Source organism: Athene noctua, chromosome 2, assembly GCF_965140245.1.
Source record: "Athene noctua chromosome 2, bAthNoc1.hap1.1, whole genome shotgun sequence".
Lineage (NCBI taxonomy): Eukaryota > Metazoa > Chordata > Aves > Strigiformes > Strigidae > Athene > Athene noctua.
The window spans coordinates 86,678,194-86,822,372 of NC_134038.1; the positions used below are offsets into that span (position 1 = coordinate 86,678,194).

A 144,179-nucleotide genomic window follows, 5' to 3' on the forward strand; every position below is an offset into this window, starting at 1 on the left:
ATTTCTGTTGCAATTGGCTGGTTGCTCAGCTTTCTTTTTAGTAGACTTTTCCAAGCTATTAGAAAATTCATTAAATTGGGTATGGGGTGTGTTAGTTTTACTGACACGTTGTCAGCCTTCAGCCTGACAATTTTAAAGGAGATTAGGTTACCCTCAGATGGTTTCAATACAACACACAGCAGTTTGTCACCAAATGATTTGTCTTCATCGAAGGATGGTGCTTAAAAATAATTGTTCAAACATCTTTAGACACCTTATCCATTGCACTTACAGATCACCTCTGATGATGCAATTGTGATTTTAAATTGAGAACAATAGAACAAACAAGCAAATAGAACAAATGAACAAGCAAATAGGTCTATAACTTGATCCTCTCCCTGTCAGCACAAGCACTTCAGATTGTGTTAAATCTATGGAGAATACTGCAGCATAGAGTACTAGCAGTTGTCTGTGTTGTCACTGGAGAAAATTAATGATCTCTTCAAGCCTGGAATTGATGGCCAGAACAGTCGTGCAAGCATCAACATAGTTGTAAAACCTGGTTTATTTCTTAAAAATAAATACAAAAATATAAATATAAAACATTGGCAGATAGAATTTGATGGAATGGAGTTGCACAAACTTTTTTTTTAGAACCAGCTGCATATTACACTTATTAACACCACGTGTACATTTTGTTTTAATTTTAATGTACAGATCAGGACATATTGGATTTTTTTCTTCTTTGCCATCTTAAAAGCTGCACTTGCAAGGATAGGACATGTACCTAACAGAAGCGGCTTGTACATGAGGTTGCTTAAGGGATTATCACCCTGTTCAAATTTCTGAAGGTAAGGTATTGTTTATTTTACTTGCTAAAATGGACAACATTGAATTTCCATAGCTTTGGCTCTTGGAAGGTGATTAAATAAAATGCTGTATATATTCCAAGTGGCATCCTACTAGAAAGAATGAATGACATTAATGGACAAATGAAAAACAAATTTTAAAAGGAAACCATTGTGCTGAGTGGCAGGAAAATTTTCCTGAATGTTAAATACTGTTGAGTGCAGAAGGTGTCTGTAAAATTACTTCCGCTCAAAGGAAACAAAAATGTAGCCTACTGGAGATTAAGAAGTGTCTTTGTCACTTTCCCCTCCACCGTACATTTCAGCTAGCTTATTAAACCGAGGGCCCCATTCTCGGAGGTAATCATAGTTTTGGTCTCCTTCAGTAGTACCCGACTCTAAGGAGCTCAAGGATTCAGCTATTGAATCATTTCCTTCATAGGCATAGGTTGCAAGCGAGTCATACGGTGGTGCAGAAGGATCAGTATCATGCTCTTTTAACCTTTGGTTAATGAAATCTCGGACATCTGTGTTATCTGGGGCTGAAGGAGTCCTCCGTGGTACAAAGAACGTTTCAGGGATAATGTCTCGTCGAAGCTTCTTATCTTCAATAGCTGCAGGATTCCTCAGTGTGCCAATATCAAAGGCCTGTGTGTCTTCCTCTCCACCGCCTTCATCGTTATAACTCACAATGTTGTCTCTGATGTCCTCTTTAGAGAGGATTAAAGGCTCCTTCTTTCGTTGCCTCTTTAGAGCAGCAAACAGCACCACTATAACTTAAAGAGAGAAACAACGAATGGGTAAAGATCTCTATTTAACAATTTCTTAGTAGCAAAGCCACCAAGTACAAAAGCTTTATTTCTGCTACATTTCAGAGATTCATTTCTGTCTGATAAATGGATAAACATCTCCATCTGTATTACAGTAGCACTGTAAGATCTATAGCAAAATGTGCTCTTTTGCACACACATTGTGTGCTCTGCTTTATAGAACCATGAGCTTGTCTACACGGTCTTTCTGTAACTTTAATGAGTATTAAAGTAGACAAGTCTGTTCTGAAGATCTTTTCCCTTTTTAAAGCTAAAAGTATACTGTTAAAAACTGGTTTTGAGATGACTTATAGGTCATTAGTGATATTTTGAAAACCACAAAATGGAGATTTTACAAAATTTACATTTTTTTTTTAATTATAGCACAGAAACCTCTGAACAGACACTGCTTTAATATAGTAAAAATACTGTTTACTTGCATATTCTGTGTGAAATATATACTGCATGTGACTTTAGACAGTTATTTAATATAGAAGAGACATTTACTCAAAAAAAATTAAAATTGAAGACATGAAAGTGATTTTTGATTATGCTATTCCTTCTCTGGTTTTCTTTTTCAGACAACGAAAGAACAAAGATGAGTTTCTGGTTGCACACTGGTAGCTTTAACAGTCTTGGACTTGAGTTCTTATTTACAATCTCCAATACCCAGACAAATAGGTTTTGCCTTTTTTTTTCTTTTAAGTTGCAGTTCACTTCTTCTTGCAAAACCCATTACCATTAATTTCACCAACCTGCATAGTTTTGTGAAATGAGTCAGGCCTGAAGCATTTGTCCATAGCGGGAAGGATGCATTTTTTTTTCTTACCTAGCAAGATAATGATGCAGAGGAGAATGGCAACGAGTGCTCCGGTGCTGAGGCCAGCAGGGAGGAGCAAGGCCTCAGCGCTGCAGGACTGCATGTTCCCCCGGCTGTCGCAGGCACACACTCGAATGGTCAGTGTGCCAGTGCTGCTCTGGATAGGGTAGTCATTGTCTGATATCACCACTGGTAGAAGGTAAGTACTTATTTCATGTCGACTAAAGCCATTCCTTCTGGTCAGAATTCTGGCAGTGTTATCTAGATTGATTAAAATATACTGTTATAGACTATATGAATATAAAATGTATCATTTATAGAACATGCAAACCATCATATTTTACATCACTGGTAGTTTTGAAACTGTTCCTGATATCACAGTGATATCTCTCTTTATCTAATAACATTCCCATTTGATTAGAAAGCTATTTAGAATTTTTTATGTACATCTGGCCCAATTCTCTGTGCTTCAGCACCACCTTCGAGTGTCATTTGAAAAGAGGATTTCTCAAAGATTAAAATGTTTGCTAGATTAATGCATGCAGTGTGTGACACAATTCCAGATCAGGGCTGAAGCCCTGAAATGAAGTAGTCAGCTGACAAAAATCAACCTTCCACTTCATGCTGTTCAACAAGAACTCTGTTCTGAAAGATCTTTCTATGGATCTTCTGTGGCAACACCCACAGGAACGCTATCTCTAAACTCAGTATAAGATTTTCCACACCAAAACACTTTCAACATATCGTAGAACAATGAATTATGTACCTTAACACATGGAGTAGATTTGGGGAGTAAAAATTGACTTAGGAATTTAGAAAATGTGAAAAGCAGTAGGTTTTCCTGCACTGTTTTGAGAAGTGAGTTTACTAAACTTATTTGTAGCAAACAAATCTTAGTTGTATGCAATATCTTTCAGCATGAAAAGCTGTTCACTCAGTCCAGAGGGAAGGAAAGGAAGGGAAGTAATGAATAACAGGGAGAAACTATTTCTTCTATAGCTAGGGCCACAACATTAGAGTTGTCAACTTGTTAGTGTAAAAGAGAGAAAATACAGATTTACTCTTCATTAGAAGGGAAATTTAATTTTCATGATAGCTGTGGATCTCTTGAGATAAGTGGTTAGCTATCTTGCCAGACATTTTCAGGATGAATTAAAATAACCCATGTGCAAAAAGAAAGGAAATAATTACAGGTAGAAAAGAAATAGCAAGGTCTATACCTCTATACACTGAGGACCTAGTCACCAGGATATAATGTTGTCTAAAATATCAGTTGTTTTTTTTTTCTATAGCCTCCATGATGTGAAACACAAAATTTATTGCATCTCTTCATTGATTTTGTGTATTTGTATCTTATTTGTGTTCATTCAACACCAAAATTATGTGTCTGATGGATCTTCAAAGACCTTTGCTGCTGGGGATTTTATAAGGCACCCAAACAATTTGATTTCAATTTTCCACTTTCCCTACTGTTATAATTTTTTTTCTCTATCTACTGTACAATTCTTCATGTTGCTTGCAGGCTATGACTTCCTGAAATCTTCACCAGGAAAAGAGGATTATTCCCATTGTGTTTATGTCTTTAGCACATTTGAAGTCTGATACCGTGTGTGTGTGTGTGTGTGTGTCCCCATTTATTTCTTCTGTAATCTAGAGCCCTCTCAGTTAATCATACTGATAAAGTGAAAAATCTGAACTTGTCAGGTGAAGCCATTTTTAAGCATTTTATCCAATTACTCACCTCAAACCAACACTTTTACTTATTTTCTTTATAATTTGTTTTATCACATTTTTGCCATGCTATATTTTTGCCTCCCTTACACAGATAAAAATGTAGAAGTCCTAAACCACAAACAGTCAGGTTAAATTATAATTCTTGCTAGCAGTAGCCTCAATGGCTTCTCCACATATTGATAGATATCAAAACCAAATATATTTCAGGAATGTATTCCAGACAGCAAAGATAAACTCCTTCCCTAGAACAGGCATGAATTTTACCTTCATTATCCTGAACAGTGAAGTTAGGGTTAACAGCAGCTAAACTGAAGAAAAATTTTTGTCCACCAAGAGGGTCATCTTTGTCTACTGCACTTATGGTTTGAATAAGCTGCAGGGAAAAAAGGAAGTAAACAACAAAAAAACCCCAAATACACCTAGTTTTTTTGATACAGCTGTCTGATTACTTTAAGAAGACTAGAATGGTTAAGACAATAGTCAAACTATGCATTTATTGACTTCATAGTTAATAATGACTTAATACTTAATCCGTAGAACATATTAACTGAAAAAATATTAAACAAGCATATATAAGTTTTTTCAACAAGACCATCCATACATGTTTCATGTGGTGATACATGTACATGTATAAAATGGCTAGCTTCTATCTCAGTCCTCCTTGGTTCCTTTTTTCAATACATATTTATAAGTTTTTGTAACTACATAGAGGACAAAACTTGCCAAAAATAGTTTTATCTGTAGCCTAGGTAATTTTTATTCTTCATATCTGATATATAATTTTAAATTGAAATCAGCACCTAAGACAGGAATTCAGAAGTTTGTGGTTTTGGTTTTGTTTGTTTGTTTTTTAATAATTATGGTGTTTTATCAAATAGATGTTTCTGATAGGGAAGTTAAAGTTTCAAATTAAAATTCCAAATAAAAAATAGGTTTATAAACCAAGATTTTTTCTATTTATTAGTATAGCAAAATACACCAGTAAGATTCCTGAGATGAAAAATGCCAGTTAGATGATATATATATATATTTCTAATCTTGCAAAACATTGTAGCATACTCTACAGATGCACCACCTCAGCGTGGGATGAGAATCCGGTGTCACAATTCTCATAGTAAATTGCATCAAGTCAGTTCAATACTTGGACTGAGTGCTTTCTGCAATGCCTACAAAAAAGTTGGCTTATTTTTTGGGGAAGTAATGGCAAGCCCTTTATCAACATTTATTTATCTGTCAGGTAAATGAATGTGTGGCATTTTTTCACTGAAGTTTCTATACCTAAGGGTAGCAAAATGTCATTTCCCAAACAAAATACAATTTTTGACATATTTATTGCTTTATTTCAGACTGGTTTTTTTTTTTTTTTTCAATACCATAGCAATAAAACTGTACCTATAGCTGATTTTTTTTGGTGCATGCATGAGTGAATGTTCAGTTATGTTCTTAACTTCCAGAAGTAGGTTATTCTTTAGCCTAAGTAATTTTTATTCTTCATTTCTGATCCATCATTTTAAATTGCAGTGTTTTCTCAAGCATGGAATTACGTTTAATTTTTGACACTCTCATTCCCTATGGTATACTTTTTAAACCCTATTTGTTTTTCCTCTTCCAGTTTTTCCAAATACAGCTATTTCTCTTCGTATCACAGCTTTTGTCAGGACTGATCATCTTTAACATTAACAATCGCAATGTACTCCTGTTTGCCTTAATGAATGTATGATTAACTCCCACCTTCCCTCTTGTCCATTGAGAATACAGCAACAAATTTCTACATGAAGCAAGGATTGGATTTCTTTTAAAGTCGCAGCTTGCTTGCTTTCTCAACTGGACTTTTGTCTTTACTTTCTCTCATAAAGCTCTAATAATTTACAAGATTAACAAAACAGACAATAGAAGCATATAAATTTATTTGGTTTTAATGAATGAAACTTTTCATTATTTAGTGAATTATTAGAAAATAAATCTTCAGACATTTTCAAAATTACATAAAAAAACCACTAGTCCATTTTACTTTAAAATTGGAGACCACGAATGTGGTTGGTGTTAAGCTGATGAAAATCAGCTCCTCCACTTCTGAGTGTCCATATTTAGTTTAAAGGGAGTATGTAGAATTTTTATAGTCTAAAATCTTTTATGGTTTATAGGGATTATTCAACTACTATGCACTACCAACCAGTATCCCTTACTAGAACCACAGACAGCAAGAAAAGATCTCTTATTATATCCCTCATTCATCACATTGTAGCAATTGAAGTTCTCAGGGAACTTCTCTGTTCAAATACTGATCATGTTTAACCTTATGATACATTTTGCAAGCAAATTCAGGTAATTTGCTTACATTAGGAATAAAAAAAAAAAACAACCTGCTTGTGGTTTTTTACTGTTGCAAACATCATTTAGATATTAAATTATAAGGATAATGAAAAAATACCAGCAATGATTTGGCTGACTAAATATTATGCCATTTCAAGTTACTTGTTTAATATCTTCATAAATGTTCTGGACAATGGTATCAAGTGTACCCTGATGAAATGTGCTGATGTTGCAAACTGAGTGGGGAAGTGAACACTTAATGAGGGAGAGCTGCCCTGCAGGAAGACCTGGATAAGTTGGGAGAGTGGGCTCTCAAGAACGTTGTGAAGTTCAACAATGACAAGTGTAAGGTCTTGCACCTGGAAAAACATGATCCAGAAGTGCAGCACAGGCTGGGATCTACCTGGCTGGGGAGCAGCTCTGTGGAAAGAGACCTGCGGGTCCTGGTGGACAACAATTTCTATATGAGTGAACAGTGTGCTGCAGTGGCAAAGAAAGCCAACAGGATGATGGGTTGCATCAACAAGGGCATCACCAGCAGAGACAAAGAAGTCATTACCCCACTCTATTCAGTGCTTGTCAGGTCACACCTGGAATACTGTGTTCGGTTTTGGTCTCCACTATACAAAAAACAGGCTGGAGAGGATCCAGAGCAGGGCCAGAAAAGACCTGCGAAGCCTGCCATATGAGGAAAGGCTGAGAGAATTGGTTTTGTTCAACATTGAGAAGAGAAGGCTTAGGGGAAACCTTATCATCAGGTTGCAGTATTTAAAGGGTGGTTACAAAGAAGGTGGAGACTCCTTTTTTACAAGGAGTCACATGGAAAAGACTAGGGATGATGGGTACAAGTTACTCCTGGGTAGATTCCAGCTGGACATGAGAGAAAAATTTTTCACAATGAGAACAAACAGACACTGGAATAATGTCCCCAGGGAAGTGGTGGATTCTCCAACACTGGACACTTTCAAGATTCAGCTGGACAGCATGATGGTCCATCTTGTGTAGATGATGCTTTTGCCAGGAAAGGCTGGACTAGATGATCCTTGAGGTCCCTTCCAACCTGGTATTCTATGATTTTATGATTCTGTTTTTTAAAAGGCAAAGTCTTAAGCATGATCCTAGTGAAACGTGCTTACATACATTGTCACATTTACAGCAGATTAAATTGCAAAGTATATCTAGATTAAATTGTAAAATATATCAAAACCAAAAGCATTATTTGCTTTGTCATTCTCAATTAGAACCTAAACTTTTAAAATATTTATACATTTTTTTCAAATAAGGATATTACTGGAAATTCACACTTGAAGTGCATTACTAGCTCATTTTCAAACGATGCCACGTACACATTCCAACGGAGCAAGTACTCATCAACTCCTGTGTGAGCCTGGAAAGTTCTCCTTGCAGTATCACTGGTGCACTCAAGTTTCTTTTGTATGTCATCACAAGGAACCTTCTATTCACCAGATTGGGAGCTCAGTGTGGATAAAATTTATTTAGAGTCGGACTTTGGAGGGAGCAGCATCTTCCTTTTAACTTTTTGAGGCACTGCATAATCTCTTGTGCTCTTTTGAGGCCTGTATCTGAAGCAAACTTCAGACAACACATAGACATAATATAAAAATGAACAAGGGGGAAAACAGATTCCTCCTGCATTGCTGGGAAGCAATAAAAGTACAGATGTAGGCCACAGTCAATGATACAGAATGTTTTGGTGATTTCTTTGCTTTCCTGCTTCATCTCTCTCATAGACAATTATAGCAGCATCACAGGTCTGGATGCCCTAAATAGGATATATTTGACTTCCTAATTGTTGACTTGAGCAAAAAGAGTTATCACAACTTCTGTTTGAGAATAGGTTGAGGTCTGGAATCCCTCTCAGCTGCTTTTTTTTTTTTTTTTTTTTTTCAAAATAGTTCTGTTGTATTTGTTTCCTTCACTCTGCTCTATTTCCTCTATTTCACCAGTTGTGATCACAATGAGGGTGAGGAGACACTGAGAATCCCAGTGTGGCACAGGGAATTATGCTTTCACGATTTTTTCAGACTAGCCATTTGTACTCTAACCGGTCTGCCTCTTCTCCACGACCTCTCTAATTAAGACTTGGGATGGAGCAAGACCTTTCCATCCCATAGCATTTTTATTGGACTGTTCTTTGTGTTTGACTCTTCCTTTCATTCTCTAGTGAAAGAAACAGGTGACAAGTGTTTCCTAAGACTGATAGTTACTATCTTCTGGACTTTCAGTGTATTGTGCTCACTGCTCCATATCTTGTTCCTTCAGCATTCCACTCTCAGCCATCTTGAGGCACCTTATGGATCTCATGAAAGTAGGTCATTGCTCAAATTTCTAATTTTTTTCATAAATCTAACCACTTTAAACAGACTGAACTACTGTCTGACAGGTAAATCCAATGACTCTACAATTTTTATCCAGTTATTATCCAGTTGTCTGTGGGCACAGAACTGTTGGGAGTAATTAAGATTGTAATTAACCATGGGAGCTGTGTTGCACGAGCTTTCCCTTTTGTGCAGTTGCTAGGCAGCCACTTGCAATACTGTGTTTTACCAAACTTGGACTCATTCTTGAAGCTTCAAGGACCAATAAAGACTTCGGTATACTGCTTTTTAGCCATTGCTTGCTTGACTTTGAACCTCTGGTCAGTAATTGATGGCAGGGTAACTACTTAGAGTCTCTTAAATATATGTAAATCCAGCTGAATTAAAAATAAATATTTCTAACTGGGTACACCTCTTTATTTGTAATCAACATGTACGTTAGTAGCTTTTTCCATTTCTCAGTGGCTTTCAAATATAAACCTACAATTGAAAGCAACTGAAATGGCAGCGAGTAAACTCTGCCTTATGGGTCATCTACCACCCAGTGTTACATTGTAAATATAGACAATGGGTATTGAAGAATATCTGCTAGTTTAATGCACATTTTTGTTATTTCTTAGTAAAACTGAGTCATACTAATAATGAAATGTTTTAGTCCTCCATTTCTTAAATTTGTCTATACCATTTTGTACTGTTTTTTAAAAATGTAATTAAAAAACCCAGCAGTAACTAACCAGAAGATAAGAACTTAAGTCTTATTAGAAAATCCTGATTAAGGGACCCTTTAAAGGAGAAATTAAGTACACCTAATTTCTACTGTCCCTCTGCCTTTCTGTGAGAAACTGATTTAATAAACTAGACTTTTATAAAGTGACAGATTATCAGGAAATGGCTAGTTATCTGAAGTTTAGAAGTTATAAAAAATTTTTATTACAAAAATGGAAATCTGGGAAGTCTTTTGTTTCCCTGGAATTCTCAGAAAATTATTCTCCATAACCTTTATAGCTACAGCAACTATATTGGTAATTGTACAGACACAGATCAGTAGTTATAATCTAAGGGTGTTCTTACATGATGTTATGCATACCAGTACGTATATACTTGAAGAAACTTATATAATGTTGGAGTTTTGACAAGAGGCAAGCCTAGTTAGTATTCCAATGTGTTCAAATGCATGTTAGTCTTTGTTCTGTTTGACTCCCATAGGACAGGTCAGGGGGAGTGCTTTTGGTTTACATTTAAAAAAACCCCAACAAATAAACAGAAGTTGAAAAAGTTATATTGCATGTTTTGCGTGCTATTTCTTGATGATACTGATAACTATATTACTGTGATATATCCTATTTTACACATGGTTTCATATAGTGCTGTTTTTCTCTTAGACCAGTCACCCATGGGATACCTGCCCTACACCCACAGTAAGTTGTTTCTCCTTGCTAGCAATGCCACAACCTTAGGGAAGCCAAGGATGTTACTCTGTCTGAAAAAAAAAAAAACAGGAAAGTAAGGGCTGAAAAGTAGTCAAAGAGGGTTATTAGCAACTAAAACCTGATAAAACAGTAGAACAAAGTTTGCTGTGTAGGATGCATATTCCAACACAATTCACCTTTGTGTTTCGTAGGTCCTCACTGAGCATCAGTTCTACCCACTGTTCAAATAAGTGGTTATTTTTTGCTAAAATAAACTATGTATATGCTTTTAAATTCAGTACAAAGAGCAGAAAATATAATGTGCTATTAGGAAAAAACCCTCACAAATATTTATAAACCCTGTATTGATTTGTATTACAAAAAACGTAAAACTCTGGGAGTTTTTTAAAAAAGTAAGGCAAGAAGAAAATCCTGATGCTACTAAAACCACTGGAAGATATAAGATCTATGGAAATATACTGAAGGAACTAAAGTAAGAATAAATCAGAAGAGATGGAAAAGAAAAAGAAAAAATTATTCAGGTAAATTGACCACATACATAGTATGACGAAGAAATTGAGGGAGATGCAAACAACAAAGATAAAATAATATTTCAGGATCAAAAGATATAAGCAAGTTCTAGAAAAACATCTGAAAAAAAAAAAAGAAGGAAAACTGAATGCTAGAAAATGAAACCACAAGGAATTTAGTTTTTCAATAGATATATATATATAAGCTATTTTTTCAATAAAGGCAATAATGATTAGAAAGACACCTGGTGAATATAATATGGAAATTGCTGGACATATAAAGATATGAAAAGCCATGTTTAAGCAAGGTTATGGTGGGAAAAATATCCCCGATAAAGTTTTTTTATGAGGGTCAAATGAGTTGATAAGATGAAGAGCAACATAAAAAGAATTGTTTCAAGAAACCTAGTGTGTTTATATAATTTATGATGAATTTAGATATAGAAAAAAGAAAAAAAAATCATCCATATTTTAAAATGCCATTGAAAGAGACTTCACGATGAGCTAGACTGATTCATATAACATTGGGATATGTGAAAAAGGAGTGGGAATGCATAGATTTGGTAAAATGAAGGCTAATAGCAAGATTGTAACGAGCATGCTTAGAGACCCAAATAGATGAAAATACAATTTCCTCACTACTTATGAGGCTTTGAAATCTGCAGGGAACCATACAGTTTACCAGCTTCCTATCTGTGGCTCAGGCAGGTAGTCCTTCAAAGGACATGATCTTTGAAAGGAACAGAACACCACTGGGCACCCATCACGGTATAGGTCTGTTAACGCAAGGACTATGTGATTTGGAATATGTTTGTTATCAATATTTTAAAATTTCATGTATATAAACACCCAGACACACATACACATATGTATTACAATGACCCAAGTAGGGGAAGATGATGAACAGCCAAAGGGAAATAAAATTAAGCAGTTGTCCATTTAAACATCACAATATACTTGTGCCAGCTTCAGGTGCTCAGGTGCTGGCAGCAGCAGTGAGTGGGGAGCGGCCGGGACTGCCCCGCGCCGGACACAGCCGGTTCCAGGCGGCTCCAAGGGCCCCAGCGCAGGGCACAGCTGAGCCCCTCAGCCCCGGGCGGGCGCCTCGGGGAAAGCCTGGGTAAGGAAGGGCAAAGCGCTGCCCGGCAGCCAGGCCCGAGGGAAACGGGGGCAGAAACAGCCCTGCGAGCCCCCTGCCAGGGGAGAGCGGCAGGAGGGCAGGAGGGGCTCCAGGCGCCCCGGCAGAGAGGCCCCTGCGGCCCTGGCAGAGGCCCCGCTGGGGCGGGGGTTTCCCTGTGGCCTGTAGGAGAGGACCATATGCTGCAGCAAGTTTATCATGAAGGACTGCAGCCATTGGGGAATACCCACACTGGAGCAGGAAAAAGTGAGAAGGAACAAGCAGCAGGGAGCAGGAGGAAGAGGAGTCAGTAATGAAGGGGTGCAGGTGAACCTGGAAAGAATGGGAGATGGAGGGAAGGTGTTTCAGTTCTGTCTCTGTTTCTCACCATACTACCCTACTTTTAACTGGTAGTAAATTAATTTTCCCCAAGTTTAGTCTGTTTTGTCAGCAATGGTAATTGGCAAGTGACCTCCCTGTCTTTGTCTCAACCCGTTTTCTTTTTCATCTTATTTTCTCCCTCTATTCTGTTGAGGAGGGAGGGAGTGGCTGCGTAGGCACCTGGCTTCTGTCCCAGGTCACCTCATGTCTTCCTTTCTTCTGGCAGTTCATTTACAAAGGGAGAAGAAGGGCCCCTCTTCTTACCATGAATATGTTGAAAAAATATACTCAGCTTCAATGTAAAATCTCTCTAAAGTAGGATTGACTTCTGCTTTCTATACCGATTCCTGTCCTTTACATTAGAGGATCTTTGGGCTGGCTGCTAAGCTGCCAGATGTGTGACACCTGGGAGCTTACAAAACCACTGGGAATCCATGTGCCCAGATGCCCAGCTCCTGGCTCTTCTCACCTGGGTGTAGAGGACAGCTGAACGTCTTGGTGTACAAGGCTGCAGCAGTACAAGCATTTCACTCCTTTCTTCCCCTCAACTCCTACTGAGTCAGCCTTGTATAGTTCACATGGAAGCCTCCATCCCCTTTATGCCATCACTCCAAGATTGTCCTCATTTTGGGGGACCACCATCAAAATGGCATTCTGCCACAGGTGCTGCTTGTTTGTAGTTTGAGCTTTTTGGAATGGGGTATTCACGCTGTTTAGAAGGTGTGATCTGACATCAGTAGTGACAGCAAGAGAAAACAATCACAGGCCCTTTGAGTCACTCCAACACCCAAAATCACATTTCATAAAAAATACTCTCATGCTATATTATGTATATACACTTATATATTATATATTTATTATATGTTATACTTTATATGTTTATTATATATTATATAGTGTGTATAATATCTATATATGTATCTGTTATTTATATATGTATCTATTTTATATATACACTTCTATATAAACCATAATGGAATTCTAAAGGAAAATAAACTGGAAAACTACAATATTCCTTAAAATGTTTGTCAGTAGGAGATAGGAAATATTTAACTTAATACCACAGAATTTGTGACTGATAAAATATCCTAATAGTTTCAGTGATACAATGGAAGCTTTAAATTTCATCATGTAATTATGAAAACCTGAAAAGAACAAAAAATAACATAAATGTGGGAAGAACCAAACTTAGAGAATGATGTGCAGTATGGATTGATTAGATTCAATTTCTCAGGGCAGACAGAATTCCAAAATAACAAGCCTTACTTATGATCTACCATTAAAAAAGAAGAATATAATTACTTTCCAATAGATCATTCATGTTACCGTACATTGCATTTTTTTTCTTTTCTTGTTAATTGTTTTCTTTAAACAATCATTTTCTACTCAGACTTTAAAAAAAAAAAAAATTATAGCCCTTTTAGTAAACTTGACACTTTTTTCTAATAAAGGAGACACTACTGAACTCTATAACAATTTAAACAAACATTTATGGATGCGTACACTTATTTAGCTTCTCATTTATTAATTATAAATGATTAATCCTTTTTTTTTTCAACTTTTTAACTGACAGCCTTTTCTGAATGTGAACAGAAAACCAGTGTAATGCAGAAATAACTTTTATATTTACTTGTAAGTTATACTGACCTTAATATTCTAGATAGCTCAAAAAAAAAAAAGTTTCTCAAAATGTGTCTACATGAAAATATAACTGTTCTATTAAGCATTTCTGGCAACCTCTATAGTTAGTAACCTGAACAGACAGATACTAAAACCTCAAATGGAGCAAGATTTGTATATTAATGCATTTAGATTTTTTTTTACCCAGGATTTTTTTTTTTTTTTGTGAAACTGGAAGAGGAAAATTCAGTGCTCTGCGTTTTCAATTCTTAATCCCTATCTCATATTGTAAGTAATTAAAATATTATTTTAGCATTTACAGAAGACACTACAACTGTCAGAAATTCTACTTGTTTAACCAGCAATTTCTAGTTACCTAACAGCTTGAATTATAATTCCTACAGCAAACAAATGCGCTTGCTCAGTATCTTTAGATATTTATGCATTATAGATTTTGGCCTTAAATGCTCTGTTCTAATTTCCAACCGATGTTACTTTAGGAAGAAGAATGGCAACCTGAATGTGAAATTCGTAATACAACCTGTATGCCATACCTGTAGGACTCAAACAATTAAGACAAGATGGCACTTCTCTTGCATTCTAGTCAAAGGTGCTAAAATGATTGCTTTAGGTACTACTGCTACCACTTTAAAGGATTTATTATTGGCTAACTGTGCTCTGAGACATGCTGTGCTGTAATAGGAAAACATTTTTTTAACAGTTCTAATAAGCAGTTGGATATTAGGAGCTACATATTAAGCAGTGAAGTCATTTCACTTAAACTGAAGTACACATTCTGTAGCCTCTAAGAGTCAAGCCAAAATATTATGTTACCAGTCCAAAAAATGTATGTTTTCTATTTTCTTGTCAAAAGTTTTGTCTGCAATGATAAAAGATAAGCCTGACAATCACAAAAAAAAAAAAAAAAAAGTGACAGATGTAGATTTCTGTAATTGCCATCAGCATTGATTGAAATATATCTGAATCTCGCTATTTGAGAGTTACTGAAAATATAGATTAACTTTTTAGTAGTTACATTTATCATTTTACTTTGTGAAGATATGACCATGTCTCTTGGACATAGCTAGTCTGGATTTAACAGTAGTACATGGTTAGGTAAAGTGGTAATTCACATGCTGATGCTGTTTTAATATACTGATTTTTCATTCTAAGTCTTACCTACAGAGCTACTTTGATTTCATTTTTAACATTTCAAAAGCTATTTCAGACATGATTTCTCCTAAGCAACAGACAAGAATGATCTACAGTTGAGTGCTCTAGCAAGACTGGATAGTGGGAAGTGTTTATCAAAGGCATACCTGTCCAGCTCTTGCATTTTCACAGACAAAAGTATCGTAGAATACAGCAAACTGTGGGGCATTGTCATTAACATCCAAAATTCTTACGTAGACAGGAACACGAGTAGTATCTTTGGGGTTGTCTGACAGGAGAAGAGAAGAATAATGACTTTATTTTTCTCCTTTTTTTTTTTTTTTTTTCAGTTTTCTTCCAAATTTCATAAGCAATAGCTAAGCAAGATTAGGTGTGAAACGTGAAAACACAGTGTACAAACTGATAGCAGACAAGAACCAGGTCTCCTGAAAAATAAATTACTTAGAGTAAAAAATAAATTATTGGTATCTAGTGAGCGATTAAGATTTTACATTAAAATAGGAGCTGCAACTGTTAATAATCTATGCAAATATAGTATATGAAAATTACGTCCGCTACTATAATGACAAATTTCATTATTGGGTGGGCTTGAGAGTTTTATTCTGCTGTAAGGTTTTGATTTTTAAATTTAAAATTATTGATGATCTGTTTTGTTTTACATAGAAAAGACATTACTGACTTTGGGTATATGTATTTTGAAAATTTTTCAAGCTTTCCTCTCTTGTGCCTTAATTCCAAGAAAACCAATGAAAGCATCCCCCAAAAAATTCTGGTGATGAATTGATAAGAATCAGAGGGCTTATGTTACATTGCCTTAAAAAATATGAGTTTAGATTTTCAGACCTTAGGTTAAGAAACAAGATTAGTAACCTTCTCCTTGCCAAATGCCAACCCCCTAGCATTATTTAGAGTGCTCCCTGTTCTCACTTGCTCTATCTAATTGCCATACCAATAATCTGAAATAATGCCTGGGAGTAAAAATGTATTTTTTTTACATTTTTACATGGACTTCTGCTAGATGGTAGCTAAATATTATATGATTTTGCAACTTTATGGAATGAGGATAAGTAAAAATAGAGAAGATTTAAAATTACTGACTTTTTTTTTTTTTTTTTTTTTCCTTTTAAGTGTCTTCAAATAAAACAGTAAACATTTAGGAGTAGCTGGCATTAAGTTCACTTGCTATTAATAAAATCTTTGCTAGAGTGTGATGTGGATCTTTTTGACATCAATTTTTTGACAATTCAGTTTAAAATGGCAGGTTTAAAGCACTGTTTTTCATAGTCTTGCATTTTTGTACTAACTTTCCAAGTATATTCTATTCTTAACACTGCTTTTCTGTTGTATCATGCTTCACAGGTAATATTTTTAAAGATTTAAAGACCTAAATCTCTCCCTTCACATCTTTCTCCAAAACTAATGTACCTTTTTGGAGAATGCTAGCTACTCCAGATAAGTCCAGAACATAAATTTGCTGAAGTATCCTGACCAGGAAGTAAGTTTAGCACTATGATATAAGCATACAAGGATATTAAGTTTTTAATTATATAAATACTTCTGAAAAGTATCTTATAACATTGGACAGCACTGTGAAGAACTGTAAGCTCAGGACCATGCATCACAAGGAAATAAAAAAAGGTTAAAAAAATTTAAAAAATACAGCTACCGGATGTGCTCAGTACAACCAGCCTGGACTACAGAAATGGGGACAGGCAGGTTGAACAGTTATTTGGCTGGACACGATGTTCCATTTAGCTCTGTGCAGCATAGTTCTTGCCAGCCATGTTTCATTGCTGATCAGCATTTGTTCATTTTTTCTGACTGATGCAGAACTACTTTAAAAAAACAATGTCTTTGAAAGCAAGTAATCCTCACTAGCTGATTTCAAAAGATCAGACCTTTGTCCATTAAGAAATTTTCTTTCGGGTAATTTGAGTTAATCTCTATATTGTAGCAGGTTTAGCTTTCCTCTTTGTACTTTTAACATGAAAATATCTATCTGTTTAAGATAGTCCAAGAAATGCTACAGTTTAGGGATCAGACTAAACCTAACTTGTAAGATGCATTGATTCCAAGAGCTGTAGGTGTAGATATGATAGGAATCCTGAGCTCTGCTACTTTAACAGCAAAAACCATGCCATTGCCCTCAAAGAAAAGGAATGAAACAGAATTCCTCCAGTGTAATTATCTGAGTAACCTTACAGAAGTAACTTGGACGTTAAAGGTCAGAGGTGGAAGTAGGTGAGGAAAGAAGCAATGACAAGACAGCTGCTGTTGGCCACACCCAATTTACTTTCCTAGAATATTTTGCAGTAAGTGGTGGGGGGAAGAGAGTATTTTTTTCTCATTAAGTCACAGCTGTAACTTTGCAGGCTAAGGAAAATTGAAAAGATAAAAGACCAAACTGGCTTACTGATCTCAGCTGCTATAACACTAAGGTTGTGCCACTGTGATATTTCACGGTCAAGTGGCTTAGAAGTATAGATGGACCCGTTTCCAGAATGAATATTAAATATCCTGTCGAGGTCAGTGTGACGATCCAGAGAAAATCTAAATATGAAAAAGAAATAAAAAGTATTGCCAAAATGATAGAATCAATGGAATAAGCATATGTTTCACAAGTCAATATAGCTTTTAGGTTCTATATGTTACACTACAAAGGCTATTTTTGTGAAGGCATACATTTAGCTTCTATAAACACTTATGAAAATTCTCAGGGTTAGTTCCACAGTATAAGGAATAAAAATTGCAATAATTTAATAAATATGTGTCCTGGTTTTGGCCAGGATAAAGTTAACTTTCCTTAGGCTAAGAGGGAGCACAGCTGAAGGGCTGGGTCCTGATTGATCATTGGATGTCAATGATCAGTCGTCACTATGTCATGTGACGCCAAAGCTCAGCATATGGGCAGGCGTGAGCTCTCTCACATGCATTGTTTGTTTCATTTTTGGTTTCTGGATCGGCTGGGTAGAGTTTGGTGAGGTTGAGAATAGCTGCTGGGAACGGGCTCTGTATTTGTTGCTCTTCGGTGAGCTACTACTGCATTTTACCCGTTTCAGACTACTATCATTCTGTTGGTTTTGCTAGTAATTTTTTTTTAATTTAACCTACAAATTTCTTCTTTTTTGTCCCTCCCCTATTTCACCGGGGGAGGGGGGAGTAAACAGTTGGCCACATGGCAATTTACTACTGTCTGAGTTCAAACCACAACAATATGATACAAAAGTATAATATTTGATCATTTGAACTTTTATGCACATATATGAGGATCATGAAAAATGTCAGAATTTCAATAAAATAATTAAAGAATTGTTTTACTACTGAAAGAAAAATTGTCTTTGATGTACTGTTCCTTCAGACTGAGACTGAGTTAATTTATTAGTTTTTCAGAAGTCTTTTTATAAGTTCAGCTGTGACACTTTAGAATACATTAATTTACTAGAAATCAAGTTAAAAATCCTCTATAAAAATAAGTTCACATGCACAACTTTCATTTTCATGAATGTACTGATGTTAAGGGACCTTATATGTTGCTATAGTTGCTATACTTCTGCAGGCAAAACTACTAAAACAATATGGCAGAATGTCAAACTAGAATCACAAAATCGCACTTTCCTCCATTTTTTTGTTATTTAACACTGCCTTCAAAGTTAGGATTGAACCTTTGCTGTGTTATTAAATATATGATGTTGTGGAGAACAGAACATTTATCTAACTACCTGGCAGAATTGGGCCTAATTAAAATGAAGTCTGCCAGTACACTTGTACAGTGCAATAGAAACAATTATTTAAGTTTCTCTGAATTTTTATGAGGGATCTAAACAGTTCATCAAGTGTATCTGTTTTTACTTAGAGTACTTAACTAAATTGAGCCAAAAGAAAAAATAATCTAATATGAAAATAATATATATATAACATTTTGGTGGGTTTTGTATTTTAATTCCACCACACACAATAACATTAATATGCAAACCAAACAAAACTCCAACAAAAAGCTGACACCAAAGTTAATACAAAACCAAAAGAAAATTAGAACAGGCAAAAAAGACCTCTAAAAGTTCAGGAAAGACTTGCTTTTTTTTCTTTTTTTTTTTTTTTTTACTAGTTAAGTATAGTAACTGGTAGCTAAAAATGAAACAAAAATCTGTCATTTTCAGATAAATTATATTTAAGACTATTTGTCTTATATGATAACCATTTGATTTTACTTCATCCATGGCTGGCATTTTAATGAAGAAAAGAACTAATTTTGACAGCACTCTAGCTAAGGGATTTTCAATTGGCAATAATCACTGCTCTGGCTAACAAGTTTCTTGTTTGTTAAATATGCTATGCCATTTGATAATAGCTATGAGAAAAGCACATACTTGTGCCCCATCATATTATTTCTAATGCCTGAAAATGCTACCAAAATTATTATTTTCAGAAAATACCTCTGTATTAATTGAAGAAAATAAAAATCAGTGCAACTAGAAGCTATTTGCACTCAATTTATAGGAAGACTTATATAGAATTTTAATAAACAGAAACTAATGTTTTAAAATAAACAGCTAAACAGAAGAAAAAAGTGAATCAATTCTACAACCTGAAGCTGTAATTATTTTTTTTTTAATAGCAGTATTAAAATAATATACAAACTGCCCTAATTTCAAAGTATGACAACTGTCAAAATACTTTATTTTAAATGTTATCTGTTCTCTTCTGGTGCAAAGACACAGTACTTTGTATTTAATATCGATATTGTAAGAAGTAAAAGCTTGTAAAAACTTATCCTAGATAATTATTGCTTAAAGGAATATACAGGGTTGCTTTGAAAGTGAGGAACAGAGCAAATACTAAAGAGAATTCGATCTACACTATGCATTTGGTTTAAAGTTTTTCAACTAGACAGCATTAACCGAAAAATAAAAGAAATGACTGTACTATGAAGAGCGTTATCACATATATCTCTGATATTTTTCTTCAAGAGAACTAAATCTAGTTTCAATGGTTCCCGCCAATTCTTTTAGACATTTCTCTGCCGTTATTTCTATTTGTTTGCTCCACCTGCCTCTTCTAATATTTTCTATGGGAGAAGGAAAGAAACATCAACAGGACATAGAAAAATATAAAATAATCTTTAGGTAGTTACTCTGTGTAAATAGTGGTGATTAGGGAAATACCTACCACAGTTCTTCAATTCATCAAGTTGTGTCAGGAACAAAGTGAGCCCAAGCTCCAAGTTTGTTCTTTTTCCAGTCATGATTAAGACAAAATAACTACTAAAAGTTAGACAACTGTCAGTTGTCTCATGCAATTAGAGTGGGTAAAGATGCAATGATAAGTTATTTATATATTCTTAAATATAAGTTATTTATATATTCTTAAATTTTAGAGGCTTGGTGTCATCTCCTATCTTTTCCATCCACACAGATCATCATGGGAGAAAATTAGATTCAGTTTCATTTCCTAATCCAGTTTTACCACCTGGGCCTCATTAACAAGTATGTGGCAATTGACTTCAAAGTCAGTAAATAAGGTTCTTTTGCCAGAATGTAATATCTGTATTTTGTTTGGCTTTTCAGACAACTCACATCCGCCTTGGACAGTGTTGTCTTACCAGCTTCTTAAAGTTTATGTATTATAGAAAAAAAAAAACCAAACCCCACACCAAAATATTGTTTAGTACATTCAGCTAGATGCAGTGTAGCATGTAGCATCTAGTAGTATACATAGAAAGGATTTTTAAATATATTAATTTTTTAGTGTTTAATTTCTCGGGGCATTTGCGCACACACAAAGATTATTTCTGTATAGCAATCATTCTGGCAAGCCTACAAAGCAGCAGGCAGATGAGATCAACACTGCATACTTTCCAGGACTGACTAGAGAAAGCATTAGAAAGTTCTGTGCCCTTCCTCAGCCATAGACTGGTTTGGCACTTTTTCACAGTGTGAAGCAAGAAGTAATCTTGAAGAGCCTACCTGAAATCAGTGTGTAATTTTAAAAGTACTAGAAAACATTTCCTGTGTCTCTTGCATGCAAGTGAAAGGCTGTTCCCTGAGGTGGAATCTTAGCAGCATTCTCAATTCTGTCTAACTCTGGGACACTAATAAATAACAGAAAAAATATTAGCATCTTCTTCCTGTGTACAATGTATACATGAAAATTCTTGTCGTATTACTATTTCGCTAGCAAATTACATGATTGTGTTTACAGAGACTGGAGTATTACCTTATAGGACTTGAGGCTGAATCAGGATCTCGTGCCATTACAGTTCCAATTATTGTCCCCAACTCAATATCTTCATGCACCTCAAAAAGGTAAGAAGATCTGCTGAAGACGGGAGGCTCATCTACATCGTCTACTGAGATTTTCACAATAGTTGTATCTTTGAAAGGCCCAAGATAATAGAAGCGTGGATCCACATGTGTATTCTCAGCTTCTACTTTCAAGGTATACAATCTTCTCGTTTCATAGTCCAGTGGCTAAAAATGATGATGATAAAGTTTATTAAATTAGATTATATACTGACAGATGTTGACCTATATACATAATGGAAACTGAAGAGGATTCAAGCCTTATCAGATCTTGCCCTGGGTTGCAGAAACCCCAAATACAGTTCAAATATTCCACAGCATAGGGACCACTTTCTCTAGTAAGAAATTTCCATTGGTTTTGGAGGAAGTTTCTCTTCCTAAATATTATTTCAATCGACATTGCACCAATGACTAAAAAAAATTCAGTGTAAATTTACCGATTATTTTGTGAATTTTGCAGCCCTTTCACAAGAATATGAATTTGAAACGATCATATAAAGATTTAAAATAACTTAAATACAGACGTGAAATACTGACATTTCAGAACAAGGTACTTAATACTAACATTTCTCAAGAAATACTATAAACTCTTCAATAATCAAAATGTCCTGACTATTCTTATCTAACAAATGTAGCTGGCCTTAAATATCAGGAATGTTTTCGGTTTCTTTTCAGGAGGGCGTTTTTAGTTTGTGGGGGGGGGTTTATTTGTTTGGGGGGTTTTTTGTTTGTTTGTTTGGTTGGTTTTTTAGTATTAGAGAACATGTCAAAGTTCTCTATATCCAGAGAAACAGTAAGAGCTTAATCTTGTTCCTTTAAGTTTAATTTAATGAATCCAACATCAGAGATTTTTTTTCAAAATAGATTTGACATTTTTGTCAGCAGTTCCTTTTTAAAATGGAAGGAGGAAAGGTTCTGGGTTATAATTAGAAATCATTTTAGATAGAGAAGAACCTCTATTCCTTCCTTTTACTAACTGTCATAGATGAAAAGTGTTAGCTAATTTATGATACTGAGGAAATGAGCAAGCTGAGAATTTACCTTTCTGACACAAAGAAGACTTCATTAACTCCCCCAAAATCTCAGGGAGATATCAGACTGGTGGTTTTCATTCATCAAAATGGTTGGTAGAAGATTGTTTTTTCCACCTAACTGCTTTTAAGTAAAAATTAATGTTCACCACAGTAACAGCCTAGAAATTTAAATAATTTATTTAAGAGCAGAAAGATGAAGTCCAGTAAAACAATGAGTTTCCCCACTGACCCAAACTTGTTTTTAAAAAATAGAACAGAAGGAAGAATATCTATGAGTATAATTGAGAAATACAATACAGTGCTGCTATTTAAGCTAGATCTGAGACTATTGTGTCTATAAAGTGCAGCATGCTGCTGTGAAGAGATGCCAGCTTCAAGCCTAGAAGCAAAGAAGCCATGTTAGTCCTGCTTTATTCTAATTAGCTGGCTTAATTTGCCAGAAGATGTGCCACACAAATGTACTTAACTTGCTACTAGTACATTCACATGCAGTTTTGACATCTCCAGGTTATGCTGTAATACATAGATATAAAATGTGTGAATTATACAGGCATTCCAGCATATCATCAGTAATGAACAAAACTGTTGCCCAAATATATGACATTGTGGCAAAGCAATTATTTTGTCTGTGAGAACTTGTATAGAAAAACTTGTATTGAAAATAAATTCAGACTTAGGAAATTCAGGGCTTAGTAAAGGAACACCAGCTATTTCTAGTTCTTCACCACTGAAAACAGAAATTACAATCAACATGGCCAAATAAAAAATAAAAGTAAATAATATTTTAATAAATGAACAAACTGAACATATCTTCTTCCTTGCTAGTTAATGCTGTTGTCTGTGGTATCCAAATAAGCTCTTTATTTATCAATATGAGAAAGCATCCTGAAAATTGCAAAATCTGTCAGACTGCTAATGATAAAATGAGAAGATCTTGTTTATTAGCATTTATTGGTGACATTTTTGGAGCTGCTGTGCTATAACTTATGATTTTTTAATGCCTGATCCAGTTATTAGACTGTTTTTTCAAGACCATATTGATTTAATATAATATCACTCTGTATGAAAAATCTGAAGGAAGCAAGTAAGCAAGAGTCATCTCAAGAGGAGCCTTCACAAACCTCTAGGAAAAGGAAGAATATCGGGCCCCAAGCTTTGTATTTTCATTCCTTCCCAGATAAACTAGAATGCTGACTGTGAACATAGAATACAGAGATTAAAAAGGAAACACTCTAATGTTTGCTGAACTTTTCTTGGTTGCCATTATCAAGATATGTGGAGATATATTTTATAGTAGTGTTTAATTCATTATTCTCTGCTTACAGAGGTTTATTTTAAAAGCTGTTATAAACAGTGGTTTATGTTAGAAATGGTGCCTGAACTCCTTATGGCATCTCAAAATGCCATAGGAAAAACTGAGGTACTTCTGGAAGAGAATTTGTTGAGGAGTAGGAGAATGTAATTTCTTGAGGTGTGAGATGTTGTATTTATGAAAATGCTTTGACATGCAAGACAGAGGGCAGAACTAAAGCTAAATCTGAAACAGGGACACCGTTGTTATTCACTGCTCATGTGTTAACTAGCTGACATGTTGGAAACAGGAACAAAACAATAGCTTATAACTCTGCTTCCATGAGCATGTTTGTGTTCTGGCATACACTGGTCACCTAAGTTTATGGGAAACTCCTAGATAATGAAAACATATGTCTCTCAGTAGTGAGTGAACTGTTTGCTGGAGAAAATAGTTTACATGAATACTAAAGTATTCTGTATTTGAAATCACAGAGATAATTAGTACTAACATTGGAGATGGTCCATTTTTTACATACCTTGCTGGCAATAATGCTTTATGCTACATCTCAGATACTGTTACCACCTGTTACTTCCAGTTCATCTTAAAAGGAAATAGTACTGATCAGTCACTGATGGGAGATGCTTGCAAGTGTTAAGCAATTAGAACACAATCTAAGCACTTTTTTTTCAATAAATATTTGTGGCATAACATTGACATCAAAATCATTTAGTGAGTGTTGTTAATAGACACCTTTCGCACAGTTATGATGCCTTCCTGTGTGTCCTTCTTTGTCACAATATCAAACATATCTGTCCCATCACCATCTATAATTCTGTACTCTACTTCTGCATTTTTTCCAGTGTCTGCATCTGTGGCTTTGACACTACCAATGGCTGTCCCAACTGGGGAGGACTCAGGAATGCGGAGGTGGATGGTACCTGTCAAAGAGAAAAAGAGCCACTCAGGAGCCCCATAAACCATTATCCATGCATTAAGTAACATTGTCTCACACAATAGCTGATTACATATTTTTGTGTATCTTTTATTCCAGAGAACTTCCTTTTTAATACTGGGAGGATGGGCAAAATGTGAGGTAGAGGACTGTGCAGGAGAAAATTTTTAAGTAGAAGGCTGTAAACAAAAGTGCACAAAAAAAAAAAGGCAATGAAAAACAGAGTCACAGAAAAATAGTTTTGAAAAGGACTTCTTCTATCTCAAAGAAAAATCAGATATTTCTGTGCTTTTCTTGTCTATGTCATTCCTGAAACATCATCTGAAAGGACTGCTCTGGGTTCCTTTCAGGATTCACTCTGCTTTCCCCCTTAATATCTAAGATGAATCTTTTGGGATACATTTTACATCTATTTTATCATGGAAGCAATACAAAGAACAGAACCCCCTGACTATGCTGGCCAATTCTGGGCAATTCCAGCTTTCAAAATTAAAATAGTCAGAATCAATATTAAATAAAATTGAATGACATCTTAATGCAGGGATAGGTTTTTGAAAATCCACAAGCAGAAGGTGTGCCTACACTTGTTAGAACAGTTAATTCATACTTAAATAAGGCTTATGAACGTTGCAATTTTGGTTTTGTGCTACTTTCTGCAGCTCAGTTGTACCCATTTATTGCAGTGTCATACAGCTGATAAAAAAACATAGGAATAAAACTGTCATCATTTAGACATGCTGCAATACATTGAAATAAATAACTTACCATACATTTTAGTATTATAGCCTTACTGTGAAAACTGTAAATAAGGGTTGAGATCTCTGGTCCCATCTGTCAGAACATACGGTAGGAAAACATGTGGAATACATAATGCACTATGAAGAATTTCAGATTATTTTAAAATGAATGCAGATACAGCTGTCATTCTAAACACTGAAGTTAAGTCATCAAAGCTCTACTGAAAAACATTTTCTTCTCTGGCCTTATTTAAGTGTTCCAAGATTTGCCATTTTACTTAAAAGACTTCCTAAGGTAAGTGAAGTGACTTAGAAAGACAGTTCAGTTAACAGTAACACAAAAGTGAACGTGGTAAATGCCAGCAACCACAACAGGGAAAAGTTGAACAGGCTGCCCAAAAGGCAGCACATATATACCTTGTTACAAATAAGAAGTACAGAAAAGTCCATAAAGGGAGTTATTAGTTTTATGTGATCAGGAAGAATTGTGGGGAGAGAGCGGTGGAAAAGCAGTATGGGAAGGCCACTGGCAGCTTGATCTTACATCTTCAGGAAAGCACCGCTGAGTCATGTCATGATTATTGGTGTGTCTTAATAGTGTACATTAGAAGCCATCTACAGAGTGACAAATGAACTGGTTTTGATTTTGGGAACGCTCACTGAAAAAAAAACAATTATTCATCGGGATGTTTGAGAGTTTCTCATTCTACAAAACTAGTCTTTTCTGTTACATTATGTTATAGTTTGTCAAACATAAAAAAGAAAAATAAAGAAGCAAAAAGTAAAGAAAAGACATTCACATATAGTTTGTAATTAAATGTTGAATGAGAAATATTGAAATTGAATTTCTTCATATAATTTTTCTTAGGAAGCTTTTGATATGAAATTGATATACAGCAGCAGAATTAATACTTAATGGCCACATACACTCCACATTCTATTTATATGAATTTATTTTTGCTCAGTTACTTTTTTGGTGTTTCAGTCTACTGATTTATCTTACATTTGCTCTGACATTTTCATTACCTTTCTCTAATACCTAAATCTGTGTACTTTGCTACGTTAGTATATAATCCCTCTGTAATCGCCTAATGGTTAAAAAACAGAAGAAAAAAATAGCTTCTGCTCCCTTTAATACTTATTCAGTATTACGTAAGACAATGGTGAAAGACCACCTTTTTTCCCAGCTAATATTTGTATGTTAGAATTAATTTTATGGTGTGTCAACTATTCCCCACATTTTTTTGTGGAGAGTTTAAAAATACATGCCCAAGCTATGCCTTGTGGATGGTACTTGACTTCCACTGCAATACCCAACTCATTAATTTAGTCTACAAAGCTTGGATCTTGAATTGCTAAAAAAATAGTGGAAACACCTATCATCTGAAAGATAATTTTGTGTCTAACTTACCCATTTATAGAAATCACCATAGTATGAGACATTTTGTTTTATTATTTTTGTCACCGAAAATATTTAATATATTGACTAAATATGGGATGCAGTGCAGCTTTAGACACTATATAAGAACTCAAACTACATCAAACTAGAAGTATTCTTGCAAAACTGCTGTCAATCCTTTTTCTCTCACTTCTCCTCTTCCTCAAGGAGAGTAATTTACTGTTTGCACTTACTCCAGTGAGTGATGTTCTTTCATTTGTCTGTCAGGAAAAAAAATGGGATGCACAAGGAAAGGAAAAGGTTTTCCATATACTAAGGCAAGTCAAAATCAGCTGAAAGATTAAAGCCTACACATTTGTATCTGGAAATACTTCAGTCAGTCATAAAGGATGAAAAAGCAATCTTATTCATGTTTACCCTTCTTCCCATTTACTCTTGGATAGGCACATAATGTAAATGTAAAAACTTTTATAGAGTAATACAGGTTATAGTCTCACAGGAGATGGGCTGCCATAACTCAGATGCACTGAGCTTCAGTCAGAATCTGGCTCCTAAGTCCATAAACAACTTCTTCAATTTATCATTGCTCAACACCATCTTTTTACTTCTGTGAGCACTTGGAGATATTACCGTTGAAACAGAGATCTAATATCTGAGATCTTTGATGACCTTTCTGTGCAGAACCTTGATAACATTTTAAATTTTATCACGCTTCCTCAGAAGAACAGCAACTGCTACCTATATGGTTTTCAGGAGATCTTTAAAAGGAGAAAAATATTCTGAAGAGTTTTTGCTCTGTAATGTAAACAACAGAGGAATTAATGACTCTTCTGTTTGTTTGGTTTTTTTATTTTGGTTGGTTTTTTGTGTTGGTTTTTTTTTTTTTTTTTAATGATAAAATAAAATATGTAGAATTTTCCTCAATTCTGAGTTTCTTGTGGGAGAAGTTTAATCTATTATGAAACATTTTACTGAAACATATAACAGTAATATGCTGAGTTCTGAAAAAACATAATAGACCTTTTAAAATTTTTGCTGGTAATTTATAAATCTGATATGAATATGACTGTTCCATGAATCTCATACACATCTGTTTTTTTATTAATACAACAGAATAAGAATAATTTAACTTAACCAGTATCAATTCTGGTAGTCTCTGAACTCTATTAAAATCAGGAATGATTAGAATGTCTATTTGCATTTTGAAATTAAATATAAATATTTTTTAAAAGTCAATAGCTATTTTTACTTTCATATATCTAGTAAAATGAGTCAGCTTTACAAATGTTCAGGTTTAATTTCCAGTGAAACATACATTTATATCTACCAAAGCTATTGGCAGAGAGAAAGTAGTGAAAAACAAACCAAAACAACTAAACCCCCCATGAGAGTAAAACTAAAAATTTCTCTAATGCAAAGGTCACATCTGATTTACACTGACATTAATAGAAAAATGCAGAGATATTTCTAGGATGCTACATCAGATCCCCATCTGACTCAAATGTGATGTCAGACTGCCAGATAAGTCATGTAGAAAAGGTCTAGAAAGTTGATTCCATATTTCTAAATATTAAGTTAACACACTGTTTAAGAAACAAGATAAAAATAATTTATTTTTTTTTTAAAAAAGAGGACAGTATAAATATGCATGTTTGATGTTTATATGCTGTCAATTTTAACTGTTGAAAATAGTTTTTCCGTAAAGCTTTGAACATTATGACTCTTTAAATAGTCTTCCTCAATAGGTCTAGAGAGGAGTAATACAGCATGCCTCACCTACACAGTGTTGGAATTGCCATAATCATCTCTATATAAATGGAAACAAAAATAATAAATCAAAAAGTTGTGGAAATAAAAAGAACATAAAATGACAAATTAACAATAAATTTTGTCCAGAATAGAGCCTTTGTGGAAATGCACAAACTCTAAGTACTCAATCATTCATGCTTTTTCTGAGAGTGTATATGGAATTACATGGTAATACAAAATCTTAACACATATATATCAACTACAATATTAAATTGAACAAATTTATGTACTCCATTTGTGCCATAAACAGAATATTTAAATCAGGATCATTTCAAGCTGATTGTGTTATTTTGAGCCTGAAGGCTCATTATCAGTAACTACTGGATTCAGTAGCTACACAGAATAAAAAACGGGTGGTGAGGATGTTCTAGATCCTTTAGCTATTAAGTATGTCCAGACCACCTTGCAAATATTACAAGTTCAGTATATGCAAAAGGCTTCAAATGTATTTAAAATGCTTAACGTTTAACAAGTTTGATGTTACATAGTTTAATATCTCCATATTACAGAGAGACCAAGAATGATTTTATATTTTAGTTTGAAGATAGAAAGTCTTGATAGCTGTACTATTAGAAGCTAAAAAGCATTATAAAATCTCTGGTAAACACAAGCTGTTTAAAAAAAAAAAAAAAGTAATTTAATTTCCTTCTGGAAATTTTCTATTAGGTTTTGTAACACTGTAACTGGAAAAGAACAAATCTGCTTGATTCCCTTCAAGTAATTTTTTTTCCACGCTCTTCATGATTAAATATTTAAGCAGATACTACAATTCAAACATTTCTGCATATCTAGAATTACCACATGTTTTATTTTCCAGCAGAGGAGTATGTAGGATTTAAGCAATAGGTAAGGGAAAAGAAAAACCTTGTTCTAATGCTCTTATGAGTCCACCTACCACCCCCTCCCACAGTACTGGAAAGTATTCCAGGTTTGCTGCAGTTATATTTGACCATGTAACTGTTTTCCTAACAAATAAATGCTGTAACATTTAATACACTGCTTTAATAATAGTGAATAAATCAGTACGTAAGTCTTTTGTTCATGTGTGCCCCATAATCTAGATTTACTCTAAATTAAACCAGATGGTGATTGCTTAACTCTTTAGTTTGAAGCTCACACAGTGCAAGGCAAATATTAAATGCAGCTTACTCTGGGGGAATCGGGGTGGATTGTCATTGACATCAGTCAAAGTGATGTTCACGGTGGTGGTCCCTGATAATCCACCCATCTGGCCTCCCATGTCCTTTGCCTGGATAACCACTTGGTACTGCTCCCTGTTCTCTCTGTTCATGTTTGGCAAGGCAGTCCTGATGATGCCTAAATAAAGAAAGAAAAAAACAAAAATTGTTAATAATCTCTCTATTTTTGATACGCAGCAATCTGCTGCGTCTTTTTTGTATTACTCTCTGAAATACTTTTTTTAAATATTAATTTCACATTTTAAAGTAAAAATTTCTGTTCATTTTATATATACCCTTCAGTACAGGCTAACTGTTGAACAAACCTTAGTTCTACATCAGTTTCCTTTTCCAGTTGTGGTGGCTTGAGTCTGGCTGGATGCCAGGTGCCCACCCAAGCTGCTCTCATTCCCCATCTTCAGCGGGACAGTAGAAAAAATACAGCAAAAGGCTTGTGGATCAAGATAAGGATAGGGAGAGATCACTCACCAATTACTGTCAGGGGCAAAACAGACTCGACTTGGGGAATATTAATTACTTACCGATCAAATCAGAGTAGGGTAATGAGAAATAAAACCAAATCTTAAAACACTTTCCCCCCAGCCCTTCCTTCTTCCTGGGCTCAACTTTACCTCTGATTTTCTCTGTCTCTCCCCCCTGAATGGCACAGGGGGATGGGGAATGGAGGTTGCAGTCAGTTCATCACATGTTGTTTCTGCCACTCCTTCCTCTTTGGGGGAAGGACTCCCCACACTCTTTCCTGGCTCCAGCATGAGGTTCCTCTCATGGGAGACAGTCCTCTATGAACTTCTCCAACGTGAGTCCTTCCCACAGGCTGCAGCTCTTCATGAACTTCTCCATCATGTGTCCCTTGCACGAGATGCATTCCTTCAGGTAGAGATTGCTCCAGCCTGCGTCTTCTTTTCTGGCTGCAGTTTCCCTTGTGCAGCAGCTTTTTTCCCTTCTTAATTATGATATCACATAGGTGCTACCACCGTTGCTGATGGGCTCAGCCTCGGCCAGCAGCGGGTCCATCTTGGACATAGTGGAATCTTCTAGCAGCTTCTCACAGAAGCCATCCCTGTAGTTCCACTGCTACCAAAACCTTGCCACACAAACCCAATACACCAGTTTATATTTCATGCTGAAAATGATTCAAGATTTTTATGCGCATGGTTTATGAGTAGAAAGAACACCTTTTATTAGTCCAGGTAGAACCATTAAGAAAAAAAGAACAACATTTTCTAGGACAGAAACCTTCATTCTTGCCTTTATCAGAGATGTTGTTAAATAGTGTAGATACTTAAGCTATCAATACTACCACTGTAAAGCTACTTATGCTTCATAGTGTCAGCTGTTATATCTAAGTTTTTATATTTATTATAAGAATTATAAATTATGAGGAAAAATGCAAGAAATATTATTTCAGTTTTTGAAATTAATTTTTTAGGTGATCTAAGATTTTTACAAGGAAAGAAAAAGTCTACAGTTTATGGTAAATGGAAATAATGACGATTTTCCTGACCTGTTTCTGGTTCCACAGAGAAATATGGCTGTCCCTGAAGTATGCTGTAAATTACTCTGGCACTGTTTCCATATGAAGGGTCATCGGCATCAGTGGCTGTAACTTGCACCACAGAAGTACCTGAAACATCCAATGTCATCTTAGTTTCACATGGTACTAGGCAGAGGTCCAAGAACATCAATTTCCATTCAGGCAGACCCTAAAGAAGATTTCAGCTAATATCAATTGGACTTTTCAAATATTTATGATCTTAGAGTCAGTTTCAGGTACATTATTCCCTATTTCAGGATCTCATTCTACATAAATTGAATCTAAACTTCCCATATCCCATAAGTGTGATTAAGATCTAATTTTAAAAGGTAAACAATAGTTACAGTTGACTTGATTACTTATCCACTTACAATGATTTCATACTTATGTACTCACTTCCTCTTTTCCGAAGATTTATTTTGTTTTAATTACAATAAATATCTGCTTTCCATTACCAATAACAGATTTTTCTTTTTGTCCAATGATGTCAACATGATATGAAATTACACATGCAAGAACATGACAGAAAAAGATTATTAAATAGGTCATTGGAATTTGGGAAAAACTAGTCAACAATTCTTCCTACCTTCTAAGTGCTAATATAGATAGATACTACCATAAAATGTATTGCCATATGGACTTTGAAATCTGCTGGCTAGACTCCAGAAAATTTTTTAATCTTAAAGACCATCTCTAAATTTTTGTGGAATATATCAGTTCTTCAAAACATGAAATGCTTACCATTGCCTCTACCATTTCTTGCTGAATCAAAATAGTTTCTGCATCCTGTTCAACTCTTGCACCAGAGGGATAAATTAAAAAGAAAGATCTCCCCTATTGTAGCTCCATAAAGTGCAGATATGATTTTAAGTATATAGGAAAGAGGTGAAAAAAACAAGGAAAAGATAATAAATCATCATATGTGTGCGACTGTTAGCCACAGGCTACTCTGCAGATTAGAAGATTTTCAAACTTTTTTCTCCTTTTATACCAATTCTTTCCCTCTACCAAATATTGTCAAATATTGTGAAATAAACTGCCTGCAAATCCAAGACACTTGGCACAACTATTTATTCCCTCTCATAGTCTGACCGCATTACACATTTATTCTAACATACATAGAAAGGTAAATAGCAATAAATGCTAAGCTTCCTTGGTTTGTTTAGGGTTTTACAAGATGATAGAAAACCTGCTTTTGACAAGACAGTTGTTCAATCGTGTGAAAAACTATGCCAATATCAGTGGAATGAGCATGTGCCTAACTGTTGAATCACAGATGAGTTCTTAGAAATGTTCAGTTTTCAACTGTTTTAGAACAGAAACACTTGTTTTGGTGAGTTCCTAAAAGTGCTTGCATCTCATAAAGAAGGCATAACAGGCAAATTCCTGATAATATTATTACTGATACTAAAATGGAATTAATTACTAATTTAACAGAACAGAACCTCAAACATGGTAAAATTTTTAAAAATAATAAAAATTTCTGCACAAGTATAATGATAAAATAAGATAAAAATTATGAATACCTTCCACCGTACTAATGATTGCTTTAGTGATCATCTAGACTAGGGCTGAAACTGAAAATATGAACATCTTTAAAATATAAGAATTTTGGGGTGGTAGAGCTATCCTAACAACTTAATCTTTTTCCAATTCACACTGCCACTTCACCGATTTCCAGCTACGCTGAACTCCATTTGTATATATATGTCTATGTAACTATTCTGTTAAAAGATACAGAGGCCTTTTTGACAAATATATTTAAATTCTGGATTATTATCTTGATTCTGAAATGCACCTTTTGGACCATCCTAGTATGTAGCAAACTGCAGTATTAGAATATATACCTGCTCCTATAGAACATTTGTTCTGAAATAGCAAATAGGTGTGTAAAAAAAAGATAACAGCAAATCATGTTCAGTAACTTAAGTGCTGTGACTAAAAAAAGCAATAGAAAAAAAAAAAACAACCAAGTACACCAATCATCATGGCTTTATCCAAGTAAAGTTTACAAAGCCTTCATTTTACATCTGTATAAACAGGGAACAGTCATCATCAAGACATCTATCACCACAGCACAATGTATTAACCAGAAAAGTCTACATCGCAAACACATGAAAGGTGATATTTTGTCCGTTACATGTAACTGAATAATTTCTTGTTTCTAATTTTCACATTTCCTTCATAGGTTTAAACTAGAAGTATTTATTAATATGTCAAATGTATGAGATTTTTATTTAATTTTAGCTTCAAAAAATGTGAAAATCAACTTTGAAGGATAACTTGGAAGAAAACTGAAGAAAGTGTTTAATAGCTTTAAAACAAATTTTAAAAAATTTCCATGTACAGTGTAATAATATGTGTTTAATGGTTATTGCTGCCTTATGTGTCATAATGCAGATATAAAATATTAATGCTATTTTAATATACACGAAACATAACAAATCATAACATTCTCTCTATCTAAAATGAGCATAGCTGCATATATACCAAATAAAATCTGTCACTTATGCTGAAAACTGTAGATTTGATCTTGTTCTATTTAAAGTCTGTGGGAAAAGATCCAGACCCCTTAATTTCATCACTATCACACAGTGCTATTTACTCAGTGGGTTATGCTCAGGGTAACATACACCCCATCACCTAAAACCATACTTTTACATTCATTCATAGTTTTACCCAAAACTATACTTCTAATGTTGCTTTAGCTCTTTGCCTTTTACTGACCAGCCATGAGTCAGGAAAAGTACAAGGGCACTGCTACATTTCTGCTTGACATTCAGGATGCAGAAGTCACCACTTTGATCTTGGCCCTTGCTCATAAAAGAAGAAAGACATGCTTTCTAGGCTTCTGCTGAGGGATTCCTATGAAAAACCTGACAGAAACCATGCAAAGAAGTGAACAGGAGGAGTATGTCAGTATGTCAGTTATGTTGTGCACATCAGTTGTCAAACCATCAGCTTGTTTTGCTTTGTTTCAGTTCACTAAGTCACTGAAGACCACTGGTGCTTATACTACAAATACAGTGTTTGCTCTGGTCTGAAATCTGGACCAGAAATCACAAGGTACTGAAAATGACAAGTCATACAGGACTTCAAAAACTATGGTGTGGGTGTGACTTAGCACTACATGACCTGGGCCTCATTCTGTCTTTTACATAAGCTTAGATTGCTTCTGATGAAGTTGGTAAGTGTCTTTGACCTTCAGGATCTAAAGACTAATCTGAACTCTATTGGAGGGCATAAAGGAGACAGTGGTAATATACTGGAGAATATGGTGACAGCTATGTTATTAATCAGATATATGAATTCTGTGATTTTCTCCTTGTATACTTGCAAATTTTATTACATGATAAACTAGAATTAGATGATCGTGAGCTAGGCCCAGAAATAAACAGTCATTTGTCAGAATACTGTATTTCTCAGAAGGCATATTTTAACATAATTTTAATTATAATGTTTGAATCTCCCTAGGGTCTCATACTATAATAGTAATTAATATATTTGGCCCTTTTTAATGTGTTCCTTGCACGCATCTTCAAACACCACACAAGTACTAATGACTTTGACCTCACAACGCATTTATGATGTAGATGTATTAGATAAGAATCACTGAAGATAATTAGCTAGGAAAAAGAACTCACAGAATCTCCATTGTAGAGCTGAATTTGAAAATTTTATTTCCTTTTCCTTACTCCCATCTGAGTTATGTGATATTTAGCTACAGCAAGTACCCTCCCTAGTAAATTATCCATACAAATAACAAGTCAAATTAATAGACATTTTCTGCCCTTTCTAGAAGAAAATAAAGGAAATACTGACACGTTCTCCCCTGAAATAAACTCTTTAATGCAGCAGAATAGCAGAGAAGAAGTGGAAAGTGATGCATATTTAGAGAAGTCAATGTCAGAAAGATCTTTGGCTACATGGTACTCCTGTATCTTGGGAAACAATAAACTCAAAAGAAGTACATCAGTGGTTATTTCCAATTTGTTTAATATGTCCCTTTTAAAGAAAATTAATGTTTAATCTTGCAATTATTTTTTTTCCTCTTTTTTCTCCTCTCCTTATGGCAAGATTTGTGTGCAGAGTGAAATCAGAGTTTGTAAAACATTTTAAAATGTAATATAATAATTTGGGGTTTCAAAATCTGTCATTATTGCTAATATAAAATTATAATGTAAAAGGGTTTGGTGAGAGAACTGTAAAAAAAAAAAGTTAAAAAATCTTTTTTAATAGGAAACAAGAAGGATGTGTTATAAGATAAATGGCAGAGAGGACTAAGCATTGGGAATTGATGGAACAGCACTAATGAGAGTGTACAAAAAACCTAGTAGAAAGACAAACAGTAGTAGCTCTACATGTTGTCTGAAGAGAAAGCAAAAAGATAACCACAGGTAAAGATAACAGGCTAACTCTGGGACACCCAAACCATAGTTTACATGTAAACCCAGAGAGAGGTTACATTTTACAAAAGAGAGGTTACATTTTACAAAGCATATATTGACATCCCTAATTCAGAAGCAGAAAAGATCAGCATGACAGGTAGTAGAAACAGCATTGAAGATACAGGATGGAATAAGTGTAATGAATGACTAGAGAATATATAGCCTGCAACAGATAAATAGAGAAATATCAACAAATAAAAGAAAGGATGTGATGATTTAAAAAAAAAAAAAAAAAAAAAAAAAAAAGATCTAAATAGAAGAAAGTTCTGAAAGCTTGTCTAAAAGATACCAATAGGCAAAATCCACAGGAAAAGCCATATAGAGGAAAACAGACTCATCTGCAGTTCTGAAAAGCAATCTTCAAGTGAGCAGAAAGAGACAGAAAGGTGAAGAACATGGTGGACAGAAGATTGTTGTCAAAACCATAATATTCTGAGTCACAAACTTTGAAAGTAAGGAAAGGAAAAAGTGAAAGGAGATAAAATGTACTTTGTAATCAGTATAAAGACTTCAGGAGAACAAGATCTTTTCTAGGATATTGACCCAAGTGCAAGATCCTGAAGTTGGCCCATTTATCTCTGCCTTTACTATGATTAATGAGCAGTAGAAGAAAGATGAACAAAACAAAGAATTCATGGGCCTTTGTCAAGACACTGTATTTGATAATAGAAATAGCCACATTCTCAAGCTTCCATCTGGCTAATACTGCAGCCTGAGGAAGAAATCAAAACTGCCATTTCTGGTCTGAAAGAGGCTGGTGTATGGCTACATCATGATTTGATACCTTAAGAGTTACTAAGTAACAGTATGCCACATACTGATGAAATGAATGATAAATGCAATCTTACTGAAAACTTGAAATGAATGAAGGAAACCCAGCAGCTCTGAATTCTAGCTGCTATCTACATTATACAGTGTAGCTCTTAAAGCAAAGAAGCATATAAGTAAATTTACAGAGTATGATATGCTACCATGTCTGTCATATTTCTGGTATTGAAATGAGTGCATATAGAGTTAATATGAATATCTCATTACTGTGGTCGCAGTACAGATGTGTATAAATAGACAACAGAGTTGCAAAACTGTAGAATAGTTGACTATTTTTTGATACTTCTTAATATAGAGATAAGATTAAGACCATCCATTTGGAACAGTGATATTCAGGACTGGGATTGAGAATGCAGGCACTGGATGAAAACAGAGATTTTGAGAATACGGTCTCAAAAAAACATACTAGAGGCCCCAAGAGCATAAACAGAAGTTGTAAGTTAACTGGTCTTATTATGGACTGACTTGGGTGTAATGTATAACAAAGAGAAAAAAGAACAAATATCTACAATCTGTAAAACATCACTTGTATGGTGAATACACAGAGAAGATAACTAGATAATATAAAAGATGATGACAACCTCTACAAGGACTGGAACCAACGAACAAGAAGTATTGTTCCAATGTTGTCTCTTCCACTACATCTGATCGATAGTACCATCTATTTGCAGCAGGTGTTCTTTCACCTTTGGTAGTGAAAGAGCCATACCTTTCCATTTGCTATTCAATCCATTTTTCTATTACTGCTCGCCAGTCATACTTACCTATAAAAAATATATCTCTGTATAGTTGGTTTAATTAAATTGTAATTTTAAAAAGCAGTGTTTGTGTATGTGCCGTCTAGTGCTCCAACCTTCCTACCTGATAAAGTGATTAATAGTAAACTATCAAACTTGGATGCACAGGAAGTAGCAGGAGTGAAAGGCATTCTATAAACACAGATAGAATTTGGTGAATAGTTCTGTCATAGAATCATAGAATATCTCAAGTTGGAAGGGACACATAAGGACCATCAAGTCCAACTCCCTGCTCCTTGCAGGAATATTTAAAATTAAACTATATGACTAAGAGCATCATCCAGACACTCTGTGAACTCTAACAGGCTCAGTGCCATGACCACTTCCCTGGGGAACCTGTTCTAGTGACCAATCACCCTCTCAGTGAGGAACCTTTTCCTAATATCTGATTTGAACTTTCCCTGATGCAGTTTCATTCCATTTCCTTGTGTCCTATTGATGGTGACAAGAGAGAGGAGATCAGCACCTCTCCCTCTGCTGCCCCTTTGAGGAAGTTGTAGACTGTGGTGAGGTCACCTCTCAGCCTCCTCCAAGCTGAAGAAGCCAAGTAACCTCAGCCTCTCCTCATAAGACTTGTGCTCAGAAACTTTCACCATCCTGACTGACCTCCTCTGGACATACTCTAATAGTTTGATGTCCTTCTTATATTGAGGAACCCAAGCCTGCACACAGCAGTTGAGGTGGGGCTGCACCAGTGCAGTGTGTAGAGTGGGACAACCTCAACCAGCTAGCTATGCTGTGCTTGATGGACAGAGTTGGTCCTTTTTCCTGTCGGGGCACACTGTTGACTTATATTCAACTTGTCATCAACCCAAACCCCCACATCTCTTTCTGATGAGCTGCTCTCCAGCCTTTTGTCCCCCAATTTGTACATATAATGTGGATTACCCTGTCCCAGGTGGAAAATCCAGCAAATCCTTGCTCTTCTGTGTTAGTTTTGGCTGAGATAGAGTTAATTTTCTTCATAGTAACTAGTATGGGGATGTGTTTTGGATTTGTGTTGATAATACAGAGATGGTTTTGTTATTGCTGAGCAGTGTTTACACAGAGCCAAGGCTTTTTCTGCTTCTCAAACAACCCATCAGCAAGTAGGCTGGGGGTGCACAAGAAGCTGGAAGGGGACACATCTGTGACAGCTGACCCCAACTGACCAAAGGGATATCCCATACCATATGATGTCATGCTCATCATATAAAGCTGGAGGAGAAGGAAGACGGGAGATGTTTGGAGCAATGGCATTTGTTTTCCCAAGTAACTGTTACGAATGATGGAGCCCTGATTTCCTGGGGATGGCTGAACACTGGCCCATCGATGGGAAGTTGTGAATGAATTCCTTGCTTTGTTTTGCTTGCACACTTGACTTTTGTTTTACCTATTAAAATGTCTTTGTCTTAACCCATGTGTTTTCTCACCTTTACCCTTCTGATTCTCTTCTCCATCCCACTGAGGGTGAGAGAGCAAGGGACTGTGTAGTGTTTAGTTGCTGTCTGGGGTTATACCACGACACCTTGTTAAATTTCATATGGTTGGTGATTGCCCAGCTCTCTAGTCTATCTAGATGTTCCTGTAAGGTTGCTCCACCCTAAAGGGACTCCAAAGCTCTTTCTAGTTTAGTATAGTTGGCAAACTTACTTAACGTAGCTTTGACCAGATAAAGAGCATTGGCCCTAAAATGAAGCCCTGGGGAACCCCACTGGTGACTGGCCACCAGCCTGATGTAACCCCCATTTACTGTAACTCTGAGCCTGACCCATTAGCCAATTGCTCACCTAACATTATGGACTTGTCTAGTTGTATGCTGGGCATTTTGTCCAGACAGATACTGTAAGAGACAGTACCGAAAGCTTTGCTAAAATCCCAAACCACCACATCTACTTGCTTCCCTTGCTCAGCTAGATGGGTGACCTTGTAATAAAAGGTAACTAAGTTGATTAAACGGGATTTTCCCCTCATGAACCCATGCTGGCTATGACCAAAGACAATGTGTTTGTTTTCAAGTAACTACCAGAATAACCTTCTCCATAATTTTACCAGGCCCTGAAGTGAGACTGACAGGTCTGTAATTACCAGGGTCTTCCTTCACTCCCTTCCTGAAAACTGGGACAACATTTGACCATTTCCAGTTGTCTGGGACCTCTCCAGACTCCCAAGACCATTGAAAAATAATGGAGAGAGGTCCAACAATGACATTGGCCAGCTCTTTCAATGCCACCAGGCCCCATAGAATTGTGCACATCCAGCTGGAGCAGCAAGTCTTGAACAAGTTGAGAGTCATGTGGGAGTTCATCATCCCTCCAGTCAAGGTCTTCCAGCACAGAGCTCCAGGGTCCCAAGGCCCATAATTGGTGTGAAGACAGAGCAAAGAAGGAGAAGGCATTAAACATCTCTGCTTTCTCTATGTTCCTATTTGTGAGGTGACTGACCTCATCAAGTAAGGGTCCAATGTTTTCTCTGATCCTCTTTTTGCTGTTATCATATTTTGAAAAGCCATTTTGTTGTCCTTCACAGTGCTGGCCAGCTTGAGATCTACTTGAGCTTTGGCCACATGAATTTTCTCCCTACAGCGGTGAACAGCACCTCTGTAGTCCTCCTGTGTCACCTGTCCTTGCTTCCAACGTCTGTGCACTTTCCTCTTCCATGTAAGTTCTAGAAGAAGATCCCTGCTCATCCAAGCCAGACTTCTGTCCTGCTTGCTTGACTTCTGACACTTTGGATCTGCATGCTCCTGTGCTCTTAAGAGATGGTTCTTAAAAAGTGACCCAAATACCTTCAGAAGCATATTCCCAGGTGGCCTTACTGACTAGCTCCTTCGGATGTTTTTCTCCTATCAACAACGATCTGAAATTCAACTACGTCATGGTTGCTGCACTGATTAGCTCTTTGCCCACAAGACCCTCTCTGTTTACAAACAACAAATCTAGGATGGTAAATCTAGCATAGTTATTGTGTGTTTTCTGAATATTTAGAAATTAACATTACATCTACAGTTATACAGTGAATAAGTGGGGTTTTGTGTTTGTGGTTTTTTTTAAAGACTCTATATTTTTAAGTTTTTTCAAAATTATTCCTAAGGAATTGTATGCACGAAGTAGTAACAGCTCATATTCCAAAAGGCCATTGTTGATGAATCTGACTAGCTGACATGATCCAGACCACAACTTTGTAGTTAAGATAGGAACTGAAAATACATTGCAGACAGAAGAAAGATTAACTCAGCTGTTTAAAATTCTTGAAGCTGCCCTTCATGACTGAGTTAAGGGAGGAACTGAGAACAAGAGGATTTGTTCATACACTAAAAAACTGAAAGCAAAGAGAATAAAGAGTGTGTCTACCTTCAGGCAGTGCATCAACAGCACATGAGTAAACATATAACTCTCCTCAGCTACAGAAAATGTGAAAGTGGAGACAACTCTCCATTCAGGGACATCCAGTGAAAAAGAAAGAAGAAATTAATTGAGCTTTCAACAGCCTTTCAACAGAATAGTGATCTTATTCTGACAGTTCTTAAGCAGGAGGGTGATTCACCATTAACTACTGTTTGAATTTATATTCTAAATCACTGTGAATTAATAATTTGAATATTCTAAGTAAAAATAGATCCCAAATCACAAAAATCTCTTTCTAGATGCAATTCTAATATTTGAACAAACAAATCAAAATTAAAATACTTAACCCATTAGGTAGAATTCCCAACATGACTGAATTTTCAGAGGATGGGGAAATTCATCAAGTAACATAGAACAGGCATCTGTGCCTCAGTATAAAGCACTCACCCACTACTGACATTTCAGGAACACTAGCAGTGTAAATTTCTTCCGGAAATGTTGGTTCATTGTCATTGATGTCATGGATTTTGATGACAAACTCAGATTCGGGTTCCACTGGTCTCAGAGTTCTTCTATTAATAGCTTGGGCACGCAGGGTGTAAAAGGCTTTCTCTTCCCTGTCAATTCTCCTAGTAGCATGAATGTCGCCTGTTTTTTCATCAATTATAAAAAGAGTACCAGCCCCATCTCCTGACAAAATGTATTTGAGGGATCCATCTCCCTTGTCCTGATCAGAATGAAGCTGAAAAACAAAAAAGACAAGAGCATTTTATTTAGAAGTAATGAAAAATTGCATGTGGGTTTTGTTGTTTGTTTGTTTCTTTGGTTGGTTGTTTTTTTAATAATAATAATAATAATAATAATAATAATAATAATAATAATAATAACAATAATAATAATAATAAAATAGTTCTGCATGGAATAAACATGCTTAATACCAACAAAACAAAGTAATTTTCAGTCACCATTGACTGGCAGTCATGGTGTCACACTGAGGCGTTTGTTTCCTAATTTAGTGCCAAGAATCTTTTAACTTGACTGTTGTGGCAGATTTTAGTTTTGCAGCAACACCTGTTCTCTGCCAAGAAACCTTTGCACCACAATTATTAAAGAAGATTTTTATGTTAATACTGACCTTTTCCTTCCTTGAAGAGATCCTATTAAAAATTCACAACCTGCTCTGCTAGATGTAAATTCACTAAGCTGATAAAGAACATGGCAGAATACATGATAATTAAGGAAAATAGAACAACAGGTTTCATGTCATACTAATTTTTTTAAAAAAATTATTTCATATTATTTATATTTCTCCTAAACTGGAGAACATTTCATTTTAAGTCATTATAATTTTCACTCTATCAACTAATGTAAATAACCTAAAAGAATTAAATTTATTAAGCGTTCATTATTAATTCCCATTCTGTAAATAATATAAAGCTTAACTTCGTCTATTAATGACCTGTAATACTGACTGACTTTAGTACATCATAACAAAAAAAATATATTCAATTATGTTGCTTTGTTTAGTACAATAATGTGGTTGGCTCATTTGATATTTTGGAGACACCTTCCTTTCTGTCATCACCTTGTTGGAAAGTTCCTTCCAGTCTCATTGATTTCACAATTAATTCAAAGAATCTGGCATTCAGATTGAATTTCCCCATGAAATGTATACTTTTTAAATTTGGGTGTTCAGCAGAATGATCAAATCAGATAGAAGCCGTGATTACAAAAATGAAGTGCAAATATATATTCTTTTTAAACATCACACTTAAAAAATATCAGAGCACCCAAAAAGTTCAAGATAGAACTAGTGCATTTTTTTGCCTTTCTAAAAAGAGTTACTTAAACTCACATTAACAACAACAATTAGAACTACAATAATATCATATTTAGTCATGTAATGTTGTTTGGGGTTTGTTTTTTGTTTTGTTTTGTTTTGTTTTTTAATTTAAGCTCACATTTCAGATGATGCAAAACATTATACGTGTATCTTAGCATAAATATCCACCTTGGCATTCAGTCATGGAAATATTTCTCTTCTTTGTCTATCGTACTCTCATATTGTATTCCACAGCATCCATTTTGTGTCAGCATCAGAGGTAGAATATTCAACTGTTAGTGATTTGAAAGTGCCTTTCCTTGCTTTTTGTGCTGACACCAAACATACACAATGGGATAAGCTGAGGTCAGACAGTAAACTCTGCCATGAAACATTTTCAAGCACTGAATATTGTCCACAGACTTGCCATATATGGAACAGAAAAGCTCATGTGGGATCTTAGACCAAAGCCTTCAGTAAAAATTTAGAAAACTGTCATTCTAAATTTGTTTTTCTATATAAAGGTTTTCCTATTTTCTTTTGGTTCAGAAATAAATAGAGAAATACTGAACTTTGCTTACATTACATATGTATGTTTACTTTACAAAAATACACATTTTCTTACTACTTTCTTTATTTCATTCTATAATATATAGAGAAATAAGAATCTCCACCAAACATGAAGAATAGGGAAGCAAACGTTAAGAGAAGCCTTTTGCAAATAAATCTTATTTTTTCTTTTCCTTCCATTTCTCTTGGTGACTTCAAACTGAAGGTTTCAAGGTGTTCTCACTCCTCTTTTGGAGAATGAATTTCTGCTGTGAACTTTAATCCCTCATGCTTCTCTCTTGATAGCCCATTAAAGTTTTGACCTTTCACCCTTCTAAGTAACATTATTTTTAGGGGACTAGATAGTATCTTGCAGGCTGTGTCCCATTTAATATTTTCATTAACTAGTCCTCAAAAGCCTTTTAACTGTTTTCTTCTCCAGGTCTTCCTAGGATACCACCTCATCATAAAAAACTTTTTTGTCTTAAGAGCTCACTGGTGATCCATAGCCACTAGATACAATATTATCACAGCAGAGTGAAGAATAGCAGTTATAGAAGGCTGCTCTTCCTTAGACATGTGTGACAGAAATACAAAATAAAGGCCCATTTGAGCATGAAAGATTGGGGGCGGGGGAAAAAGGATCCTTAAATAGGCACATTGCAGTTTTCCAGATGTCAGATCTGATATCATAAACTCTTACAAAAGTCAATGATTTGCATGGAGGCTGTAGTGCCTGTTCTTTAACTCAGAAATGTCTGGTAAAATCCATTCTAATAAATTCTCTATCTTCAGAAGAGCATAACCCTATGCAAACTGTTCCAAGGAATAGTATCTGGCCAAATTTAACTCACAAATCATGCATGGAAATTGTTTTGAAGTGTGATATTTAGCAAAAGTATGCCAGGAACGAGTAAAGTAATTTAGCAATCCCAATAACCGCATTCTGGTGCCTGAGAATGTTTCCTGGCACTAGAAGAACAAACACAGTGTAGCAAACAGAACTGAATCATAAAATTAAGAAACCCCCTACACTACAAGATATGAAGCTTTTGAACAATTATATTTAGATCCAGTTCAGGATGTAAAAATCTTTTAACATACTTGTTTGTCTAATACATAAGGTACTATCGGTGTTGATGGTTTTCCCTTGCTCCTCCTGTAGTTATGTGTGTGTCAAAAATTCTTACTAAAATGATTTGGAAGTGAAAAATATTCTTTTTGAGCCACTCATAAAATCATTAACCTCTTAGATTGAACAACTTCAAACTGTATACATATTTTTTCTGAAATATATTAGCCAAAAGACTGTAAAGAGAGCTGAATATAAGATTTTGAGACACCCACATAAAGGCTTTTAGGGAGCTGATAGTCACAATTCAGAGTAACATATTTATAAGGAATAACAACCTGTATAGTTTAGAAGAATGCTTTAAGCTATAACACATCTCATTTTCTAAAAAAAAGATAAAAATAATTTAACTTTGGATTGTCAATCCAATTTAAATTTTATTTATACACATAAGAGTCCTCTGGTACCATAGAAAAAAATTGAAATTCAGAATGACATTTCAGAGGGTCTTCCTGGTTGATCAGGAAACACAAAGCTATAGATATCTTGAGCAAGGCTTCTAGACATAATCAAAGGAGTGTATTATATATAAGAAAGGAAAGAAAATAGATCTCATTTCATTTTCTTAACCCTTAATTCTGTCCAGATGTTAGATGAATCAAGACAGCTAAAGACCACCCTAAGTGATTGACAGCCTTGAACACTGAATCTTTACCCAGCTCTGAAATGCATGAGCAGTGTGTTAGTCAGCACTGCAAAGTTTTGTCATTTTACTCGGTATTAAAATAAGTTCTGTGAAATATTTCTTTGCTAATTTTAGTATAAAGTGTTTCCTATAGTTATTTTGGCTAATGGGCATCTGTGATTCATGTCAGCCAAACTAAGAAATGGAGAGACATCTGTTTCATTTAGCAATTTTATTGCACAAAATGATCAGCTGTGAAGATGTGGTTTTGTTTTCATATCTGTCACTGATATTTTGCAAACTCTTGTTTCAGTGAATTTCTTGCTGTTCTTCCACAGAAATACTTCCCTTTTCAGCTGTCAGTGGTAGATGTACTTTATGTATAATTTTTCTCACTGTATAGAAAATCAGAATGTCTGTTGGTTTTATTTTTTATGGCTCTGTTTCATCATACAGTAACTGCAATTACTGTGAAAGACAATTTTGAGTATTTCATCATCTATCTGAACTGGTTGAACAAACTTTTAAATTGAGAAGGATTTCTTATAAATTAAAAAGGAAGGTATTGCTAAATAGAAGATAACTAATATTTAGAGAGGGTAACAGTGGAGTGTTATGTGAGTACTTAAAAAAGAAACTGAGTTACCAATCCCAGACAGAGAGAAAAACAGATGTTAAAAGATGGATTTATTTTTCAATTACAATAAAAACAGAGTTAATTAATATATATTACCTTGTTCTTCAAGGTAAATGCAACCATAAATAAAATGAGTTAATAAAAAGATGCCACAATAAAATTGTTTGATGTATTTTTAGAACTGTGGAAGATCTTTGTAAAACTTGTTTCAGAAGACTTTAGATGAACAACATAACTCTACTTCAAAAACTACTTGAAAATTACAATGTAGGAACTCTGTGTTAACTGACTTCCAATTATTCCAACCTGCCAACTATAGCAGTTTGGGTTTTCTTTCCCCACACAATTAATTCCACTAATCTGAAATCTCCTAACTGAATATAAAGGTCCTGGACTTTTTTCTAATAGCATACAAAGTGTTAATCCTATTTTCACCAAAAATTCAGAAGATGCTACTGTGAAAAACAGAGAGCAGATTAGGTTAGTCAGACCCATTTTATGAGACAAAATACTTCTGGAATTTGAAATGATTTATGACAATGCCAGATAAAGACTTTAAGATTTGTCACACCTATTTCTATTTGAATTTCAGATTCACAAGTTCCTCTATGAATTTTCAGTGATTGGTATTCAGATAACAAGAGACAAGAATATGACTGTATTAATGAACCAGCCTTTCGTCTGAATTCTTACTTTAGGCATTAATACAGTTCAAGTTGGTTTCTTTAACCTTCATTTAATATGCTATAACATATAGCACACTTTCCAATACAGTTCAGTTTTTCGTAATCTTTACCAAACAACAGACTATTCCAATATTACCTCACTAAACACATTTTTACTCTCCTAGTTTATAAGTAGTTTTTATTGGTATAATCTAGACAATGTTTTTTCTGCTTTCTTCTGAAATATATTTGTCAACATTTGAATTTCATCCAAGTATCACAGTAACAAGAAGACCTCGGTAAACTCCTGAATTACTCTTTTAGATTTTTTTCAAATAAATCCTGAATTTCTACTAATTCTGAGGACAAATTTCAGGGCAAATTGTAACCTATTATCTCTTTCCTAAGTAATTATACGAGGCATGTGATGTCAAAATACACCTGTGGATGCATTCACAATTTCACTCTAAATTTTCTAGGGCACATATAATATTAGTACCTTCACTGGATACTTTGTAGAATAATAATGATAGTCCATTTAAACATAATCACAACAGTGGGCAGATTTGACCTGAAATCAGCAGAGAATAATTGATATGGAATTCTCAAAATGGAGATATTTATTTTAAGCATCATGAACTGAACTATTAAATTATGTAGTTTTAAAAGATTAGCTGCACTTATTCGAAAAGATTTTCAGATGAGCTCATGTCCTGTGTAGTATTCTTTTAGTTGCCAGATTTAACTGTCATGGCTTTAAGCCAGGTTTTACTCACCAAAGAGATTCACTTATTTCAATTCATCCTTAAGGTAGCATTTAAAGCAACTTTCTTCAGTGATGCAAGAATTTGCACTAAGTTTTAATGAGACATGTCACACATGTAATTTTTTCACTCAGTTATATTGTCAGTTTGCCAGACCTGTGCTATTGTGTGTTACTTAAGAGAAAAGATAGGTGGAAAGGAAAAAGGCACATTTCAAAAAGGAAAATTTTTTGAGACTGGAAAAGATAAAGGGAGAGCAAACGAAAATAGAAGCATAACAAGGAATGAAGATGAGGAGTGCTCTAAAATTCTTTTGCTTGCAGAGAAGAAGCAACAAGCAGACATGAAAAGCTCCAGTCTGCAGTGCATTTTCAGATTATATTAGTTTACCTTGATGCATTATCCAAAGAAAAGATAAAAGTTACCATTTCTATTGAGAAAGATTATAGTAATTCCTTGCTGTTCAAGGTTTTTGTTCATTCCTACCAATGCTTTAAAATGGTAAGAGATGAATTAAAATTAATAATATTTTTAGCATTCATTTACACATCCCTGCTGAAGCAATGCCTATCGCAGGATTAGAAATATTATTTTCCCAGCTTCCCACAACCTTCACTACCAAGTGATATCATCAGCAAGATTTTCAATTTCCACAAACTAATCATATAGCAAAGGTATTTTTTCATAACTAGACTTGCATTTTTTTTCCCCCATTATTGTATCTTATTCTAAAGGGAGGATTCACAGTCTGGAGAAGGTAGATGTTCCTGTCACTGACAAAATCTTCCAGGATTTCAGTTGAGAAAGGTAGTTACTTTTTTTTTTTTTTTTTTTTTTTTTTTTTAATGGCACATGACATGAGCAGCAGAGAGTCTTACATAGACGTGTTGAGTCAATGTGCCAATAACCTAACTCCCTCCTCAAGCCAAGGTCTTTAGCTGATGTTCAGAGAACTAGAACAAGAAAGTTTCAGCTTCATTAGACTGTTGCAGTTTCCACTCTAGAAGACACAGAAGCATTGAAATAACATGAACTAGAGACTAATTGAATTTCATACACCAAAGAATTCTTGCATGAACCAATATGCATGTTCTCTTCCAATTTTAATGTAACAAATATAGTCCGTACCTGAGGTTAAGGTAGAAAGTAGAGAACTGTCAATGAAACTGAAGTTCCCTTACTTCCCGGCAGCTTGGCCTAACACCTCATGTAAATGACTGGGTATGAATTATCAGAAGGGAATTCTTGTGTTAAAAAAAAAAATTACTGGCTTATGTCTGCTGTTCAGGTTCCCATTTATTAAAAACTGGGCGAAATGAAGAAACATTCTTTGGTCCTCCTACTCAGCTTGATGTAGCACAAACCTGTATTCTTATTTCCATGAGTAGTCTCTGTAGACTAACCTATGGTCTCAGGATAGAAATATGTCTGATAAGATTTTCGTCAGACTTGTTGTGTTTTTTTTTTTTTAAAAGATACATGCTTTTTATGTTTTATGTTGCTTGGCTGATTCTGAAATAAAATAAACATCTATACTAAATATTGTATAAAGGATTAAGTAGCTTCCAGAACAATCTCTCTATTCCACCAAGATATAGTCTAGGAAGTTCAATATGCTAAAACAACACATATATTTCATTTACTGAATTCAGAACAGCTTTTATGTACTTGAAAGCTCTGGGTTTTGTGTGTTTAGTTTTGGGTTTTTTTTAAAGGAAAAGTCACCACTAATCCTCATGCTCTCTGCATTAATGACAAAGCGGTAATTAAGAAGCAATTTAGGTAATTCTTTTTTTAACAATAATTTTTAATTATAGTTTGTACATGTTTTCCTAAAGTAGCCTAGTTATTAACAAATTAACCATTAAAACAGCTTTAGTTTTTATATATCTTAATGTACAATTTACACTATACATAAAAAGCATTGCAGTTTTTTTTAAACAAATGCAGAAAACGGCTAAGAATAGTGATGCTTAGTTCATGTTGCCAACTGCTGGAGCCAATTTAGAAACATGTTAAACAAGACTGTCTTGTTTCCATCTAAAGTCACTGTAACATGTAAATTGGTAATAACTGTGAAGATTATCTACCTTTTTTATGTGTGCATTTTCTCCTCGTGAATATTCCAAATTATATGTACCTTTGGAAGAGGTATACTTAGGGGCGACAACAAATATACCACAGAGAACTGAATGACAATGTCTATCAACCCAGGAAGTGAAAAATTTCAGCTAAGGTGGAGGGTATATATCAGAATTAAGGAATAAAAAACATTAAGGTGATATACTAATAATCTCCAGAACAGGATATCCATGCTAACACAGTATTATTGTTAAATTTAAGCTCAAGGAAGGGAAGAGAGGGAAAGGGAGACAGGAGACATCTTTTTCATGTCTCAGGAAATGAGACAGGATTAGTTTCTCCATCAGCTTCCCAGGGATTGAGCTGGGGCTGACTGGCCTATAGTTCCCTAAATTCTTCTTCTTGCCTTTCTTGAAGATGAGGGTGACATTTTTTTCCTTTAGTCTTCAGGTACTTCTCCCAGTTAAAGATGATCAAAAGTGGACTTGCAAAGAATCTTCCAGCTCCCTCAGCACACATGGGTGTATCACATCAGGGCCCATGGAAGTTCAGTTTGCTCATGTGTTCCCAGGCCTAATCCTCTTCCACCAAGGATACATATTCCTCACTCCAACCTTTTCCCCTGGTTTCTGGGACTTGTGATTCCTGAAGGTTGATCTCACTAATAAAGACAGGCAAAGAAGGCATTCAGTACTTCCATCCTTTCCATGTCCTGTGCAGCCAGGTCCTCTATCGCATTAGGCAACAGGTCCACATTTCCCCAGTCTTCCTTTTGTCTCTTATGTGCTTATAGCATCCCTTCGTCTTGTGTTTGACATCCCTGACCAGATTCAACTTCACTGGGTCTTTAGTCTTCCTAACCATCCCTGGATATCTGGACAATCACAGAATCACAGAATCATCTAAGTTGGAAAGGACCTTGAAGATCACCCAGTCCAATCATTAACCTAACACTGACAGTTCCCAAATACACCATGTCCTTAAGTGCTAAGTCAACCCAACTGTTAAACACCTCCAGGGATGGGGACTCCACCACCTCCCTGGGCAGCCCATTCCAACATCTAACAACCTGTGCTGTAAAGAAATGCTTCCTAATATTTAGTCTAAAACTTCCCTGGCGCAATTTGAGGCCATTACCTCTTGTCCTATTGCTTATTACTTGGTTAAAGAGACTCATCCCCAGGTCTCTGCAACCTCCTTTCAGGTAGCTGTAGAGGGCGATGAGGTCTCCCCTCAGCCTCCTCTTCTCCAGACTAAACACCCCCAGTTCCCTCAGCCGCTCCTCGTACGACCTGTGCTCCAGAGCCTGCACCAGCTTCGTTGCCCTTCTCTGGACACGCTCGAGTCATTCAATGTCCTTTTTGTAGTGAGGGGCCCAAAACTGAGCACAGGAATCGAGGTGCGGCCTCACCAGTGCCGAGTACAGGGGTCAGATCCCTTCCCTGTCCCTGCTGGCCACACTATTGCTGACACAAGCCAGGATGCCATTGGCCTTCTTGGCCCCCTGGGCACACTGCTGGCTCCTGTTCAGCCGGCTGTCAATCAACACCCCCAGGTCCCTCTCTGACTGGCAGCTCTCCAGCCACTCCTCCCCAAGCCTGTAGCGCTGCTGGGGGTTGTTGTGGCCCAAGGGCAGCCCCTGGCATTTGGCCTTATTGAAACTCATACAATGTTTGTGTATTCCTCACAGGTTACCTGTTCTTACTTCTACCCTCTATATACTTTTGTGTGTGTGTGTTTGAGTTTGGTCAGGAGCTCCTTGTCCATCTACACAGGACTCCTGGCATTTTTATTTGACTTCTTATTTGCTGGAATGGAGCTCTCTTGGAATGGAGCTTGCAGAAGGTGATCCTTGAATAGTAAACAGGTTCTGTTGGCTTCTTTTCCCTCTAGGGCTTTAACCTATGGGTTGATTTTTTTGTTTTTGTTGTTTTTTTTTTTCTGAGCAGATCTCTGAAGTGGCCAAAGTCTGCTCTCCTGTAGTCCAGGGTTGTGAGTTTGTTTTTCAGTCTGCTTCCTCCCTTCAGGATCCTGAACTCCACCATCTCTTGGTCACTGTAGTCAAAGGTGCACTTGAGCTTCATGTCCCCAGTGAGGTCCTCCTTTTTGGTGAATATGGGGCTCAACAGAGCACCTCTCTTTGTTGGCTCATCAATCACTTGGAGAAAGAAGTTATCATCATTCAACTCCAGGAACCTTCTGGATTGCTGGTGCCCTGCTGTGTCATTTCTCCAACAGATGTCAGGATGTTTGAAATCCCCTGTGAGGACCAGGGCCTGTGAACATGACACTACTCCTGTCTTCAGAGGGCATCATCCTCTTGCTCTTCATGGTCAGGTGGTCTGTAGCAAACACCCACTATAATGTCACCTTTGCCCGTCCTCTCTCTAATCCTAACCCATAAACTCTCCATTGGCTCCTCTTCCATCTCCAGTCAGAGCTCCATGCACTCCAGCTGCTATCTCACATAAAGGGCAACTCCCTCTTGTCTTTCCTTCCTGTTCCTGTATCCCTCCATTGCAACACTGAAATCATGGGAGCCATCCCACCACATCTCTTTAATCCCAACAAGATCACAGCCCTGCAACTGCATACAGATCTGTAACTCACTGTATTTATTCCCCATAACGCATTCATTAGTATATAGGCATTTAAGAGAGAAAGCCCAGCACGCTGAGTTCTCAGAGAGGGAAATTTGGGAGATTTATGCACAATAGACACCTTGTGGGCACCTGAATTACATAGGGAATTACAATTACTGAATTTAATTATGTTTGTATTAAGACTGGGTAGGTATTAATTAAATATTTAATGAATATTTAAATTAAGACATCCTACCAAAGTAGCATATTTTATTCCTCTATCAGACTGTAAAATAGAAAACCAGCCAGATTTATATATAAATCTTGCCATAAATCATACACCACATTACATGCCGTGTGTGTATACATACAAAACAGCATCATCAGCCCAGTGAACTGTTTTCCTCAGCTACTTTTAATGGAGACAGAAAGCCCATCCTGATATTCACTGCTACAAATTAAGAACTGTACGTCATAGCAATTACTTTACTTTTCAATGTTAGTTATTTTCAAAGATGTGTCTGTGTAGTACATCACTGATAAAAAAATATTTCTAATTTATGTGAATTCTGGTAATCAGTTGATAGGGCCAGCTGGTATTTCTAGAAATCTTCTATGACTTTTGCTGGCATTTGTAAGACATCAGAAGCACACTTTACCTAATCTCCCTTTTCCCAGTTTCAAATTAAACATACTAAACTGGTCATGCTGTTGGTGTTTGGTTTGGGTTTTTTGGATTTATTTTTTTTTAAATCCCCTTGGTTTGGCATAAATTTCTGTTTTATCACTGATACCATAACCCCCTATTCTTTTTGTTTTGTATGTAGAACCACAATTAGGCCAGTTTCACGAAGCTTTAGTTCTTGCCTTGTGCACTATTAGCTTCTACTTCTATTGGCAATAAAATGGATTCTACACTATTGCTGGAAAAATTCCTAATTCTCTTTTATGATACACAATCTTACATGGCATTTGAAGTAGTATTCCTTGTTACTTCAATAACTTTGTTTTCTATAGCCTGTCATATCCTTCCTAGTAAATACATCAGTATTACTGAAATATCTACAATTATTCTTAAATGATAAACCTTGATTAATCCCATGCAGCTCTTTTCAGTGTCACATCACCTGGTAGTCTTCTAGCTATTACATTTATTTTACTTGTTTTTTATTAGACAACATGCCATTCCTGACACATAATGAATGGCCTGTCAAATAACCTGACCTAACTAAAGAGATAATTAAACAATCCATTTCCTTATCTTCCAACTCTATTATTTATATAGCAGACTCATTATCCTTTTGAAATGACCTAAGACATCCCTCTGATTGCTAAAGGTATTTTTAAGTCCTCTGAGGAATTCTCTGTGGACCTGGCATTTTTCACTAGCATAACTGTGCAAAAATGTGACCATATTCCTGCACAGTAGTTCTTACAAGTGACAGATATTTTTTAAGTACGAAAGGAGTGGAGAATTCTGTGAAATTTTGCAAGTAAAAAAATTAATATCAATTTACAAGTCTTGTATATTTCCTGGCTCTGTCCCCCCATACATGTATTTATCTGCTATTTGGCTATACACATTTAGCCTGTCCTGAAGCTCATATATTCTACTTATCACGTTAATTTAGCAATTCATAAGTACCTCCACTTCATTAAAAATTTTCCTAAATTTTAGTTACATGGCCTGGAACACTGCATTACCTTATCTATCTTTTCTCAAAACTGATTGTTTCATGACATTTTTTTAAATTCCTACACTTTAAAAAATAAAATATATATATATATATATATATCTAACTCTCTTTTTTTCTCCCTGTTTACTTCACCTCTTGCAAAATTATATTAGTCATTTTTCTCACTGTCAAAATTTAAAATATCAGTATAATTTTTATCATTAAGTAGTAAACTAGATTATTTATAACCATGATTGCCTAGGTAGTAATAGTTTTTTATTATTATATTCACACCAAAATTCGGTTTCTTCAATATTTCTGCTTCCTAAAGATCCCATTTGTAATGGAATCGGCAATCATAAACACAGAGACTCAGAAATTTTAATTTATGCGTACTTTACATCAAATGCCATATTTGAAAAATGGATATGCAAAAGTTCTCACTGGAAGATGGGATTCTTACTATAGGAGGAACAAATATTTCTTACTACTTCATGTCTGTACATCAAGTGCTATTTATTCTACTTATCACTATATTGTAGCATATGTACTTCTAAATTATATATAATTACAAAAAACTATTAAAACTTTTTAGGAAGAAATCCCAGAATTTTCATAACATAAACCAGTTTCCAAACTAAATGGCATGAAGAGAGGTTGCTTCTTTATTCAGCCTGTTTTGGATGAGGAAGAGAAAAAGTATTCTGAATTATAATCTCTACAGTATCATGCTGCTACTTTACAAAATACTCAGAATTACAATCTTCCAAGTTGTTCTACAAAGTAGTATGGGGTTTTTTTGTTGGGCTGTTTGCTGGTTGTTTTTTTTTGTCACCACAATTTCATCCTAAAACATTTCAAATCAAGTAACCTCTATTTCCAACCTTGTTATCTTAATAAACATAATGTTCTTGAGAATTATTAAGAAAGGACAACCATTATTTGGGCAATACAAACCAGAAGTCACCAAAATATTGGCAGTGAAGGATAGTGTGAATACCCTGAAATTATATCAAGAGGAAAGTTAGTATGTTCATGTCTTCCCACCACTGCTTTGATATATATACATAAGCAAGTTGAAAGGAAAGCCAGGCTTGAAGGAATAAAAGATCAGAAACAGAGAGAACACCTACACTTTTGCCTAAATAAAAATAACCCAAGAAAATCTAATTCTGTGTGGGTTTGCGTTGTGTGTAAAAGAATAATGCTAAATCCAGGTAGCATAGCTGAAATGATGACCACAGATGTAGGAAATAGTAGAAAGGCACAGAGTATAAGTGTAAGGAAATATAAAGAGACAAGGCTTTTCTACAGCTAGGGAAAGAGGAACGGAAGATATGAAGAGAATTGCAATTGAGCAGTGAGGTTTTCTTCAATTCTTACATATTCTTGGATGGCTGTGTGCCCAGCCATCTGAGTCTTACAGTGCAGGCAGTAACCTTTGCAACTACACAGTTTTCAAAACTACAATATAATGAACATCCCAGAACATAATATTCACTATTTCAGCTCATGTTTTTCATCTAGATGTATTCATACATTCGGTTTGGACATGCCTTTTAGCATGCAAGCCAACTGAATATTCATTAATGCCTTTCTAAGCTAGGTATGTTCAGGCATGTAAGGTACCTTGCACCTGTGTTTCAGACAACTGGATGGTCAGTGAATTGGATCTTTGAAATGAAAATATCTTCTCATACTTGAAGAGTGTATGAACTTACCTGTGGTTGCACATTTAAATTTTCTATAGACCAAACTATTGTCAAATTAAAGGGCAATTTTTGCCCCTCGGTAGTCCAGTTCTCCTTTAACACTCTCAAGAAAATAGCTATTAAAAGACTCAGGAAACAGAAATAATTTAGTTTGAGGAAGTAACACTCCTGAGTTCGACAATTATGTTTGTTTAGTCCTGAAACAAATCCTACTGTACGCCAGGGACTTCAGATACATTGACTACAGAGCTACATACTGCCTCAAAACAGAAGGCATTGGAGGGTTTGAAAGATCTTGGTGTTACAGCCTTTTTGTTTCATTATTTTAAATTATCTTCAAAGACAAAGACACTCATAAACCTAAGGAAAATCTTCCAGCCAGAAGACATTTTAAAAGGGTAAACATCAACTTTTAACTTCTTAGAGCTTTCTCCCTCATGGGTATTTTGTTGCAAGTCACCAGTTTTCCCTCAGTATTATCCCCCAGGCTCTTCCTTGCTATCTGTGTATATAGGATATTTAAAAGGTCATCTGCATCTGATTTAAAAAAAAAAAGAAAAAATCAAGAGTGGAAAAAAAAAAGCCCCCAAAGCATCAGCTTTTGAATTGCTGTTGAAACTGTTAGCTATTTATACATTTATCATTTCAAACAAGGTGTAGGTCAAACATTTCTAAAGTTCCCTTTTCTATTATGTTTTTTTAATTCCTTGAGTGAATGAATATACTGTGATGAATTGGACTCTACTTTTCCTGAGCTATGGATTTGAACAGAAATTATTTCAGTTTGATCAGCTCTTCCTTTCTGGACTATCTTTTTGTGACAAGCAGGTACAATTTTTAAATTGAAAGAGAAATTGAACTAAAAGGAATTGGAGAGTTCAGACTAAACTACATTCCCATATCTTATACTATTCTGAAGCATGATGCCATTTTAAGTGCAACACTTAACCAGGTACAAACTCTGAGTTTGGAAACCTCCCAAGAGAGCTATAACTATTCTCCATGAAGGTGGCAAAATGCATCTTGCTGGTGATTTTACACCTGCCAGAAGGATGCCCATAACTTAGACTATCTTCCCTCTAAATCTTCCTGACAACTGATTGATGCTATTGCACTTTGTGCTTGCACAGAGTGGAATTGTCTCTTTTAGAGATTAACTTCAAAATGGAAGACCACTGCTATTGGGATTATTAGAGAGAAAAACCCAACGAAGTCACACATACACATTTTAAAATTATTTTCTCAGAGACTGAGAAAGGCAGTGGCAGGAAACCTATCCCAGTGACTAGTAGGACCATGTTGACCACTCAGTCTCATTATCACTTCTCATCAAATTGATAAATGGCTTGCACTCTAGTATCAATGTGTAAAAAGAAAAGTAAAATGGAGAAGTCAAATTAATATTCTTGGCTCTTGTATAAAAACTAGCAAGGTTTCATTAAAACATTTATACATGCCCAGTGCCTTGCATTTACCATGCAGCCTTGTAGCACTGAACACTGTTAGATGTAGCTTCCAGTTACCTGACAAAAAAAGAGGAAACAATATTCAGCTACTAATCTCTACTCATATTTGCATTAGTTTCTGAGTAGACTTGTAAAGTATTTGCATAAGGGGTAGGAACATGAGAACAATTAGATGGATGTAGAAAATCATGAAGTAAAACCCCTACACTGTTTTGAAAATGTTATTTGTGAAGCACTCACAGCAGATTCAAATTAAATATGAGCATAGTGTATGATTCTACAGTACAGAGATCTGTTGACACATAGGAAAAGAAATTACAAAAAACTGTTTTAATATACTTGAGTTAATTATGTTACCATATAGGGTGCAGGTTCCCCTGCGCGGCGGGAGCTGAGCCCCTCAGCCCCGGGTGGGCGCCTCGGGGAAAGCCTGGGTAAGGAAGGGCAAAGTGCTGCATGTGACATATTATAGCAAATAGAGGATAAATTTTAGTGCTTTACCTCAGAAGTTAAACATACCAATAGTAGTATATAAAATCTGTGCTTGAAACAGAAACCTTTTAAATGCCTGCAAAGGGTAATTTTGGTCAGGAAGAACTAGACTGTTTATTTAATTTTCAACTGGTTAATAGCTGTTCAGCAGAATCTAATGTTTCAAAAGCTGTTTCAACAAGCAGCTGCCTTTACTTTGCAGCTCCGACAAGAAGCAGCATGCAGTTTTAGTGTCTATTCCTTAAGGTGTGTAAAGGACTGTGTCCTTAAGGTGTGTAAAGGACTGTGTACGCCATTTTGTCTCGTAGTGCAAGATGGCAGCTTGGCAGCTGTTTGTTTCAGCACCACACCATTTCATAGGCCAGGCCTTGATGTCCTGTTGCCAGGAGGACAAAATCACAAAATCTGCCCTGAGCTAGAAAAGCTGTGTGTGCTCGCAGGGCCAGGGGATGAGGGGGACGTGTGGAAGCTGACGGCATCAATGGCTGACCCCCACCTCATAACAACCACTGTGGACATCTGGGCATGTGCACGTGGGGGACACGGGGTGGCGAATATGAGAATGAGCTCTGTGGCAAGGAGTGAACTAGTGGTGGAGACTGGATAAAGGGCTGTGTGCTCCATTCTGGCTAAGCTTCTCAACTGCAGTAATTTTTCGCTTGCCTTCTCTCTATCATCTGCTGAAGCTTTTCACCTGCTGAAGCTTTTCACTTGCTTGCTTTCTCTCCATCACCCGCACTGAGACTGGACCAACAGAACACTGCTAGACTCGTGGTAGTGGTAACTAGTATTGCTGCATCCATTTTGTTTGCTTGCTTGGTTATTCTGACTTTTCCATTCCTTTCCCTTCTGTCCTATCACTATTATTAGTTGTTTTGTTAAACAAAGCTTACAAGGTTTGTGTGGCATCTGACCTTGCGTCTTAATCTCGCTCTTAAGATTCATTTAAGACCCTCTCCATTATTGGATATTTGGTGAAAAAAAAGAATAATGATTTAAACAATCTCATGTTTTCAGAATCTATTTCAGCTTCCATGCTTTGAATTTCAGTTAAAGACCATTAACAGTGTTAAACTTCTGTTTACTAGTGTTAAACTTATTAAGTATAATACTTATGCTCCAAGGAGAAATAAGAACAGACTATCCAACTAGCTTGAAAGATGAGCAAATATAACTTTTAGGGATGATATCCCACTTCATTCACTATAACTTTTCCAGTTATCATGACTTTTAAAATTATGCAAAGTATGTATAACACTCTATCCATAGAAGTGTAAAAGGTCCTGGACTAAGCTTAGTGTTCAACTTCAATCTATTGTCTACAAGCACATTTACATATGTCAATCTAAGCCACAGCTATGTCTACCTAAGCAAGTTAGTGTCTAACAGTTCTTTCTATGTGCTTTGCCTCACTTCTATGTTTGGAGTCTTGGAGTCTCAGAGAGTGGTTTGTGTCTTCTTAGGACCATGGTTCACTGTGTTCACCAGAGCATGACTTGCCATGTGACTCAAGGTCTTCTGGCAACTAGTTATGAATGGATATGTGATGTGAGCCTGGAACTGGCACAGACTTCATTACCAGTGAAAATCTGATGCAGATACAAACCTGGAACTGTGGTGTTTCCCCCATTTTTCACCATACCAGCTGGTAAAGAATACCAGCTGATAATCCATTTGATTACAACTCGATTAGCACTGTTAGCCAGAATGTTTTCCCTAGTGGCACCCATACAGTCATTGGCATGCTCTTTCTTTTCCTTGTGTCCAAGTCATACAGTAATAAATACATAGGACACACTGCCTTTCAGTTCTGTGAAAACAGATCTCTTCTAAGCTATAGTTTGAATGACACCACTGTTAGTTAGGCTAATTTTTCATATTTTTAGGTTTTTTTTTGATTAATTTTGCTACCCTTGCCTATATCTATCCATCCTTCCTTCCTTTCTTTCTTTCTGACCTATGCGTGCTGTATCTCCTCTAATACTTCACTTGATAGTTTGAGATACCAGCACCTAATGAGACCCCACTGGTTTTATGAAACATGTCTCTTGCAGTGCTAGGTGTTTCTGATTGAATGAACAGTCCTACTGACTTCACCATTTTAGAGAAAAAGCACAATCCCAAAGCAGTCTGCCTGTTTGACCTTTAAGGGCAGATTTTAAACAGAGACACATTCAATATGTCCAGCATCTCTCCTTAACAGAACAAATACTGACACTGAGCTCCCCAAGAAGGGAAAAACTGCCTTGGAACATCTACCCTCGGCTCTGTTGGATGTAGCCTGCACTCCTAAAAAAAAAAAAAAACACCAAAAAAACCAAAACATAAACAAAAAACAAACAGTCTAAAAGAACAGTAATCCATTCCAGTACCATTTCACTGTGAAGAACTGGAGTTTCACTGTAGGTTTCTGTTCTTCCTCAACCTTTCCAAGATTTGTCAATCTAAAGAGGCAACTGGGAATGCTCACTTCAGTATTTCATTTGCAGTGCCTGGTACATCTGAGCAAAATTATAATCAGATAATTTGAACACTGGGGATCATTGCCTTAAGCAGTTGGGTTGAGTATGCCCTCAGTATACCCTACCCAAGTGACTTAACCACTCTTCCCTTGTCACCAGGCAACACTTTTAAGAAACTCATGAACAGACTTGTTCAGGGCTGGAAATCCACAGCCTTTGAAGAAGTGTATCTGGCTTTGGTTTCAGGTACACGACAACTGTGGCTTCTTCAGTGTTCACTAAAAGACTGGTGGATGCTACAAAGACTTTGCATTCCTCAACAACTGTCTGTTAATTCTGTCCTGTGTCATCCAGCAAAACTCAGTATCGTGTAGGGTGTGACAGTCTGATGAAACCATAGTTAATGACTCAAAGATCCAATAAAGAACTTTGGTAAACGAAACTGTGTATGTGCTGTACAGGTAATGGCAGGAAGACTCAGCAAGAGGAGAGGGTCATGAGGAGGTAAGACCACATTTTTCTGGGGCTGAACTTCATTATCTTGAGTGATTCTGTAAAGAACCAATAGAGATGCCATTTTCATGATGCATATGAGAAAAGGAAGGGTCAGACAATGGTCATACCTGCATGTAGGGGGGAGTAACTCCTCAACGATCCCCAAGCCCACCAACCCATTTCCAGAGGAATCTGAAGGTATGAATTACACATGTACCAAACCAAGGAGAATTCCAGAAGCTTAGACTGCACATGATGTGAATTAACAGTATGAGTCCAACTGCCCACCTGGAGGAGGGGCAAGGAATTATAAGAGGACATGAGTCAAAGCCACAGGTGGCAGTACCTTTCTGGAACTGGACTAATGATGGAACCAGGACTGGTGAAATCTTACTTTTTGTCTTTCTCTTTCACTCTCTTTCTCTCCTTTTATCTCTCATTCTCCATCCTTGTATCCCTACGCACAAGTCAAGGCTCATCAGGGCATGTTTAAGGCTTATTGTGGCTTAAGATCTGACACTAGCCAGTGCATGTTGTAAGGTTTGTCAGTGTTATGAGGTTTACTGCTTCTTGCAGAGTTACAAGGCTTACTGACAAGGTTTCATGCCAAATATCTGTTGTGAGTGAATAAAAAATGAGTTTTGTGAATCAAAGGATCCTTGGTGTCATTTCACCTTAATCCTGGCCCTGGAATGAGCAAATTGAGTCATGATCCCAAGAAATTGGGGCATGACATAGGGATACATCCAGTAGAGTAGCTAACAAATGCTTCATTCTCTATGGGAATAAAAACTTACTATTCAGCCAGGTCAGCCACCAGTATCTTCTGCTACTCTTTAATGAAGCAAGAAGTCACACGCTCCAACATACACAGAACCTTCCAAAGGAATAGTCCTTTTGCAAACAGAAAATATAAACCCTCTGTACACTTCAATTTAAGGTAAATGATGAATCTAACCATTTGTAGTCATAAACTCCTTGTTAAGCTGGATCCCAAAAGAGTTTGAGAAAAAGTTTCATCTCAACACTCACTGAGAATCAATCAGCTTCCAGGACAATCTTACAGGAAGTTTTTGATACCTCTGATATTATGAAAAAACAATGGTTGTACCATGTGTTTTGAGAAACCATCATAGTTCCTGTGCTCTGCACTACAAGAAAAGGTAGAAAAAAAAACAGTCCTTCAAAAAGAAAAGAAACTGAAATGTGTTTTACTCTGACAATCTTGACCTGTACTGAAATATCTAGGAGCCCACACCTGTATCCCCTAAAGCAAGCTTTCATATCCTTGCCATAAATTGATGCCTGAAATAACCTTCTTCACTGCATTTGTGTTAAGTCTTGCAGAGAAAGAAATAAATTTTAAAATCTTGTTGTCCCTCAAATGTTGATTCCACTACACTGCAGTGTTTTCAATAAGATTTCTGAAGTTACATAGCTGTGGACAACTTGCTTTTTCCATCCACTAGAGTTACACCAAAAAAATCCCAAGTGGAAACTGTTAAAGGATAAGCTATCCTCTTTCACCTTGGCAGCTGAGTCCTAGACATGGCAGATCACAATTAATTTATTCAGTTTGCAGAATATCTTTTCTCCCTTTAGATTCTTCTTTATTGATCCCTATCACAAGAATCTGCTCTAGATGAAAAATCAACCTCTACAGAACTTCAGTCCCACAGAGCTGGTTTCCTTCACCTGAAAGGGAAGGCATTTTACGCTCAATCAGACACTCACACCAAATATTAAGCCTGCATATGAGCACTTTTAATTAAAAATCCTACTCTCTAGTCTCTCATTGCACAAAATGTCTTTACAAAACAAAGAATTATGGTAGAAACACTCTTTAGGAGTCAAAATACAGAAGTTTTTAAAAGGTTTTAGTAAGTCTTCCTCTTACCACTACAACAGCAACACTTCATTGTAATTGTTGGGGGTTTTTTTGTGTTGTTTTTGTTTGTTTGTTTGTTTGTTTGTTTTTCTGCGTCCCACATTATATCAAACCCTTTGAAATGAAGACAACTTGCTCTTTTATATTACCCTCTCCAGAACCAGTATTCTTGGTAGCTGCTTCATCAAAAAGATAAGTCCATTCAAAATTCCTGCCCAGAACATTTTCTGTCTTTCATTTCTTTCAGAAAATTGTTTTGTTTAGTCTTTCTTTAAAATGGACTGTTTCTTCAACAGCAGCTCTATGCATGTCTGCTCTTATATGCTTTTATGTTGAAAAAGCATGGACTTTCAGGAAAATGCATCTTTTTACTTCTGATGTCAAATTCTACGTAAAATAGTTTTCACTGGATTATGGACTATACAAAGGAATACTAAAAATACTAAGCAATAGGATGGAATACTAGCAATACTAACTTAAAACAATGTATTTAATTCCAATACGTATAGCTTTAACTAGCTATAGTACAGCTAACTCACTAGCTTGAGTACAAGCAACATTTGAGGCTTCCCTGCTTTACATGTTTATGACTAGGTGGTATGCTGTCCTGGATTCCATTCACACTTCTGTTACACATTGCTCCTGAGGTGTCTTAAAACAATGCCACTTTTGGGATATCTGTCTTTCAGTCTTTATCCAGTTAAATATGTGGGACCCTCCTTCAGGTATCAGTTCTGTGGTATATTATCCACACTATCAATAGACACAAATAGTTATTAAAAGAAAATGACAGGCTACAAACCAGCAACTGTTCTTGAAACTGTGTCATGTATGCATATATTGCTAATACTCCAAGTCCTTTTCTCAGAATCCTGTCTGTGTTGGGATTCTCGAACTGAGAGGAATTAAGTGAAGTTGACATGTTCTTCCCTTTACACCATCAAAGATAATGGATGTGCTTTGATTAGAAGCACACAATTATGAATACTACCAGGATAATCCTTTCTAGTAACAGTTCTAATATGGCACATGCAAAATTATATATAAATTTATGTGCAAATATATGATAAATTATCTCTGAAGATACTAAAAACCGCTGCAGTGCAATTAAGAAATTCAGTTGCTCAAAATACTGAAAAATTCATGTCAGTTGATTACTCAATAAAACTACTGTGATGAAAATTGCTGGAAAAAGTCACTATTTCAAAAGAGAGTGGGAAAAATATTTGCAAGAATAAAAAATCCCCACCAAGATCTGCTGAAATAATAAACTCTATTTTGGGTGAAGAATTTATTTGTAAATTTATTTTTGAATGACTATGTATTAAGACACTCCTGGTACACAGTAGTGCTTCCTTTAGGTGACAACTATTAGAGTAGAATTTTTTGATTTAAAAGAAAAATGTCTTTTCCAGATTTACTCAAAATAAACTGAAGTTTTTCAGAACAAGTTTGAAAATGCATAATACTTTGTAATTACACCACTTTATTTGAAAAATAATAAATGGGCCTCAAAAACTACATACTAACAAGAATAAATAAAAATTATTAATAAATTTTCCATATGTTAAGAAAGAATAATAAAGCCTACATAGACTTTCTGCATAGAACAAGACATAAAGGAAGTATTAACCATTAGTCTAAACCCAAATATGAATAAAATGGCTTTTCTGATATGAGGTTTAAGCTTCTTTTTAAATATCCTTTCATCTGAAATTGGGAAAAGTACTTGTCTCAGAATTACTGTCTTCTAGTACATTTTTGCAAAGATAGCTGGAAGATAGATTCTGTAATACATATATAGGTCTGGTTTCTCACACTGCTCTTCTTTATGGCTTCAACCTTTACTAAAAATTACAGTTGTAATTATTATTTGAGGTTCTGCATATACAGAATTAATTTACATAATTTTGATTTCTACCCTCAGGATACTGTGTATTACATGAAGGAAAGGATGACCATCCTTTCTTATCATAATAATAAATATTGACCGGAAAAAACAGTGAATATCCATAATCAGTCAATATGTGTTTTGCCACCATTTCACAAGCATGTTGATTTAAACAAGGAACTCCTCAGCTGTTACTGGATTACATATCCCATTCATTTACTGAACCTCATTTCCATCATATTATTCTAGTAGAACATTCTCAAGCCAACTTAAACAGTGAATAAGTGAAGGCATAAATTGCATTGTGAATTGTAGACACTGATTTCAAGAGTAATATTCAGCAGTTTTCAAGCTCCCTTGACAGATGTAAAGATCCAGGATGAGAAACAAGAAAAAATATATCAATTGTGAGCTCAAAACCCAAGCAGATGTAAATCACAAATCCAGAAGAATCTGGTAGCCTCAGTTTTGGAATTTCTGCTAATTCTTTCACTGGCACATTTGTCATCTAACTATTATTTTCACTGTTAAAAATCACACTTAGTACTTATTTTTGACTGAAACCTCTCCATGATAAACATTCTCTCCTAGTCATTGGCTACAAATCACTGAGTTCTAAGTTGCTCTCCTACTATCTCACAGAATTTCCAAATATGATCTCCAAACACATTGCAAAGAAATTAACAGGAAAGTGGCATTTTATGTCATCTACCTATCCAAATCATGCTGACTTTGGATAAAATCAGATAAAAGGAAACATCCAGAAATGTTTTGACTATACAACACAGATGGCCTTTGGAAAGGTAAGTGCAACATCAAGGAAAAGTGATAGCTACTCTAAAGTTTATGTACTATGATTTTAATAATAAATCATTTTTTTATCTAATAGTTCAAGAATTTGGACTATTATTAATTATTTTAATCAACAATATTAATTAACATAATCATTTTTTAGCTCCACATATAATCTTTGTTTCCTTTTGCTTCCTTAGTGTAAAACTCTCCCTGTGCAAATACAATGCTATGATACTGTTCGTTTTGCATGTGTTTTCTGCACTTTTCCCAAACTTGTCAAAAAATACTATAGGCAACTTTATATACTCAAGTTAATTTGAAATTTGCTTGCTCAATTTAACAACTTTATTGCTCTAAGCAGAGAGGAAAAGGTGAAAGTGCAGTCTTAACTGCTCCTCAAATTTCTTCTCAGTTCTTTACTCTTTATTTGCCATTTTACTTATCTTTAGTTATCACTTCACATTTGCAAACACGTATTTTCTCTCAGCCAAAGCAGTTCTGCGTTTATTAAGATCACTCTCTTTTTTTTTCTAATTAAGATGGATTACCCTATAAAAATGTTAACCATTTTTCCTCTAAAGAATCTTCCTTCACTCATCTTGACTGGAAGAAAATTAAGGAACACCACTCACACTTTATGATTAGGATCATAAATATTCAGAAATAATGCACTAAAAAAAAATCAAAATCAGAAGGTTTCTGAAGGAGCCTAAATAATTTGAAATTCAGAGTTCCTTGTTAAACTTTTTATTTCCTGGGACTTCTAGGAGCAATACACTTCCAAATATAATAGCATAGTGTTTTGATACAGTGACACTTCTTGTTTTGTGGGCAAGATCAATATTCATAAGCTATGAGCCAGACCTGGACAGAGGAGCCTGCCTAGATACTTTAGAACACTTGGAAGTCATGACTTTACACTTAGTAAGTGTATGAAATAAATATAGGGACTATTTACAATGCTCTCAACATGCTTTGAAAATGGATGTATCATTCAAATGCTAATGCTAAACTTACAGTCTCAAAGAAACAAATAAAAGTGGAAATAAAAAGGCAGTTCACTCGTTCATAATTTTGTGCTCTTAAATTTTTACTTAGTATTTAATTTTTGTAAATTTTAATAAACATTTCCTTTCTCAAACCACCCAACATTCTTAATCCTTTCAGAAAAACATTTTATACTACGATAATCCCATGCACCAATATATGCTGAGGACCAACTGGCTTGCAAGCAGCTTTACAGAGGGACCTTGGGGTCCTCGTGGACAGCAAGATGACCATGAGTCAACATGTACCCTTGCAGCAAAGAAAGTCAACAGCACTCTTGGTCCCTTTAGGAAAAGCACCACCAGAAGATCAAGAGAAATGATCCTTTCTCTCTGCTCTGTCCTGGTGAGACACATCTGGAATACTGTGTCCAGTTCTGGACTCCCCAGCAGAAGAGAGATATTAGAGCTGCTAGAGAGAGTCCAGCGAAAGGCTGCTATGTTGATTGAGGGACTGAAGCATTTTTCATATGGGGAGAGGCTGAGACTGAGAAGGTTCAGCAGGGACCTTATTAATGTAGATAAATACCTGATGGGAAGGAGTGAGGGAGACAGACCTAGTCTCTTTTCAGTGGTGCCCAGTGACAGAAAAAGTGGCAATATGCACCAATTGAAATACAAGAAGTTCCCTTTAAATATAGGAACAAACTTTTTTTCTGAGTGGGTGGTCCAACACTTGAACAGGCTGCTCAGAGAGATTGTGGCGTCTCCACCTTTGGAGATATTTAAAATCTGACCAGATATAGTCCTGAGTAAGCTCTAGGTGACCTTACTTTGAGCAGGGGGGTTTGAACTAAGTGATCTCCAGAGATGCCTTACAACCTCAGCTATTCTGTGGTCTTCAAAAAGTATTGCTCTGAAAAAAAACATGTAAAAAATTAAAATCTGTATTATAAAAAATTAAATTTCTGTGTTTATCACCAACAATTGGTGCTAACTAGTAGCCATTACTGCTGACACAGACTTACATTTTCAAGCAAATTACCATTTTGAGTTATTTCACTGTACCTCTTTGCATGTTATTGTGGCATTAATTGTTAGATATTTTTTCAATAAATCACATGGCAAAACATAAGGGTCAACTGAAAATAATTTAAAGGAAATTTCCAGTGTCCTTTATGCATGCATCTAGTAAGCTATACAGTCATATGTGCACTTATGCTGAATTCTGTTGTAGTTTACTTCCCAACCAACTCATTTCTATCACACAGTTGTTAACAAATTTTCCTCATTGCAGTTTATTAAAATTCATGGAGAGTTAAAAAGGGAGAATATATTCCTTCAAAATAGGTTGCATTTTTCAGACATAAGCACAAAAAAAGAATGTATTATCTTGTGTGAAACATAAAATATTCAAAGAGAAAGAGTTGAAAAATAATTTTATAATGTATTATAAAATATTTTTTCATTGAAGAGATACCGAGTGGGCTGTTGGTAGAAATGATGTGCTAATGCAAATAAACTTATCAAAGATATCTTAATTTATTTCGTTCAACTATTTCTGTATAACTTTAACTAGCAACATTAATTTAGTGATTTTAACAGGACAAAAAATATATAAATATTGCCAGGAAATCTGCTTCTTATGTATTAGAAACATAGAAACTTAGGGCTCTGTAGAAAGATAAGTAAACTTGACAACTGTACAGAAATCTTAATGAGAAACCTACCTTGCCTACATACTGATAATCAGATCCTGTGTATTCCTCTAAAAGAAAAAACTGGTTCCACATCCAGCCTCGCTTCTGACGATGAATTGCTTTTCCATCATTCCCTGATGTACGTCCTCCAAAGCTTTTGGGTCTGACATCAGGAGTCCTTCTGAACAGCATTTCTGTATGGCAGGGATGTGGCAGCCACATCCAGAGCAGCAGAAGTAATAGGACTTGCTGTACTGTCATAGTTCTCCGCTGCTGCTGCTCTTCAAGCTGGTCAGCAATAGAGTCTACAGTTTTGTTTTTCTTGACTTGATATTTATGTCTCTAGTTGCTGATGCAGCCAAACAGTTTCCAGCAATTCATCTCTGAACTGTACATAATAATCAAATCCTGAAAGTAAACAGAGAAGAGACCACGTAAGTTGAAATGCATTCACTCCTTAGTGTCCAACATCCCCTGCTACTGTACCCTGTAGATAAAAAACATGATGACATAGAAAACAACCTAGTTAGGAATAGCAAGGTTATCCAGACAGGGAGTAGTACACTGTGGATATGTTAGATAGCTGGTGTCAAAACACTTCCTAAGAAAGAGTGCCCTCATTTCTCCATGAAAGACTTTCAATTTAGAAATTTCTGAGTGTTCTTTCTATAGACTGGGGGATTATTACCAAAACTTACATATTAAATACTGCTGCTTTTACTTCAAATGTTTTCCACCCAATTTGACTTACAAGCTTTCCAGTGTTTTATTAATCTTACTACTAACACAAAGTAGTTTTAGAAATGAGGAAATGGTAAAACACTAGTTCTCCAGGGTATTTGAAATCATAAAAGAGAACATCACATGCATCAGAAGAAATACGACATGACAAGAAGTGAACTTTTAAATAGAAAAACCTCTTTAGATGAACTTGCAATATGAACTGATGGACACTTAGCCATAAAATTTAGGAACTATTTAAAAAATAAGTGTCTCTTTTGCAAGTAGCCTGAATAACTGATTTTGGAAAGTACTGGAATTAATACAAAAGACAAGCCTCTCCTAACTCATCTTTGTTTTGTCTCTTTTTTTTTTTTTTTTTTTTGGTCTTGTTTTCGTTTTGTTTTCTTTTAGTTTTTCCTTCTTCTGACAGAACGATGAGATGTTATTCCAGCCAGACAAATTTAGCCAGGTTCTCTTCACTTTACTTCTGTCCCAGCATTTATAGAGTAACACTTTTTGTTAGTGACATCAATCAGTGATGTTTTTCAGTAATTCATGAAAATGTCAGTAATTCATGAATATTTCCTTATTTCAGTAAATCATGAAAACCTATTCTTTGTCTTCTTAATAGGGTATAGTTTCTGCAAATTTTAATCAGGGTGGGTTTTTTCTTTAGCATGCCTACAGAAAACAAAATGCATGGATGGTGGTTGCAGTTCCTTCCTTGTATATTTTTATACATGTGGCACAAAACTCAAGTAGTAAGAAGCCTGGGTTGTTTTTTCTTCACTTTTCTGATTTTGATAGATAGGTAACATTACTGCCCACAACAACCCCATGTGTCCTCTTATTTAAATAATATACAATAGATCACTATCATCTTTCTTTTTTTTTTTTTTTTTTTTTGAAGTAGAGCTATGTATAACTTTCAGAAATTCTTTCTGTGTTTCCGTTTGATATTGATGTTCTACTTAAGATATTTTCAGTAAGCCTGTGTTGATTAAAAGAGTTTGCAATAATACATCAGGGCTTTAGAGTAGAAAGCATATGAAATGTAGTGATTACTTACCGTTAACTCTGTCTGCGTGCATGTGTGCATGTGTGTGCGTGTGTGTGTTAACTGGACAGATTCAGTTCAGGAACCAACTTTTGTATTCAGAGTTAATTTGTCTCGGAGAATGTTTTTCCTTCTCCTCCAACATTTGGAAGTCTGAAGTACTTCTCAAAGCCACTGCTTTCAAGGACTTCAGCACAAAGGCTGTTCACAGTAACTCAGGTGTTCATTTTCATTTGTCTAAATAAACGCCAGGTTATGTATTGTTTCTTCTACCACTACTTTTCTCCTAAAATTTTGACATTTACTTGATGTCTGAATTCTGAATACTAAACTGTTCTAATATAAACCACTAATAAAATATGCTGAATTGTATCAGCATGTACAAAGTGGCGATGTCCTCCATCCTGGAAATTGTCACAACTGTTATTTATGTTCTTTTGAAACAAATGTATACGGAGTAAGAGAGGAGGGCTATGATTTATTCTCAGATACTTAGAAATGTTTCTTCTCAAAGACCAAAGGAATTTCAAACTTGAAATTAGCTCTTCAGGATATTATCATTTTTTCCTATAAATTGAAAAGCGATTGGTGGTTTTTTTGAAAAGAAGGTAATTTTTTTTTTTTTGTCTGGGATTTTTTATTCTTTTTTTTTTTTTTTCCTTCCTGTCACCATCAATATCTATATTCCATTAATCACACATTATTATTTGATGTAGAAGTGTTGTTAAATATCTCTTGGGAAATAGTCCTTCAATATTAGGGGTTGTTACTGAATTTCCTTCTTGTTAAATTAGGTCACCAGAATGAAAGCTCAGATGAAATTTGTTAGAGTAATAAAAGTAGCTAATGCACATGGACTTGGCAAGCATGACTGCTTAATGCATGTATGTACCAGCAAGGTCTTTTCCCTCCTTTGAGACTCCTGTTGGAGTTCAGCTTCCTGCTTTAAATGTAAGGAGTCTGATAGTAATCTACACTAAAGCAATAACATTTACCTTTAAAAATAAACTAGTATAAAAGAAAAACCAGACTGAACTAATAACAAGTAAAAGGAATGGAATAAAGGAAATGTTTGAAGAGAATTAGATGAAGGAAACCTTTTAATATATAACTACAGAAAACAGACAGAAGTCCCAGTTCTGTAATACACTGCATATCTGGGTTCTGTGCTACCCTGCCAGAGCTGTAACACTCAATAGAGGAAGATAAATTTATGATCTGTTTCTTTAATTCCCTAAAAAACTAATTGGAAAGTGTCTAAATTTTGGTGAAAATCTTATTTTAGAAGAGGGCCTGAGAACACAGAAGAATTGTAATAGTTTTGCTGGCTTCAAGTAAGTATTTTTTTAAAGAACTGAAATAGTTTAAAATAGGTTTAAACAGTTTGAATGAAACTCTTTCACCAGTGTATATCCTCAAATCTTTCTCTACCTCTTCTTCCAGAAGATCACTTCTCATTTTTTTGTCATGATAAAAAGGAAACAGAGAAAAACAAACAAACAAAAAAATAAAGCTATCTAAAAACTATCAAATACATGCAAGGTTCCATATTTCTGTGTAATATTATTCTAAATTACATTAAACTTACTACAGAGGATATTTAAAAATATCACCACTTTCCACAGGTTAATAATTTCTACATCTCTCAGAACTTAGAATACTTTTTTTTTTTTCATTGCAACTCCAACTGTATTCATGTAATTTCAGATGTAATTTTTGCAAAATTTGGAAAACCTATTTTGCTGGCTCAGTTATACAATTCCCCTAATAATACTAAAAATACTTCATGCTATTTGAAACTCATGAGATTTAGTGGACAGATAAGGTGGGACATGAATACCTTTAACTGATGCCCTTCACAGACTTCCATTTACTGGTTGCTCCAGAAGGCTACTCTTTCACAGCAGAGATGTTATCTCTTTAGTATACAATTTACTCATTTTGTCTGTCCTGCATTACTGTATATCTGCTTTTGAAAGTCAGAAGAATTCCATTTAAAGTAAAAACCCTAATATAGTTCAAAAGCTTGTCTTTTTTTTTTTAATTATTTTTTTTAATCAAGAAATATTAGTAAACCCCTCTTTTGTGAAAAGCAAATTTGAACAGCAAAAAATTTTACTTGGAAGACTTGCCATTTATAATTTTTTTCTGTATTTAACCTTGGACAAACTTGAACTGAATTTTAATTCTATAACATTTCAAAAAGCTTGTTTAAAGAAAGATATTCGAGAAATGCCATTTCTGTTTTCAACATTTCAGTTGGGAACCGTTATCTATTCACATCTCTAATCTTGCCTTTCAGCCCTTCTTTGCTATGTTTATACAAAAGAAAGATATTTTTGGAACTGAAGATGCTTCATGACAATTAGATTAAACTACATTTGAATTTTATGAGGAGTACGATCTTTAATTTTATTTCTATTGAAGACATTGGAGCATATTTTGTTCTTTGTTTTGTTCTTGATCTGCAGAGGTGACACCAATAGGGCTGTTCTTCTATACAGCCACTGAGAGAAACTTCTCATATTTTCTGCCCCATTTCTTCCAATCTTTGGTCCGCATCCAGCTGCAAGTATAGAGCTACCACGACAGGCTGCAGACCCTCTTTTAATGTAGCTAAAGCCATCAGCCATGAGACACAATTGCTGCCATTTTGGTTTTCTCCTTGAAGTAGGTAACTTCATAAGATGCCTCTCTATTTCATTAGAGGTCTGACTCCTGGCTTATGATGTCATGAACAGAATTCAAAACTCTGGCTAGGTTTTGAAATAATAGGAACTATTTAACAAGCTTGTAAAAATGGAAGTAAGAAGGCAGCTAAGTGCAGAAAAAGCTGCATTGTCAATGAGCCTCAGAAGAGCCTCCAGCTCAGCTGATTTAGTTTTTTTAACTTATTTGCCATCATTTTGTAAAAAACAGGGATAAAGTTCTAATGCTTTAGACCATAATATGATGAAGAAAGTACTTTAAACAAACACCTTTGCAAGAGATTCTTATTCAAAACACAACAAAATATCTCCCTCTGTAAGTATAACTTACAGCTGTAAGTTATCCCTTAAAGGAAAGAGATGACAATACTTTCCATAAAGGTTTTTAAGAGTACTTGAAACAAACAAATGAGCTCTTACAAATGATCAATTCTTAATGGATTCTTATCTCATCATTCCTTGTATTATAGATTCATGTTCCTTGCTTCGTCTATTATTTCCAAATGAAATTGCCTAAAGCTGTTCATAATTTAATTGCCTAGTTCTGAACTAAGGATATAATTGGTAAATTGTCAATAATCTGCTTATTTCATAGCCTCCAGGGAAACACACACCACAATGACCACACTTTATAACATGGTTTTGTAAATTAGTCAGCTATACCTTTGAACTTATAACTCAATCCTCTTTACAAAGTCCTGCCACCATTGATCCATTTAGGAATTGTAAATGAGTATGCATATCTTGATGCTAAACTAAATAAAGCAACTAACATTTCAGGAATTACTTATTTTAATTAGAAATACTAATCATATTCCCCGTCCATCGGAACTATTTCACTCAAGTGAGATATTTTTGTATTATTTTCATAGTTCACAGAGAGAAAGACTGAAAAACAAGCAAGTGGAACAAAAGGATATTATAATATTTGCTACAAGAGTTAAGTAATATTTTATGCAAGAAAGGTATGACATAGAAGAATTACTTATGTCTTATTTTTGAGCATATTTATATAGCACAAATCCTAATTGTTATTAAAAAAGCAAGTTAACATGCATTATATTGATTTCAAAGTGGAAGGTTAAAGATTCAGTCTGCCTTACACTGGTAGTTCAGTAAATGTAATATCCAAAAAATGGGTAAAATAACCTCAGGCGGACAGTAAACTGGGGAAGAAAAAGGCAATAACACCTCACTCCCCGCTGTTCCCCTACTGCAGTGAACTTTGTCCTCCCTGTAACAGTCTTTGGATGTCTCACTCTGTTGTTAACGAAGACTGATACCCTGAGTCTTAAGACACAATGGAGCATTGAAAGGATGAGCAGAACACCATAGAAAAGGTAGAAGATATTAGCATAACAATTTTGACTGTTTATTAATGAGGATTTTCTCTATTAGTTAGATTACTTGGATACCTTGCAATAATTCTTAGCTTTCTATATGTGGTGAATTTACTTTTTCTTACAGCAAGACATCAAGAGTAATGCACTAGTTAAATATGTGTCCAGGTCTGAATATCACATTTCTAACATGTAAATAATCAGAAATGAGGCTAGAAACAAAGTGTTTAGGAAAAAACCTGTTGTTTTTTTGAGGAAAGAACAACTAACCTATTTGTGTAGTGTACAGGAAGGAAAAAAGATGAAGAAGGTGGTAAGACTGTAGTTTTCAGAAACTCTGTTAAAAATAAGAAATTATTCTCAATGAACACCACAGTCAGTATAAGCAATTGTCCTCAATCACAACAATGAAGATTTAGATTAAGCATTAAGAAAAACTTCCTATGCATTGGCAGGGGTAATTGGCATCTGAGATGAGATGTGACTAAAGGTTTAGAACAGTCTGAGTGAACTGCTTTCAGAAATGGGCTGCCTGCAGCTGCTGTGACCAGAGGATTTCTCAAGATCTTTTCAAGCTTCGTCCTGTAGAACTTTATCCCATCTTTTTCCATGTCATTATTTCTCCTCATTATGTCTTCATATGTCTGGTGCTACTGTTACCAGTGGCCACCTTATTCTCCTACATATGAATATGTAGTATTCATTCCATCTCAACCAATTCTTTACCATTTATTTGATTTCATCTCAAAAGCAGCTGTAGATTTACTGTTGTGGGTTGAAAGCAACTTAAATTTTCTTGCTTCTCAGCCAACACAGCATTCTTTTCCATATCAAATGATAGTCCTAGCCACACGGTTCCCTCCCGTTTAGATAAGGTCTGTACCAGTCCTCTGAATCTCCCTCTGTCAGATTTTGGAGTTGCTTTTATCCCATCAATTATCTGCTATATTATTCCAGGTAGAAAATGAATTTAACTCTTTCCTGCTCCATCCTGAATTCATCTCATATACTCCTTCCTAAATTATTATTATCTCCACTGTGTTTAGCCTATGGCCATGCTGCCTTTGAAAACATTCACATTCCATTATTAACAAACCTTTTTCTTTTATAAAGAAGATAGTTGTCTACTGTTAAAAAAACCCAACAAACAAAAAACAAAACCAGAAAAACCTCAACAGCCAAACCAAAAAAACCAAATCCAAAACCAGTTATAGCTTTTAATATTTGATTACACCTTCTTTTTCATTTAATTCTTTACTTCATTTAAATAAAAAAAAAAAAAACCAACCAACAAAACCCATGTCTCATAATTTAACAAAACTTCTAAACAACCAATTGTTCTGATATTTAAGATAGATGCTAGGGGAAGGGGAGAAAAGAGTGATGGTGAAGAGGAGGGCAGTGACCTGTTCTGATGGAAAGCAGCAAACAACGTTCCAGAATATTGTTTACTTTGAATAAGTATGGAGTGGGAGGAAAATAGGAATTTAGCAGAGAAAGTAAATCTATTTGCATCACTATAGTATTGTAATTTAGACACAAGAGTATATGCTAAAGAGATGTTAACACCTTTTTTTTTTTTTCTTTATTTATTACATTCCATCTTTGAAATACCATGATTTTTCTGAAAATGGAAAGATCAGAAAATTCTGTCTGAATGTTGCCAAGAGCTAAAACTCAGAGATCATTGAATATCTAAACCTGGGGACTTAATACTTTCTCCCTGTACTGAAGGGTTTTCCTGAACAGGATGAATTGTAGTGAATAATGCTGAACAGTTACAAAAAAGACATTCTTTTCCTTCAGGGCAGGTGGAATTTTAAATCTCCTAGTTTTTGCTATCCAGTGCTTTCACCTGCCAGCAAACTAAGCCTTATTAGAGAAACAGAATAAGCACAGACATGTGCCAAATATCTAAAAACTCACCATAATCTCATCAGGAGTTTATATCTTCAGCTGAGGCTGAAACCTTACAGCCTCAGAGAGCAGAGACAGTTCAGTAAAGCATAAAGAACTGGGGCATTGAAAGACCGTGCCTGCTTACGAAACTGTGTAATTTAATAAAGTGTTCATTGATGTCTACACAGTGGCTCCTCAAACTTGTGTTAGTGCCTGTGCCTGCAGCATGGACAGTCCCATTCCTGCTAATTAGATGATAACAGAAGGATTACATTCTTTCTTAGCAAGCAGGAAGAAATAGAGACAACCATTTCTCATGTAAGCTCACAGTTGAAATATAAGAGAGAATCACATTTTAAGAAAGTTTGTTGAAGCATATGATTGTATCTCTCACACATTTAGTAGAATAAAAGTGTAAGTATTGAAAAATGCGGTTTATTATTCACAAATCCCATAAATGTTGTATTTGGCATTAAAAAAAAAAAAACAACAACAAACCAACCTTGAACGGCAAGAAGGTATATTTGCAATGCATTTTAAATATTTCACTTTAAATATTTTTTAAAGTGCTTGGAGTTTCACTTTGTGTTCAATTCCTTTATAATTATTTTAGCATATTAAAAATTCCTGTTAGAGTTCTCTGTCTTGTTCTCAGTTTATAGACCAAAGCAAAAATGCCGTTATGGGGTGAATGCAGTTTGTTGGGTCAGAATGACCTGAAATTGTCGGGGGGGGGGGGGGGGGGGGGGGTGAGGAGGAAGTGGTAATATAATGTATTATACTGGTTTGCTGTGGTTGGATAAAATAATCATAATTTCTTCAGCATTAGTGAGTCAGAATTACAGAGCCTCCTTTATAACTTGTAAGTTATTTTAAATGTTAAATCATGTTCAGAAACCTCTTAAGAGTATACTACGTATATGTATAGTGCATAATGATCTGTAGTCTAACATTGTACCATCTACAGTGCACTGCAACTGTACTGTAGATCTGTACTGTAGATCAGGTATTCAATTTAGGCACTATAATATATGATAGTTTCTATGCAAAGGGTACAATGTATGCATGATGATAAGAGCTAATTAGAAGATCACATCCTACTTTTCCCAAATAGTACTTGCTTTGAAACAGTACTCAGCAGGCTGCAACTGACATCTTTTAAAAATTAGTTTTACACCAGGAGTAACTGCAAAAACCTGCAATTCACATCGTAAAAAATAACCTTTTTTGCATATTTCAGTAATGAAAAGGATGTATCTTGACTAGTTCTAAAAAGAGATATCTGCTCTTAAGTAGCACATTAGCCTTACAATAAGGCATCACATATGGGCATGATAAACCACTGATGGACATGTGTCAATTAGAAACTTCAGAGGTAAGGAAATTTTCTCTTAAGAATGTTTCTGTATTCTGTAAAACTTCACCAGCACTGTAATTATGCTGACACTCAGAGACTTTTCACACACAATATACATATACTGGCACTACTATATAAGAACATAGAGGTAGACATTGATCAGATAAAAGAAATTATGCACGTTCTGACTCTGGGCTTCAACTTGTATCAAGGCTGTTCTAAATGCTTCCTGAAATATCTTATATTTCTATGCTTTATACATTATCTGTTACTGTCTGTCTTCAAGGTAAGGGAGATTAGGCCAACAAAACAGATTCTATTGGACTAACAAGCTTAGCTGGAAAAGTCAGATATAGTTGTGGATTTCAGAAATATTCTCTGAGTATATCTGATGATATTTAAGAACACAGAATTTTGACTTGTCTTTCAGGGTTGATGGTTATACAGAGATATATGTTGGTTTGGTGGTGTTCTGTGTGCTGGAGCTTAATGGTTTTTGATGTTGACCATAGCATCTGAGAAAATGGTAATAGTATAGGTCTATTACAGAGATAGTGTGAAGACAATTACTGAATTTGTGGTGAAAGCCAATAATGAAGTGCCCACTTTTCCCATCCAGATGTTGAATAATGCTTCAGAAAATAAATACTTTAAAATTATTATTTCAGGAAAAAAAAAAAAAAAATCAATGTACTGAAGAACACTTGTGGTACCCACCTCAATAATATGAAGGAGAACTCTTCCTGACAAGAACACTCATCTGGAAAAAAGATCACTGAATTCTACATATGTTTTTTCCCCTAATGTGGTACATTTCACATAATGTGCTGGACTCTTTTCTGATAAATACATGGGTGGATATCAGCAACCACTTTGCTCTGGAATGAACTTTGCACAGGTAATACTGAAGTGCTACGCCAAGCTGCCACAGTTTTTTCAAAATAGTCATTCCATCTCTGATCTTTCACTCCTGAATTTCAAGGGAAACCAACAATCTTTTCAAAGATAAACCTGGAACATAACTTCAAAACTCAGCTGGAAGCCAAAAACAATGGGCTCAAATGAATTTCTGGTTTTATTAAACTTTATAATCTCTCTCACTTCTCTTCTAACCTCTGTACATCTGCAGATTATAACCTACCTAAGTCTCTCTTTCCTTTGAGAGAGAAATATCTTTTTTTCCTCTTCAGCACCCTTCCCATACTAGTCTATTTCATTTGTGGCAACTATATGTATGTATATGTATTTTTCTTTACAGAGATCATGTAATTCATAGCTAATTAATATTAGAGAAATTGTCTTCAACATTTTTAGTCTTTTGTTAGTCCACTTTTTCTATTTCAGATCTAAAAAAGGGCCTGTATGCTTAAAAGAATGTTGGGTGTTTTTTTTCCAAATACAGCCAGATAGTATAATAAAATATTCTGACTTCATTAAAAAAAGCTATAGCTCATCTGCAAGTCCTTGGATCATTAGTTACAGAAACACTAACGGTCTTTGTGGCATTCATTACTGCTTCATCCAAGATGTAGACAAGGAATATACTCTTTTCTGTTACTCTACAGAAAAACAATAATAAAATATTATTCTGTTATTCTAGTCTGTTATTCTAGACTGTATGAATAAGAAAGTCAAATAAAGACAATGTGATCACCTGAGACTGCAGAGCAAGTATGTGACAAGTAGTCAAATTACATCTTTTGAAGTCTCAAGGTACAGTACTGAGTGGTCTGCCATTTATCCTCTTTGGAGAGGCTTCTATTCTGTATCCTCTATCCTGTTTCAAGCCTGTTTGATGAAGTCATCAAGTTTATGAATAGTAATGGCTTACCATCAGTCAAGTGAAATCATTCAGCTGCTCAGATTGAGGTGTGTGTGGTAGACAAGAAAAAGAAATAGTAAGCTCTTACCTGTAGGATAAAGTTATGCTCTGAAGAGCTATAAATACACTGAAATTATTATAGCTGTATAACTCAAGTAATAGAGCATTGACATAATTGAGTGTGGACCGGTGAGCAACTAGAAAATGGAATAACAAGCAGAATTTCCTTACTCTGTGGGAAGACTAACAGTGTTTTACAAGTTATCTATGCTATTATGTGAGAGAGGATGTGCAGAAAAGAGGTGTCCATATGTCACTTTCAAATATGAATAAATTAAATTTAAAACTTGGTGCTAGGTGTCATTAATGCTTGTGAGACTACATCTGAAAACATGAAGTTGGTAACCTATTAAAACATAATTGTCAGGGGCTGATAAATAATGAAGAATGAATCATACAGTGTATAAGGAACTGTTAGAGAGATATACAGGACAGACATTGTTCTCCAGAAAGAAGATGCTGAAAACTGAAAACACTGAAATAGGTAATGCTTCTTAGGTACAGGTGTCCAAGAACTATCTGCTTTGCTGCCCCAAATGAAGAAACTTGTGCCAGATGAAGTACTGAGTGAAGTTTTGTGAGTAAGCTTAAGCAGGCCTTATCTTCAAAAGATGTGAGATTTGAGGTATATTCAGGAATTTGTAATTCATTTGTAATTAGTGCATGAGCGGTTGTATCTTGAAGGTTTAAGGATCTTCACAGTGTCTGGCGAATGAATTGTTAGACAATACATATATTTGCAAACAGGAAAAAGTGGAAAGTGAGAGGGAAAAAAGACTGTAGAGAATCAGCATCTTCCATTTTTTTCATCTCCTGTCCTACCCCAAAAACTCGTTTAGCAGCAAGTAATGAACTAACAACATCCATGGTGTACAGCATGAAGATACTGCAGAGTAATGACATTTGCAAGGAGAGGAATCAGGCAGCAAGCAAGAAAGAAGCTCTGACTCATTTTAGAAGGAATAATTATCCCATATTGGTATGTGTGAATATTATTTGTTTTAGCCTGGGAAGTCAAGATCTTCCAGCTTTAAGTGAAAGTGAACTGACACGGTGATTGGACTTAAGAAAGCCTGGAATAATACCATGTGATGATAAACAAACATTCTTAAAAGAGCTGTAAAGGGGAGAAGACAAGAGAATGTCTGGGAAATTTCCCAGACCTTGACATTCATCTGAGGTATTTTCTGGTGGTCTGTGCAGACTGTCTGAAGGAGGAAAAATGACAGACAGATCCTTAAGAAAAGTCTACTGGATTTGAGGTTTTGAATTTAAATTTTGAATTTATTATCATGGCCAAGCATTCAATTAAAACAAAACAAAACAAAAACAAAACAAAAACAAACAAACAAAAAAAAAAACCACCCACCAAACCAAAAAACACCACCCAACCAAACAAATAAAAAAGCAAAAGCTTCACCTACAGTTGTGGTATTAAATTTTCTTTTCTTTTCCTCCGGTTTGTCCTATATCATGGCATCAAGCCCACTAAGTGCTAAGTGTAGGTTATATATTGTAAAGTACTAACTTTAAAAATTGTTAATACAAGAAAGAAGGATTAGTTTAAAAGGTAGTTTCGTTTGGGATTTTTTTCCCTCCAACATATTTTCTCTGAAGTGTGACTTCATTAACTCCAGAATCATTCACAAATTCAGTACAGATGGCAGCTAATCAGGCAGAGATGTTAACCGATGCCATTCTCCAGAAGACTGTTCTGATCACCAGGTCTTGGGATCTCTCACAGCCCCTTTCACTGAAATTATTCAACACAGTAGACTTTTTCATAGTTGATAAAACATAGGAAAAAAAAAAGGTAAGAGAAAATGGCAGCTGCCCAGTAGTCATGCCATTCAAAGAGGATAGAGAGGAAGAAAAATCAAAAATCAAAGCCAGGCAAGGTTTTATATTAAAGTTGTTGCTAATCTGCATTCTGGCAATCTTTCACTGCTCTTCCCTTCTGCTTGCAACACAAATTAATATCTCCAGGAACCACACAAAACCCCTGAATAAAACTGTGCTTTCATCAATTATTTCCGAGGTGCTAACACATTTTGAAAACATTTTGAGATTGCAAGACCTAATTTTTCATATAACTATCACAAAAACCTCCAATTACCCATGAATTTCAGGCTAATCTCATTGCTCTATTTAGGGAATTCAATACTGAAGTGCTCTAAACCTGTGGACAAATGAACAGGTTGGTCATGATCCCTCTGACAGATAAGATTGTCCTCCTCCTTTTTCCCAGCTCCAATGACCCCTAATACTACTCTGAAGTGATCATCCAGCAGACTATATTAAACTCTTTGACAGTACCTAACAGAACATAACCTCCATTGGGCACCTTTTTTTTAAATTTGGGGAGTTTTTTGATAACAGAATGTCATAGAGTATCATCTGCATAGTAAATTAATTTGTAACATTCTGTACTGAAGAGAACAAGGTTTCAATATAACTAACAGATAATAAACTTCATAAACAATTTCTTTACTAGATACAATGCAGTCATAAAAGAAATTTTCTTTTACTGTGGGCTTTTGGAATTTATAAAACAATGTTTGGAAAGTGAGAACTTAGGTAAGGATTACTTTGGTGACAGATGTTACCTTTTTGTTCTTACAACAGTTTTTGGCCAACCAAACTTCCAAACTGGAACACTGGAATAAAGTGAATTGGCAATCGGCAGATGAGACACAGCAGTTGCTGGAGATTTTTCATCTTTTTCACTCAAAAGAAATGTGAAATTCACCTATTGGACAAAAACTAAGATTGAAGGAAAGGAAGAAAATAGTCATATAAGCAAAACAATGTTCCGTAATTATTTTTTAAATTAATTAGGAACTAAGAATAACATAAAAACATCAAAATGTAAAAAAGCTGGAGGAATACAGATACAACTGGACTTTTTGATAGATTTCAGTGTTATGCTGGTTTCTTTCTCAGCTGAATTCTCTGAGATAACAGTGAAAGACTTTGCAGTCAGGATTACAAAATTGGAGCTCTTCAAACATTAATGGATTTATCACAAGTGTTATCTGAGAGGTGGCTGGACAGCTGATAAAATTTTATCAGTTCTGGGTGTAGTTACTTGTTTATTTTGTTTCTACGTATGTATGAATAAACTTTGCAGACATAAGGATAATATACAGCAAAGTATATAACAGTGGGAATACTATACGAAGATAGGAAAATATCTGTTCTGAAGGGAATGAGAAAAAAAAAACATTCAAGACTTTGTTTTGCTTTTTAATTTATATTTTATTATTATTTCTGTTCAATATTCTGTTTCAAGAAAATCTTCGTCCATTCTGTTTCTCTGACAAGTCCCCTCTCATCAATTGCGCTTCATTTGTTCTTCTGGTTTTTAGTTTTTCTTTTCCCTTCTGTATCGTTAAAGTTACAGATTCCTTTTACATGGCTGTTGAAGATTTGTAAATTAACAACCAATATTAACTATTCACCCAGTAATGACCAGCCCTCAATGGCCTTTGTGTCACATCCAGCGAGATTATCTTTTGCCTAACAACTCTCTCCAGTCCAAACAGAAAACACAAAGCTGAAAGGGCCTCTACTAGGAAGAGTCTTTGCTTTTCCACATCATTTCCAAAGTGACAATGAATCTTTCCATTTTGCTCAAATGATTTTACAGATGTACCCACAACACCCAGAAAAGAAAATGCAAGCTCTATATGTTGTAACATTTAGCTAGCAATCAAACAACTAAGACTGCAAGACAACTTAAGGATACTGTATTACTATAGTAAGGTAACTATCATGGTCTAGTGAAAATGGATTCATATGTTATAGGGTTATCCAACTCCTTCTTTTATTAGACAACAAGTAGTTTAAAATATTTATTTCCACAAATACAATTACCTAGAAAAATAAAAAAAATTCCCGATACATTCTGGTGTAGGATTACATTTATTCCAGTAAAATTCAATGATTTATAACAATATACATGATCTACTGTGAATTCTGTGGTTTTGCCTAAACAAAGATTTTTTAAGATGCATGTAGCATTTATAAAATTTTCCAACTTAACTCACTCCTTTTTCTTTTTGGTATTTTGAATCTAATATGAATACATTATTATTGTAATTGGAAACCAAATTTTTGAAGCTTAATTATAACAAAGTCAATTAGTACTCAAAACATTATTCTGTGTGAAAAAAATGTTGTTTCTTTGTATTTAATGTGACTGAATAATAATTGTACATGAGAATTAGAAGACATTTAGATTATTGGAATTCTTTACTTCTGTCAATTATTACCTAGTCTCCGTTTTTTTAATTTCTTTTTAGAATTAGGGACTGTTTCATCACAATATGCATAGCTAATAATTTGAGGGGGTTTTTTTAAACAGTTTTTTTTCAAACTGAAAAATTATCAGTGACTAATGACGTATTGATCTTCAACATTTACAGGGTACAAAGCAGTTTTTTCTACAAAAACTTTTAAAGTGTTTTTACAGGGGCTTATCCATACCTTGTGCCATATTATATGCAAAATCTTAATATTGTTTCTGAATGAGTGATGTCGTCTTAGGCCATATGTACACATTTTTCTCTACAGAATATTCTTCTGTAAATTTACCAAAGGTCTAGAACAGAAAGTGAGGAGAAATCTCTCTTGTAAAGATCACGACTATATAACCATGAGGAGACTGCAGAAAAATAATTCACTAATTGCAAGAGTCAACAGCCTCCTCAAACAACATGTCTACTCAGTGATAAACAGACTTCCATCCCATCCTGTCCTCATAAATGAAAAACTAATGATGTAAATACCACCTAGTTTCCTGAGAAAGCTGCCTTGAACAAAGGTGTTATTCTTAGGGCAACTGGTATTTCATAGCTCTCCCATATTTAAAAGCAAACCCCTTCAAATCTGCATATGTGAAATATATATAAATATATGGGGCATATAACCAAGATATTTTACTTAGAATTTCTTGATACTCTAAACTAATAGCTTGGACAGAAACAAAATGTTTCTGAAAGACAATTAATACTTTAAAATATTCACTCAGCTATGGCAAAAACCAAAGAAATCTCATCACTTATTCCCACTAGATGCATAGCAACAATAAGCTAGAACGCCTCAATTCACTTCCCCATTGTATTTGTTTTGGCTGGAATAGAGTTAATTTTCTTCACAGTAGCTCGTATAGTGCTGTGTTTTGGATTTATGACCAAAACAGCGTTGATAACTCAGGAATGTTTTGGTCATTGCTGAGCAGCGCTTACACAGTCGAAACCTTTTCTTTTCTGCTTCTCAGACTGCCCTGCTAGTGAGTAGGCTGAGGGTGCACAAGAAGTTGGAAGAGGACACAGTCAGGAGAGCTGACCCCAACTGACCAAAGAGGCATTCTATACCATATAATGTCGTGCTCAGTAATAAAGTGTGGGGAAAGAAAGAGGAAGGGAGGACATTTGTAGTCACAGCATTTTTCTTCCCAAATAACCATTAACGTGTGATGGAGTCCTGCTTTCCTGGAAACAGCTAAACATCTGCCTGCCAATGTGAAGTAGTGAATGAATTCCTTGTTTTGCTTTGCTTGCAAGTGCAGATTTTGGTTTGCATTTTAAGCTATGAGTTTTCTCACTTTTATCCTTCCCTTTCTGTCCACTATCCCACTGTAGGGGGAGTGAGGGAGCAGCTGTGTGATGCTTAGCTGACTTCCAGGGTTAACACATAGCATCCATCCATTTTTTTTTCCTTACAGAAAGCTATCTTAAATAAAGGTAATCTTTCAGGATAACAAGAACCGGATGACCTGTATATTTTTACCAACAAATTCCTTCAAATCTCTTGCAGAGAGGGAAGCACTATAGAAGATCACAGAACTATTTGTAATAGACTCGCCATAACATTCTTGGGTTACAAAGTCATCAGGAAAATCTGAATCTCATATCTTCTACTAACACTATCATCAAAAAGCTGGCTAAGAGATAAATCCACAAAGATACAAATACAAGAGTACACATACAGATACAATATACTTAGATACCTCTGCAAAAAAGTATTCTGGGAAGTGTCAATGTAGGACATATTGACTGTCTGTGATCAAAAATCACTCCTGGGGAAGCAAGTCCATTTCCATCCAAAGCATACCATGACTTAATTAATAGCTAAAGAATTACTGTTTTATCTAATCTGCCTTGATATTTTCACAGAATGACATCCAGCTTCTCACTTCTGGAAGGCTTTTGTCAGGCTGAATCTATGTCATACTGCTACAAACATTATTTGTTGCACCTGCCAAGAAACATGCATAGACCCGGTGCTAGTATCAGCATAGGAGGAAGCAATGCTGAACATTTAAAGCTTCTTATTCTTGTTTAAGGCTTGCTTTATAGTAAAGCAAGCAATTATAAGTAGTTCAGGACTTTAGACAAACATAGGAGAAAGGTAATTTGAGGTCCTACATCCATTCATTAGTCCATAAAAACAGTGTTTCCAAACTGGATTTAAAAGTGATTCTTAACAGGCTGTAAAGGTTGCATAAATTAAATGGCAATACATCCCACTGACTGTTTTTTGCTTATGACTCCTTCCATTTACTTCTGCAATTTCCATCCAGTGTTATTCATGAGTTGCGTGCTCTAGCCTATATTTTGAACATGGATTTTCACTGGTATGTTAGCTATCCTTTCTTTTCCTAACATTTTCATTTTATCCCTGGCATTTCTTTTGGTCCTCTTCCAAACACCTGTTTCAGAAAGGCAGGCTAGCATAATAATCTAATGTCAATGAAAGTGTTATATTTATGTTACTACAAGAATGTCAAGGATCTGTTCTCAGTTTCAGCAACAAAAAGTCAGCTACTTCAGTGACTGAAGTGTATTTGCTGAAGATATTCACTGGTGTCACTCAGAGCACAATGTGATATATATTTAAAGTGTGTACTACCATACTTAAAGAAACTATGGGGATTTTTTCCTAAGTGATGAGAAACACAGAACTACAATGTTATTATATATATAGACACATTAACAAAAGTTAGAGAAAATGTCTAGCGATGATTTCCTCCCTCTCCTTTAAACACTATTATAAAATAAAATAGATCTATCATCTCTAATAATTGTTGTATGAGTGAAGATTGAAGAACTCAAGTGTAAATTTTTCCTGTGCCTAAGAACAAATCTTCCAATTTGCAATGTCTTCATCACATTACTCATTTCAACTCTTTAAGAAAGACAGTTGTATGATAGTGAAGAACAAAACCAAACAAAACCACAATGAATACACCAGTTCTAGAAGACAGACAGGTTTTTAAAAAATGGCCATACTCTGAATATGATACAAAGTCATTTTCACACTGTTGAAAGTTTTCCACCTTTCTGGCAACTTGTGAGGTAAAACATCAAACACCATTTTACGGACAATGAGGTTAACAAGAAGTTATGTGTCACAGAGCAACTAGATTTCATCCTCACTCCTGACAGATGCTCCACATGTGTCCCTTCTTCTGGTCTGTAATTGGACAGGAGCTTCTTCAAAGTCTCTGTGTCTCAGTGTTTTCCCATTTTTCCAATTAATTTTGATACTTTCTTTCCCAAAAGCAGTACTTACGCAAACTGATGAGGCCTTCTACAAATGTTCATTAGTATCAGGGTATGCAAATTTTGTCCACAGTACCAACATATGTAGCAACCTATTTTCATTAGCAAGCTCCTTTTATTAATTATCTTTTAGAGAAGTGCTTCATTAGAAAGAAAACATCAGTTCTATAGAATAATATTCTGGAAATAACTTAATGACTGATAATATCATGTGGAATGCTATGGCTTTCTCACTTAGGGGACATTTTGCATTGAGCTCTTATATAAAGATGAATTCTTTCTTATGGGACTCATAGGGAAATAAGGAAGGAAGATTCAGTTACTAACTGACTAAAAAGGATTTTAAAGTAAGATAAAACATGGATATACTAACATAAACATGTAATTTAAGTATAAACAAGAAATATCTGGAAACCAGTCTAAAGGCAAGGAGGATAAAAAGAACCAGTGACAGCTAGTCAGAAAGGATGAAGGAGGTACTACAATAGTAATCTATCTAGGTATCTACAGATGTCTTTGACATCTGTACATTAATACAAAAATCACAGTGAGTAAACCATTAAAAAAAAAAAAAATCTTGAAGTCCTTTGTTTTAAAATCTGACAATCATATAATAAACATAATAGAGATCTGGTGAAGTATAGGATTGGAAGATTATGATAATATGTGCAGGAAAGACAGGAAGACCAAAGGATGAGGTAGCTTTTGAAATAAATTGTATGGCACAAACAAAAGTTTTCTACTGCAAAAATTGGGTAGGAAATACAGTAAAGAACAGAGTTTGGCTAAGCCCCTCTTGTTTAATTCAAAACATAGGGATACAAACATGTCAAAAGTAAAAAAAAAAAAAAGTATTGTTAAACATGAGTATAAAGGAATAACTGGCAAAGAAAGAGGTAAAATGGACAATGTCAAGGCACAAAATGAGAAGCCAGAGACATCTAGGCTGAAATAATTCTGTGAGAGCATTAGTGTCACAAACTGTTTATAAACAAGAAACTGTTCATAAAGAGGATGTCTCAAACAACTTGAGTGGGATGACCTGGGGGAGAGAAGTGGACCAAGCTCTGTGGAGGTGAGGCAGTGGGCCATTTCTCTTCCCCTCCCTCCTGTGGTTGCCCAGAGACAGAACTTGCCTAACTGTGCAGGTACAAGCTAGGGAAAACAAGAACCTGCTGGAACAATCTATTGCACATGTGTAGGAAAAGCAATACCACATGTGTGTCTTTGTTGATCCACCACCTACAGGCCAAGCTGGCTACTCTGCAACAACGTGGGATCCAAGGGTGGTGATTTCCCCTATTCCTATCCCCTCCTCATCTCTTTTCTCTCTCTACTCTCTCTCTCTCTTTCTCACATATATTCATGTGTATAAGTTTTGTAGGAGTTGAATTGCAATCCGTTGTTCGTTGACAGGTCTCATTGCCAAAGTGCCTCCAGATGGTTATCAGTTGATTGTTGCTAAATTTTCTCCATTCACTTACTAAAGTGGTCAATTAATAAAGTCCCCAGCACAGTTCTCCTCTGAGTCATTGTGGTGACTTGGCCCACCCTGAGGCTCTGGAGACATAGTGCTTCGATAGATAGAATGAAGGAATTTGGAGGATGCAGTATCTTTCTCAGCAGTATTGTTTCTAAGAGTAAATTTAGGGCAGGTATCTAATACAATTAATATCGGCAGCAAGGTGTTATGATCTCAACATTAAACAGGAAAAAGAATAAAGATTAACTGAAGATCTTAGTTGAGACTGGTCAGCCTTTGCAATCCTATTAGCTGTGTAAGAAGTTGGGTTTGCAACCAAGAGTTATGAGACATTGGAGAAATCCATAAACAATTTCTAGGTGGGAATCGATATGATCTCCTCCTGAAGGGGATGGAACGGCACTAGACAAGGTGTGTTTCTATGACCTAGGCAACACAGTCATGTGACTCTTTCAGTGACAAGACATTCAGAAAACCCCACAATCCAGAATCAACACATTCGTGTGTTGATGAAACAAAACCACCTCAGCCTGGGTATCAGGCATGCTCAAGACCACATACTGTTCACTACAAATTCCAGGTTTTTAAAGTACTAAGCCTAATCAATTTACCAGAACCTGAACTGGCTAAAGAAGTTTCAGAATAATTAGTAATTCTATTATTTAAGTGTATATTTTCCACTCCAATTCCATTGTAAATTTTTTATCTGATTAAATTATCATCATGCTATTTAGACAGAGAGAAAAAAAATCAATAAATGTCAACCATCTTAATGTTAGCAAACCAAACAGATCATTGAATATGGTTCAATAGCATTATCTAGATCCAAAAAACAAATTGATATATAATGAGGATTACTACCTATAAAGTATATCTTCTCTACTCAGGCAACAATGGGAAGGGGGCAGTTAAACCACTAATCCATTTTTGAACACCCCACCTTGAGAAGTGTGAAGAAGTCAAGGTAAAAGAGCAATTGTCATGATCATCTTGTCACAGGTGAACAAACTGGTGCCACTGGGTTGTAACAGACAAGTGTGTGAGAAGGGAGAACAAGTTTCAACTTTCAAATATGTAAGACTCTGTAAAAGAGACAGGGGATAATCTGTTATCCATGTCTACCGAACATGACAAGTAGTAATGATTGAGATAATTTGTGGCTGGAAAAAAAAACAACAACCATAAAACCCAGTCCAGTGAATGAATTTTCTGGTAACTGATGATAATTAGATCTACAGACAGAACTAGCACACATTTACATAGTACAATTCATCTCTTAAAACTGTCTTGAAGATTAACTTTCCTTCCCACCTCTATCCATCCTTAACTTTCTAAGTGCTATACCCAGAAGATCAACCCTGAACTTTATTTTATTTACACTGAAAAAAGTAATAAAAGGTTATTTTATAATATATACTTTCAGATATCTTTAACTTTCACACAGTAACTGAACAAAGTAGGAGAACCAAATTTTTTGAGCCAATCTTAATCATACAGACCCTATATTGTGAAATAAAAGATAATAAAACATTCTGTTAACCTAGATTTAACATAAAATAAGTAATATTTTCAGTCTGGCTTCCACAGCCCTCTAAGGATTAAACATAATTTGAAAAACTAAATGTCTACTCATATTTTGCTTAGTAGTAGTAGCTCACCCTACATTTTCTTTTTTAGAGTTGTCAGTTTAGGCTGCTGGATTTTCAGAAGTACCTTTTAACATCACTGAAAATGGGAAACATAGCCCAAGGGCCAGAACATACTATGGTTAATGCTAGGAAAGGAAGATGGAATGATTCCAAGTATGCAGAAGAAATGCTGTCTGAAAGAGGACAAGCAGCATGAAAGCTGTAATCACACTGCTATTAAGGATGACCTGTCTCCAATATGATGTTTGATTCTTTTAGATATTTCAGCCATTTCAAATCACACTTAGCTCTAATGTGGTATGTCATTTATCATCAAACATAAAATGTTATGTTTCCAGAGAGATTGTGGTGGGAAACAGAGGAAACAAATCAATATTTTTTAATTTAGAGAAAATTCTTTTTTTTTTAAAAAAAAAAAATGGTAAACTACTACTTCATCAGGCTTGAAAGGTATCAGGAAACTTTCTTCCTTTTATATTTTTTTTTTTTAATTTTCTATTTTCATGGTTTTTTTACTTAAGCATAACATAGCCAGTGGACAGGGATGAACCTGAGAGAAAGTTTCTATTCCTAAATATTCAAGCCATATGAAGTGTGAGAGCAAGTAATTTAAAATCTCAGTGAGCTATTCCCAACCTTCTAGCCTTTTTCGGTCTTGTCTACTAAGTCTATAAACACCTTATATATGTGACGGTCTCTAACAGGCCACATTTTCATACAAAGAGTTCTATGCAAATACTTCCTACAGAAAAAGAAAATTCAAGCAACTAGACTAGACAGTTTACATAGGTCTTATTTAATGCTAGAAGCCCCAACACACTACAGTAAGATTCACTCCTGCACAGTGTTAAATGTGTAAAGCTGCACATCTTTAGAGAACTGTACGCCTCCATACACGTCTATAACCTGAGTTATATATTTTATCTCCCAGTAAGTATCTCAGACTTCCTGGTTCTTCTCCCCCCTAAACCCACTTTTTTCTCAATCCTTCCACAAGCAAGTATCATGGCACAGGACTTCAAAGCAGATAGAAGGTTTTTGAACAGGACAACCAAGTCCCACTAGGGTGTCTATAAAGAAAGAGCCCCAGTGATTATGTATAAAGCAGCCCAATTAGGTCAAACTTCCAAGATAAAACTGGGATAGAATGCCGTTTTCAACATCTATACATTCATAACTGTATTATATATTATTTGATAATCCCAAATAATCAGAAAGACTTGATTTTAAGGTTTACTTGGTATACAGTGGTAACAGTGGTGTACTCTCTCTAGAATGTTACTGATTGTTAGTTCAGTTTAGATTCAAAACAAAAAACATCAGTTATGGAATTATGAATTTTTTATGTTTCACTAAATAATCTTTTTATGCTGCCCAACACTCTGCATAACTCAGAGAATTTCTAGGAGTTAATATGACTGCAGACTTAAGGAGAGTGAATATAGTTTGTGGGAGTTTTTGTGTTCATTAATTATAATTTATTATATAGACAAAAAGAAGGCCTAAAGCTCTTCAGTGAGGTTGAAGCCAACAACCAGGCAGTGCACAAATAGATAAGAGGCTCAAACACTGTTGCAACTCAAAACCCCCAGTACTTCACATACCGATTAGTAGTAATAAGTGATATACGATAAAACCCTGTTATTATTAATTAAATCTTCATAAATAATAATATCCATTGTATATTGAAAAATATCCAGGAAATAAAGCTGTGCATCATGAACACTTCTGATAGCATTGAATATTCTTAAAATCTCCAAAGCATAGCACAAAATCCACATTTAAAAATGAGTAAGAGGCTGAAGACAGACAAGGGAAAAAACCTATTTGCAAGGATATACAAACTATCATAGAGTATTTAAGAAGTATCTGGATGTGTGCACTGATACCTAGAGATAATATATTTTTATGGACAGATGTAAAGGGACTTATCATAAGTGTTTATGTCCAAACAATTTTTTAACCATTTCCCCTTGCTAGTGTGTCACATTGTCTCTAATGTGGCATGTTTCTTCGGGGCATTGCTGCTCAAATTAGGTCAATCAAAGTTTAACCAACTTTTGTGGGTCCTGGTGATACAGTCCAGGAAGAGCATACCTGGAAGAGATATTTCACAAATACTTAGCCACTCACTGGAACAGAAATTTTATATGACCAGCCAGAATTTGTATTTTTTATTTTTAAAAAAGAGTCCTATGTTTCAGCTACATAGTAAAATTTCTCACATAGAACTTCAGGCTTATTTAAGCTTGTCAGAGTGAACCTCAGTCTTGTTCACAAGAACTGGGATTTCAAAGTATTCAACTTTTATTTTGCTATATTGCATCATACAGATCAAAGTCAACATCCACTGGTAGGAAGTATGAAGTGAGAAGTGATGAATGTAAGTATGTCCTAAGCAAAGAACATGACATATAAAAGGAACACCAAATTACCAGCACCTGCACAGCAGAGAAAAAAAGAAGGTGATCAAGTTCTGAGTAAGAGTTGGGCAACATTAGATTGTAAGAAACTTTACAAAAACTTTGCTTATAATTTTGGAAGGTTTATGAACAGAAACACATAAAGGATAACACAACAAACATTAACATTTTTGGTGTAAAATATGACTATGAAAGAAAGCACAGAAATAAAAGCTCACAATTTGATTTCCCTCAAAATTTTACCTCATAGTCTTATGTTGAAGATTTAATAATTCTAAAATATTTGGCATTGTTTGACTTACAACACTGTAGCCTTTTTAGTGAGATAGCATGTTGATACTTTATTAAATATGTAATTCTATAGATTGCTTTGGATGCAACAATTTCTGCTTAATGCACCCTGAAACAAAAATGAAATTAAGCGCTTCCTAGGTAATAAGAATGATCAGTTAAGTGTAGATTCTCATTTTGCACTTGTCTTCCAGGACAAGCTCTGATCACATGTATTCTATATAATTAATTCATTCCAACTGTCCTCTGCATTTCATTACTAAAGAAGAATTCTCGTCTTTGTCTTTAAATCAATTAAATCAACTACTTGACAAATACCTATTGAACATCATTAACAGGTTATGAAAAAAAAAAAAAAAATCACTGCCTTCTAAAAATTATGAGGGATGCAAATTACCCTTTTATTAAATTCTAGGTGGAAACCACTAAAATGTCTGAGAAAATTAGAAGTCCTGAACACAGTACTGCTAAAGACAAACTGAGACAAAGACTGATAGGTTGATGGTTAACATCCAGTTAATCTCAGAAATACAGATCCATTTTATTCTATTTTATGGTAGGAAATTAAAGTGTCTAAACAAGGCACAGCTGGCCGAAGCACATGAGTGTGTACATATCTGCACAATGTCAAAACAAATTTAAATGTGCTAAAACGTATATATATGGATCAGATCCTCTCAATGATAATGGAAATTAAACACAAATCATTTGCAAAACGCTGGTGTCTCCCATGCACAAAAGCACATTAGTTTAAAAACTATCGTGGCCCTCAAAGTTCTACAGTTTAATACAACCTCCAAGATTACAATACAGAGCAGGAGGTGGCTTTTAATTCTCCCTCCAGGCAAACTCTTTCCCTCTGATTTGGAAGAAGGCATCAGAAATCCACTGAAAACGAGAAGCTTCTGCAGTGCTGTTCAGCCCTGCATCTTCTGGATCTTCAAATGCATGACTCTTACGCATGAACAAGTACACAATATTTCAAGTATGGCCTAATTGACAAGAGCACCTGACTGCTGCTGTTAACCAAAATGCCTTTCAGGGAAAGCACCAAAACACACACAAAGAGGCAGTGTAAATTAACTCTTATTTACTTTCCTTCAGGATTTTCTCTTTTTTAAAGTGAGGAGCAAGAAAGACTCTTGTGTGGTCTCTTCAAAGTGCAAAAACTGTGGAGCTCTTGTGGTTAGCAATGTGGACTAACAAAGAGAAAGCAGGAGAGATGATCATTGTTACCATTCTTTTCTCATATAAATCAGCTGTCCACAAACTCTTAAGGAGCTAGAAAATATCTGTTGCCTGTCTAAAACTACAATAACACTACTGGATTATCTGAAGATATTTTTTTTTTCCTTTGGCTGAGAAGACTTTGATTGAATACTGTTGGAGCAAGTTCTAGAGACACAAGGTTTTAGTTTCTCTGAAATGTTTTCTTGCACAAGACATTGCAAGGCTATTGCCAAATTATTGTTAAATCAGGGGAAAAAAATTAAAAGTTGTTAAGGAAGGATATTTCCTTCCATTTTCAAGGAACTACAATGTCTTTTGTCTTACATTTCCTGTATTCCCTTTAGAATAATCAAAAGTGACAGCTTTCTCCATGTCAGCGTTTCACAGTTTGCTCTGCATCAAAGAAGGTGGTTATAAAACAATTTCAAGAAAATACAGTCTTATTTCTGAAGAAATAAAGAATAGACTTCATTATATCAGCACAATAAAATATAATTTTAATTTTTTTCTATTGGTGTATTCATACATCAAAGACAGTTTTAATTATTTCTACATTGTAAAAAATAGGGAAGAAAAAAATTACTTGCAGCAAACGCCTACATAGTTTTCTCTTCATGAGAAAACAACCAAGTTCACTTTGGCAAAGGAAAGATCTTTTAACCTAATGCCAAAAAGTACATAACTTGAAATATCAGTGTCACTACTCTTATTTTAGCAGCGGTCTTTCCAATTTAAATAGCACTTCCTGGTTTGCCCTAAACACTGTAATCTCCTAAGAACAAAGTCAGAGCAACAAATTCATTCAGACTGTTTCTGCAGGTGTCTGAAAAGATGATACACCTGTGTCTTGTATGTAGAACAGCACCCACAGTTGTTGGGATCCTGTGCTTCTATGACCTTTATAACTTGTCTAGAATTTCTCTAGGCATTCAGGCCCTGAAACATGTAAGTTATATATTACTGCAGTTGTACAGCAGGATGAATTTTCTTCTTTCACTGCCACAGCCTAGGTGCATATTGCTTAGACTAGCTGGTAGTCACACTAGACATAAATAATTTTGACAGTCAGGAGAACACACTAAATATACAAGTTCCACAGATCAGCAATCAATCTTATCTGACAGACTAACCCCAGAAACAGTTTTAAAAAACATTTTTTTCCTTTTGATCATGTAGACAGGTTCTGTGACAGATACTTTTCAGTCTCCCCTTTATATACAGGATCTAACAGTTTCTAGCATAAATAATGTATTTACTTACCTACCTAAAATTCTACCTAAATTAAGCACACTGGGACTGAGAGAAAAAAAATCTACTATTCAACAGGTGTAACTTGCTGAGAGGGCATAAAAGAGATTTAGCAACTGAGATGAAGATTTTCTAAAATTTCCACTTCTTTCAAAAACATGTTCTGATTTCCAGGTGTTCCTGATTATAATCACAAAATCATTAACCACTTCTGTTTTCTTTTCATCTCCAAAACCTCCACAAGTAGGAATAATCACTTTATTTGACCATATTTCCCCTTCCCTCCCTAACTTCGGTGGAGACACTGATACTCTGGATTATTTCATTTTTCCAAGACACTTCACACCTTTCTCTCAAAAAGACTATGACTCATATCTAGGTTTGTCTTCCTTGCAAGGGAATTCACACCATGTGAATTCACTGGAATGAGCAATTGCAATTCTTTCTTTCCTTAATTCACCTACAACTTTAATCTTGTAGGCATAGTCTACCATAGAAGGCACCAAAAGATAGAGAGAGAGAAGCATTCAAGGGTGTTAATTGCCAGGAGAATTTTACTGGGATCAGAAGGAAAAATTCTAACAAACACATCATCACATACATGTATCAAACTGTTGAAATTCTATATCTTATTACATTAATGTTATGATTCTTCTCTCCATTCCTGATGATAGGCAACAGAGTTTAATCTCTAGCTAATCCAGCCAACTATAATCAGGGAAATCACTAATCTCTATCTCTAAACATCCAAAAGGAACACTTCACAGTCACGAGCTGGCACAGCATACAACTGTAACTCTGCTAGTAATTTCTTACTAAAAATCATGTTCTAGTGACTAACATTTTAATATATACCATATAATTGCTAGAAACTATCAAGTGATGGAAGTATCTGACATTGCAAGAATATCCCATTAGAACATCACTTCCATTTCAAAGGTGAGGTCTTAAACACTGTTCCCATTTGTTACTCATTTTGATTGATAGCATTTCCTCCTTCAGTTGGGAAGATATAACTATCAAAAATACTGTAATTTTTTTTTTCTTTTTGTTTTTTGTGGCTATAGTACTGGACTGAAATTCAAAATTTCAGTCTGCCCTGAGGTATAAGCACTTTTAATCTTTAAAAGATTTCTTATTTCTTGTCTGAAAAAAAGGTATAATACCTCACCAAGTTATAATATGCAGTTGCTCTTCAATGACTACAAGATATTTAGATGTTATTTGGACCAGAGTATAGTAAATGTATCTCAAAAAACCCCCACCCACCTTTCTTTTAAAAGAATGAGAACCACTGGCTTAAGTAAAAGCAGGACTGACATCTTGATTTTCTTTCCACTTATTGACAGGGAGTAATATTTTTGCATCTAGAAACTTTCAGCATGACTGGAAGTTAGAGATAAATAAGTAAATAAATATGGACTAGCACATAGAAAACTCCTTAGGAAATTGAACAAGAATGTCATCTATACTGATTGCAGACATCTACAAGCATTATCTTCAAAAACCCCAGGTATTAAACTAATACTCATTTAGCACAGAATCAAAGCCACCCGTCTTGCTGAATACCAATGAAAATACCCGTAAAATAAACAGCATTCTCTTTCTGTTATTACTTTTTTGGATACAGGCTGGTATGAATTTGCCCAGGCCAAAACCAGATAATAAAATGAAAAATGAGAATGCTAGCATAGACCTTGGATTTCTGTTAAATATTACAGGAAGCTGAAGTGATTATTGACTTGAACTACTTAAGTATTTAAGTATTCTACAGAGATTTAATACATTACAGAATATAAATCTATTTCTATGTGGTAATTATAGTAAATTTTTGTGAGATTTCTCAAAACAGTTTTTATAGTAATGCATTTGAAAAGATTAAAAAAAAAAAAAAAAAGAGAGATAAGTAACCAAAGAGAACTTTGTCCTGTGCATGACTTGGTCTGCTAATTTACAGCCACTATTAAAATTCATACATACATATCTGTCACCAAAGCAAGATATTTTGCTCGTAGGCATAGAAACTATGGACTAGAAAAGACAATACCTCCTGGTTCATATAATTATCCTCTTGCCACAAGATGGCACCAAAAGATTAAAAATATCTGCATTCCTAGTTTCTCATCTGAAAAAATGAACAAACTTGTCAGGGAATTGAGAAAAAAATGTCATCAACATTTGACTTTCGATTTGGTTAGCAAGTTATGAACAACGTTCTGCTTACTCTGACAAACTGCTGAATGTGGAGACTTTCCATGGAGTTAATGAATATGGAGAAAAAGGTTTTAAGCTTAAATTTCTTAGAAATTGCAAAGAGCAAGCAGTGAACATTTAGAATTATATACTTCCCTGTCTTTAAAAGGAAATAAGAACTTATGCGTATGCATGAATAAAAACTAAACAGACACAAGAAGAAATAACTTGAAACCCATCAATAATTTATAGTCTCCCCTAAAGGACAATTTATCAAAGTAAAGTTCAACAACTTATACATTAAGAATTATTCTTTTACTCCATTCAACTTAAATTAAAGAAAAACAAACAAACCAACAAAAAACCACCTGATCTCAAATTTACTGAACTCTTAAAAAAGCTATGTGGTATATAATTTGAGAAATACCGAAGAAACTATATTTCTAATTTATAGGCTATTTTATTGTCAAATGAGTGCTTTTCTATGCCCATGGCAAAACTTCATCCTTCACAAAGAATTGCATTATATTATAGGAACGGGTCAGAATGCACTAACTGCATAAAACCAAAACAAAACACCAAAGTTTTGAGGGGGATGAAAAATTTCAAGTCATAATTACTTCACTGGAAATGATTTGTTTTCATTTATCTATTAAAAAAAATCCAACAAAACAACTACTAAAAAAGTGTTCACAGCCTTCAGCCAGAAAGAAACTAAGCATCTCAGAACAGAAAACTACTAATTCATCAGCAAATTTCTCTGTCACTATAATCGTTTCCTTTAAAGGAGAGAAATGTCCCTGAAATTATCAAGATTATAAAAGAATTAATTTTGTGTCAGTATTATCCTGATCTTCATTGCCAGTATTTCTGATTGTACAAAAATGTATTAAGCTAGCTTCAAAGTATTTTTTTTCCTGTACATCACTTCATTTTAGCTCATATATTTTAAAGCACTAATGGTTTACCCCTGAAAAGTCAGTGCTTGATTACATAGTAGCATCATTGAGACTAATTCTGTTTACTTAACTAGAATTGAATTTAATTCTTTAAAATATTCTTTTTTAGTCATCATGCCATTATTACACCAAGAGTCCAGTTATAATTCAAACAAATTCAAACAAAATAGCTTCTAAACTAGACCAGATATCAATTTTTTTTAGTGCTGAGGTATCATGATTTCACTTGTGTTCCCTTTCATAGCAAAAAGTATTTTAATATGCTAGAGCTAGAAATGAACTCCAAGCAGAATACCCAGTGTAACAAGGAACAAGTCACATCACTAAACTGACCCCATAGTCATGTCTACCTGTAAGACAAGACTACCTGGGTGCTTTTCCAGAGATCGAGCTGGAACCATTTAACTGGGAGCTGTGGGACTGATCCACCTAGGCTGCTTTTACTGCATTAGACCTGACTTTCACAGGCTGTCCAAGTGGCAAAACACCTCTGTCCCTATGTACACAAGGCACTTACTGGTTGGATCTTGATGGCTGCAGCCATGGAGGAAGGAAAAAGTAGTAATTTCCTCTCCTGAATGTACATAACCCAAAATTTAACAAGAAGTTGCTGCTGTGCTAACACAGGGTTTTTTTGTCCTGTAATTTAGAAGGTTGTACTACTTTGAGCTTTACCATTTTTGTTTAACTCCAGCTAAGTGGTGGTGCTAGAAATGAAAGCCTTAAAAACTCATTTGTAGATGGCTATTTGTAAGTTCTGTTCTAAAACACTAGCATAACATGTATAATTTAAACTCCTGAATGTAATTAATTGAAATTATACTCTTTCTTTTCAAAAACCTCTGCATTTCAGAACTTAAATAATAAATTTCTTCTTTGTCACAAACTTTTAGGTATTTATTTTAGAATAGCTCAAGCTCAGTGACTTTTCCTATTCACATTATAAATTCCTAAATTCTCTTGAAGATTTATGCTCACAAAACTTTAATGGGATTATTACTATAATACGCTAAATACACTATGTCTTATTTCAGCTTTCTTTTTTAAATTCTCATTATTCTGACCTCAAATAAAAAACTAGAGGAAAACAAGCCACAATTAGGATATATTCTCAAATAGCACATGTATTTCAGAGTACATTCAGGTGTCTTGTTAGGATAGAAAGAAGAAATGTATCATTTTTTCTTAATTTTCCATTCTGTATATATATTCCACACACATACTTAAATTTCAGAAAAAAAGGTCAGTTTATTCTGATCATCAGAATGATTAATGAGTCTAAATAATGTAAATAAATCAAAAAGGTATACAGTCCCACCTTAGGAAAGATTTTCTCCAAGTAGTCAAATCGGGGTGCTACTTCATTTGAAACCACTTAATAAAATAAATTTGAAGGAATTGCATAAGCAAGGAAAAAAAGCATATATTTTATAAAAGAACAATGTTAGAGAGGAAAAAAATCTATTTGTATCCGTACATCTGCCATTCAGATGTAACTACCAGAATAAAATAGGTCTACTAACAAATATGCTTTTAAGTTCTTAAACACAAACAAAATGCCCCGAAGTATTAAGTCATGGAGAGAACTAAACCTAATATATCTGGGGTCTGGTTCACCCATTTTAATCAAGATGTGAGCTTCATTGATAACTTGACTATGAACACCATACTCTTTCTTACTCAAGGGAAAGAACACATTTTGGCACACTAATGACAGAAGAAACTTTGTCCAGAGAAGAAAAGAAAAGAAAAAAAAAGTTCAATCACACTTCCCTAAAATGCAACTCCTGATAATGTTCTATGTTCTACTTTTTTATGGACACTACAGATTTCTGCCAAAAGCCTGTGGAAACTATCCCAAACAGAAGCAGAGTTTGGAGATAAAAAAAACTGTTTAAAACATGGCCTTGAGAAGTAGGAATTAGTAGCACATTTAGGGAACTTGGATGTAATATATGCTTAAGCAGATCTTAAACTATCTTTCATGTCATAATGAAATGTCTTCCTTCCCTAATCTTAGAAATGAGCAAATCTTTTTATATAGCTGCAAAATGACTGGGTATATCCCAGTAACGCATTCATAAATTGAGGCCTACATTATTACTTTCCATTTAATACAGAAATAGTTTGATTAAAGACTGCTGATTAAATGGTTGAATGCTGTTGATCGTTGCTGAAACTCCCCTTATTCTATTGCAGTGATTTTATAGATTCTAATGTTTAGAGATTCTGATGATTTTCATTTTTAAACTATGCAATTAACTGTAATTCACTACTAGATGACCCAAAGTCTATTATGGCAACTATTATGATTTTTTAGCAGAAAGTCATGAGGGCAGGCTAGTAGTTCTACATAGCTTACTTTACAGGATGAAGATTATAATGAAAGAAAAAAAAAAAAAACAACACAGTACTGACATGTAAATATGCTTCCCCACTTCATGGAAAAAAAAAAAAAGACGACATATATATTAAAAATGAAAATATGATCTATAGTATGATGTAACATTTTTGTGAAAGATTATTTGCATAATTTGTTATTCAAATTTATTCTTACAGGTGGAAAGAAATTAAGAGCTGAAATACTGTCATTTTCCTATTTCAGTTCATCATGTTTGGTGATTTTTTTTTTTATTTTAAACACTTTCCGCTATTTTTTCCTTTCTTTGTATTCTTTCTATTTTTAATAACTGACAGTCCAGTACTGAAAGTCTAGGTCATCTTTAGAGTAGCCTCAACTTTAAAAAAAACAGACACACATTATTTTAAGAATTAAATCTTAGTCATCTAATTAGCACATATATACTTCTAGTGAATGTATTACTTAGAATCTTCATGATGAAGATGAATGACATTTAAGTCTACCTTTAGCTAATTTGCTGGTGACACACAGATAAAATGCACCTATAGGTCTTCAAGAAATCTTATATATCATACCATAAACCGGAGAAGGACCCATACAGAAACCTAGATTCACACCTTGTCTGATATGTTTAGGATTGGATATTTCTTCAACAAACAATGAAATGTCAAAACATGATTATAAGTGCATGTACTTAAAAAAAAAAAAAATAGAGAAAACAACCTGAAGATTGAAATAAGGTATTTCTTTATTTCCAATTAAGTACAGTAATACTATCCACAGTTTTCAGTCAAGACTACAAGAACATGTTTCTACCTTTTTTCTCTCTGATTAAGTCATAGACAGATATAGAGAAGAAAAGATGACAGTCCTTGCCTCAAAAAATAGGAACTTGTAGACAAAACACACTACAGTCCCAATTCATAATTGAAGCCCATATGCCTGCCAAGGCCATATGTGACAGCATTTCAAGGTCTAGTGGGGAACAGTATTATTATTATTAATAGAACACTATGAGAAAGACAACTATATGAAGAAAAAAAATTGTATTATGCCAACTAAACCATGTGGAGTCAGTCAGGAAAATCTCAGTGTCATGAGAGAGGAAGAGGTCTCATTTTTCCCATCTTTCATCACCTATTTTTGAAAGGGTATCCAGGTCCCTTTTTAGGAAACTTCATCTGTGGTAGTAGTATCAGGACAAAGACCTTTTCAGGGTTACAGAAGCTTGGCCTGGACAGTAGACAGAAGCAAGGATGCTAACACTGTACATACAGAAACGTTACTGATATGGACTCACTATAGAAAAGACATGAGGAAAATAGCAGGTCACTATTTGTAAGAGAAAGGAATTTATACATTTACAGGATTATTTTTCTTAGAAATATTAGAAGCATGACCATCCTCCCTCTGTCCTGAATATTATCTCTAAATAAATACAAATACTTTGGGTTCCTATCTCTGTTCTCACCCTCGTTGAAAATCTCAAAGATTTTTTTCCATGTATTTTATCTTTTGTATAAGATATGAAAGATATTCAAGAAAACCCATGTATAGCTTTTGATTCCAATGGAAGTAAAAATCTGCTGTACACTTGGGATACTTAGAGGAGCCAATGACAGAATGGCCAGCATCTAAGTTTCCTAGACACAAGCATATCATGTTTTATTTGTGGTTACTATTAGGTTAGCGTAGCAATTGAAAAGATAATCTTTTTATTTGTTAAACAGGTGTAAATATAATGTGATCTACTGAAGTGTGGTAGACACAAGCACACAAATACAGTTCAATTATACATATTTTTGTTTAATGTTAATTTGGGAGGAAAATTAGCAGTTGGACATTGCATTTTGAGCCTTGCTCATAGTGCTCTAAATTACATTCGTATCTATTCTTTACATCGCAAGATTCTGAACATTATAACATAGTAGTTCATGAGGATTGCATTCATTTTTAAGGATCATGTTCTGATCAGGCTAAGTGATGGCATGTCACCTTATTTATGCTGTAATGCAGACCACTGAAATAGGATAACACAATAAGTCCAATCTGCAATGTGTCAGGTGATGGAATATTAAAAGTAAAATTATAAAACATACATATGCATACATAACATCACCTAATATACAGTTCTTCATGAGTAAATGTTTTGGAGAGCTTTTGTATTTTTTGTAAAACACAGAAGAACACAGTTCTACCTTTTGAGCCATAGAATTCTGGAAACTTTTTTTTTTTATTATTATTCACATTTACATTAAACTCATACACATGTTGTCTTCTTTATGTGATTTCTTACTCTTTGAAATATGATTCAAAATTCACTTTGAGTTACAATTAAGAGGTGCCATAGTAAAGTTACAAATAAAAAAACCCATTGTATAAAGAATGATGTGGGAACAATAGTAAAAAAGACACCTGCCATGTTGTTTTTCATTTTATCCCATTAATGTTTTAAGTATTTGTATTCCCCTGATGTAGCCTGTTGGTACAGATGTGTTACTACATACTTCTAGCTAGCAGACTTGAGTTTATGTCCCAAATCAGATGCCCTGTGACAGCACAAGCTAGAGAGTACCTCTGAAATACTGCTAGAGCTTTATGCCTCCGGCATACTTCTTTATCAAAAAAAGTGATAAACATATAAGTTAGTAGAGCCAAGAAATGGTAGTGGGAGGCTACATAAAAAGTGAAGTAATAAAAGCTGATACAAATTAAGAGGGAAATGGTACAGTATTCCACTTGTTAGTATGTAATCCCTGTATAAGACAAAGGTTTTCCCTGTTTTGCCTCTACTATACACACACACTTGAGGTAACTGGCTCTGATGTTTAAATAATCAGGAAGATTGCATGTACAAAGAAATGTGTATAAAGCTTTAACTGGCATATTTTTGGCAGACCTTCCACATTCTAACATCAGACAGATAAGCCAGTAAACAGAACGTATAAGCTCAATAGCTCTTTGGTTGGATGGTGTTCTGGCTTCCCATCAGATGAAAACAGAACAAAGAAAAAAAAAAGTGTTCAGGTCTAGCTGATTTTTTTCTGTGTGTAGTAATACAGCCCGATAACTGTAACACACTCAGCTCTCCAGAGACGAGGATTACTTTGCATTGCTCTATGGTAGAGCTGCTAACCCACAGAAATATGCAAGTTATGGAAGTTGCCATGCCAAGGACTCAAAGCTGAAGAGCTGTAAATCCAGGGAGATAAAAGCAAGCAACATTCAACACCAGAGTTCCTCTTGGCCTGAGGAGAGATTTGGGGAACATTTAGCTCAAGACAAAATTCAGAATACGATTTTTTCTTCATTGTTTCCTGCTTTCATGTTTTTCCAGAAGTTGGACAATAGAGAAGTATGTGTTTTTCAAAAAGCAAATGCTCACATTAGTAGATTTGAGGGTGCAGGATGTGCAGTGTCTGTGTTGTATAGTCAGCCAAGGTTTCAATGCACTGCACCTTTAGTTTGCATGAGCTTTCATTGATAGTTGCATGCTATTCAACAATTGAAAATGTGCTATAGTACGTCATCCTTATGTGCAGTGAAGTCACCCTTCATAATGTTTTACTTTGGCATACTTAAACTGCTCATAGTAAAGACGTCATATTTTTGAATTTAAATTTTCTTTTATATAAAGTGAAACATGTTTTAGTATGTTATTAAAAAGCCCATAGCAAATACAACATTATTACAAAAATGTATATTTCTGTGGCTGACTTAAAGCACTCACAAAATGTTTCTTAAATCCTTATATTCTGCCAAAATAATGTTTTCCCTTTATTTCTATCTGGCATGTAATTTTGATGAATTAACTGTACAGAAGTTTCTTTAATATTTATGAACAAGGACATATTGTTAAGTCCATTTAAGACGCCTTGGTGTTTACAAGCTTGGTTTCAAGTAAAAATAATTAAATAATTTAAAGTAATATTATTATAACAGTCAGAAACTTCACCCCACTGCTGCTATTCAACAATATTTCAATCTTAATTTGACCCCCTACACTAGTGCTGCAACCTAGTGGTGTCATAAGGTATAAAATTATACTACTTCGACCTGCAACCTGATTTTGAATGCGGTTACCAGTCATAGAAACTAAGTCACCTGCACAGAATTATCCAGATGAGACAGGCTCTGTTTCATTCGTTTCCTTGGGAAATCATGTTGAGATCAGAAAATTACTTGCTCAGAATCAGAGGTAGACATTATTTTCGAATTAACATTTTCTGCCTTTTACATTTAATTATTTAACAAGGAAAACATATATTACTTAGCTGAAATTTGTATACTGGTGTGTATGTATAGATGTGTATCTTATAAATCTCTCTCTACATTTAATTAATGATGAGTTCATTTTCTTTGACATATAACATTATTTTTATGCCTTTTCAACTAGGCACAGAAAAGAACAGTAACCACAGTGTCTACTGTGAGCACATTTCAGTATTTCATCAGTTACTTCACAGATCCTTTGTCTATTAAGAACATGAAAGTACAAAGTTTTCGTACATCTACATTCATTTACTCTAATGCAAAGCCAACAAGACCATTTAAGAATATATAAGGTACTACATGCAGTCCCTTTAAGATGTATTTGCCATCTTCTTTTCCATGAACTGTTACAAAGCATTATAGATATATACTGTTGGCAAAGCAAGCAACTAGGCATTTTCCGATGCTACCCAAAGTAACAAAAAATCAAATCACCAGCAGCAGTTTCAAGTTTAATTATCTGTATTATAATCAAAACTCCTCAGACGTTACAGAGTTCCTATTTAAGTGTACAATATTATCTTGACACCACACAAAGAAAATATGGATGTAAAGTTAAACTAAAATTAAGAGAAACTGCTACAGAAATGACCTCTTCATTCACACTTTTATCTAACAAAGTATAGAAAAATATGAGAAGACTCCCTCAGGCAAAAACTAGATTACAACTTTATAATCCAAGAAGTATTCCTCTCTTGATGTAAACCCATATTGACTCTAAAAAGATGGTTTTCAACTCTTGAGAAAGATAGCTTGTCTTTTCTACTTGCCTTTCCCAGTTCCCTAAGTTCATTCTTTCATCTCCTTCTCTAAAATAGCACTGACTACTATTACATTCAAAAAGTAACCAATTAATATAAAAGTTTGAGTAACTGGAAAATCTCAATAAATGCTTGTACCAGACTCATAATATTCCTATTAAATGGCATATTTTAAAAGGATTTAGTGATTCAGAACTATGTTCCAGTCTCCCACTCCCTGCTTTCCCCCTCCAGTAATACCACCATGTAAATTTAAAGCCTCCTAGGTAAAAAACAAACCAAAACACAACACCCAAAGAAATAAAAAACACCACCAAAAAAACCCCACACAGAATTTTTAACAAATCTGCTTCCTCACACAGTGCACATACTCACACACACGTATGTGTATGCACATGCATACACAACAAGTTGTATAATTCAGAAAATACCTTAAAAGCAACGGGTGTGCAGCTGGGGTAATACAGAGGCTTTTACTGAAATGAAAGATGAAGATTACAGGCAACAGCTCCATTTGTGTGGAAACAACAGAGATGATAGGTCAGTTTTAAAATGCTGGTTGCTATTTGTCACTGATTGCACGTGCAGATGCCTTCTCTTAAGCTGAAGGACTGTTAGATTTTTATGTCTGCAACTAGTATGATGTACAGTATTAGCCTCTTGCAAATTTCTAATGCAGCTGACAATGCCATCAATAGTAGTTAGGAACATGGATTTAGACTTGCATTGTGCTGCATTAATTTAACACCACATCAAATATGGATTTTATTGCAGCAGTGACAATAAATGCTCACACAGGTGCAGACTAAAATTTTTCCTCCCTCTACCTTTTCCCTTCTCCTCCTACCCCTCCTTTACTGAAATGTCAAACCTGGCAATATTTTCACCATTTGTGTGTATATAGCTCTGTACAGATATTTGAAATATTGCCTGTATCCACCCTGCTATCCTTCTCTACAGGGATTTCCTTCATAAGAAGCATTTGCTCCGAGTGTGCATAATTATTCTGAAATTCAATTCAGAGCAGAACAAATATCAGTGAAAGCTGCAACAGACTTGCACTGGTATAGAGAAAGTGAGGGCACATATGTGTGCGTTTCATGCTATGTTCATAACAGTTACAGTATGAAACATTGTGCTTTTTTTCAATTCAAGTAGTATTGTTCCCCTGCACTGAATTTGCAAGAACTGAATACAGATGGAAATTCTGCTCAAAAGATAGCCTTCTTACTAGGAGGAAAAAAAAAAAAAATATATATATATATATATATATATATAAATGCTTAGTGTCTCAATCATGAATAAATATGATATCGATTTAGTTTGAGGAGAGAATACACAGCAGTTATTTCCTATCCTTTGTCTCATTACTCCTGAAGCATATTTATAAAATGTAAAAAGTTGTATATAGTAAAACAATTCTATGCATTGTATTAAAACCATACTATTCATGCTATAATCATAACAACTACAGAGAGCTTAAGGAAATAAAAATAACAAAGGCTCCTACCTTTTATTCTGCTTCTGAGAAAGTGAAGTAGTGTCCACCCCAACCAAACTGAAAACCGAGCTATTAGAGTCCTTTATTTTATTTATTTTCTTCTGTTATTTTCTAAGACTGATCCTACTTGGATCTAACTCAGGCTTTTTCTCCCAGCATCACTTAACTCTGGACAGCTGGGAACCAAAGCTAAGGGGGAGCTCTCCCTCTGACTGGCTTTCATTCAGAGCTCCCGATTAAAAAAAAAAAAAAAAAAAACAAAAAAACCAAGACGCACCATCCCCACCACATACACGCACCCTGCACAGACACGCACACACTCGCTCTCCCTCCGAGGACGAGAGCGGGAGAGGAGCTGCTGGCAGAGCCGCAGCACTTACCCTGGGAAGGTTGGAGACTGGGGAAGTGCAGGCTTTTCCAAGCACACAGTGATTTGCAAGTGAATGCGGTGGGAGGGTACAGAAAACGGAGAGCTTTTTTGTTAAAGCCTATTGCCCTCCCTTCTCTGACAGAATGGTTCTCTGTTTTTGAAGTCTAAGGTAATCAGCCTCATCTGCTTAGCCTGTAGTAATAATAAATACTGAGAACACCAGCGATTTTGGGGGTGTATTTTTTCCTGATTAAATGTAACCACTTTCCTATACCACCAGTGATTTTACAGTATTATTTATAATATGTATATACATATACATTAAAAAAAAAAAAAAAAGCATGGTGCCAAGTTAAATTACGACCTCAGAGGGCTCAGATGAAACCACATAGTTATTTTCTTCACTGAACTGCTTATGCTATTAGATTAAAAACATTTTTCCTTGTGCTTCGCCAGTTTTATGATTAATATAAAACTAGAGAAGGTCATACAATATTAGGTATTTTCCCATTTCTAGAGGCTGTCTAAAAAAGTCAGCATCACTACTTAATCTCCCGTTAATATTTTTTTCCCATTTGATACGGGCGATGCATGTTTTTATTTTATTTCAGTCACTGCATTTGGACTTCACATTTTGCAATGTGTTCCTTTTCATCAAGTTAATCTGTTGGTTTCATGTTTCTAATACAGCAAATTGGCCTTAGCACAATCCTCCTTGGATCATACCAAGTCCAATCCTTTCATTGTGATACTGTAGAGGGTTATGTGTACATCAGTTAGAACAGATTTAACAAATACTCACATAAGATTAAACCAATGGATGTCAGTATTGCTCTATATAAAACGTGTCATAAGGGACTTTCTCTGGTTGTACAAAAGTCTTCCTAAAAAAAAAAAAAAAAAAAGACAGACAAATTCTATTAAAACAGGAGCTGAAAAATGTGTTAGGGAATGAGGAACAAAGTAAAAATGAAAACTATTTCATTATTAAAAAATCTAATACAGGAGTAGATAGATCACTGGCTGTTGTTAGGCTGCTCAGTGGTAATTATTTTGCTTGTTTTCAGCTGCTATCAGTTGAAAAGACAATCAAAAAGAAAGGTGAGATATTTATTGTGCCTAGTATCACTTCATAATGTAACCAGCTGATGTTGTTTTCCCAGATCCGTAACCATCATCAGGAACAGAAATGACCCACCACCTAAGCTCAACCTTACTGATGGCAGGTGAACAAGTCAGCATTTATGTGACATATTATAGTAGGAAATGAACACATCATCTGAAGCAAGAAAGGAGCAAAGCAGCAAAATGCCAGAGGGCAAGGTGGGGGGAATCTCTTTTTGCTACCATATATGAAATGATTTGGTTTTGAAAAAAAAATCTGCCATGATAGATTTTTAATCTTTCAAGGAAAGGCAATGGAGTTACAGAATCACAGAATCATCTAGATTGGAAAGGACCCTGGAGATCATCTAGTCCAACCGTTCGCCTAGCACAGTTCCCACCTACAGCATATCCTTAAGCTCTAAATCGACCCGACTCTTGAACACCTCCAGGGATGGGGACTCCACCACTCCCTGGGCAGCCCATTCCAACGCCTAACAACCCCTTCTGGAAAGAAATGCTTCCTAATATCCAGTCTAAACCTTCCCTGGCGCAACTTGAGGCCGTTCCCTCTTGTCCTGTCACTTTCTACTAGGCTAAAGAGGCTCATCCCCATCTCTCTGCAACCTCCTTTCAGGGAGCTGTAGAGGGCGATGAGGTCTCCCCTCAGCCTCCTCTTCTCCAGACTAAACATCCCCAGTTCCCTCAGCCGCTCCTCGTACGACCTGTGCTCCAGAGCCTGCACCAGCTTCGTTGCCCTTCTCTGGACACGCTCGAGTCATTCAATGTCCTTTTTGTAGTGAGGGGCCCAAAACTGAACACAGGAATCGAGGGGCGGCCTCACCAGTGCCGAGTACAGGGGTCAGATCCCTTCCCTGTCCCTGCTGGCCACGCTATTGCTGACACAAGCCAGGATGCCATTGGCCTTCTTGGCCCCCTGGGCACACTGCTGGCTCCTGTTCAGCCGACTGTCAATCAAACCCCCAGGTCCCTCTCTGAGTGGCAGCTCTCCAGCCACTCCTCCCCAAGCCTGTAGCGCTGCTGGGGGTTGTTGTGGCCCAAGGGCAGCCCCCGGCATTTGGCCTTATGGAAACTCCTCCAGTTGGCCTCAGCCCATGGCTCCAGCCTGTCCAGGTCTCTCTGCAGAGCCTCCCTACCCTCGAGCACATCAACACTCCCACCCAACTGGGTGTCATCTGCAAACTGACTGAGGGTGCACTCGATCCCCTCGTCTAGATCATCAATAAAGATGTTAAACAGGAGTGGCCCCAAAACTGAGCCCTGGGGGACACCACTCGTGACCGGCCACCAACTGGATTTAACTCCGTTTACCACAACTCTCTGGGCCCGGCCATCCAACCAGTTTTTAACCCAGTGAAGTGTGCGATTGTCCAGACCTTGAGCAGTCATTTTTTTCCAGGAGAATGCTGTGGGAAACAGTGTCAAAGGCCTTGCTGAAGTCAAGGTAGACAACATCCACAGCCTTTCCCTCATCCAATAAGCAGGTCACTCTGTCATAGAAGGAGATCAGGTTTGTCAGGCAGGACCTGCCTTTCATAAACCCATGCTGACTGGGCCTGAGCATCTGGTTGTCCCGCATGTGTTGCATGATGGTGTTTAGGATGAGCTGCTCCATCAGCTTCCCGGGTACCAAAGTCAAGCTGACAGGCCTGTAATTTCCCGGATCATCCTTCCGACCCTTCTTATAGATGGGTGTCACATTGGCCAATTTCCAATCAGTCGGGACCTCGCTGGTCAGCCAGGACGGCTGGTAAATGATGGAAAGCGGCTTGGCAAGCACCCCAGCCAGCTCCTTCAGCACCCTCGGGTGTATCCCATCCGGTCCCATAGACCTGTGTGTGTCTGTGTGATGCAGCAGGTCACTGACTGTCTTCTGGATTGCAAGGAGATTGTTCTCCCAGTCTCTGTATTCTGGCCGTGGAGGCTGGATTTCTTCAGTACAACTAACCTTGCTATTAAAGACTGAGGCAAAGAAGGCATTAAGCACCTCAGCCTTCTCCTCATCACTTGTTACCAAATTTCCTCCTGCATCCAGCAGGGGATGGAGACTCTCCCTGGACTTTCTTTTGCTACTGACATACTTATAGAAACTTTTCCTGTTATCCTTGATCGCAGAGGCCCAAATCATTTCCAGTTGGGCTTTATCCCTTCTGATTTCCACCCTGCATATCCTCACAGTATCTCTGTAATCACTGTGTGTGTCTAGCCCCTTCTTCCAAAGGCTGTAAACTCTTCTTTTCTCCCTGAGTTGCAGCCAAATCCCCTGTTCAGCCAGGGCGGTCTTCTCTGCCGCCGGCTTCTCTTACAGCACCTGGGGACCGCCTGCTCCTGAGCCATTAACACTTCCTTCTTAAAGAGCACCCAGCCTTCCTGGACCCCTATACCCTTGTTCATTGACTTTGACTGTACTTGGGCACATAAATAGAAAGTGCAATATGTAACACATCTGTAGAAAAAGTACCATTGCTTTCCTTCTGCCCTTCCCATTGTTGTATCAATACAAAAATTGGAATTGTCATATGTCAATCTGCTCCTGATTTCCAAAGACCTTAATTCTCAGTCCTTTCACAGGAAAGGAGGAGACCACAGAAACTCAAGTTTCCTAATCTCTGTCACCATTTGACATTACACTATGTAAAGATACATTCACAGTTCCCAGTGATCCATGTGTAACTGACAATATCTGCACTGTCTTCCAATTTTACCTCTGTATTTCTGCAAAACTGGAAGCATAAGATTCTCTTATTTGGGGCAAATCTTCTCACATTGATCTGAAGGTAAATATCATGCAACTTTATTTTCTGGCTGTACCCACTTTTCTTCTGCCTCCTAAAATATTAGATTTAGGCTTGGACCTTATAGTAGAAAGCTAAAGAATGTCTTAGAATAAAAGTTGCCCTATCAATTTGGTGATACAGACAAATGATAATGAAAGGAGACACAAATATGTGGAAATGTATTTACATGGCTGGGAAATAACTCTTTAAAGCTGGACTGCTTTCTGGATGATGAACAAAACATTGAGTGTTGAAGATTAAGTTAAAAGCTTCAGTTCCTTTTAACATTTTGTCTTCTGTTACTTAAGTTGCAACCATGAAGTGGAAAATAAATGACAATTTGTGTATATATACAAAAGTTTATTCTACACATGTGCACACACATATATGCACACACAGAACTAAGCCAAATTCTGAAGTCAAAGAAAATAAATGATCTACTGCAATTATTCAGGAACGAGAATGTCAGAGTCACTGAATGTATCCCTACTCCTTTTTCTGCAGAGTATTTTGGTATATTTCCACTAGGATTTTATTCAGCTAGAATTAACCAATCTTATCCTAGAGACATATTAATTTATTCAGGCATAGTTACTGCAAGTCGCACTCTTAAATTGGACTAACTTTGGGAGTTAAGATTTAACTCTAGAAAACCCATACTTTGTCACTAACTCCTGTTTCTGTTGGTATGGACAGCTATTTAAAAGCCAGTATTTATTTATACTGATAGCATATGGATATCTAAAAGAAAATAGTTTTTCAACCATTTACTTATTCATACACATGACAGTAATTTTAAAACAAGGTGGCATCATAACCTATTTTTAACACTGCCTAATACATCCCATTAGAAGAGTCCTTTTAGAGTGGCTTATAAATTTACCAAACAAATTATTTAGGATTAAATTTTCTACACTGATGGTCTGCCTCAGGCAGAAATAATTTAAAAATACTTCAACCAAAATGATACCAAGATTTCAGAGAAGGAGGAAAAATTACACAGCTAGAATTTTATCACAGGAATTAAACAACCTTCAAGGTAGAATGTGAAATTCCACAGGGTACGGCTGGCCTTTGAGTCAGAGAAGCTTACCAACGGGGACAGATTAGGTCAAGGAGCATTAAAGTAAAGGAAGAGTGGTAGGAGCAGAAGAATTGGAGGCTGAAGGACATATTCTTCTTGGACAGCAAAGAAAAAAAGCCATATTTCTGATAAAGAAAGAAGGAAGAAACAGTGGCAGAATAGGGCTAAAGACATAAATTCATGGAGACTAAACAAGGAAACCTGGGGTGGAAAAAAAACAACAAAAAACCCAAAACCCAAAACACACAAGATAAAAAGTCAGAAAGAGAGATGCAGACCTTACCAAGGACTGTGGAGGTTTTTTTTGCCATCTCCGTCTTCAAGGTAGGCAGCTTTACCCTCTGAAATGATAGGTCTAGCAGGATACTTACTCAGACTACAGTAGAGATAATTTCCTTGCTTTTTATTTCTGGTTACAAACTTGGCAGAGATCCCAGAAGCCAACAGTTGCATTTGTAGGAAGATGGTGAGGTGTAAGAAGGATGAGAAAGAAAAAATCTGGAATTAGAACCCATTTTCCTAAGTATCACTGTTGACAAATGCCTGTCAGACCTACTGGAATTCTCTCCACTCAGTGCTGACCCACATGAAGTAAGAGATCACATTAGTTGGTTCATGCACTCATGAAATAGTGATCAATGTGGTGTTTCATACCTAGCAATGAGCTGTATGGAACCTGATAATTCCATTTCTCCTTGTTTTTTATCTATGCTTGATATATTTTAGCATCTATCAAATTGTACACACAAATTCTAACAATAAAACCCAAGTGCTTCAAAATTAACAAAGGCCAGAATTGTTTATTTATGTTTAATGCAAAATTTAAAAAAATAATTATAGTGCATATAGAAAAAGAAACCAATTTATTACACAAATCTCCTAATTATCAGAGAAGCACAGAATCATAGAATAGTTTGTGTTAGAAAGGATCTTAAAGACTATCTAGTTCCAACCCCTGTACCACAGGCAGGGAGACACCTTCCACCAGATCAGGTTTCTCAAAAACTCATTCAACCTGACCTTGAACACTTCCAGGGAGGGGGCATCCATTACTTTCCATCTACCTTCATACACTCCCAAAAGTATGCTTCCTCATTGCACAAGATGGACTGGTCTATAGGTAAGTCACAACATAGTTGTCCAGAAAAGATTGTCTTTTATGGTGTGGAAGCCAGAAAATTTGTAGTGAATGAAGCTGAATGGAAAATAGAAGCTTTCACAATGAAAACATTCTTCTTTGAACTAGACCATATCTAATCCTTTGCCACCTATGCCTGCATGATGCTGAGCATGTCACTTGAGCCAGGTTTCTTTCATGGCTGTTTTCCTGTTATGTCCTATTATTTCTAGGTTTCTGACTGAAGAGCTGTGTCTGATATTTAGAGGTGCTAAACACTCAGTTTCAGCACACACTGTGATATAATAAAAGAAAAAAATGTAAAAATCAAGTCTGGTGCCCTGTGTCTTGTCACCAAGTACTTCTGATCATGATCTCTCACTGTGCCTCAAACATTATGATCCCACGTCAGACACTCACAGAAATGATAAGTTAATGTTTAGAAAACGTTCAGCAATTATAATATTAAGCACTACAGAAGTCCTTAAGAAAGCTATACAAAAGCAGGATTTTAGAAGTTTGCCTCAAACAAAGCTATAAACTACTTTGAATAATGGCATTGAAACAAATTTGTTAAGAAAACATGTGCCTTCAATATAATAATACAGCTAAACATCATGATTCTTATGCACCACAACATGTTATCTGCAGGATAAGCAAATAATTTTAGCACTTCCTAAGTTCTGCAAGCTTGAATCTGAAATCTTGGTGGTGCTCTTTTACAATGACTGCATGCACATCAGTATTTGAAATTTTTATTACTTATTCATTAAGTGACCATGAATACACTAAGTACCTAGGTCCAAAGCCTAGTTGGAGGCTACTAGCTAGCAGTATATTCCAGGGATCAATATCAGGTACAGTCCTGTTTAAAATCTTCATTACTGATCTGGATGATGGGGAACAGTGTGGCCACAGCAAGTTTGCAGATGACGCAAAACTGGGAGGAGTGGCTGATATGCCAGAGGGTCATACCGCCTTCCAGAGAGACCTCAACAGTGTGGAGAAATGGGCTGACAGGAAGTTCATGAATTGAACAAGGTGAAGTGCAAAGTCCTGCATCTGAGGAGGAACAGCCCCAGGCACCAATATATGCTGAGGGGAATATATACCAGTAGGAAAGCAGCTTGGCAGAAAAAGACCTGGTGGTTCTGTTGAACACCAGATGGAACATGAGCCAGCAACGGGCCCTTGCTGAAAAGAAGGCTAATGGTATCCTGGGCTGCCTTATGAAAAGTAATGTCAGCAGGCCAAGGGAGGGGATCCTTGCCCTCTACTCAACACTGGTGAGGCCACACCTGGAGTGCTCTGTCCGGTTCTGGGCACTCCAGCACAAGAGACATGGACATACTGGAGGGAGTCCAGTAGCAGGCCATAAGGATGAGTAAGGGACTGGAGCACCTCACATATGAGGAAAGGCTGAGAGACCTGGAACTCTTTACCCTAGAGGAGAGAAGGCACAGGGGGATCTTGTCAATGTATACAAATACCTGAAGGGAGTGTTCAAAGAGGACAGAGCCAGGCTCTTTTCAGTGGTGCCCAGTGACAGGACCAGAGGCAGTGGGCATAAAGTGGAACACAGAAGGTTCCTCTGAACATCAGGAAACACTTTTGTCCTGTGGGGGTGACTGAGCACTGGCACAGGTTTCACAGAGAGGTTGTGGAGTCTCTATCCTTGTAGGTATTCCATTGTCTAGACATGGTCCTGGACAACTGGCTCTATGTGGCCCTGCTTGGACAGGGGTGGGTTGATCAAGAAGACCTCCAGAGGTTTCTTACAACCACAACCATTCTGTGAGACCACACAGGCAAAAATATGACAACAGAAGATCCCACACAGAGGTTTTTTTTTTCCAAAAAGACATGAAAGGATGGGCACCACAGTGTAAAAAGGTGGCTAAGTAAAAATGTCAAAAAACAACAGCAGGGAAAGAATAGTGATAAATAGTAGAGAGAGGTGGTGCTAATAAAGGAGAAGAGACTCACATGCCTGAGTGCTGTGGAGGAACATATATTGCTAGGAACAAAAGGCTGCTTATGAAGGAAGGAAGAGCAAAATATTTCACAGCTCATGCATTAAGAAAAAAAAAATTAACAGTCTGAGAATAACACGATTTCTTCTAATTCTCCATACAGTCTCAGCAATGCCTTGCAGTGCTCTGACTTCTGTTATATATGTCCTTTGATCTATTGTGATGGGAAAAAAAAGTTTTTTGAGTTAAGTTTATGGCATCTCATTTTAACCCAAACACATTTTTTTTTTTCCAGCTTTTGAAGGCATAAGTTGCCTCCAAAGAATCAGCTAACCATTCTTCCATTCACTTATTCCAGAGTACATTCAGTTATTCCAGAGTACATGCATCCTGGTATCTGCTAATACTCCTTTGTTTTTATAAATCATCTGCCCTCCTAATCCTGTATTTGAGCATTCAAATATTCTGATGCTACAATTGAATTTTTAGTACAGTAAACTAAAAAAGTTTATAGTTACTTAGAAAATATCCATAAATGTGGTATAAACGGAACATAATTCATACAAAATATGACACACACAAAAGATTAAATTACTAAGAAGAATGTCAATAAAACATCTATACTGTATACAAGCTCATCTACGGTTTATCTAATGATTAGGAAAAAAAAAATAAAACAACCATAAAGACAAAGCTTTATGGAATATTGGTAGCATTCTTTAAATCACTTATCATGTTTTTAGCAGCATGAACAGACAGGGTGCTCTTTGGAAATAATGCTGTATTAATACAACCAAGCAGAAGCCTTTTGGTAGAACAGGTATCCTCTGATTCGGACAAAAGGTATTATTTCTGTATAATACTATGAAAATAAATATAACAGAAAATATCTATAGTTGACCCCAATAAAATTATTCTTTGAATTTTTCCTTTCCAAGTCAGTTGGCTGTTTGTTACTTTTCTGTTAGTACTGGCGTAAACATTGTTAAAGCTTACTTGCAGATATAAGTCATTACACTGTGTAAACAACACTGCTATGCTAGTTGTCCTTAGTAATAGCAATGTGGAAGTTACCAGATCTCTCTTTTCCTTGGTCTTTCCATTTCTTAGTTTCTATTCAGTGACAATTGCACGACAAATGTCAAGAAGAATTCCAACAACTGGTTTGATTCCCATTTAACATTAACATGTTTCTCTGCATTCACAAGTAAATAATATTTTAATACATTGGGTTTATTCAGATATTTGCTTTAACTGCATGATTCTAATATTACTATTGTATACCAACAATGTTATACATATATCGGTCTCTACAGGTTTGTCAGGAGGTTTAGTGCCATCCCATTACACTTAAAGATGGATGTGCATGTATGCAATTGCAAACAAATGAACAAATACACAAGAAACCCCTCCTCCCTTGATAACATATGAAAGAAAATAGATTAAAAGCACCCATTTTGCATTTGGCAAATGTGATGGTGATATGTTAAGAATGGCTAAACTGCTAAACAGCTTTAGATCAATTGCTTGCACTTGAAAGAAACTATATTTCTGCAGAGAATAAAATCTAATGAAGCATACATTTTCAGTCTAAATAATACCAGGCATTACATTTGTAGACAAAAGCAGACAGTAAAGCATAACCCCACTCTGAAAAAAAAGACAAAAATACAGAAAAATGCTACATTTTAACATGTAAAAAATTGTAGCTATATCACATTTGGATTCAGAGACTTAGGGACATTTTAAGCTCCTTATTCATTGAAGTGTTCATATGCGATTAGCAGAATGTACATTGATTCTCTTTTCAGCTTTAACAGATTATGAGAAGTGCTACTTTTGTGCTACCTTCTTATTTATCAAGAGGTACAGCTTCAACTTAGAGAGCAGAAAAGTGAAATAAAGAAAGGACCTGTTCTTTCTTATGCTGTCTCCGATATGAGTCAAGATTCCAATGTGCAAAGCAGCACACTTGAGAAAATGTGTTGGGTTTTTTTTTCCAGTGAACCTCTCTCACAGAGATTTACATTAAGAGGAAACAAGCCAGATGAAGAAAAAATAAAGTAAAACAACAACAAAAACAATCCCCCTCCATCCCCAGTTTTTCCTAACAGATCTTAAATTATTTATATTTACCAAGTCCAGCTGCAAACAGCAGATCTGGAAGTCCCATTAGTAGTCTTTTCTATTCCTTCAAAGTTTTCACTTACAAATTCTCCTAACACGAAACAGCCCTGTGCTTGTACTCCACTTTTATTTTGAATCATCTCCTTAGTAGAACTTAGACTAGAGACTGAATGAGAATTCATGTTCTGACTGAGAATACAAAACTGTGGAACAGCAGAGGTCATTTTTTTTTTTTCTTTTTCTTATTAGCACTGATTCAGGTATCAGTTCTTGCTTTGCAGATCTAAGTATTTTCACAGTCTCAGGTATCTATAATTGCATAAGGGTAAACTTAACAGTTAAAGAGAGGGAAGTTGTCTAACAACAGAAAGGCAATATGGCATTTAATGTATCACCTTCTACCAAAACCGACAGTAATAATAAGTCCCTTGTTGAAGGGTGCAAAATCTGCCTGGACTCTGGTTCCAGATAGTTCAGGCAATATTTCTATTTATTCTAGATAATCTGGGCAATAATTCAGTCAACATTTGACAATAGATAGAGGGGGTACCTCAGTGTACAATTTTTTACTCAGTAGTATAACTCAAAGAGAAGACAATGAGTTTCAGATCATACACTTAAAGGACATGCATTGAAATATTACAGAAGCAATAAGACCAAGCTTAGGATCTTTATCAAAAACCAAATCATATTATCAGCATGCAAATCAAATACTTACAGATTCTGGTTATCACAGATAATGATGAATTTCTCCTCAGAAGGATATCCTTAAGGCCATTATTACCCCTGCTATCTTTCAAGAAACTGAAGCACCAAGAGATACTAAATGCTCTGCCCTCTCCCATTTAGGTTAGACCATACAGTATCAGGAAGAGTCATAGCAGTCCCATCAGACTGCCAGAACTGTCCCTCTTCTCTTTATATGCCTCTCTTCAGATTCCTCTGTACTTGTATTAATAGAATAAATAATCCTAGAGAAGTTATGCTTGCAATAGAGTTTAGTTAATAATGTTTCTAAATCAGGATTTGAAGATAGTATCTCAGAATAAGTATAAATAAATAAAAGCATTAATACACTATAAATAAATATCGTAAAGGCAGAAAACTTGGGAGTGGGGTGAAGTGTGGTGAACACTGTAAAGAGAAGAATAATATACAGTGTTACTGATATTTTAAATTAGAAGGAAAACAAAATGTGAGGAAAAGTCAAAGTCCCACCCCAAAACAAAAAAAATAATATCCTTCATAAATGGATGTTAAAAGACATGTACAAGCAGCAGAAGGCAGTTCTAATATTCTTGTAGTAAAGAAAACAAGGCACCAGAGTAAGAAAAAATTAGCACCTTTTGTTAACATTGAAATTTACTCTAAATTCCCAGTTGTAAAGCCAAATCTCTCATTTGTATGATTTACTCTGAATTAAGAGAAAAAAGCCTAACAACAGGTTCCCATAAAATAGAAGGATTATGCTTTAAAAAAAATGCCAGATAATTCACTGAAACTCTGCATCTGTGCTAAAACAACGTAGCTGCTGTTGCACACAGCTTTTTTTTTTTTTTTTTTTTTTCTTTTCCTCTCATAGTAGCATGTCTTAAATTTCCTCAGGTGAGCAAACATCTTTGCCACAGAAATAGCAATATTTTTCTCTGAGGAAGGAAGAAAAACACAGCCAACTACCCATTATAGTTTGCAAAACCATCATCAATATCTGCAAGCAGAACTGTTTGGGTTTTATCCTCTGTATTCACCCATTTTACTTTCAGCCCCCCTCCCCCCCCGAAAATTTAGTCAAAACATCAACTCCTTTATTCCAAATACAAGACCAGAGACAGATTGCTCAGGACACTTGTAGGGGTTTAGGTATGAAATAGCACCCTAGATAGAGTTTGTGCTCTTAATAGATTATGCTCTTAATTTGCAGCAGGGATGCAAAACAGACACGGAACTCCAGGCTGCAGAAGGACTGTCCTCACCTGGCAGGAAAGACTACAGGGTGCAGGTATGTGTTCAACAATAGCTCCAGGATCAAATTACCAGAAGTCAACAAATGTTCCCATCATGTTTGGATGATAGAGCTGCCCCTCCTCAAGCCTTGAAATCTGATCTTCTGTGCTGGGAGAAGAATCTTACTGAAATGTTACCAGAACAATGTCTTATTTTCAAGCCAGTCTGTCTTTTACTTATTCCATTAAAAGATCAATATCTACGTTGCAGAACTTTCATCATTAAGCTTTCTGAAGAAAAAAAAAATGTTAAAAGACATCTTTTAGCCAAATAACAGCATATTAAATTTTAATTCAAAGTCGTGTGACAGCTACAGGCAAGTCTCATTTTAGAAATGGATGTCATAAGAATAGACAAAAAATATAACTGAGACCAAGACTATGCAGGTACCTTATACTAAAATTTAGTCTCTGGTTAATGTGAGAAATCTTCTTCATTTAATGTCCAGTTAGTGGGTTACATAAAATCCCTTTATTGCCTTGGACAACTGCCCATTGAATAAATACCCACATCATAAATATGCACACATAAAAATCGTTATCAGTACTAATTAGAGTAGCAACCTTGTTGGCAGAGTCAACAAAAAAGGAAAGAAGATTTGTTTAGGTGACAGCATAACATCTGATGCCAAAATAAAAATGGATGAAAAAGTTGGCACAGAAAACTGCCTATGAAATCAAATGAGTTTAAAATTTATAAATAAATAAGTCTGTAACATTTTCTTGTCTCTAAGTAGAATGAAAGTAATACACACAGTGTGTTGCTTCCTTGCTGGTTTACATGGTTTAGTCAGAATAAGACAGGGGAAACTTCTTGCAAATATTATAAGGACAGAGTTAAACCTACGCTTTAAGATGACTGTATATGACTTTTATGTATAGCTTTATGCTTTTTTTCTATAAAATTGTACATTTCAGGAATAAGCAAAAGTGAAACCATTATTTCTGTGTTTTGCTAGATATATTTTTAAAAACAGATGTAAATTGTTTTCATTACTACTTGAACTTTAGGAACTGTTACTTTGATATTATTCTAAAATTAGATGTAAAACTTTTCTGGGCTTTATATACATAATTTTTAACACAAGGATATTTCTAACTACTTCTTCTCCTTTGAAAAATACACTGATACATGAAAGGAAATATTCTGAATAAAACTAAAGATACACCTTTCTAGAAACATATTCCTCTTCAAGGAGATATTTTTTATGCAAGAGTCAGGAAGTGACCTAAAAGTTACAGGAAGTTAATTTAGCTTCAAGTTCTGACCCTTCACCATTTCATCACAATAAATCCTTTATGGCAAGAATAGTAACATAAACCTCTAAACAATGATTCACACTTCAGCCATTTAATGATTTCTCTTTTTGTTCAAAAATGTCACAACATAGCATAAATTGAATTTTGCATACAGCTTTATAAAAGACCATAAAATTTTAACCTCAGGACAGTAGCATTAAAAAAAAAACCCAAAACAAAAAAGCAAACCAACCAAACCAAACCAAACAAACTGAAACAAGGAAGATCCAAAATAGCCAACAGCCTTTTATAGCTTATCTTCAAACTGGACATCAGCCTCTTAAGAAGCTTGGGTACACTCTCTTGTTAGGTCATTTATTGTGCTACACTCTTATCCCCAAGAAAGCAAGTATTCAATAGTTACAAATTCCGGCATTTTAAAATTATACTTCTGTGCAATATAACATGAAATTATAAGGTATAATGAAGGTCTACAGGAGACTATTAGCACAGCTTATTTAGGACCTAGCAAATAGTTTTAAATATTCATTTTGTCATAAATGTCATATGCAGAATTAGTACTTAAGAATTGCAGACAAAAGAACAGAACCTTGAAAAACATAATATCATTGTATAACATTTTACCATACTATGGCTGTTGATTAGTTTTTTCTTTCAAGTAATAATGATAAAAAAAACCCAAACAAAAGAAATTTCTTCAAATGTAAGTCTCAGGACAGTTAAGTTGAGTAGAAAATACAGTGCACTCAAGGAGACTATCATAACAGCTTCCTAGGTTTCATTACAAAGAAAAGAACACTCCTGAATTTTTAAAAACTGGTATAACTTAAATGAGTCAAAAAATGTAAAATTTAACATTAAACTATGAAAGCTATATGATGATGCATAGGACATTACTCATTATTAATGGGTTTTCTTCAGGAAAAAAAAGTGAGTAAGAAGAGGATGATAACAGAAAATTCCTTCTATAGATACTATACAACAGCTTGCAAACTGCAAAGTTGTCTAGTCTAACAGCAACTACACAGTTCTAGAGATAATCACCTCTCTTCTATCTCTGTCGTCAACACCTTTTGTGAATTTTGGCCAATCACTTATCTATGTTCATCACTATGATGGAGATATTAATTACAGAATGAATGTATTTCACCTTCAATTTGCAAATTTCTCATGCGAAGCTTATAGTTTCCTTCCACCACTTCTGCATAATTAATCATTCAACTTCTCAGCTGACAAATGTTTTCCACTGAAACTCATGCAATGATGGCTAATTTTGTCTGGAAACATATATGACGTTGTCTTTTTTCTCCTAATTGGGTAAGCCTAGCTTTTAACCAATTACACTTTTATTACCAGCCACACATATCCACAAATTCCTGACTACCTTCCACAAAATATTAGGAGAAATATAATGGGAAATAATCCTTCAGTTGTCATTGAAGAACATGAAATAACCTCAGTAAACACTACCAAATAATAATTTTATTTCTTTTTGATTCATTGGCTTTCCTAAGAACTGTAAGAATTGTCATGTTAATGTTTGTACCATGTTATTAGAAGGCAAAAGGATGTTGACAATAATAAAAAGAAGCAGTAATGATTTACAATGAGCATATGCTTTCTACAAAGGGTATAAAAATAGATAATATATTTATAAGATTTTTTTCCCAATTTTTGTTTTATTTGGAGCTAGAATAAAAATTCTAAGGTTTGTAGCAAATTTGACAAATTTGAAAGGTCACCACCCACTCTGAAATGTCAACAGATTTTCCCCAGGACCCAGGAATGTTTCCAGAACAATCTTTTACTCCACAGTGAGAACCTATACACAGAGAGATGGAAACAGTGCCTGCAGAGAGCATCAGTTAACTTTTCACTGTATCAAGAAACACAAATACTGGCCAAAAGGAAAACAAAACAAAAAAAAACCCACAAAACATTCTAGCTACGGCTAGAGGTCATTGCAAAGTTAAGATTAGACAAACCTGCTATGGATCAACAGAAAGGCAAAAAGAAATCCAAAATAAGACAACTGTTGTGTTCATTAGAGACATGCTGCTTTTCTCAAAATGGCATTCTTTCTGGGTCAAGCTAACAGAAAGTCACATTTTCCAGAGAAAGCAATATGCCTTGTTGGTCTAACTTTCACATCGTACAGGCAAGGTACAATTATGTTTTTCCATAACAGCATGCTATATTTCAAAGCTATTTTGGCTTTAAATCCCTGTTTCTCACTTTAAGACTTTGCAGATATAAAAGACAAAATGAATCTTGTTAAAATACTCAGAATATCAAAAGCAACACTCTTAGATTACAGTCATGTTCTGAAGTTTCTGTCCTTTTAGAATCAGTATTTTTTGACTTTCATGGTATAAATTAGAAATGTCTCTTCAGATTCAGAGAAAATAATAACTGAAAGATGTAAGAATATTGTGTTTTATTAAAAGATGACAGGTATTGCTACAGAGTTAGCCTTGTAGGCTAATCTCTGTCACATGATAGCAATATTACATTTAGGTCATGTACCTACTGACTTTCCTTCTGATATACTGAGAACACACATAAGTGAATAGCCATATCAAGATCTACTTTGTTACATTGTTTGGTTTTCTGTGCATCTCTAATGCGGTGTATTTTAAAAATTAAACTCTTTTCTTGGAAGATTTCAAAAAGGAATCTTGAACATACTATGATGGAAAGTAAAATTAAACAGTACTTAATTTTAACAATAATTTATGTAATATATATTAATTATTTTAAAATTTATTGATCTCGGCCTTATTTGTAAACTCTGAAATTTGCATTTAGCTTTATTTTCAAACTAGAAAGCGGCTTTTAACATTATTTGCCTTTGAACAGGACTTCACAAAAGCAGCTGCAAGCTAATCCTTAAAAAAGGCTATTTCATTATCTACTTATCTTGAATATAAGCAGCTCTTTGCTTCAAAATTTCTGTTGTATCTGCATTTACTTGTGGAAAACAAAAGCAAAGAGGGATAAAGAGGTAAACTACACTATAATAGATGTTTTTGCTAAAACATGTGAGGGTCAAATTTTGACATGTTAACCAAATTTAGGGAATGTCTTAATCTAAATCATACAATGAATTTAAAAAAAGATAATTCCTAATCTAAGCAAGTGGGCAGAAATCATTCCATCTCTCTCTAGCAACGCATAAGCAAATCAGTAAGTAACCAGGAAACACAGACTTGTGAGTGAGTGAATGAACTATTCAGGACAATGGAACTGTGTTTCTAATTTTAGTTGCTGTTACTTCTTCATGTGAATCACAATTCAGAGAGCTTCCACATGGCAAAAGAACTTATAAAATTATTGGGGTTAAACTATTATAGTTGTGACATTTTCTGTAACAATTTCTCTAATTACTGTTCCCAGAGCCCTACGTTACTAGTCAGTCATACAGGATACCTGCAGGCAGATATAATAGGTTAGGGCTAGGTTACATATGCCCCAAAGCCTCTTCTTCCATTTCAGAGTAAGGTGAAAAAGTTTGTAAATATGGCTAAGTACTTGTTACACCAGTGCATTCTACAGAAAACTGATACAGACACTATAATCTCTAATTTTCTGGTTAGGAGGATGTATAGTGCATTTTTTTCTCTCAAGAATAGAAGAGAAAAGAAATGTATGTGAGAGTGATCATGACCTCTTTTAAATCTCTTATTAGGTTTTGTTCTTATCCTTCTCTTACCAGGTACGTGAAAGAGTGGGGAAATAAAAATACTTTGTCAGGATGATTATGCATGCAGCAGTAACTGAATTCTAGTTTAAAACTGAACCAAACCAGGATGTAGTAAGGAACTAAAGATAAGTACACACTATACCGCATCTTGAGATGTACACCCATTTTGAGATGAAAATACTCACAGCTTTTCAACTACCGAAAAGACATACTTTTGACTAAAGTAAACTTTTTAGGTGAGTAAAAATGTGGAAGGTAAAATAGTTTCTGAATAAGCTCTACTTTTTTCTAATCAAAGAAAACACAGCTATCTGTATATACACTTTGTATTAAACTGTTCAGAGAAGACTTACCATCATTTTCCAAGGTATTTCTCTACTCTTTTCAAGTAATTTAGATACATATGCACCCATGACATTTTGTTCTATGTATCATTTTGGCAGTTTACAGAAGAAATCACAGTAATGCACAAGCTCTTACAAAGGTTTTATTTGATGATATGTTAGAAAAATTACATGCATAAAAATGGTTATATACGTGCACATACTTACACATATGATCTATAAAATTTCATGTATAAAAATGTTACATTACTACACATATAATAAAACATCCCTTGTAATGTCAGCATATTTTGGTACGGAGTGGAAAGATGTATGATCTGCATGTCAGGTTAAAATAAACAAATAAACCCTACAGAAATTAGAGATACACAGGTTATGGAAAAGGTGATTAATACTGAATAATTTTTATTCCAGGAAAAAAATATTAGCCAATGTATTGGAAACAAAGGGGAGAGTGAAACATCTAGCAGCCAGTGGCAATGGAAGTGTATACCCCTGATGGTGCCACGAGGGATGCTGACTGAAACTTTTCTTGGTCTTATGACATTTGTATCACCTCTCCTGAACTAGCATTTTCTTGCATCTAATCAAGGGTGAGTGCACACTAATTTAGTACAATTTAGCTTAAAAAGTTAACCAACAAGGATAAATGGAAAAAATTGCACTGGAAATTAGCTTCCTACAAACTCATGTCTTCCACAAACTCAGAGACTAAAAAAAAAAAAAAAGAAAGAAAAAAAAAAGGTGTTTTTTTTGTTTACTTGATCCTTACACATATAATTTATTTTATATTGTTTATGTCAGTGTAAAATCTAGAAGGTCTTCAGTTTATTGACTCTCTGAAACCAAGTTCTCCTACTAATCATATATCTTTCTTAGCCTCTGAACATCTTATTTTATTTCAGCTCTGAGGTTAAATTCCAAACAGAATGAATGACCAAAAGAAAGAACTATATTCTCTCCCTTGACAAATGCACAACTTTACTTAATGAGCATTAACAAGTCAAGACATCTTGAATATTTATCTCAGTCCACTTTAGTAGACTGAGCCATTAGTTACGAAAAGCTTTAATGCTATTACAGCAACTGAGATGAAGCAGGGAGGTGGCACTTATATCGTTTGTCAGTTTGGTTTCATAATTTCAAGGAACACTTATTCCAGAAAGAAATATAGTGCTTTGTCTGGGGAAAATAAATAAATAAATCAATCTACAAAACAAAATTTGCAGGAGGCATTATTGGGGTATCAATTCAGTAATGACTGAAAAAGTTCAATGATTTGGCTGCCCAGGAGACATCTTCATCTGGTAATACCAGCATGTCAATTTATTTTTCAAGTTGGTTTTGGTAAATATGTAATAGTAATGTAACAGTTAAATAAAAAACTAAAGAGGTTAGGACAATGGTATATACTACCAACTGTTACTTGTCACTAACCATTGCCTGCACTTATACAGCACAGCACTAGGTTACCATCCACAGTGACAGTTTATTGATAATAAAGTGGCATTAATGATCATGTACAATGAGAGAAAGATGATATTTCAACCTTGGTTACATTATTAAAAAAGATCAAAAGTATATTTTACCTCTCCCACAGGCAAAACTTGGTTTAATTTAGTGAAAGGCAAAATTGTTTTTGGAGTGGGAGATAATTTATCAAAAGTCATCAAGTCCCTATCTGTTGAAGCAGTAACTTTTTCACTGGGGCAGCAAGAATTTTTTTCATTCTGTTCTGTTGAGGGTTTTTTGGTTGTTTGGTTTGGAATTATGAAATTACTTCATCTAAACTACTGTTATATGCAATTTCAGTATTGTCTCTTAATTTAAATTTTTGTTACTTAGAGGCCTGCTCACTAGAAGTCCGATATTGTACACCTTAATATCATCTGATTATTTTTGTTTTCTGAGAATATTTATTAGTGACATGGAATAAGACTGCTCACAGCTATCTGTTGTTTAATTGGTGACTATCTTCTGTATCCGTGATACATAGTTGTTTATAGCCTATTTGGACAACTCATTGGTTCCTATATTTGAAGCTGCCTGGAAAAGCTACTGTCAGTGTTCATCTTATTTTTCAAACTATCAGTACACTCTAGGGTATTTAAAGTCCCTTGAGATACATATTCTAGAATTTAGAGAAAAATATACAAGACTGAAATAAAACTGATACCACCAAGTTATTCATATATTTAATAATGCAGAACCTCTCTCCCTGTAACCCAAAGGGAAAATATTTACACTGTTACTGACACCTCTTCTCTTATTCTTCCTTTTTCAAACTAGTAATATCTGGCCACATTAGAGCTACTGTGCATTGCTCAAAATTGCACCAACAATAAAAGGTAAATGTGTCACAATGGGAACTTGATACCCACCAAACCCAAGGTTATGAGACAGCTGTATGAGGATAAATAAACCTATTAGAAAACAATATTTTCATTTATTGTCCCACTTTAACTCTTTGTCTGCTAGGTTTTCCATTATTCTCAGTCAGATACCTAGTTAGCTGTATGTCACCTCTGTTTTTGTACAAATCTGGCAAAAGGACACTCAAAGAGAAAGATTTACCAACTCAGAATAGCTGTACAGCTCCCTAAAAGTGATTTCTCAGCATTAATTGTACTGCTCTGCATTGCAGAAGGTAAAGCAATTTTCTGAATTATACCAGCCATCCTAAAGAGATGCTGTAGTGGGCCAGAAGTAAGCTGGCATTAAGTAGGAAGGAAATAAACCAGAGAAGTTTAATCCCTTTAAGGTTCACTACACTCTGAATTCCTTCTCCATACCCTTACGTTGTCATCTACTGTCTGCCACACCCAAAGTCCCACTGCCACTGCACATGTTGATACCCCAAGGCCAGAATATTTTTTACAACTTAGGTTTTTCTCTTTCTTTGTCCATTGACTGCCCTCTACTTATGTAGTTAAAGTTAGTTCTACGCTTGAACTGTTCTTTCACAAATTTCATGTTCTCCCTTCTGAGTAAACACCTGACTTTTCCAAGAGGAAACTGAAGTGAGAACTTCTAATTTCTTGCCCTGTTTCATCTTCTTCCTCCCTACAGACACATGAGTTTCTCATCAGTTATAATCCTTTAAGCTTCCTAGTGATCCTCTTGGTCTCATTTACTTCTGGTGTCAAACTTTCCTCCATATTTTATCACCTCATACTTTCTTTTGTGTATTTATTCACAACACATACACACATAAATTTACTGCACATAAGTTTCTTCAGTTATCATTCCATCATCTTTTGTTTTAAATACTTCCAGACTTTTTTTATTTAGTGAAACAGCTACAGCTAGAAACTTGTAAATTCTTCATTAACAAAAATTATAATAAATTTCAGTATTAGATATTGTAAAAAAAAAAAAAATCAACTTGCTTCTGACTTAAGTTAGAGAACCACACAGTGTAGTTAATTTCTTAACTATCTTGGAAAAGCATTGTAAAAATGTTTAATTGCCTTGCTAACCTTGTACATTTGGAAACACACATTAAATAACGCTGCTTAGCAAGTACACTTTTATACAGTGCACCACATAAAAATTGCATATAATACATTGGAGAAAATCATTACGAGAAATATTACAATAGTATCAGTGTTTGTCTCTTCCAAAGCAACTGTTTGCAAAAATGACAACTTGCATTTAATATCTGCATGATCTACACAGATCAGCTGAAGAGCTGTTCAGTATTGTATACCAAGCAACTTAATCACTCAGAACATATGTACATTTTCTAGAAACTGAATGTCTTCCTCTTACACATAGGGTTATCACATAATTGCTTGTGTTTTAAAGAGTAAGCTAATAAAGAAAATGCAAGGTGACAGTAATAGTAAAACTATTGCAGAAGTGCTGAATCATGTACGAAGGCCAAGGAAGAGAAATTCCCATTCCAATAAAATTACTCTTCCATTCTACCAAGTTGTTTGACTATATTTCACTGAATTTCTGAAAATAAAGCCCAGATTTTAAAAGTTTTGCTCAATGTGTTTTGTTTTGCTGAGTTTATTTTCAAAATCTTTGCCTTTATAACTCCGCTTACTAGTAAGTGCTTGTTCTCTTGTGAAAGATTCATCCTAATCTCTGGACAAAAAAAGAAAAAAAATCTAAAGTAAGAAATATAAATGCAAAGAAGTGTTTCACAGACAATTTTTTTTTCTTTATATAAAAATCAATATAAAAAATTATTAAAATTTAAAAATCAGAAAGAGGAAGCTTATAAAAATGGGTAACAGCACATGAAAAAAAATCGAACAAGGAATGATTATTTTATTTTGAAAGGAAAGGAAAATGAGTGGAAGTCTGCCTTGGATGAAACTGGCAAAATTTTGGAAGATATATACTATGAACACAGGAAGAATATTATCTAACCACTTACACAGCACTTAGCAATTATTCAAGCCCTTTCAATCAGGCGTTCATCTTTCTAATGACGGATATAGTTTTACTGCAAATTCAAGTAACAAACTAAAATTTCTTTTAGAATTCACAGTCCCAAATGTTATGCTGATGCAGCACAACAACGACATTCATGACGCACAGGCACAAATTAATGGGCTTGCAATGGCCTTTGATGGCATTCATGGATCTGAGGCGGACCTCTCTGTATCTCTTCTTTAAATGAAAATATCCAGGGATACCCAAGGACTTTCAATCCTTTGTGCTGTTTTATTGAAATATAACCTGGAACAGTGGAACTTATTTAAGTAGAGAAGATTCAACTCTGCTGAATGAGGCAAATAAAAGTTTCGGAAAACAGACCTCAAGACTCTAAGCTCTCATTTCAACACATTGCAATGTAGCTGCATGTCTACTGTAACTGCTGAACAAGCAAATGCTGTCCTTCACAAGAATGTACAAGTTAAATAACACTAGGCAGGATTAAAAAAACAAAAAAACAAACCCAAAACACAACCTAGAAGAACTAAAAGCTGCTGCAACTGAAAAGTGATTATGGGAAGGAAAAGGAAGGAACATTAACAACTAGGAAAAAGCCCATGATATTTTTTCCACTGTATATTGAATCTCCAAAATTAAGTACCTAACATAGTTATCTCAAACCATTTTATAATGATAATTTAATCTATGGTTTCTAATTCAAACCGTGATATTTTATTAGCTAGCCAAATGCTTCACAGTGTTCAGTATTTCTAGTTTTGAATAAACCTGAAGTACATAAAAGAAATATAAACGTTTCAGATAGTTTTAGGTATCTGACAAGGATTTTGATGGAGATTATTTCAATAAAAAACATTAATGATACATTTGTTCACTATTACAATGCAATAAATTGAAAACTAGAAAATTACAGCAGATAACCTGGGGATAGACGACAGAAAGAGGGGAGGATTAAGATAAACAGTTTAAGTATTTCTAAGTTTACATTAACAGTAATAATTTTTAGAATCTTCAGTTAAAATCTTCAGTTCTTGCCAATATATCTTTCAGAAACCATTACAAATTTGGAAAATGGAAAAATTATCTACAGGAATATTTTACTTCCTTAAAGAAGCAGGAAACTTTGCTCTTTAAGAGAGAAGCTTCTTTCTCCTGTAAGGAAATAAATAATGATAATACTACTAGATTATGATATTAATAATTTACTGTCTAAGAGGGAAATTTCCCTCTTCTGTTCTTCCTTATCTAACTTTCATTATGTATAAGAATATATATATTCTATTTATATAAATATATAAATACATAATAAAATGTTCCAGGGAAACTGATTTGCTGGTCCACTATGTGTATGTAAAGTACTACAAGGAGTTAACAATACCCTTTGAAAAGGTATATTATTTCCTCGAAAATCTTCTGACAGCTGTTCTGATTTTTTGTTGCTATGAGACACACATTTGTACTTTGCTGTTAATCTTTTTTTTTTTTTTCCTCCATCGATGCAATACTTTTAAGAAATGGAAATACTTTAACACAATAAAAAAAAAAAAAAGGCTTTTTTTTTTTTTTTTTTTTTTTTTTTTCTTCCCTGTCTGGTCATCATTTAGCTATTTTCTTGAAATTACCAAGAAAACTATTGTGTCAGCCAACCACTGTCCTTAAAATAAGGACTATAAAAATCTGAAATGTTATGCTGACATGGTTACATAAGAATTTGCTGCAAACTTGCTTCTAGTGCATTTTTATGTGTGTTGCGCTAAGATTAATTTGTCTACAAAAAGAAAAACAAAACCCAACAGGTGAAAGTAATTCCCAAATTCTGGAGAGTAAAAAAATTCTAGCATAGCTGGATGTGTGCATGGCAGGATCCAATGGTTAGATTTTTATTTTTTTATTTTTTTTAAACGGGTCAATTTAGTTAAGAAAAGCAAAATCCACCAAAGACATCTGAAAGATCCCTATATCTGTTTAATTTTTGTATCCACTTTGGATGCCTTTTAAAAAAGGTAGTTTAATAGTTTAAGGCTTATTAAAGCCTAAAGATAGAAATGAAGTTCCCCTATGCTATTATATTAGCTGGTCACAGTGATCACTTGTGACCTTCATAATTTATTAATTTCTTATTCCATATCTTTATACCATTTTTCCTCTGTCTACCTAAATAGAAGTGTTCTTTTGTATTTTCTCCATCTCCATTTTCTCTGACAGAGAACATTTAAACACAAAAGTCTCTCAAATAAATGATGATAGCTTTTAAAGTTAGTAGAGATGCAATGTTAACAGAATTGGATGTCTCAGTTCAGTAACAACAGGCATTTACAAGACCACATCCGGAAACTGTATCCATTTTCAGATTCCCCAGTACAAGAGAGATAATGCACTGGAGTGATTCCAGCAGAGGGCCACATGAGTGAAGAAAAGACTTGCTTGACCTTAAGAAAAGAAAGTGTAAGGGGGAATCTAATTGCTATCTACATCTGCCTCAAAGGGACATGCAGTGAGTTCACCTTCGCTGTTGTCCAGACGCCCACCCAGCCACTCTCTCATTCCCCCTTTCAACAGGACAGGGGGAGAAAAGAGGATGAAAAGGCTCATGTATTGAGATAAAGACATGGATACCACTTACCAATTACCATCGGAGGGGAAAATGAATGTAAATTATTGCCAAACAAATCAAAATTGAGTAGTGTGAAATGAAAAGTCCTGTTGGTTAAGCAAAATATATGATAGGGCTTCCTGGTTGGAATCTATGTGAATTGTCGTATCCATGGTTCAATATAAAGATTAACATTGAAGTACCCAAAGTCTCATTAAGTTTCATTAATTTTGGCCACATAAATCTAAATTTTTAGGTAATAAACCCAAAATTTGTTGTTCTGGGTAATGGCCGCTAATTGATCCTATGGCCTCAGACATAGCCTCTTTGCTGATACACACCTTTCCATGCAAACGTTTTTCTTGGGCGCTTATTTCTAAACTAAGAGCTATTGCATTGATTTCTGGAAGAACTGTGCAGAGACCAAATATGATACCATTCTCTGTTCATAGCAAAAAGAAAACCGTTTATAATTAAGAATATAGTATAATTTTATGTTTTAACTGTAGCTTTCAGAAAAACTCTGCAAACACTCCACACCAAAAATAAAACTGAAAACCCAAAAAGCTAATTTTAAGTGGTTAGATAAGGTAACTGGTACCTAAACAAGATAACATGGCAACTGTGATTATGCCATGGAAAGGAAGCCAGAAAATAAAGCTATGTTTCTTAACATTATTTCATAGCAGAAAAATAACAACCTAAAACTGCAATGGCACTATCTAATCTGTCTAGCCTTCAAGCCCTAATAGAAATCAGATTTTACATCACACAATGTTTCACATGTGAAATGAAAAGAAAAAAAGACAAAAAGACTCAGCCCACAAGCACACATTGTAAAAATAAGATTAAACTTCACAAATCTTAATGTTTCTGACAATATAGCCAATATTTACCTTCTGAAACACTACTCAGAATTAAAACGCAAGTTAGATCTGCAAAGGTAATCAAATTGGAAAGATGGGAATTAATTATGTTCTAGCGATGAGAAACCAGAATTTTCTTATCTGCTTATACTGCCAGGTGTAGGCAGTCCCTTACAAAACAGCAGTTTTGTCTCAACACTGCTGTTGTGCCACTACCATCTCCTGAGCTGCGGGGTGTTGTAAGACTGTTGGGCTCAACAGTCGGTTGCCTGTTTCGAAACTTCACCACTGCCTAAACTGGGCCTCAACATCCCATTGCTGTGAAGAAGTACGCCCTGAAGAGGACAAAAATATCCCTGAAAAAAACCACAGTGTCTGCCTGCAGCTAGAACAACAACCTCTTTTTTAACATCTACCAAGCTGCACTTGCACGCCTGGCCGGGGAAAGAAACAGGGATGTGGAGTATGTGCGGAGGCTGAAGGCATCACTGGCTGACACACACACACCCCCCCGGCCCCGTACAATCACCATGAACACCTGGGCATACACACATGAAGGAACACAGGGTGGCGAATATGGTAAGATCCGTGGAAATGGGCAGACTGATTGTGGGGACTGGGATGACAAAAGGACTGTGTACTCTTCTCTCAGGGGATTCCTCATCACCCGCAGGGATCCCCCATCACTGCAACAAGACTGAACCAATGGGACACTGCTGGATTTGTGGTGGTGGTAACTAACCTTGCGTCATCTCTTTCATTTGCTTGCTTAGCTGTTCCGACCTTTTCTGCTTCCCTCTGTCCTATCGCTATTACCTCTTTTCACATGAATAAAGTTTGAAAGGTTGCATAGCATTTGACCTTGCTTATGTCTTAATTTTGCTCTTGGAATCATATTGAAATCTCCCTTGACATTGTATCGGGACACCAGACAGGACTTTACTTAATCAAATGTCACAGGGACATTGGTAATAACCATCTTGTGGCCCACCTACCTTACTGAATTTAAGTTTTAAATGAGAAAAGTTAAAGGATTAAACCAGTTGAAAATTTTGAAAAGGAATTACCTGAACATTGAGAGAACTTACACGTATCAGGTTTGAACAATTATTAAGTATTCTAGTGACATTTTAGTTTTAGAGAACTGCAGTCTAATTTTTATCTTCTGAAGTGTTATCAGTCCTCACTGATCCCATTTACAAAGATGTTAAATGTTTTTATTTGTATGTTAGTTTTTCTGCTGTCACTCTTTTAAAATGCTTTTTACCCTCTAAAATACTGCTGCCTCCGTTGTCTCTCAGTATTTCCCTCATGATTTCCTTCTGATTACTCCTTTTTCATTTCCATTTCTTTTAAATCACAAGCACTTCCTCATCTCATCCACTGAAAGAAAAAAAAAATTAAAAAATTTCAAACCTTTTGTATCCTTTTTCTATCTTACCTTTAAGTTTCCACAGTTCTGAAAAAAATAACTTCTTGTCTCACCTCATAGATACTTTCAAGTCCCTTGTCACATTTCTGTCCCATCTGATTAGACCGATCTTGGTTTCAGGCCGTGTTTCCCTCTTAACAGCCCAGAAAGTTCAGTTCTCAGTAGTCTGTCCCCACATTTCAAGAACTGGAGTTAAAACCAGTTTCAAACTGCAGTTGTTTTTTCTACTTCCATACTGATGATTTTCCATGCAAAACAGATTTTTTTTCACCTCAAGATCCTTTCATTAAATTAATGACATTTTTGTGATGAAATCTCTGAAACTATTAGTACTTCTACATAACAGGCAATACATATTTAAACAATTCCCATTCTTCTACCTATTTTGGGTAGGATCCTTCATATGTATCCAGTGCTGACTGTCAATGTACAATGCACACCCCTGCATTTTTTTTCTCTGAAATTATCTATGAGCAAACTTGCAACTGCTAATGTTAATGCTTTGACACTACCTTTGCTGAAATACTAACAAGTTTTTATCTTTTAAGACAGGTCAACCCACAACTGATTAAAAAATAATTTTAATTTATTTTTTTAGTTCTCTTATATTCAGAGATCCTGGCAGGGGACAAAGAACTGCAGTTGAGTTTTGAAATTAATCTAAGGCAAAGACAAACAGAAATCTGTGTTAGGCAGCAGGAAATGTAAAACAGTGGTTCAAGTGCTTTGTAACTAAGTTTATATTAAAAGTTTTAACAGAAAACAGTATAGCAACAACCTACTGAATTAGTAATGGTCTCTAAAAACATAAACAACCTCTATTGACAATATATTTCAAAACTCTTAATGAATCTTAATTAATTAGCCTGTTCATCTACTAGTATAATAAAGATATTCATTCCTACTTAGGACATTGTAAAAGAACCGTAACCAAAAAAAAAAAAAAAAAGCCCTTCTTTACACAAACAAAAAGATTTTTTTTTTTTTCTGTTTTAACTCATCAGGTTGTAACAGGCATAATGCACAGACCAGAAAGTTATGAGAAGCTAGAATTTAGAGATCTAAAAGGAGCCAACTTATTTCATGCAAGAAAACAAAGACTATTTTGGTTTGTTTTTTCAGCTGTCATCTTTATTTTGATCAGAAATTAGGCTGAGATGTACATAACATGCCTGATTCTTTCCCTTTCCATCAGGCCTGTCCTCATAAATAAATAATGAATACAATTCAGTTAAAAAAAAAAAAAAAAAAAAAGCAACAACTACTTTATAAATTGCCATGAAGGAACAAAATCTTTCCATAATCTATTTTATTATAAATGCTTCTGAACTTTTTTTCAAAATATATCCCATACATATGGCAACAGTGCACAAGCTGAGAGCATTTGGAATCTGTGAAAGCATGTTATGACTATAGTTCATGAAAGTATTTCCTTGCTGTGATGATCAATATATTGTTTCTGAATTGTGAGAAATTGCTATAGCATTATCAGTTACATTTTCTAAGTGTACTAGCTGAACACGCAGAAGTTATCTGCTAAAATATTCTCTGGTGACCCATGAAGACACATCTACAGATTTAGTTAGTGAGTTAATTGGGTGATTTTGAAGAATGGATGCCTTAGACATGAGATGGACCTTAACATAAGTAATGTAGCCGAACAGCTGGTGCAATAAGATAACTTTACACTGGTGTTTACTTTGCACATTCTGTATCCCTGGAAACCCAGAATGGTTGCAACTCTTGCCTCCACTAAAGGACGAGCCTGTCTGGTGATGGCCTCTTATAAGCAGACTTGATAATTTCTAACATTAGTACTTTCCATGTCCATCTTATCAGCACTAACAGAAACAGGAACTCCCATCCCTCTCCATTCTTCTCCCATGATTTCTTGTGAATAAGATATCACACTGGAGCAATTTTGGCCACAATGTCAAACAGCCTTCATTCACCCCATCCCTGCAACACTAATCTCTGATTTTGTACAAAAACTAACTCAAAGATAACAAAGGCCTTTAATTCTTCTTTAATTTTTATAATCGCCTACCATAATTGCTAGGGTAACAGCTACTATTTCTTGCAATAGTAACAGAGAAAAGAAGCAAGAAAAACTATTTCTAAATAATGTTTCTGAATTTCAAGAAAATTATTCTAGCTTTATAAACTAGGAGAGGCATTCCTCTCCAGGGCAGGCTTATCATCTGATTACAAAGCTTTAAGGAGTTTGTGGTATCAGAAAAATTCTTCTGAAAACTGACTTCTGTAGAAGCATTTACTATTTATCACTGAAAGTGAACTTACTAATAGTGCTGTGACAATAAATAAGTATTCTGTTATGTGTGTAACTAAGAGAATTAAAAAATAACGTTATGTTAGCCAGATCCCTGAACAGATTTTGTTCTTTCTATCAATATTTCTCTATTCTATGTCATGCAAAAAAAATATTTTTTAAATATTTTCATTTAATTGTTTTTGTAGTTTCCAGGTGGAGAGTGAAATCCTACTTAGCAAGAAAACCTTCTTGTTGGAATAGCCATGTGAGCGTTTGTAAGGGAGAAGACCTCGAAAACAATGATCAGCATAAGGAAAGCAACTTTAGAAGAAAAAAATATTTAAAATCTAATACTGTTGCAATACAAGGGTAAAAGATGAACTCTACTAAGTCCTATATGTATTACTTATTATATATTTTTTAACAATTTTACAAAGTTAGAAGGAAAAATCTTAATGTTTTAAGTATTCACAAAGAGCATAACTGAATATAACTGACACAGTGGACTGTAACAGGAAGCAATCTGACAGAAAATTTATGTTAGGAAACACAGCACTTTCTACTTTATTTGTGATGTTGCTGTTACTTTTAGGTTTTTCAGTTGTTGGTTTTTGGTTTTGGTTTGGTTTAGGTTTGGGGTTTTTTTTTCAATTTAAGTCTTTGACGTGTGAACAGAAAGGTGATATCCAGATTCTCATTCCAATGCCAAAGCTTTTCAAAAACCACATTCTTTTTTTCCAGCTGTCACTCCAGCACACTGATCCACAGCACATGCTTTTCCAACATCGCCAACTTTACCTTTGCTTGGCCACTTTTCTGAGAAAATTTCTAAATGCTTTACTGCGTGTGTTTGTGATCTCTCCAATTCAAGTAAGGAAAATATCATTCCTTTCCCTGAACTTCCTCCACAATGGTAGCCATTGTAACCATTTTGGGTTCTACACTCCCTGCACGTCATGTATAGCTAGTCTTCAGCCTGAATTCTTTTGGATAAGGTATCTTCATATGAATGTTCAGTTTGTGCTGGAAAAACACCACAAAGGTCCATCTTAAATTTCCTTTCTAACCAGACTCAGATATTAATGACTATCTAACACATGCTTGTAAAGAACCATGCCCTTCTTATTTTTAAATTGGGAACTCTTAAATAAATATTGAAATGGGTAAAATTCTTTGATGTTTTCTTCTAATCCCATGTAAATACTTAGCATATGTAGGCCACATTTATCCTGTGTAAGGCATACTGTAGAAAGATCACACCTGCCTGGCCCTGAAGTAATTTTGTCCAATCAGCAGGGGATACCTGTTCAAGTACACTCGTTACCTGACACTGTTTTGAAAGGGAATCCGAGAACAAGAATACAGTCTTTGAAGAATATGAAGTCAAGAATTTCTGTGCAAGATCAAGATATCAATAAATCCATGAGTAAATGGCTATAGTCTTCTGCCAAGAATAGGGAAGAAAAGATTAAATATGTTCAACCACTGCTTGCTCTTACAGATTAAAAAAAACCCTCACAGGTCTCTCCTTGACATTTTCAAGGTATCCCTTGATTTTAAAGTGTCTTGAAAGTATCTTGATCTCCAGACCTTCAGAACTTTCTTATGCTGATAGAAGTTATTAAAAAATGGTGTAAATCAAGAAGTACAGGAATGGTTTAATCACAGTAGACATAATTATTTGTAAATAAAATTTCAGATAAGAGAACTGATTAAAAAAGCTTCCTATTCATACTCTTTATGTACAGAAACTTGTATAAACAAGTCTCCATTTAGCATTCTCCTACAGGAACACCACACTTGCTGCTCTCAAGTTTTTTTTTCTATAAAGTACTCTACACTGCTAAAAGACCCTACATTTCTGGCTTGTAAGAGAAGCATGGAAATGTTATATAATTCTTCCTTTTTTTTTTTTTTTTAATTGACACTTCCTTCTCCATTTTTTTTTTTTTTTTAGGGCATTCTAGAAAAATTAGAAAAGCCCAGTAAAAAACACTTGACTTTACCAGTCATCATTTTGTTTCAAATTACAGTAAACACTTTCAGAATCCTTGGTTGCAATGATAAATGACCCTTGGATATATAAGTGATCCAAGACAAAGGGCTTGGGAAAAAACTGTGTGCTACTTTTTCTCTTTAATACGTGTAAAAATCAAGAAGTTCCATTTCCCGTCTGTTAACGTTTCGTGTTTGAGACCTTTTTTCCTCTGAAGGTATACCAGTTCTCATGTGCAAGTTGTTAAGATTTCACTACAAGACTTTTGCCACGCTAATAATTTCAGCCCTTATATCTGAGCCCTCTTTTTTGCATAGTAGTAAGCTAATGCAGTGATATCTTGCCATGTTCATAAAAAGTCAAAAATAATATCTATCAGACGTGTGAAATAGTTTTAGCACAGATAGTATGGAAACTTAATTTGTATACTCGTCTATTATATATTGAATAGTTTGAAAAAGGAAAGACTCACTAATTTGTTTCTTCAGTTAAACTACTGACAACTAACTTTATTCTACACATTGGCAAAAATATCTTTTCCTGGAAGTGAATTTCTGTTTGGTTTGGGTTTTTTGTTTGTTTGTTTTGTTGGTTTTTTGTGTTTTTTTTTGTTTTGTTTTGTTTTTCTCCAATGAGAACCTGCTGAGATAAGTAAAAATATTTGAAAGAGTGAAGATTTCTAATAAAAGCTTGTTGGCTGGGTTTTGGTGAAGACATTTAACAAGGATAAAATTTACACTAGTAGGAATTAGAGTAAATAACAACTTTGTTTTTTTGGGATAGCAGAAAGATGCAGGTGTCCTAGTTTTCAAATGAGTCATGTGAAGTGAGTTCATGTTTACATTTCCAGACTGTGAGATACACACTTTAGTGAGGACCAATGTTACTAAACTAGGAAACAGGGTGTGTATTACAATGTAACACTTTTTTTGTGATAGTATAATTCCACTCAAGATGTATGTTAACAATGAAAAATCAAATTCTGGATTAAGAAATTACGGAACTAATATTTGGGGTTTGGCCTTGTTTATAATTAGTTTCTCCATTTCATACTACTTTTATTATTTGACTTGCCAGGGTACTCTTAAATCATCCACAACAGCCAGACATTTTTGCAAGTTCATGAGGATAGAACACTTGTAACTGTGATCCAAGAGAAAGTTGTTGAAAATTCAACTCTTTTCTGGCCACCAAAAGTGTAACATCATGATAACTTGGGCATAGACATGGAAGTATGAGAGAGATATTACTGAATAGTTGAAGTTTTACATAGATCTGAGTAATTTATGTGACTGTTCAGTGTTATCCAGCTCTACCAAGTTCTATATTATAAATATTGTGACAAAAGAGATGTCTTTCTGAATAGATATTAACTATTACTGGTCTTGCTAAAAAATGAAACATAAAGCTATCAAGTAGGTCTTTTACATCTAGCCTTACAAAATTATTAAATCTCAAGTAGGAATTAATATCTGTTCCTGTTTACACACAGATGTAAATCCTTGAAACTTGACTTATAAGATTCTTGATTTTCATGTTGTTTTTCATACACACATACATATATAGAAGTACTTAACTAACATGCACATTAATACCTGTATTTCATAAGACAGCAGAGATTCTGGCACTGTCTGACACATGACAGACAAGAAACCTATACTTATAATTTGAAATATGAATATCATTATACGGAATACCATGCACTTGTAAATTATCAAACTAGTATTTCTGAAATAGTCTTATGACTTGCAAGCAATTTCTGAGTATTTTGAAAATTATTTTTAAAAATTACCTTTCCCAGACATTTCAGGTTAATGATGTTGAATTATTTGCTTATTGGGATGTACTAGGATTTCTCACTATGAAAACTGTAGTGCTCTGTTTATTTGTTTTGTATATATTGTATAACTATTAATTCTAATACCTATGAAGATTTGTCAAAATCAATAGAATTGAAATATATAGTCTTGAAAAATTGCTTTCATACTGAAGTAGCAAATTCAGTGTTTCAGGGAAAAATAGAGTTTTACTCTTTTTCACTTTTATGACAAATATCATATATAGCCTGCTTGTTTTACAAAATTCCCTCCAATTTTCATTTGTGTATACTCTATGCAGTTAAAATGTTTGCAAGACAATGGTCCAATAAAACCCTTTTGTATGGCAAGACAGTCACTCAGACAGTTCAAAGTTGAAAAATCAGTTAATAATAAAATAGAAATCTTTAATTTGGTTTCCATGCCAGAAGACTATCATAGCTCACAAAACAAAGTCTTCAAAAGCTAAAGATCACCACATCAACAACTATCTATATTCAGTTAAGCTTCTTACATGCTGGCAAACCATGGGACGATTTTTTAAGTAACACAATCAAATTTTTTACAGAAACTCCTCTTCTTGCAATGGATAAATAATACACTGAACAGAAAGGATACATTAAGTGTGAATTATGTCCTTCTTCCACACTAGTCATTCAGTCTCTTTAAAAAATGTAAATTTTTTAATTTTTTATTTTTTATTTTTTTTACTGAATATCTGCAGTAATTCTTCTGTAGCAGAAACAAAAAAGGAGCGCTTTCTTAAAGACAATATTAATGTGTCATCTTCTTGTCTTAGTCCTTCTGCATCCTACAGCTTCTTTGACAAATAAAGGCACTTGTGCTTAACTGAATTAAGGGTGCAATTGGAATTGCTTTGAATTCTTAGTTTCTAACTCTACAGTTTAAACAGTCTCTTGTATTAGCTTGCCAAATAATACATAAACCAGGCTATCGATATGTTAAAGTGCTCTGCGGGAGACGAATGTATTCAGATAATGAGGAAAAATCAAACTGATTAATGAGACAGAGTTTAGTCCTACACAGTTCAAACGACACCCTGGAGACCCATTATCATCTGGCCTGCTGCCTTTTCCCTGAAAGAGTTGAGGAATACCTGTTTACTTAGTAGCTACTCATAGCTTGGCAATGACAGTACGTTGCTGCTGCTGAGAGGATGGATCAGTGGCTAGTACAGTCATCCTAGACACTGACTAAATCTCTGAACTTCTACAGTGTCCTGACACTTCCTCCCCTTGCACTTCTTTCCCGATTGCACAAAGGAGACGCATGCAGGCTGCTGCTAATATCAAAGAAAGGGAAGCCGTCAAGTGCTCATGGCAGATGGGTAGAATATCAGAAACAGAAACAGGAGCACAAATCCAGTCCCTGCAATTATCAGGTTTGGACTACACCAATATGTGGTTGTGTAGATCTTATTAAGTCTGAGAGATATTAGCACACACTAACACACAAACACACACACAAGAATAATTATCACAGTGTCTGAAGGAAGAGAGGCTACCCTTATGTTTAAAGCAATGGAGCCTAAGCCAACACATAAAAAAGAAAAAAAAAAAAAAAAAAAAAAAAAAGTAGTACAAACAGCAAAACCATCAGTTGTTTGAAGCTTGCTTTTCAGTTTAGAGTATAATTTAGTAGTAAATAACTACATTAAGTTTGGAGATTTAAGTACTTATCTTCTGGACTGTGTATTTTGAAGCTCGGCAAATTCAAAGAAAAGTATAAAGATCCACATCATTCACACATATCAAAACCTGAGGGCTTTTTCATATGTATTTTCTATCTTTCTACCTCATTTTACAGTGTAAATAGCCACTCTAATCTTCAATTAATGTAACTTTGGAAGAACCCCTGTTTCCTTCATCAAGCATCACATCTCCAACTGTACAAAAAATCATTAAATTCCTCAGCAGACGTTTATACTTTCGGTATTTTAACTTATCTACATTGTGAAAATTCCCAAAATAAACTTTTTTATCTTAAAAAATATTTTTAAACATCATAAATTTCTATAAATAATACTGATTTATTTTTTTTGGGGGGGGTGTTAGTGTGGGTTGTGGTTTGTTTGTGGTTTTTTTTAAAGAAGACAGTATAAAAAATATTTGTGAGGATAAGCAAGTAATTTAGTTTGAGCTACAACAGATATTTCATACAATGTCTACAGAGGCCATAACTTTTTCCATACATTTGTAATAAAAGGAAAGGCAAATGTGGTAGAATGGTGATAACTTGTTATGTTATAGTCTGTTCAGTGTAGACATACTCACAGGATCAGGTCTCTTTAGTCAGAAGATGGAATGGACCTTTCATATTCAGAGAAAGGGAAAACCATTGAGTTAGCTGATATAAATATAACCACCACACTGCCCTACCATATATTTTCAGCATGAAGTATGTTACTAGTCTGCCCTAAATTTCTAAATTTTTGGAGGTGGAAGGGAATAGAGAAAGCTGCAACATACAGCAGATCCACAATAAAACCACTTTAAAAGTAAAACTGCTATGTATATTATGTTGTTCACATATAATCATTATTTGGTGGCTCACTGTGAAAATATCTTCACAGTACAATAGTTGAACATTTCTCTACGTAATTTCAAAGCTGTATACAGGTAGGAATCAGCTTAAAAATTTAACTAGAAATGACATAGCTGATTTTTCAGCTGAAATATCAATGCACTAAATGTGTGGCATAGGTGAAGTTTTCTTGTGTTTTTAAGAGGACTCTGGATGATTAAATAGCATCTTGCCTCAGATAAAATACAATTATATTGCAGAATTTTATATAATATTCTCCAGTGAATAATGCATCTACATATTGTTCCTTTAATATAAAAACCAGTCATGCTCAGTAACCTGCAAAATATGTCTTACAATAATTGCAAATCTACAGAGTATCATTAGTACTAAATAAATAGACCTCAGACATTGACATGATTATCCTCCAGTGACCTCTCAAATCAAGAAGTGGAATTTGATTTGGTTTTCCCTTCTGTATTAATAAATTCTGTAAAAATGCTATGCAGTTCCAGTTAACTTTACCAACTACATAAACCAGTACATAAACTGTTGCAATAAACATTCTTCAAAACAGATTTGAAGCAAAAAGCAACAGCTGAAATTAGACTTCAAAATTCTTTTCCACTTTACAATATATTCTGTGTAGAAAAAATTTGGTTTAGGCTGATTGAGTGCCCCATTACAAATTCACACTGCAGATATATTTTGAAACCCAGTCTGCAGAAGTGTTGCATGCTGTGGAATGCAAAGCAATGTTACAGGCTTGAAGAAATTTAAATTAGACGATTTCACAGATATATAAAACGTTTAATTTCAGATTTTAAAACTACTTTTCCTTCCATATTCACCTAAATGTCCCACTCTTTCTCCAAGAAAAGAAAGAAGAAAAATGAAAGAAACTAGGATCATTATTATCTTCTAGTGAAAATAAATTATTAACACAATGATCCAAATGCAAAAAACTGCATAACACCTGTTGTGGTTTGAACTCAGCCAGTAACCAACTGCCATGTGACCAGTTGTTTACTTCCCCCTCACCTCCCCAGTAGATAGTGGAGGGACAAAATAAGAAATTAATAAGTTGAATAAAAAAAAAAATAGCAATAGTAAAAAAATAACAGTAACAATAGTAAGTCCAAAAAGGGTAAAATGCAGCAACGGCTTACTGAGCATGGCAACAGGTACACAGCACCTCCCCGCAGCAGTGATCCCACTGCACCAGAAAATCCCACACTGCCAACTCAGAGACCGAAAACAGGTGTGAGAGAGCACACATCTGCCTGTATACTGTGCATGACATCACATGATATGGAATACTTTAATGATCGATCTGGACTCAGCCCTCTAGCTGTGCTCCCTCTCAGCCCAAGGAAAGTTAACTCTATTCTGGCTGAAAACAAGGCAGTCTCCACCCCTTATTCCATACCATTTACTTTAAGCTTTGGTTCCAAATACATTCTAAGGAATCACCACCCATTTTCTCAGGTCTCACAGATATCATTCTCTCAGTCTATGGGCCATCCTTCCAAAATGTCTACTGAGTTCATTTAGTCTAGAACTTTGGGTTTCATCTGTCATGACAGTCTTTAAGACTGGAGGAATGAAGTGAAGTTGGCTCAGTCGGTGGAGCAGGAGGCTTTGGATGTGAGAGGAGGATGTTGTGAGGCACCAATTGCAATAACAGGGTTATTTGACAGTGTGATTCATTGGCTATTTTCCCCTAAAATCAAATCTCCTTGAGGCACACATCGGATTTCTCCATCCTTCTGCATTACACACCAAGTGCACCCAGGTCCTTGGGCAAAAGTCATCCCATGCATGGGTTTACCTTTACCCAATGAATAACCCAGATGGTCTTCCCCATCATAATTTTAATGCACACTGCGGGGGCTTTATCCCCATCTACAGTATGTAGGAGGTTTGATTGAGCAGGGCCAGCTTGATGGGCAGATCCTCTGGTATTGACTATCCAGGTGGACTTTGCTAAATGCACGTCCCAGTGTTTGAAAGTTCCACCACCCATTGCTCTCAGTGTAGTTTTTAGCAACCCATTGTATTGCTCAATTTTCCCAGGGGCTGGTGCATGGTAGGGAATGTGATATATCCACTCAATGCCATGTTCTTTGGCCCAGGCGTCTATGAAGTTGTTTTGGAAATGTGTCCCATTATCTGACTCAATCCTTTCTGGTGTGCCATGCTGCCATAAGATTTTCTTCTCAGAGCCTAAAATTATGTTCCAGACAGTAGCATGGGGCACGGCATAAGTTTCCAACCAACTGGTGGCTGCTTCCACCATTGTAAGCACATA

At 35.3% G+C, this 144,179-nt stretch overlaps 1 protein-coding gene across 2 annotated transcripts; it reads right to left on the bottom strand.

Annotated features, from left to right (window-relative positions):
* Positions 1-420: 420 nt before the first annotated feature.
* CDH10 (cadherin 10) lies at positions 421-106,659 on the bottom strand. Of its 2 annotated transcripts, none has more exons than XM_074899546.1 (12): positions 106,065-106,659; positions 67,180-67,557; positions 41,176-41,470; positions 31,300-31,419; positions 29,746-29,913; positions 24,450-24,637; positions 21,286-21,539; positions 17,486-17,622; positions 15,219-15,340; positions 4,455-4,563; positions 2,466-2,717; positions 421-1,597 (listed from the first exon to the last, which is right to left on the bottom strand). In XM_074899546.1, the coding sequence occupies exons 2-12, from the start codon at positions 67,408-67,410 to the stop codon at positions 1,110-1,112; spliced, it is 2,364 nt and encodes a 787-aa protein (XP_074755647.1). In that variant the 5' UTR covers positions 67,411-67,557; positions 106,065-106,659; the 3' UTR covers positions 421-1,109. The 2 variants fall into 2 exon arrangements, with proteins under 2 accessions (XP_074755647.1, XP_074755646.1); XM_074899545.1 differs by having other exon boundaries at positions 421-1,603.
* Positions 106,660-144,179: the final 37,520 nt, after the last annotated feature.

Excerpts from the sequence above, each read along its gene's own strand:
- CDH10 (XM_074899545.1), bottom strand. The coding sequence starts at position 67,410 with ATGACAGTACAGCAAGTCCTATTACTTCTGCTGCTCTGGATGTGGCTG. Across the intron at positions 31,420-41,175 it reads TCCTGAAATGTCAGTAGTGG|GTACTTCTGTGGTGCAAGTT; the intron begins GTGAGTGCTTTA and ends TGGATGTTTCAG. Across the intron at positions 15,341-17,485 it reads TGTTATAGCAGCTGAGATCA|ACAACCCCAAAGATACTACT; the intron begins GTAAGCCAGTTT and ends TTCTCCTGTCAG.